A 137,829-nucleotide genomic window follows, 5' to 3' on the forward strand; every position below is an offset into this window, starting at 1 on the left:
AGCTCTGCTCTTGCTTCTGCAACAGGTCTATGAAGCGGGCTTCAGATCGCTGCTGGGCTTGTTGCTGAGCTTCCAAACTCTGCTGCAAAGTTGCATTTATCTGCTGCTGATTTGCATTTGTCTGCTGCTGGGCTTGTTGCTGAGCTTCCATACTCTGCTGATGAGCTTTCTGCTGGGCTGCAAGGCTCTTTTGTAAAGCCGCATTTGTTTGCTGCTGATTTGCATTTGCTTGCTGCTGATTTGCATTTGCTAGAGCCAGCTGTCTCAGTATCTCCTCCATGCTGGCCTTTTAAAAAAAAATTGAAAAAAAACTGCCAAAATTCTCCACCAACTGTGAGGGGTTAGCTCGGTAGCGGGTGTGTGTGACCCCCTGGATGGGTTCACAACACAAAGTCAGGCACAACAGACAGCGGTGTAGGTGCAAAAAACAAAAGATCCGGTTTATTTAGGCTACATGCAGTGATACATATAACAGCCAAACAAAATAAAACAAGAAAATAAATCCTGGTCAGCTTGACCTCTAACTACACACGTAGACTCCCTGTCTAACAACTGGGTGCAGCCTTGTGCTGCCCCAGTCCCTGTCTCTATTGTAGGGGTTTGCCACACAGGCGTTAACTCACCGCACAGAACAAATCTCAGACTCCCCAGTCTATACACACAAAACTGGTTCCAGGATGGAGCATCTCCCTATGCATGCTGGGGTTTTTTGTAGAGGCCTTAATGAGCCCACTTACTTCAGCTGGGCTCATTAACTCTTCCCCTCTAATTGTAAAAGTCTGCATAAAGCCTGAATCTAGGACACACATATTTACCATACTGGATACAACCAGGTGACTTTACCTGCCTGCTGCCACAATTAATACTGACTTAAACATAGGTATATATAATACTCGTCGTAGGTGAGCTCACTGTATGTCAGTTAGCCAGGTCAGTGTAGTGTATGTATGTCAGGTAGCCGGTAAGAGGAGCTCAGTGTATGTATGTCTGTACTGTCCGTCAGTGTATGTATTTCAGGTAGGTGAGGTCAGTGTGTGTCAGGTAGGTGAGTCATACATTGATGCATCATTGATGGGCAGCACTAGTAAGCCAGGCAGCAACCAGCAAGTTAGCTTACCCCCCGCCACACAACCCCATCTCTCTGCCAAACACACCCGCGACTCGACCACCCCGGGTCCCCCCGCGGTGCCACTATCGGCCTTTGGGCTGAACCCCCTGGTCTTTTTGACACCTAGCAACACCACTGAGGAGAGTCCTGCCCCCCTCCTCCTAGAGCTCAGCACTCTAAACTGATTCACTTACATATGAAGGAAGCTCCTTCATAATAACGGAGCTCCCTTTGTAGTTTTGCAGTGTACCAATATCCTTTAGCAGGCTGCAAGACAGGTTTAACCAAGGATAAAGGATTTTTTTGGGCTCATGCACACCTGCTTTGCTATCTAAAGAGTGATGGGCATTTGGATTTATTTTCAGATAGCATTTGACAGGTGGTCATCACCTGTTTTAACCACCTAAAACGCAAGACCACTGCACTGCAAACATGCACATTATGCGCAGTTGCAGCATGGCTCTATTTACTAGAAAGGTGCATGTGTTCAGTGAACGGTAGTGCCCATCAATCACAACAGGAGGTATAGTCCCCACCACAGCTATGAAGCAAAGTATCGCAGCAGTGCCATGTGTACACCCTAGCCCCTCCCTCGTCAGCTAAAGGGGAGTGTGGTTAGGGGAGGTAAAACTAACAACCACAAGGCTTTACTGCCCACATCCACTTATGTAAACAAGCCCTAAAGCTGCAATGATTCTAGTATAGCAATGATCCCTTGCATCTAGGGCCCCGTTCAGGCTTCGTGTAGCAGGAACAAGCTCACAATATTTTTAGCACCACTCATACACTTTTCTGTGTCGTTGAATGGGCTGACCCATGTGTGCTTGTTTTTCACAATTGCCGCACGTTTTTGTCAACAATGGCAGCAAATTTGCATCATGTTTTATTAAGAAAAAATGGCACTCAAACATGCAATGTGCATTTTTCCACACAATTTGGAAACGGGGGCAGTATCATGCCAATTCTGTCCACAATTCCAAATCCCTATGTGTGAATGCAGCCCAATATCCTAATGCAAAAATAAAGTGTGGGGTTCCTCCTTAATATACATACAAGACCTTCATCTAGGATTAAAGTGGTTGTAAACCCTTACAACACACTTTGACCTACAGGTAAGCCTAGATTAAGGCTTACCTCTAGGTCCAAGAAATATCTCCTAAACCTACACTATGCGATGCATAGTAGTACATTATGCTTTGCCTTTGCAGGGAATGAAAGAGGAAGTAAACTCATCAGGTTTTACTTCCTCTTTAATATCTGCTATGATTATAAAGATTAAAGGGAAACTCTGCCACAAAAATAAAGAGTCAGGTTCCCCTTTAATATCTAAACCAGACCTTCATCCAGAATTACAGTGTACTAGGATTATTAAAGGAAACACCATGGTAAAACATCGGGGCGACACGCTGGGTGGGAGGGCACATCGGGGGGATGCGCTGGGCGGGAGGGAATACTGCTGCATTAACTGAGCAGGTTGCTTCTTTGGAAGCCCAGGTCCTGAATCTATGGGAGAATCTGGCAACACTGCCCAGCATCACCAACCTGAAAGAGTTTGGACCATACCCATCAGGTGCTGGCAGGAGCCAGCACAGAGGCGTCTGGAGACACAGGTTTGCAGGCACAAGAGCAGAGAAGTTGGGTGAGCGTAAGGCAGGGTAGATGGAAAAGTTAGGGAAGGCAGTCCTGAATTGGCACATCCCAAAAAGTATGCCCTGTTGCGTGATGTTGGGGAAGCCAGTCAAAGAGTGTTACTGCTGGAGCAGAGTGACTCCCCTAGCTGCAGGGTGAACAACAACTCCAGTGAGGACAGGGGCAGGCCCAAGGGGGAAGGAGAGAGATTCTGGTGGTAGGGTATTCAATTATTAGAAGGACAGATAAGGAAATCTGTCACAAAGACCATGATCAATGAACAGTATGTTTAGCGGGTGCTTGGGTTTGGCATATCGCGGATCGGATGGACAGATTGTTGGGTGGGGCTAGTGAGGACTCCCCTATCATGGTACACAAAGGTAACAAAGACAAAGTTAGAGATAGGTGGGGTGCCCTAAAAAACAAATTCAGGGATTTAGGAGCTATATTGAAGATAAAGACTGCCAAGGTGGCATTCTCAGAAATACTGCCTGTACCTCAAGCCATACGAGAGGCAGCAGCAGATTAGGGAAAGTGGCTGAGGAACTGGTGTAGGGTAAGGAGGAGTTTGGGTTACTGGGCTGACTTCACTCAGTTACCAGCTCTTTAGGAGGGACAGACTGCATCTAAAATGGGGGAGGGGGTGCAGCTGTTGGGAGAGAAGGTGGCCAGAAAGTTACAGGGACTTTAAACAAGGTGTTGGCAGGGAGGGAGGCACTATTCAGTAGGTACTATTGGGGGCATTAGTGGTTGAACAACAAAAATACCTAAAACACAATGTCAGGTCACCTAGAGCCCAGGTGACAGATGCACACCGTAGGGCTTAGGAGTGCACCGCAAGGTTGTGGACCCTACGGCTGACTGCTGCGGACAGGGGTCAAGGTGATAGGAAGGCAGGGCCGCCAGAACACCAAGATGGATCCCACCGGGGTTAGAGCGTAAGATTCCCTGGGGCGCGGAGTCTAAGAGCCAGCAGGTGTTCACCAGAGCCTCGAGTGGTGAGGATGGACTTGGCTGCAACTGGCTCCAGGTCACGACCCCCAGGGTCCCCCAGCTCACACCCACAGTAGGCAACAGGAGGATAGGGATGGTGAGGGACAAAGCCAAGGTCGGGGCCACAAGCAGACAAGAATAGTCGGGGACACGCCAAAAGGTCAGGATCACAGGCAAACAGGGATAGTCAGGACACGCCAAAGTCGGTAACGGGAAACAGTAGAAGAGCACACGGCAGGTAACAGGAATCTGACACACAAAGGTTGATCAGCAGGATTGGCTAGCAGTGCACAGGTTAATATAGAGTAGTCTGATAGGAGCTAGGGTGGAGCCCTGCCAGAGGATGGATTATAAAAGCAGTCAGGTGAGGCTCAGCTGGTCTCTAGAAATGAACACATGGAGATAGGTAAGCAGACGAACTCTTATTGCATAACCATGACAGTACCCCCCCTTACGAGGCCTCCCCCTTCCCCGCCTGGGACCAGGTTTAGAGGGGAACTTCAAATGAAACTTCCTCAACAGACGAGGTGCAAAGACCTCGGAAACCGAAATCCACGACCTCTCCTCAGGACCAAAACCTTTCCAGTGCACGAGGTACTGAAGAATGCCTCTACAGAGTCGGGAATCCAAAATTTGGCTAACCTCGTACTCCTGATCATCCTCAGAGACCGGTGCTACGGTAGAGAGAGGACGAGAGAACTTATTGAGGACTAAAGGCTTCAGAAGGGCAACATGAAAGGAGTTAGAGATTTTGAGGCTTTTGGGAATCTGGAGCTTGAAACAAACCGGATTCAGTTTAGAAATTATGGTGTATGGACCAATGAATCTTGGGGCAAATTTGAGAGAAGGAACCTGGAGTTTGATGTTCCTGGTGGAGAGCCAGACTTTGTCTCCTGGCTGAAGGGAAGGTGGCTTACGCCTGCGACCATCAGCAAAACTCTTGAATTTGTTGGCAGCTTTCTGGAGGAAATCATGAACGTCAGCCCACATGGAATTGAATGATTCCTGAACAGTAGCCAAAGCTGGAATGTCAGAAGAACAAGTCATAGGAAGAGGAAGCTCAGGATGTCTTCCATAAACAGTGACAAAGGGTGTTTTCTGAGAACTGACGTTAACATGATTATTGTGGGAGAATTCAGCCCACGGTAATAGTGATGCCCAGTCATCATGATGGGCAGAGACCAAGGTATGGAGAAAGACCTCCAACTCCTGATTAACTATCTCAGTCTGGCCATTGGATTGGGGATGATAAGAAGAGGTAAAATCCAAGGTAATGTCGAGGGATTTGCAAAAGGCTCTCCAAAAATGAGAAGTAAACTGCACACCCCTGTCCGAAACGACATGAGAAGGAACACCATGAAGGCGGAAAATCTCTCGTACAAAAATGGGAACCAAGGCAGGGGCAGAAGGGAGACCAGGAAGCGGAACAAAATGAGCCATCTTGGAGAACCGATCGATTACTATCCAAATGGCCGTATTATTCTCCGACAGTGGAAGAGCAGTGATAAAATCCATGGCGATATGAGACCAGGGCTCCTTAGGAATGGGCAAGGGCATGAGAAGACCAGCAGGGGCTTGAGTGGAAGATTTAGACTGAGCACAGACATGAAAAGCCTTAACATAGTCTTTAACATCCGAGCGGAGATTGGGCCACCAGTAGTGACGACTGATGAGCAGGAAGGATCGGAGGAACCCAGCATGACCTGCCACCTTGGAATCATGTCCCCAACGAAGGATCTTAGTTCTTAGCTCCGTGGGAACAAAGGTCTTACCAGGAGGAATTTTTGATTCCAGGGTGGTAGAATGGGCAACAATGCATGAGGTAGGAATGATCGGCTCAGGATCAGGGTTAGACTCCTCGTCCAAAGTGTCAAATGACCTAGAGAGCGCATCAACTCGACCGTTGCAGGAACCAGGTTTGTACGTAATCGTGAATTTAAAACGAGAAAAGAAGAGACTCCACCTGGCCTGTCTGGGGTTCAGACGTTTAGCATTCTGTAGGTACTGTAGATTCTTATGATCAGTAAAGATCGTTATGGAGTGAGGGGAACCTTCCAAGAGATGACGCCACTCCTCCAATGCCAATTTAATTACGAGAAGTTCCCGATCACCAATGGAATAATTTCTCTCTCCCTGAGAATTTTTTTTGGAGAAGAACGCACATGGTTGACGTTTCTTCTCAAAGTCCTGAAGAAGCACAGCTCCCACCCCCATCGAAGAAGCGTCTACTTCAATAAAAAATGGGTCTTCAGGATTTGGTCTCCTCAAGAGGGGTCCAGAGACAAAGGCCTGTTTCAGATCGTTAAACGCAGAGACAGCCTCGGGAGGCCAGTCTTTGGCATTCGCACCCTTCTTGGTCAAAGCGATAATAGGCGCAGCAATGGAAGAGTAATTCCTTATGAACTGCCTAAAATAATTTGTGAAGCCAAGAAAGCGCTGTGTGGCCTTGAGGCTAGCGGGAAGGGGCCAGTTGGTAATGGCTGAGACCTTTCCGGGATCCATGCGAAGACCCGCACTAGAAATAAAACATCCCAGAAACAGGACCTCGGAACATTCAAAGGAACGTTTCTCCATCTTGGCATAGAGATTGTTCTCTCTAAGGCGCTGAAGTACGGTGCGTACATGGTTTCTGTGAGCAGGCAGATTTTCGGAAAAGATGAGAATATCATTCAGATAGATGACAACAAACTGGTACAGTAGATCCCTGAATATTTAATTGACAAAGTTCTGGAACACAGCTGGAGCATTACACAAACCAAAAGGCATAACCAGGTATTCGTAATGCCCGTCCCTAGTGTTAAACGCGGTCTTCCATTCGTCACCTTCCCGTATTCGAATGAGATTGTATGCACCTCTAAGATCCAACTTAGTGAAAATGGAAGCCCCCTTCAACCTGTCAAATAGCTCAGATATTAGAGGTAAGGGGTAACGATTTTTAATAGTCACAGCGTTTAAACCTCTATAGTCGATGCAGGGTCTGAGGGTACCATCCTTTTAGGCAACGAAAAAGAACCCTGCTCCTGCAGGCGATGAGGATTTCCAGATGAAACCTCTCTCCAGATTCTCGACGACATACTCAGACATGGCCTGGGTCTCTGGAATGGACAAATGGTAGGTTTGACCCCTGGGCAGGGTTGCTCCAGGGACAAGGTCAATAGCACAGTCAAAAGATCTGTGGGGAGGAAGCACCTGAGCAGACTTCTTGCAGAACACATCCCGGAAATCGCTGTATGCCGCAGGAAGATCGGACGATACAGATGTGGTAGCAATGATAAGTTTGCTCTTGGGGGTCACTTTGGGAAGACAGGACGAGAAACACGAAGGACCCCAAGCCAGGATCTGCCCAGAGACCCAGTCCAAATGTGGCGAGTGGAGCTGTAGCCAAGGAAGGCCCAATACAATGGGGGTAGAGGCCTTGGGTAGGATGAGGAAGGAGATCCACTCCTGGTGGAGTATCCCTACCAACATCCTAATAGGTAGCGTCTGGAAACGGATAGGGCCCCCTGGGAGCACAGTGCCATCAATTGCCGAGACTACTAGTGGAGTAGCGAGGGGAGAAAGGGTAAGCTTCATAGAAGAAGCAGTTCTCCAGTCCATAAAATTGCCGACAGCCCCGGAGTCCAGATATGCTAGGACCGATTGGGGAGAGGTGCCTACATTGAGGAACCCCGGAAGAAGGAGACAAGAAGGTGATGTTTCTGGGTCCAATACTCCACCTTCCAAATGCGTTTCCCGGACGGAGCGAGCAGGAGTCACAAAAATGACCCTTGCCCCCACGATAAAGACACAAGCCCAGAGTTCTGCGTCTAGCACGTTCTTCGGGGGTTAGTCTGTTCAGGCCCAGCTGCATGGGTTCCTCAGCGGACAGAGGATGCTCCACAGGGCGACGGGGAAAAAGCTCAGGCTGACTAGGACCTAGGTGGTACTGGCGTCTTTTTTATAAGGACCTCTCCTGGAAACGAATGTCAATCTGATTACATAAGGAAATTACATCGTCCAGACCGGTGGGGATAGCTCTTCCTGATAATTCGTCCTTCACTCGGTCAGAGAGGCCATGTAAAAAGGTTGCGACCAGGGCCTCATTGTTCCAGCTCAATTCAGCTGTAAGGATAAGGAACTAAAGTGCATATTGACCCACTGAACAAGATTCTTGGCGAAGGCGTAAAAGGGCACTAGCCGCAGAAGAAACCCGAGCTGGCTCCTCGAAGATGTTACAAAAGAGCTTCAAGAAGTTGGACAGGCTGGAAACCACTGGATCATTTTTCTCCCACAGGGGAGCAGCCCAGGCTAAAGCTTCACCGGAGAGGAGGGAAATTATATAGGCTACCTTTGCCCGATCAGACAGAAAGTTTTGAGGCTGGAGCTCAAAATGAATGGTGCATTGGCTGAGGAAGCCCCTGCAGGCCTTGGAGTCCCCAGAGAAACGGGACGGAGCTGGCAGTACTAAAGAATGCGTGGCTGCGACTGGTGTGATAGGTGCAGTCGCAGACTGTACTTGAGGCTGGAGGTTCGGGGTCGGAAGCCTGTAGCTGCTCGAAGCGGGAAGCCAGATCTTGAAGGAATCGCATCACCTGAATCTGATTAGATTCCTGGGTTTCAAGTCTCCGAACTATGCCCTGCAAAGGATCAACTGCAGGAAGCGGCACGTCAGCCGGGTCCATGGCTGATCAAACTGTCAGGTCACCTAGAGCCCAGGTGACAGATGCACATCGTAGGGCTTAGGAGTGCACCGCAAGGTTGTGGACCCTACGGCTGACTGCTGCGGACAAGGGTCAAGGTGATAGGAAGGCAGGGCCGTCAGAACACCAAGATGGATCCCACCGGGGTTAGAGCGTAAGATTCCCTGGGGCGTGGAGTCTAAGAGCCAGCAGGTGTTCACCAGAGCCTCGAGTGGTGAGGATGGACTTGGCTGCAACTGGTTCCAGGTCGCGACCCCCAGGGTGCCGCAGCTCACACCCACAATAGGCAACAGGAGGATAGGGATGGTGAGGGACAAAGCCAAGGTCGGGGCCACAAGCAGACAAGAATAGTCGGGGACGCGCCAAAAGGTCAGGATCACAGGCAAACAGGGATAGTCAGGACACGCCAAAGCCGGTAACGGGAAACAGTAGAAGAGCACACGGCAGGTAACAGGAAGCTAACACACAAAGGTTGATCAGCAGGATTGGCTATTCAGTGCACAGGTTAATATAGAGTAGTCTGATAGGAGCTAGGATGGAGCCATGCCAGAGGATGGATTATAAAAGCAGTCAGGTGAGGCTCGGCTGGTCTCTAGAAATGAACACATGGAGACAGGTAAGCAGACAAACTCTTATTGCATAACCATGACACACAAGTTAAGCAAGTTGGCAAATCCCAATTGCATCCTCATAACAAGGAAAAATGCGACCGAACAAAAAATAGGCAGGTACACAAATGCTAGAAGTCTAGCTAATAAAATTGAAGAAATGGAGCTGCATATTTAGGCAGGGGATTTTAAAGGTAATAAACTTGGTTTTGCAGCTCACACAACTGGCTGGCAACCGTTCAGGGGTATTCCCTAGATTGCAGGGACAGGGAAGGTAGGAAAGGGGGAGGGGTATATCTGTACCCAGAGAAGGATTTGCAAGTAATTGTTAGGGACAACTAATGGAACAAGGGAGGAGGTGGAATCCTTGTAGCTGTAGTTACGAAAGGAAGAAACTAATGTAAAGCAATAGTGGGCATATGCTACAGGCCACCTAACCTGAAGGATGAGGAGGAGTCTGACCTATCAGTTAGAAATTGCGGCGAGACAGGGCAATGTGTTAATGGGGGATTTCAATTACCCAGATATTTACTGGCCAGAAGGAACTGCTCATTTAGCTACGGCTCGCCATTTCCTAAAAGTCTCACAGGACAATTTAATGGGTCAGTTGGGGAATGCACCAACAAGCCATAATGCATTACTAGTCTGAGAATAAAAACCAGCCCTCCAGTAATTATCAAAAAACATTATAACTCAAATTTGAACTCACTGGAAAAAAGTTTATGAATTACAAAAAAACAAAGTTACGCAGCGCATCAGGAGGAGCCGGTGACGTCACCTCTCAGTGTTTGTTTTCGCTGAACACGCTGGATGTGCAGTGAAGAGAAAAGCTACGTTCTTACGCTGATCGTTCAATATGCGTTATACATTGAGGCAAATGTGAGTGTTTATTTTTTATTAAGAGGAGGCAATCCGCGTATAAGCAATCTTGTGCAAAGATTATATGTTCAATTGTTTTGAGAATCAACTTAACCTGGAAAGGCTGGATTGCTTTTGGAAACATCAAGCAAAACCGTTTGAACTGTGTCCAAGGTTCGAAACACACACAGGCGGACTATTATAAGGACTTTAGTGTCTGAAAACTTCTGGAGGGTGAGCAGGCAGTTCACACTGAGGTGGTGGTGACTTGGTCTGCACTTCTTTCATTATTTCATCTTTCCATTTTTATTGATTTTTTATGATCACGGTCTAAGGCTTTTTTTACTACAGTTTTTATTACAGTATTTTTGTGGTAATTAGACATATGGACAAATAATTCGATGTGGATGTCTCTTTAAAAACTTATCACTGTGGAATGGTTTGATAGGTTCTAGCGCACTATTAAATCTATCCTATTTGTGATACAAGAGCACATCAGAATATCTGAATTTTGTTTTTTGTTAATATTCATATTAGCGCTCGAGTTTCTTATTCACATTCATCTTAAAAATTCACTTAGTCCGCCAGCCCTTCAAATTTTCAAGAGCAACTCTGGCCAGCTGGGGACACACAAGAACATAACAAAAAATAAAATGGTTCTGTGGTTCCTGTGTTGAGGTCCCCCAAGAAACCTATACATCCGGGTGGGTAATCAGTGCTGTCCTGCAGGAAAAAAGGTTACCAGTAAGCCCAACTTTGGTTTTCCCTCTGCGTCTTTTAGGACAGCCACCTTGAGGATAAACAAGCACTCGCTGTTAGGGTGGGACTATGGCTTGCAAGACCTTTCGACCAAAGGACTGCTCTTTTACAGACACCGGGTCCACCTTGTAATGTTTTACAAAGGTGGTAAAACTGGATCACGTTGCTCTGGCATAGCTCCAGCCCTTTCCACTTGTGAAGCCACCATATCTCTAGTGGAGTGTGCCTTGATGCCTTCTGGAACCTCCTAGCACGCTAAAGTGTATGCTTGGCCAATGGCTAACCTAGGCCACCTATAGTAATGTCTGGAGTCCTCTTAACCTTTCCTCGCCCCCGAAAATAAAATAAGGAATCAGTTTTCTTGACAGGTTTTATTTCCTCTAAGTAATGAAGGATGCATCTCTTTACATCCAATATGTTGAACTTAAAAAATCCCATCTCCTGAGAGGTTAGCACAAAACATGGGCAAAACTATTTCTTGGCTTCTGTGGAACCTTGAAGCCACTTTTGGCAAAAAGACCGAATCAGTCTTGAAGACTATTTGATACGGAAAAACAAAAAAGGGGGGGTCTAATTGACAAAGCTTCCAGCTTGCTGACCCTCCTGGCGGTCGTTATTGCTACTAAAAAGGCAATTTTAAGAGTTAGCCGTTTTAGTGAACATTCTTCTAGAGGTTAAAAAGGGAACCCCCCTGTCATGGTTATGCAGTGATCTTCCTCTGTTTTCTTACCTCCCCTCCATGTGTTCTGACTAAGAGGCCAGCCTTGTCCACCTGGTGGTTTTTATAACCTCTCCTCTAAGCATGGCTGCACCCCAGGCCCTATCAGGGAGCCCTATATTAACCTGTGCACTGCAAGCCAGCAGTGCTGATCAACCATTGTGTATTCATTGTGTGTTTGGCTTCCTGTTTCCTGCTTGCCGTGTGCTCTTCATTTGTCTCTGTTACCAACCTTGTCGTGTTCTCAACAATTCCTGTCTGCTTGTGACCTTGAGCTTTTGGCATGTCCCTGACCCTCCCTGTTTGCCTGTGACCCTGAACCTTTGGCGTGTACTCTGTTGTTCCTGTTTGCTAGTTGCCCTGACCTCTGCCTTATCCCATTACTATTCTTGTTGTTCCAGCCTGCTGCTTCCTTCTCCTGTAATCTATGTGAATGTGAGCTGTGAGACCCTAGGGGCCGCGACCTGGAGCCAGACTGCAGCGAAGTCCATCCTCACCACTGGAGGCTCTGGTGAACACCTGCTGGCTCTTAGACTCCACGCCCTGGGGAATCTATGCTCTAGCTCCTACTGGGATCTGTGTTAGTGATCCAGTAGACCTGTGTCCTGAGGTAGCATCTTCACTGGGACATCTAATGATGTTTGACTGTGGTCCCAACACCTCCAGTATGAAGCTCTGTAGGGGATGAAAGTGTAGCCCTGTCCATTGTACTACTTGGATAGCTGAAGATAACATTTCCTTCTTATTGTGACTAGCTGGCTGCCCTGAAGCAGACGCATTGTGCCGTCTACTTTATGCACCTTTTCCTGACGCAGAAATACCCCAGGTAGGCAATTCACTGGGAGGGCACAAAGCTGGACTTTGAGGTTAAGCAGCCATCCGAGGCTTCTCAAAGTCCTTTGTCAGCTCCAGATCCCGGATTAACTGCGCTGGGGAAGCTGCAGAGGAGCAAGTCGTCCATGTAAGCAATTATCGAGATGCCTCAGACTAAGAAAATCCTGGGCCTTAGCCATGACCTTTGTAAAAATGTGAGGCGAGGAAGATAGGCCGAATAGAAGAGCCTGAAACTGCAAGTGGACCGTTTTTTCCCTGACTCATACTGCCAGAGAGATTACTAAACCCCCTCTGCAATTAGGATATGAAGATAGCATCTCTGAGGTCTAAAAATGCCATGCAGTGGTCTCCTGGGAAAACTTTTCCCCCCTGTTCTTTATGCCTTCTCTATATCTTATTTTTTCCCTCTTTTTTCTCTCCTCTTCCTCTTCTACTCCATTTGGCTTAGCTCTTTTTCTACATGCTCTTTCCGCACTGTGTTATATGTATCGCTGTATTTTTTATACTTAATATGGCTTTAATATATGAATATGTATTTGGTCTCGGGTTGATGGCTGTGCCCTTATTTGACCCCCCTCAGATGGGTCCCCCCTACTCTACCTTTACCGACTATTTGGGGATGGTTGGTGCTTTCCATGTGCTCGTCCCCCACTTTTTTTGATCATGGCAATTACATGTATGTCACATAATGTTAAGGGGTTTAATTCCCCCATCAAGAGACGCAAGGCGTTTGATTTCTACAAGGGAGTAAATGTTAAAGTCCTCCTCCTTCAGGAAACCCATTTTTCTCATAACTCCCACCCTAAATTTTTTCATAGGGACTTCCCGCAGGCGTTCTACTCTTTGCACCATTCTAAGTCTAGGGGCGCAGCCATCTTCCTGCATTCCTCCTTTCCTATGGAGGTGAAACGTATCTACAAGGATGCTGATAGTAGATATGTTATTATCAAAGGTTTGATACACAATAGAGAACTGACTATCGCAAGTGTTTATGCCCCTAATGATGCCCCGGCTGCCTTTTTTAAATCCTTTTTTTTTAAGCTAGCTTCGTTTCACTCATCACACCTGATTGTTGGAGGGGATCTTAACCTGGTCGCTAATCCAAATTTGGACCGCTCCTCTCACACTCCCCTCTCTAGGGCCTTCCCCAAATCACTTACCCATGGTTTATTAGAATATCAACTTGTTGATACCTGGCGTGCGCATAATGTGGGGGTTCGGGAGTTTACATTCTACTCCCACCCACACAATAGCTCAGCCCGGTTGGATTATATTTTTGCCTCCCCTGTTATTCTAGCCAACTCTACTCAGAGCCGTATCTATCCCTGTGCCTGGTCGGATCACCACGCTACTGCCTTCACCACGACTTTCATTAGATTATCCCCCACATCTCACGCTTGGCGACTTAACGAGTCCCTTTTGACAGAATCTGACATAGTTTCAACTGTGACGGAGGCGATTGAGGATTACTTTTCACTTAATGACCTACCAGAGATGTCCCCTTCCACTGTTTGGGTAGCGCATAAGGCAGTCTTGAGGGGTAAGCTGATTGCGATTTCGGCGACCCGTAATAAATTGTTAAACGGTAGAATTCTAACCTTGACAAAGGAGCTGGATCACTTATATAAGAACTCCTCCATCTTACACTTAGATTCCACTAGACAAGAGATTGACCGTAAACGTTTAGAATTGGACTCTCTTTTGACTAATAATACTGAAAAAGCTCTTAGATTTGCGAAAGCGAATCATATCCTATCTGAAAGTGCGGCTTCCTCAAGATTCGCACGTAAGCTGCAACATTCCCAAAGACCTACACATGTTTACAAACTGACATCCAGTGACGGTCATCTCACGTCACACCCAAAGGAGGTTTTAGCGATCTTTGAAAAATTTTACGCCACCCTGTTGGCCCCGGATCCGACGGTTGTGACTTCGGAGATCGATACTTGGCTGGATGAAGTGCCTCTGCCATCCCTGTCTGAGTCACAATTGTCGAGTCTGAACGCCCCCATCACAACGGTGGAAGTTTTAAATGTAATCAAATCTCTAAAAAGAGGTTCTGCTCCAGGCCCGGATGGCTTTGCATCCGTCTACTATAAGAAATTTGCCACGGTTCTGGCCCCCAGGCTTGCCTACTTCTTTAACTGGGTAATGAAGGGTGGTAGCTTCCCGGAGGAAATGTTACTTGCCACGATGTCCATGATCCCCAAACCACACAAAAATCATACACTCCCCCAAAATTATAGACCAATTTCTGTCATGAATAATGATTTAAAAATATTTAGTAGGATCCTTGCAGATAGACTGGCCCTTCAAATCCCCCGCCTTATCTCCCCATTCCAATCTGGTTTTATCCCTCACAGATTAATCACAGACAATATTAGATTAGCCACTAACATAATTCAGGATGCTAATATACGCTCTCGTAGCCTTCTGCTTCTCAGTTTGGATATCCAGAAGGCCTTCGATAGTGTCTCTTGGTCTTACCTTACTAGGGTGTTGCAGAGGTTAGGCTTCCGCGGCGGATTTTTGCACTCTTTCCACTCCTTGTACAAAGACCCCAAAACTAGGATAAAAATCCCGGGCTGCTGCTCAGCCTTCTTTGAGGTGGGTAGGGGATCTAGACAGGGGTGCCCTTTATCCCCCCTTTTGTTCGCCCTGGCTCTCGAGCCCCTAGCTATAGCCATTTTGAACAACCCAGATATCTCAGGGTATTCAAAGGGATCCCTGACTAGCAAATTCTGTATGTATGCAGACGACGTCCTGATGTTCCTGACTAACCCATTAGTTTCCCTTCCCAACCTGTTTGAATCCTTGTCGAGATTTGCTACTGTCTCAGGATTGTCCATCAATATATCCAAATCTGAAGCCCTTCCCATAGGTATTCCCCCACAGGAACTCTCTCACCTCAAACAGACATTCTCCTTTCGTTGGCCCTCCTCCCACCTCTCTTACTTAGGCATAGCCCTCTCTAGTGATTATAAACTCCTCTTCTCCTCTAATTACCCTCAGTTATTCACTAAAATTAGGTCTACCTTGAAATCTTGGTCTAGCCTACACATCTCCTTTCTGGGGCGCATAACAGCTATTAAGATGGTTATACTCCCCCGTTTATTATATGCTTTTCGCTCCCTCCCAATTAGGATCTCAAAAGCCTATATTGACCGCCTTCAATCATGCCTTAATAGATTTATTTGGCAGGATAAACCCCCTAGATTTGTGAGAGCGGTCTTGTACCGTTCTGCCTCCAGAGGTGGACTGGGTGTCCCACAGATTTGGCTTTATTACTTGGCGAGTAGATTCTCCCAGCAGGCCCAATGGTCAATTAGGAATTCTAGGGTACCGTGGGTTCAATTTGAGCAGGAATCCATACGTCCCTTGGGTCTATCGAATGTCATGTGGTCCCCATATATACCGCATTGCCCTTACATCCATAAAAATTTTTGTGTTTTGGATGCCATGCGCCTTTGGCATTTGTATGGTAGTAAATACGGCTTAGTTCCCCAGACTCCGGTTGGGGTTTCTTTTTTAGGTGACCCTAGATTCATATCGACTCATAATTCTAGTGACGCATTCCGTATCTGGATTGAATTTGGCCTGGTCACTTTGAAGGATTTCCTGGTGGGCGCCCGTTTTGCCTCATTTCAGGAAATACAATCCCTTCATCCCATCCCGAATTCAGAATTCTTCCACTATCTGCAGATACGCCATTTTTTTTCACAACATTACCCAGGCCCCTACTCCCGTCCCCAAGGGTTTTCCTTTGAGAATATTTGCCTCACGGCTCCTAGACAGAAGGGCCTTATCTCTGACCTCTACGTGTCCATGTCCTCAGTGATTGCGACTGTAGGGTTGCCATACCGTGCCAAATGGGAAAGTGAACTTGAATTGAATCAGGACAACCTGGATTGGGACCGAGCCTGGAGGAACATGCGCCAATGCTCTAAATCTCTCTCCCTTAGAGAGACTGCTATTAAGCTACTTACCAGATGGTATTATACGCCTCAACGGTTACACCGCATGTTTCCCCAGGTCTCCCCCACCTGTTTTAGGGGTTGCCCCTGTCCGGGTTCATTTAAACACATTTTTTGGGACTGTGCCCGTATTCAACCGTTCTGGGGTTTGCTTTTTGATATGATCAATAAGGTAGCTGGTTATACTATAGACATGGATGTATCTCATGCCTTATTATTTGTTGCCCCACCAGACACTCCTAAACATTTAAGATGTTTGATTCATTCGATCTGCCTGGCCATGTTATGGTCTATAGCACTTAATTGGAAAGCTCCCTCTTTGTCATTTTCCCAGATCCTCTCCCGCATAGACCTCATGATGCATGTTGAAAAAATTCACCACACTTTGTATGACTCTATCCCTTTATATGATGCTAAATGGAAACCCTGGTCTACCTTTAGACTTCTCTACTAACTGTGCTAGTCTCTCCTTCTTTTTGCTCTGCTATTCTGTCACCCTCTCTTCTTTTCTTCATACTCCTTTCTTTTGTCTTTCCTGGTTTTTCACCAATATTCTTCTCCCTTAGATCCATGTGGTATTACTTATCTCAAAAGTTGCCTCTCAGGTTATTCATGTTGTTTTAGTCGTATCATTCTTTTACCTATTCTGTGATGTTCATTCATTGTTGAACTTATACGATATGTACTATATAATTTGCATCTTTTGTTTTGTATAACTATATATGCTTCACCACAATGTATGCTATATTTTGTTTGTTATCTTCCAATAAACACCTTTGAAAACAAAAAAAAAAAAAAAAAATGCCATGCAGCAATTTGGAGGTAGTAATGCTCTGACCAAGAAAATGTAATTCATGTGGAATCTTCCGTAAACCAGACTGGTTCTAGAGCTTTAGGTTCAAGATAAGTTTGAACTTCCCTAAGGGTTTCCATACTACGAAGATGTGGGAGTAAAACCTCTCTCCTATTTTGTCTGCTGGGACTCGGCGCACTAAATTCTGGATTTCCAACTCTGACTCCAGCAGGGCCTCGGATTTGGTCACCTGGGAAGATTCGTGACCAGGAGTCTGCGCGGGGGAGATCTTAAGAACTCTAAGCAGTATCCCCCTCCTTACAATCCCCAGAATAACCAGGCCTGACCCTGCTTCGCATCTGAGATCAGACGAGATCGGGCGCATTCAGGGTGATGTGGCTGTAGGCAATCTCTTTGGCCATTCTTAACCTTCTTGACAAACGCCAAGATGGTCACCTTGGCAAACATGCAGAAAAATAAACAGGTCGTCGACGCCACCTACATTAAAAAATGCCTATGGCACCTGGTAATCCCAGGCAGTCTCCCATCTAGGTACTAACCAAGCCAGACCTTGCTTAGTATCCGAGATCAGACGAGATCGGGTGCATTCAGGGTGATGTGGACGTAGACGATCTCTTTGGCCACTCTCAACCCTCTTGACAAACGCCAAGATGGTCACCTCGTCAAACAAGCAGACAAATAAAACAGGTCATCGACGCCAATAACATATTGAAAAAAGCCTATGGCACCTGGTATTCCCAGGCGGTCTCCCATCGAGGTACTAACCAGGCCAGACCCTGCTTAGAATGCGAGATCAGACGAGATCGGGCGCATTCAGGGTGATGTGGCCATAGGCAATCTTGCTGGCCACTCTCAACCCTCTTGACAAACGCAAAGATGGTCACCTCAGCAAACAACCAGAAAGTTAACAGGTCGACGCCGCCAACATTAAAAAAATGCCTACGGGACCTGGTATTCTCAGGCGGTCTCCCATCCAGGTACTAAGCAGGCCTGACTCTGCTTAGCATCTGAGATCAGACGAGATCAGGCACATTCAGGGTGATGTGGCCGTAGACGATTTTGCCAGCCACTCTCAACCCTCTTGACAAACGCCAAGCTGGTCACCTCGGCAAACAAGCAGAAAAATAAAACAGGTCGTCGACGCCAACAACATTTTTAAAAAACCTACGGCACCTGGTATTCCCAGGCGGTCTGCCATCCAAGTACTAACCAGGCCCGACCAGGCTCAGCATCTGAGATCAGATGAGATCGGGTGCATTCAGGGTGAAGTGGCTGAAGGCGATCTTAATAGCCACTCTCAACCCTCTTGACAAATGCCAAGATGGTCACCTCGGCAAACAACCGGAAAATTAACAGGTCGTCAACGCCAACATTAAAAAAAGCCTACAGCACCTGGTATTCCCAGGCAGTCTCTCATCCAGGTACTAACAATGCCTGATCCTGCTTAGTATCCAAGATCAGACGAGATCGGGCACATTCAGGTTGATGCGACTGTAGGCGATCTTGCTGGCCACTCTCAACCCTATTGACAAATGCCAAGATGGTCACCTCGGCAAACAAGCAGAAAAATAAAACAGGTCGTCGACGCCAACAACAGATTAAAATAAAGCCTATGGCACCTGGTATTCCCAGGCGGTCTCCCATCCAGGTACTAACCAAGCCTGACCCTGCTTAGCATCCAAGATCAGATGAGATCAGGTGCATTCAGGGTGATGTGGCCTTAGGCGAACTTGCTGGCCACTCTCAACCCTCTTGACAAACGCCAAGATGGTCACCTCAGCAAACAAGTAGAAAAATAAAACAGGTCGTCGACGCCAACAACATTTTAAAAATAAGCCTACGGCACCTGGTATTCCCAGGCGGTCTCCCATCCAGGTACTAACCAGGCCTGACCCTGCTTAGCATCTGAGATCAGACGAGATCAGGCACATTCAGGGTGAAGTGGCCAAAGGCAATCTTAATACCCACTCTCAATCCTCTTGACAAACGCCAAGCCGGTCAGCTCGGGCAAACAAGCAGAAAAAGAAAACAGGTCATTGACGCCAACAACATATTAATAAAAAGCCTGCGGCACATGGTATTCTCAGGCGGCCTCCCATCCAGGTACTAACCAGGTCCACCGCTGCTTAGCATCCGAGATCAGACGACGTTGGGCACATTCAGGGTGGTGTGGCCATAGGCGAACTTACTGGCCACTCTCAACCCTATTGAAAAACGCCAAGATGGTCACCTCGGCAAACAAGCAGAAAAATAAAACAGGTCGTCGACGCCAAAAACATTTTAAAAATAAGCCTACGGCACCTGGTATTCCCAGGCGGTCTCGCATCCAGGTACTAACCAGGCCTGACCCTGCTTAGCATCTGAGATCAGACGAGATCAGGCACATTCAGGGTGAAGTGGCCAAAGGCAATCTTAATACCCACTCTCAATCCTCTTGACAAACGCCAAGCCGGTCAGCTCGGGCAAACAAGCAGAAAAAGAAAACAGGTCATTGACGCCAACAACATATTAATAAAAAGCCTGCGGCACATGGTATTCTCAGGCGGCCTCCCATCCAGGTACTAACCAGGTCCACCACTGCTTAGCATCCGAGATCAGACGACGTCGGGCACATTCAGGGTGGTGTGGCCATAGGCAAACTTACTGGCCACTCTCAACCCTATTGAAAAACGCCAAGATGGTCACCTCGGCAAACAAGCAGAAAAATAAAACAGGTCGTCGACGCCAAAAACATATTAAAAAAAGCCTATGGCACCTGGTATTCCCAGGTGGTCTCTCATCCAAGTACTAACCAGGCCCGACCCTGCTCAGCATACGATATCAGACGAGATCGGGCACATTCAGGGTGATGTGGGCGTAGACAAACTTGTTGGCCACTCTCAACCCTCTTGACAAATGCCAAGCTGGTCACCTCGGCAAACAAGCAGAAAAATAAAACAGGTCGTCGACGTTAACAACATATTAAAAAAAGCCTATGGCACCTGGTATTCCCAGGTGGTCTCCCATCCAGGTACTAACCAGGCCCGACCCTGCTTAGCATCTGAGATCAGACGAGATCAGGCGCATTCAGGGTGATGTGGCCAAGGCGATCTTGCCAGCCACTCCCAACCCTCTTGACAAACGCCAAGATGGTCACCTCGGCAAACAAGCAGAAAAATAAAACAGGTCGTCGACGCCAACAACATTTTTAAAAAAAAACTATGGCACCTGGTATTTCCAGGCGGTCTACTATCCAAGTCCTAACCAGGCCCGACCATGCTTAGCATCTGAGATCAGACGAGATCGGGTGCATTCAGGGTGAAGTGGCCGAAGGCGATCAAATAGCCACTCTCAACCCTCTTGACAAACCCCAAGACGGTCACCTCGGGCAAACAAGCAGAAAAATAAAACAGGTCGTCGACGCCAACAACATATTTAAAAAAAGCCTACAGCACCTGGTATTCCCAGGCAGTCTCTCATCCAGGTACTAACGATGCCTGATCCTGCTTAGTATCCAAGATCAGATGAGATCGGGCACATTCAGGGTGATGCGGCCATAGGCGATCTTGCTGGCCACTCTCAACCCTATTGACAAATGCTAAGATGGTCACCTCGGCAAACAAGCAGAAAAATAAAACAGGTCGTCGACGCCAACAACAGATTAAAATAAAGCCTTTGGCACCTGGTATTCCCAGGCGGTCTCCAATCTAGGTATTAACCAGGCCCGACCCTGCTTAGCATCCAAGATCAGATGAGATCGGGCGCATTCAGGGTGATGTGGCCGTAGGCGAATTTGCTGGCCACTCTCAACCCTCTTGACAAACGCCAAGATAGTCACCTCAGCAAACAAGCAGAAAAATAAAACAGGTCGTCGACGCCAACAACATTTTAAAAATAAGCCTACGGCACCTGCTATTCCCAGGCGGTCTCCCATCCAGGTACTAACCAGGCCTGTCCCTGCTTAGCGTCTGAGTTCAGACGAGATCAAGCACATTCAGGGTAAAGTGGCCGAAGGCAAATTTAATAGCCACTCTCAACCCTTTTGACAAACGCCAAGACGGTCAGCTCGGGCAAACAAGCAGAAAAAGAAAACAGGTCATTGACGCCAACAACATATTAAAAAAAAAGCCTGCGGCACATGGTATTCCCAGGCGGCCTCCCATCCAGGTACTAACTAGGCCCGCCGCTGCTTAGCATCCGAGATCAGATGACATCGGGCACATTCAGGGTGATGTGGCCATAGGCGAACTTCCTGGCCACTCTCAACCCTATTGAAAAACGCCAAGATGGTCACCTCGGCAAACAAGCAGAAAAATAAAACAGGTCGTCGACGCCAACAACTTATTAAAAAAAAGCCTATGGCACCTGGTATTCCCAGGTGGTCTCCCATCCAAGTACTAACCAGGCCCGACCCTGCTTAGCATACAATATCAGACGAGATCGGGCGCATTCAGGGTGATGTGGGCGTAAACAAACTTGCTGGCCACTCTCAACCCTCATGACAAACGCCAAGATGGTCACCTCGGCAAACAAGCAGAAAAATAAAACAGGTCGTCGACGCCAACAACATATTAAAAAAAAGCCTACAGCATCTGGTATTCCCAGGCGGTCTCTCATCCAAGTACTAACCAGGCCTGACCCTGCTTAGTATCAAAGATCAGATGAGATCGGGCACATTCAAGGTGATGCAGCCGTAGGCGAACTTGCTGGCCGCTCTCAACCCTCTTGACAAACGCCAAGATGGTCACCTCGGCAAACAAGCAGAAAAATAATGTGTAGAAACGGAACGAAACTCTGGACAGCCGCACTCTGGATTGCGTAAAAATTAGATGCCTTTATTTCTTCAAAATGCAAGTGCAAAACTCCGTTGAACAAAACATCACAGCAAAAAGGGAACAAAAAAGGATTTTTGAACAAAATTGCTAACGCGTTTTACGCTACAAACAGCGCTTACTCATAGCTAGCTTGTGTTCTGAATAACAAACAAATATATACTATTCATGTATAATATTCTAGTTCTAGTGTCTGTGAGGGTTCTAAAAGGTTTTTTGCTTTCCTTTTTTGTTTTGTTCTGTTTTTATTCAACTATTTTACATGTTACATTTGTATGTTTTTATAGTGGTAGTTGTGGGTATATACTTCATTTTATGCATTGATTGGTGTATTTACATTCATTTACACATCGATAAAAACACGAGATTGGTTGGTGTATGTACAACTTTAGAAATATTTGGCAATTGTGATCTACTTTTGAATCTTGGATTTTCCATGCATGCATACTACCTGTCATCAAAATAAGTCCATCAATTGTATGGTTTCATATTGGCTCTTTTACCATTATCCTTTTCTTTTTTCACTGACAGTTCACATAAATATGGCCATTAATCCGATGTGATTTTGTTTAGTGCATGTTTATCCCTGTCACTCTTATATCACAATTTATTCTCTAAATATTTGAGTTTATTTACATACATATAAACATTCAATACTGTTTTACTTTGAATTGTATAATATTTATTTACACTCTCTTTATTTATGCATTAAAAGGTTACTTTGCACTAGTGCACAATTATAAATATTACTATCACATTAATACCAATATATTTACATATACACATTTATACACGCATATATACATATATACATTTTTCTTTCTATTTTTACACTTTGTTATTTTCAACCCTATATGTATTTTTTACATATTTATATTTTTCATCAAATCACGTTTCAACACACAGATATGTTCACCTTTTTCCTTTTTTCCTTTCGCAGTTATTTATACCAACCAACAACTGGGTGTGGAATGCATGTGTGGAGAATCTACGATGATAGCTTTACCAGCTGTCATGGTTTTACCTTTGATTTTACTGTGGTGTGTTTATACATGAATAGTAAATATTTGTTTGTTATTCAGAACACAAGCTAGCTATGAGTAAGCGCTGTTTGTAGCGTGAAACGCGTTAGCAAATTTGTTCAAAAAACCTTTTTTGTTCCCTTTTTGCTGTGATGTTTTGTTCAACGGAGTTTTGCACTTGCATTTTGAAGAAATAAAGGCATCTAATTTTTACACAATCCGGAGTGCGGCTGTCCAGAGTTTCGTTCTGTTTCTACACATTTGGCTTATGCAATCAGCCTGCACCTGGAACCCCCATCTACTTGGAGAGTTAGCAGCCTGTCAGTGGTTTTGACTTGGAGCGGTGAAATCTCTGTTTGTTTTGTCGACTTTCTGGATCTTTTTGCAAGCAGAAAAATAAAACAGGTCGTCGACGCCAACAACAGATTAAAATAAAGCCTATGGCACCTGGTATTCCCAGGCGGTCTCCCATCCAGGTACTAACCAGGCCCGACCCTGCTTAGCATCCAAGATCAGATGAGATCAGGCACATTCAGGTTGATGTGGCCGTAGGCGAACTTGCTGGCCACTCTCAACCCTCTTGACAAACGCCAAGATGGTCACCTCAGCAAACAAGTAGAAAAATAAAACAGGTCGTCGACGCCAACAACATTTTAAAAATAAGCCTACCTGGTATTTCCAGGCGGTCTCCCTTCCAGGTACTAACCAGGCCTGACCCTGCTTAGCGTCTGAGATCAGATGAGATCAGGCACATTCAGGGTGAAGTGGCCAAAGGCAATCTTAATAGCCACTCTCAACCCTCTTGACAAACGCCAAGACGGTCAGCTCGGGCAAACAAGCAGAAAAGAAAACAGGTCATTGACGCCAACAACATATTAAAAAAAAGCCTGTGGCACATGGTATTCTCAGGCGACCTTCCATCCAGGTACTAACCAGGTCCACTGCTGCTTAGCATCCGAGATCAGACGACGTCGGGCACATTCAGGGTGACTTCCTGGCCACTCTCAACCCTATTGAAAAACGCCAAGATGGTCACCTCGGCAAACAAGCAGAAAAATAAAACAGGTCGTCGACGCCAAAAACATATTAAAAAAAGCCTATGGCACCTGGTATTCCCAGGTGGTCTCTCATCCAAGTACTAACCAGGCCCGGCCCTGCTCAGCATATGATATCAGACTAGATCGGGTGCATTCAGGGTGATGTGGGCATAGATAAACTTGCTGGCCACTCTCAACCCTCATGACAAACGCCAAGCTGGTCACCTCGGCAAACAAGCAGAAAAATAAAACAGGTCGTCGACGTTAACAACATATTAAAAAAAGCCTATGGCACCTGGTATTCCCAGGTGGTCTCCCATCCAGGTACTAACCAGGCCCGACCCTGCTTAGCATCCGAGATCAGACGAGATCGGGCGCATTCAGGGTGATGTGGCCAAGGCGATCTTGCCAGCCACTCCCAACCCTCTTGACAAACGCCAAGATGGTCACCTCGGCAAACAAGCAGAAAAATAAAACAGGTCGTCGACGCCAACAACATTTTTAAAAAAAAACTACGGCACCAAGTATTCCCAGGCGGTCTACTATCCAAGTACTAACCAGGCCCGACCATGCTTAGCATCTGAGATCAGACGAGATCGGGTGCATTCAGGGTGAAGTGGCCGAAGGCGATCAAATAGACACTCTCAACCCTCTTGACAAACTCCAAGACGGTCACCTCGGGCAAACAAGCAGAAAAATAAAACAGGTCGTCGACGCCAACAACATATTTCAAAAAAGCCTACAGCACCTGGTATTCCCAGGCAGTCTCTCATCCAGGTACTAACGATGCCTGATCCTGCTTAGTATCCAAGATCAGATGAGATCGGGCACATTCAGGGTGATGCGGCCGTAGGCGATCTTGCTGGCCACTCTCAACCCTATTGACAAATGCTAAGATGGTCACCTCGGCAAACAAGCAGAAAAATAAAACAGGTCGTCGACGTTAACAACATATTAAAAAAAGCCTATGGCACCTGGTATTCCCAGGTGGTCTCCCATCCAGGTACTAACCAGGCCCGACCCTGCTTAGCATCCGAGATCAGACGAGATCGGGCGCATTCAGGGTGATGTGGCCAAGGCGATCTTGCCAGCCACTCCCAACCCTCTTGACAAACGCCAAGATGGTCACCTCGGCAAACAAGCAGAAAAATAAAACAGGTCGTCGACGCCAACAACATTTTTAAAAAAAAACTACGGCACCAAGTATTCCCAGGCGGTCTACTATCCAAGTACTAACCAGGCCCGACCATGCTTAGCATCTGAGATCAGACGAGATCGGGTGCATTCAGGGTGAAGTGGCCGAAGGCGATCAAATAGACACTCTCAACCCTCTTGACAAACTCCAAGACGGTCACCTCGGGCAAACAAGCAGAAAAATAAAACAGGTCGTCGACGCCAACAACATATTTCAAAAAAGCCTACAGCACCTGGTATTCCCAGGCAGTCTCTCATCCAGGTACTAACGATGCCTGATCCTGCTTAGTATCCAAGATCAGATGAGATCGGGCACATTCAGGGTGATGCGGCCGTAGGCGATCTTGCTGGCCACTCTCAACCCTATTGACAAATGCTAAGATAGTCACCTCGGCAAACAAGCAGAAAAATAAAACAGGTCGTCGACGCCAACAACAGATTAAAATAAAGCCTATGGCACCTGGTATTCCCAGGCGGTCTCCCATCTAGGTATTAACCAGGCCCGACCCTGCTTAGCATCCAATATCAGATGAGATCGGGCGCATTCAGGGTGATGTGGCCGTAGGCGAACTTGCTGGCCACTCTCAACCCTCTTGACAAACGCCAAGATGGTCACCTCAGCAAACAAGCAGAAGAATAAAACAGGTCGTCGACGCCAACAACATTTAAAAAAAAAGCCTACGGCACCTGGTATTCCCAGGCGGTCTCCCATCCAGGTACTAATCAGGCCTGTCCCTGCTTAGCGTCTGAGTTCAGACGAGATCAAGCACATTCAGGGTAAAGTGGCCAATGGCAATTTTAATAGCCACTCTCAACCCTTTTGACAAACGCCAAGACGGTCAGCTCGGGCAAACAAGCAGAAAAAGAAAACAGGTCATTGACGCCAACAACATATTAAAAAAAAGCCTGCGGCACATGGTATTCCCAGGCGGCCTCCCATCCAGGTACTAACTAGGCCCGCCGCTGCTTAGCATCCGAGATCTGATGACATCGGGCACATTCAGGGTGATGTGGCCATAGGCGAACTTCCTGGCCACTCTCAACCCTATTGAAAAACGCCAAGATGGTCACCTCGGCAAACAAGCAGAAAAATAAAACAGGTCGTCGACGCCAACAACATATTAAAAAAAAGCCTATGGCACCTGGTATTCCCAGGTGGTCTCCCATCCAAGTACTAACCAGGCCCGACCCTGCTTAGCATACGATATCAGATGAGATCGGGCGTATTCAGGGTGATGTGGGCGTAGACAAACTTACTGGCCACTCTCAACACTCATGACAAACGCCAAGATGGTCACCTCGGCAAACAAGCAGAAAAATAAAACAGGTCGTCGACGCCAACAACATATTAAAAAAAAGCCTACAGCATCTGGTATTCCCAGGCGGTCTCTCATCCAAGTACTAACCAGGCCTGACCCTGCTTAGTATCCAAGATCAGATGAGATCGGGCACATTCAAGGTAATGCAGCCATAGGCGAACTTGCTGGCCGCTCTCAACCCTCTTGACAAACGCCAAGATGGTCACCTCGGTAAACAAGCAGAAAAATAATGTGTAGAAACAGAACGAAACTCTGGACAGCCGCACTCCGGATTGTGTAAAAATTAGATGCCTTTATTTCTTCAAAATGCAAGTGCAAAACTCCGTTGAACAAAACATCACAGCAAAAAGGGAACAAAAAAGGATTTTTGAACAAAATTGCTAACGCGTTTTACGCTACAAACAGCTCTTACTCATAGCTAGCTTGTGTTCTGAATAACAAACAAATATATACTATTCATGTATAATATTCTAGTTCTACTGTCTGTGAGGGTTCTAAAAGGTTTTTTGCTTTCCTTTTTTGTTTTGTTCTTTTTATTCAACTATTTTACATGTTACATTTGTATGTTTTTATAGTGGTAGTTGTGGGTATATACTTCATTTTATGCATTGATTGGTGTATTTACATTCATTTACACATCGATAAAAACACGAGATTGGTTGGTGTATGTACAACTTTAGAAATATTTGGCAATTGTGATCTACTTTTGAATCTTGGATTTTCCATGCATGCATACTACCTGTCATCAAAATAAGTCCATCAATTGTATGGTTTCATATTGGCTCTTTTACCATTATCCTTTTCTTTTTTCACTGACAGTTCACATAAATATGGCCATTAATCCGATGTGATTTTGTTTAGTGCATGTTTATCCCTGTCACTCTTATATCACAATTTATTCTCTAAATATTTGAGTTTATTTACATACATATAAACATTCAATACTGTTTTACTTTGAATTGTATAATATTTATTTACACTCTCTTTATTTATGCATTAAAAGGTTACTTTGCACTAGTGCACAATTATAAATATTACTATCACATTAATACCAATATATTTACATATACACATTTATACACGCATATATACATATATACATTTTTCTTTCTATTTTTACACTTTGTTATTTTCAACCCTATATGTATTTTTTACATATTTATATTTTTCATCAAATCACGTTTCAACACACAGATATGTTCACCTTTTTCCTTTTTTCCTTTCGCAGTTATTTATACCAACCAACAACTGGGTGTGGAATGCATGTGTGGAGAATCTACGATGATAGCTTTACCAGCTGTCATGGTTTTACCTTTGATTTTACTGTGGTGTGTTTATACATGAATAGTAAATATTTGTTTGTTATTCAGAACACAAGCTAGCTATGAGTAGGCGCTGTTTGTAGCGTGAAACGCGTTAGCAAATTTGTTCAAAAAACCTTTTTTGTTCCCTTTTTGCTGTGATGTTTTGTTCAACGGAGTTTTGCACTTGCATTTTGAAGAAATAAAGGCATCTAATTTTTACACAATCCGGAGTGCGGCTGTCCAGAGTTTCGTTCTGTTTCTACACATTTGGCTTATGCAATCAGCCTGCACCTGGAACCCCCATCTACTTGGAGAGTTAGCAGCCTGTCAGTGGTTTTGACTTGGAGCGGTGAAATCTCTGTTTGTTTTGTCGACTTTCTGGATCTTTTTGCAAGCAGAAAAATAAAACAGGTCGTCGACGCCAACAACAGATTAAAATAAAGCCTATGGCACCTGGTATTCCCAGGCGGTCTCCCATCCAGGTACTAACCAGGCCCGACCCTGCTTAGCATCCAAGATCAGATGAGATCAGGCACATTCAGGTTGATGTGGCCGTAGGCGAACTTGCTGGCCACTCTCAACCCTCTTGACAAACGCCAAGATGGTCACCTCAGCAAACAAGTAGAAAAATAAAACAGGTCGTCGACGCCAACAACATTTTAAAAATAAGCCTACCTGGTATTTCCAGGCGGTCTCCCTTCCAGGTACTAACCAGGCCTGACCCTGCTTAGCGTCTGAGATCAGATGAGATCAGGCACATTCAGGGTGAAGTGGCCAAAGGCAATCTTAATAGCCACTCTCAACCCTCTTGACAAACGCCAAGACGGTCAGCTCGGGCAAACAAGCAGAAAAGAAAACAGGTCATTGACGCCAACAACATATTAAAAAAAAGCCTGTGGCACATGGTATTCACAGGCGACCTTCCATCCAGGTACTAACCAGGTCCACTGCTGCTTAGCATCCGAGATCAGACGACGTCGGGCACATTCAGGGTGACTTCCTGGCCACTCTCAACCCTATTGAAAAACGCCAAGATGGTCACCTCGGCAAACAAGCAGAAAAATAAAACAGGTCGTCGACGCCAAAAACATATTAAAAAAAGCCTATGGCACCTGGTATTCCCAGGTGGTCTCTCATCCAAGTACTAACCAGGCCCGGCCCTGCTCAGCATATGATATCAGACTAGATCGGGTGCATTCAGGGTGATGTGGGCATAGATAAACTTGCTGGCCACTCTCAACCCTCATGACAAACGCCAAGCTGGTCACCTCGGCAAACAAGCAGAAAAATAAAACAGGTCGTCGACGTTAACAACATATTAAAAAAAGCCTATGGCACCTGGTATTCCCAGGTGGTCTCCCATCCAGGTACTAACCAGGCCCGACCCTGCTTAGCATCCGAGATCAGACGAGATCGGGCGCATTCAGGGTGATGTGGCCAAGGCGATCTTGCCAGCCACTCCCAACCCTCTTGACAAACGCCAAGATGGTCACCTCGGCAAACAAGCAGAAAAATAAAACAGGTCGTCGACGCCAACAACATTTTTAAAAAAAAACTACGGCACCAAGTATTCCCAGGCGGTCTACTATCCAAGTACTAACCAGGCCCGACCATGCTTAGCATCTGAGATCAGACGAGATCGGGTGCATTCAGGGTGAAGTGGCCGAAGGCGATCAAATAGACACTCTCAACCCTCTTGACAAACTCCAAGACGGTCACCTCGGGCAAACAAGCAGAAAAATAAAACAGGTCGTCGACGCCAACAACATATTTCAAAAAAGCCTACAGCACCTGGTATTCCCAGGCAGTCTCTCATCCAGGTACTAACGATGCCTGATCCTGCTTAGTATCCAAGATCAGATGAGATCGGGCACATTCAGGGTGATGCGGCCGTAGGCGATCTTGCTGGCCACTCTCAACCCTATTGACAAATGCTAAGATGGTCACCTCGGCAAACAAGCAGAAAAATAAAACAGGTCGTCGACGTTAACAACATATTAAAAAAAGCCTATGGCACCTGGTATTCCCAGGTGGTCTCCCATCCAGGTACTAACCAGGCCCGACCCTGCTTAGCATCCGAGATCAGACGAGATCGGGCGCATTCAGGGTGATGTGGCCAAGGCGATCTTGCCAGCCACTCCCAACCCTCTTGACAAACGCCAAGATGGTCACCTCGGCAAACAAGCAGAAAAATAAAACAGGTCGTCGACGCCAACAACATTTTTAAAAAAAAACTACGGCACCAAGTATTCCCAGGCGGTCTACTATCCAAGTACTAACCAGGCCCGACCATGCTTAGCATCTGAGATCAGACGAGATCGGGTGCATTCAGGGTGAAGTGGCCGAAGGCGATCAAATAGACACTCTCAACCCTCTTGACAAACTCCAAGACGGTCACCTCGGGCAAACAAGCAGAAAAATAAAACAGGTCGTCGACGCCAACAACATATTTCAAAAAAGCCTACAGCACCTGGTATTCCCAGGCAGTCTCTCATCCAGGTACTAACGATGCCTGATCCTGCTTAGTATCCAAGATCAGATGAGATCGGGCACATTCAGGGTGATGCGGCCGTAGGCGATCTTGCTGGCCACTCTCAACCCTATTGACAAATGCTAAGATAGTCACCTCGGCAAACAAGCAGAAAAATAAAACAGGTCGTCGACGCCAACAACAGATTAAAATAAAGCCTATGGCACCTGGTATTCCCAGGCGGTCTCCCATCTAGGTATTAACCAGGCCCGACCCTGCTTAGCATCCAATATCAGATGAGATCGGGCGCATTCAGGGTGATGTGGCCGTAGGCGAACTTGCTGGCCACTCTCAACCCTCTTGACAAACGCCAAGATGGTCACCTCAGCAAACAAGCAGAAGAATAAAACAGGTCGTCGACGCCAACAACATTTTAAAAAAAAGCCTACGGCACCTGGTATTCCCAGGCGGTCTCCCATCCAGGTACTAATCAGGCCTGTCCCTGCTTAGCGTCTGAGTTCAGACGAGATCAAGCACATTCAGGGTAAAGTGGCCAATGGCAATTTTAATAGCCACTCTCAACCCTTTTGACAAACGCCAAGACGGTCAGCTCGGGCAAACAAGCAGAAAAAGAAAACAGGTCATTGACGCCAACAACATATTAAAAAAAAGCCTGCGGCACATGGTATTCCCAGGCGGCCTCCCATCCAGGTACTAACTAGGCCCGCCGCTGCTTAGCATCCGAGATCTGATGACATCGGGCACATTCAGGGTGATGTGGCCATAGGCGAACTTCCTGGCCACTCTCAACCCTATTGAAAAACGCCAAGATGGTCACCTCGGCAAACAAGCAGAAAAATAAAACAGGTCGTCGACGCCAACAACATATTAAAAAAAAGCCTATGGCACCTGGTATTCCCAGGTGGTCTCCCATCCAAGTACTAACCAGGCCCGACCCTGCTTAGCATACGATATCAGATGAGATCGGGCGTATTCAGGGTGATGTGGGCGTAGACAAACTTACTGGCCACTCTCAACACTCATGACAAACGCCAAGATGGTCACCTCGGCAAACAAGCAGAAAAATAAAACAGGTCGTCGACGCCAACAACATATTAAAAAAAAGCCTACAGCATCTGGTATTCCCAGGCGGTCTCTCATCCAAGTACTAACCAGGCCTGACCCTGCTTAGTATCCAAGATCAGATGAGATCGGGCACATTCAAGGTAATGCAGCCATAGGCGAACTTGCTGGCCGCTCTCAACCCTCTTGACAAACGCCAAGATGGTCACCTCGGTAAACAAGCAGAAAAATAATGTGTAGAAACAGAACGAAACTCTGGACAGCCGCACTCCGGATTGTGTAAAAATTAGATGCCTTTATTTCTTCAAAATGCAAGTGCAAAACTCCGTTGAACAAAACATCACAGCAAAAAGGGAACAAAAAAGGATTTTTGAACAAAATTGCTAACGCGTTTTACGCTACAAACAGCTCTTACTCATAGCTAGCTTGTGTTCTGAATAACAAACAAATATATACTATTCATGTATAATATTCTAGTTCTACTGTCTGTGAGGGTTCTAAAAGGTTTTTTGCTTTCCTTTTTTGTTTTGTTCTTTTTATTCAACTATTTTACATGTTACATTTGTATGTTTTTATAGTGGTAGTTGTGGGTATATACTTCATTTTATGCATTGATTGGTGTATTTACATTCATTTACACATCGATAAAAACACGAGATTGGTTGGTGTATGTACAACTTTAGAAATATTTGGCAATTGTGATCTACTTTTGAATCTTGGATTTTCCATGCATGCATACTACCTGTCATCAAAATAAGTCCATCAATTGTATGGTTTCATATTGGCTCTTTTACCATTATCCTTTTCTTTTTTCACTGACAGTTCACATAAATATGGCCATTAATCCGATGTGATTTTGTTTAGTGCATGTTTATCCCTGTCACTCTTATATCACAATTTATTCTCTAAATATTTGAGTTTATTTACATACATATAAACATTCAATACTGTTTTACTTTGAATTGTATAATATTTATTTACACTCTCTTTATTTATGCATTAAAAGGTTACTTTGCACTAGTGCACAATTATAAATATTACTATCACATTAATACCAATATATTTACATATACACATTTATACACGCATATATACATATATACATTTTTCTTTCTATTTTTACACTTTGTTATTTTCAACCCTATATGTATTTTTTACATATTTATATTTTTCATCAAATCACGTTTCAACACACAGATATGTTCACCTTTTTCCTTTTTTCCTTTCGCAGTTATTTATACCAACCAACAACTGGGTGTGGAATGCATGTGTGGAGAATCTACAATGATAGCTTTACCAGCTGTCATGGTTTTACCTTTGATTTTACTGTGGTGTGTTTATACATGAATAGTATATATTTGTTTGTTATTCAGAACACAAGCTAGCTATGAGTAAGCGCTGTTTGTAACGTGAAACGTGTTAGCAATTTTGTTCCAAAATCCTTTTTTGTTCCTTTTTTGCTGTGATGTTTTGTTCAACGGAGTTTTGCACTTGCATTTTGAAGAAATAGAGGCATCTAATTTTTACACAATCCGGAGTGTGGCTGTCCAGAGTTTCGTTCTGTTTCTACACATTTGGCTTATGCAATCAGCTTGCACCTGGAAATCTACTTGGAGAGTTAGCAGCCTGTCAGTGGTTTTGACTTGGAGCGGTGAAATCTCTGTTTGTTTTGTCGACTTTCTGGATCTTTTTGCAAGCAGAAAAATAAAACAGGTCGTCGACGCCAACAACAGATTAAAAAAAAAGCCTATGGGGGCGTGGCCGGATGTGAGAGGCGACAGACGTGTTTGTGAAGAGCTCCTGGAATCCTGCACTCCATCCTTTGCCATCTCGGCTTTTACTGGCCCTAAAACATCGATCCAACTCTGCAATCTGTTCCTCTCTGTCCCCTCCAGAGCCCTGAGGTGAAATTGGGAGGAATTTTGGTCGAGGGGGACCGCGCACCGCTCGGGCCTGCAACCCCCGCCATCTTGCGGATCTCCTGCATCGAATCGCTCCAGGCCTGGGGTAAGAGACTGCCATCCATCCAGTTACCGGTGCCCCTTTCCCCCTCCTGCCTGCCCCTCCGCCCGTCTGGCGAAATCGCGGACCTCCTGGGCCGCTGGACGCGCTCGTGGTGGCCGCGGCCTACTGCGGCCTAGTGAGACCCGCCGGACACCGCTGTTTCCTGCACGGCTGCCCCGCGGAAGTGTGTCGCGGCCGGCCAAGCCCTAAATTGAGCTCGGGGATCCTTTGGCCTGCATCTACCTTCTCATCCACTTGCCTTCCTGTAGTGACTGAGTGTGCTGAGCGGAGGGGGCTGCTGTGGGGGCTGCAGGGTGTGCACTGTGGCCTGGTGTCTCCCTCCCCAACGTCCATTCTGCCCCCCCCGCCTGCGGCCTTCCCTGACCAATCTACCAGCTATATCTCCATCTGCCTCTGCTCTGGTGTTTGCTGTGGGGGGGTTGCAAGTGACTGTTATCTGCCCGCCTGGACTGTGACACCCCCCCCTGGCTGGGTACCTCGTGCTCCCCTGAGCTGTGAGTGGTGGTCCCCCTTGCTCCTGTGTTGGGGTCTCCCCCCTTCTTTGTGTCCCGTCAGATGCCACCCCCCTCCAAAAAAGGGAAAAAGCACTTCAAGGCTGTAGAGTCTGACTCCCCACCCCGACTGCCTCCACTCTCTCCTGATCCTAGCCAGCCGGACCATTTGCTTGTGGGGAGTCTCCGGGCCTTGCTGTCTGAGATGGAGATGGGCACTATGGAGGCACCGGCAGCCACGGGGTCGCCCCCCCCCCCCCGCCGCAGGACAGCACGGCCACCATTCTTGCTGCAATCGAGCAGAGCAGAACGTCACTGCTTGTGCGTATTGACCACCTGGCAGAGGAGTGCAACTTTATCAGGAATGACCTTGATAAAATCAGAGGGAGAATGACTGAAACTGAGACCAGAGTCTCCGCCACGGAGGATCTTACTGCTGCACATACCTCCTCCATTGCTGAGCTGCAGCGCACAGTACAGTCCCTTGTCGCGAAGTCAGATGATGCCGAAAACCGGCTCAGACGGAATAATGTTAGAGTCCTGGGGCTTCCTGAGAAAGAAGAAGGGGATCACCCGGCTGTCTTCGCGGAAGGGTTCTTTAAAAATCTCCTGGATCTCACCGATGTCCCTCCTACCTATGTGGTTGAAAGGGCCCATCTGGGTGCCCTCCGGACGTGCCATCCCTGGGAACCCCCCCAGGCCTTTCTTGGTCCGCTTCCTCAATTATCGAGACAGAGACAGAATTCTATCGGAGGCCCGCAAGCATCCTACTCTCACATATGGAAACGCATCCATTCATCTTTTCCCTGACTTCTCGGCTGGCTTACAGCGGAAGAGAAAAACATTCAATGATGTTCGTAGACGGCTCCGGGACAAGAATATAAAGTATAGTATGCTTTACCCTAGCCGCCTGCGTGTCCAACATGATGGAACACTCAGATTCTTTGATAACCCAGCGGACGCGGACGACTGGCTGACCACCTTGCATTGATGGCCTATCCTCGTGACGATCTCTGGTGCGCAGAGTGACCCTGGACCTGGCTTGTTCTTCTTGGCGCAATCTCCTCTTAGTACCAGAGTCACTTCACAGGTACTTGAATAGGAGACCCCCACTGAACCCCCTACGATTGGGTTCATCTACACGAAGTTGGGAACCAATTGCTCTCCACCCACTTGGAGGCATTCTCACTGAACTCTTTTGCCGTGGAAGGATATTACTCCCCCCCCCCCACCCCACGTTAGGGGGCCTCTGTATACCAAGGGGGGCTGTTCAGGCCCTTCTGAGGACTTCCATGGTTCAAGGGAACATCAGTGTGTTGGTACCAAATACACGCCTCAAAGGTTGAATCCGCGGTTCTGCGGAGGACTGTAGTGTGGCCTAGAGTTTGGGTTCACACTCCACAATGTTACGGTTAGTTTTGGGTATAGACCGGTTCCTGGTCCACCCCCAGTGTTTTTGGGGGGCACCGGGTACCGGTAGGAAAAGCACCCAGTGCTTGGGAAGTTGTATAGTTTTGTATGGTTTGTATATGTTATGTGTGGTTGGCTCGTGCTCTTTCGCTGCTTGTCGGGTGGGTCTCAGGTGGGACTCGATCATCCGATTGCTAAACTCTCCCCCCTGGAATCATGGCATCACATGATCTGGGTACTTTGTCGGTGGTATCCTGGAATGTTAGGGGCCTCAACTCTAAGTTTAAAAGGGCACTGATGTTCCAGTATATCAAGACGCACAACCCACACATATTGGTCCTACAGGAGACCCACCTGATGGGGAGTAAGTTTTTGACTCTGAAAAAACATTGGGTTCAGAAGACTTTTCATGCCACGTATTCCTCATATGCCAGGGGGGTCTCCATTCTGATAAACAAATCCTTTATGTGTACAGTGGAAGCTGTTCACACGGACCCTCATGGCAAATTTGTAATTGTGGTACTCACGGCCTGGCAACAAAGGTATATTTTGGTAGGGGTGTATATTCCGCCACCTTTTAGACCGGAAGTGTTGTACACTATTTTGGAGAGGATTACCCTGTATTGTCCAGCTAAATTACTAATCCTGGGAGACTTTAATAACACCCTCTCTCCTGATCTTGATAGGCCCACTCCCTCGCAATCCTCTAGGGGAGACCTGATGGGGTGGACAGACGCGGCGGGGGTTACGGAGGTGTGGAGATGGCTGCACCCACGTACTAAGGCTTACTCGTGCTTCTCTACGTCCTACAAAACCTCCTCTAGAATAGATTATGCGTTCGCAAATCAACTTATGTTATCGGACGTGGTAGAGGCGACATACCTGCCTAGTGGGCTGTCTGATCATTCCCCCCTCAAAATTACTATGCGGGCGACGGAGCGTCGCAACAGATCCCTATGGCGCCTCGGGGTGCAGTGGATCTCCCATGAAGAGATAGTGGAGCGAATCCCACATGCACTGCGAGAATACTGGGAACTTAATGCGGGGTCATCCTCTCCTCCCACAGTTTGGGATGCCTTTAAGGCATACACTAGAGGGCAATATATGTCAGAAATTAAGGCGGTCAAGGTAACTCAACAGGCCACAAAAACCCGGTTGGAGGGAGAGATCGAGGAGGCAGCTGCTGACTATGGGTCTGACCCCTCGGTCTCCAACTTCGATCGGCTTCATTCCACAAAACGGTGTCTCCACCTCCACCTCTCTGAGATTACCCGTTTGGAGGTTTTTCACTCTAAACAAAAGTTTTTTGAGCAGGGTGATAGGAATGGTAGGCTACTGGCAATGATGTCTCACCATGATACCCCTATGACCCTGATTCCCGAATTGGTTTCTCCTACCGGGGACTCTATTACATCCCGGGAGGGCATCCTAAGGGAGTTTCGGGCCTTCTATCAGACATTATACACTTCCACGCTCCCTCCTGCTGTAGATCCGGGCGGGATGGCGCCTCTCCTGGACCCCCTGGCCTTGGGGTGGCTCTCAGATGAGGAGAGGTCCCATCTGGTCCGACCTATTACTGCGGAGGAAGTGCATGCTGTTATTAACTCGCTCGCAGGTGGGAGGGCCCCAGGCCCGGACGGTCTGCCCGTCGAGTTCTACCGATCCCACGTGGATCTTCTGGCCCCTCTGCTGGCTGACCTGTATACCCAGTGTCTGGAGGGGGGAGCGCTCCCACCCTCCATGGCAGATGCCCATGTCATTCTAATTCTCAAGCCCAATAAAGATCCCAAACAATGGGCCTCATATAGACCCATTGCTCTTCTTAACACTGACTTTAAAATTTTATCTAAATTAATCACGGTTAGACTTAACCCCCTTCTGCCCTCCGTTATAGACCCTGACCAGACTGGGTTCATGGCCCAGAAATCGACGGATATCAACCTCCGCAGACTTTTCACCAATCTACATGCCAAACATGATAATGTGGGCACTAGAACGGTTGCCTCCTTTGATATCGAGAAGGTATTCGATTCGATCGAGTGGCCTTATCTCTGGGAAGTTCTGCGGAGGATGGGGTTTCCGTTGGTTTTTATTGGGTGGCTACAGACTCTGTACAGATCCCCAAAGGCGGCCATTAGGCTGGCGGGGGATGTTTCTGCTCCCTTCCCGTTGTCCAGGGGTACCAGGCAGGGCTGCCCTCTCTCTCCAGCACTTTTCGCCATTGCTATGGAACCGGTGGCGGAGGCATTGCGCCCCATATAAAAGGACTGAAAATGGCTTGGCTGGAGGAGAGGGTGGCACTGTATGCTGACGACCTCCTGCTTTTTCTGAATGACGCAGACCCCTCTCTTAGAGGAGCGCTGCGAGTACTGACTGACTTTTCTAGGATAACTGGACTGCGGGTGAACTGGACGAAGTCCCAGTTACTTGCTATTGACCCTGAGGCAAAACTACTAGCCCCGCCAAATATCCAACTGCAATGGGTAGATGACATGGTGTACCTGGGAGTGAGGGTCTCGAGAGACGTGTCCAGCTTTATCCCCCTCAATCTAGATCCGGTGGTCCAAAATGTCAAGGCCAGGTTGAAAGCCTGGGAAAACCTTCCCCTATCCCTCTTAGGCCGCATTAACCTAATCAAGATGAAGATAATCCCTAAATTTACCTATCTATTCCGTAACTCCCCACAATGGATTCCTTCCTAATTTTTTACGAAATTGAATCGTTTGTTCTCTTCCTTCCTCTGGGGCTCCGGCCCCCATAGGTTTAAACTATCCACGCTGATGCGTCCGGTGCTGCGGGGGGGGTTGGCGTTTCCTGACTGCCAGAAATATTTTCTGGCAGCACAGTTGGTCACGGTAGTCTGGTGGATGACACCAGACATGTCCAACCCTGCGGCGGTTCTGGAGGCTGCGGTGGTCCGATCCGTGGAGGCCCTGACACACTTACCCCTGCGGGGTCCCAGAGCCCCCTATGACCTGACACCCTCTATGCACACAACTCTAAGGGCCTGGCGGGCGGGACTGGGACTGGAGGGGTTTCCGGGGACTGCAATCTCCCCACACCCCCCTGTGGAATAATCCTACCTTACCTCACCTCTACTCACTACCAGACCCCAAAATTTGGGCCATATGTGGCATAAAACTCATATCTGACCTCACGTCAGGTACGACTATACACCCCTTTAATCACCTGGTATCTCGCAATAATGTACCCCCCCTCGCATCTATTCCGCTATCTGCAGCTATCCCATGCTTTCAAGGCCCAAGTGGTACCCAATACCACGCAAATTGTGCAATCCGCCCTGGAAAAGGTTACAAGATCTGAATGTACTAGGAAGCCGACTTCGGTCCTCTATGCGCACCTTATTAGGGTCTCTTTTCCAGATCTGTCAAAGCTCCGACAGAGATGGACTCAAGACATACCGAACCTGGATTCCGAGGACTGGGAGGACATGTGGGACTTTGCCTTCACCATCCTGGTCTCTCTTCGAGACCGTCTCATACAATACAAAATTCTACACCGGGCATATATTACCCCGTATAGATTACATAAAATGAGAACCTCCCTGTCCTCGGAATGCTGGAGATGCACTGGGGATCCGGGTGACTTTATACACATCTTCTGGTCCTGCCCGGTAATTCAGCGTTACTGGTCACAGGTACTATCCATAATTCATGAAGTGGTGGGAATAGATGTAGCCCAGACCCCGCGGATATGCCTTCTGGGATTGGTGGAGGGGGTGGCCCCCAGGATAGCAGACAGAACCCTGATAGGACTTCTACTCTTTTATGCCAGGAAAATGATCACCTTATGCTGGAAAAAGCAGGCCCCACCGTCATTACAACTGTGGAAATCCCATGTCAATAAAGTCTTACCACATTATAAGGAAACATATCATAACAGGGGTTGCCCCAAAAAATACATGAAAGTGTGGTCTAAGTGGCTGGCTGATGCCTCCACAGTGACTACAGATTAACATGTCCGGGATGTCATCCTGAGGGAAGATGGGAGTGTGGTTGGGGTGGGTCCTTGGTATTGCTCCACTTCGCTGTCTTATGTTAATTAGTGTAGCAAATACTATGAGCCTAGTTCACTTATTCTGGTGCCCCTTGCGGCCCGACTGCAGAATTTGGTCCTAAGTTGTTATATGGAGTGGGAGCCAACCTAGCACTAAGTTAGTTGTTGTTGCAGTGGATGTGCTACAGGTGTCGATTATTCTGTTGGAATCGCTTGATGGCCCCTGCGTGGGTCTAACCATAATACTGTGGCATGTCACTGTTCTTTGTTGAATGTTTGTTTGTCTGTCTAAAACTCAATAAAAAACATTTAAAAAAAAAAAAAAAGCCTATGGCACCTGGTATTCCCAGGCGGTCTCCCATCCAGGTACTAACCAGGCCCGACCCTGCTTAGCATCCAAGATCAGATGAGATCGGGTGCATTCAGGGTGATGTGGCCATAGGCAAACTTGCTGGCCACTCTCAACCCTCTTGACAAACGCCAAGATGGTCACCTCAGCAAACAAGCAGAAAAATAAAACAGGTTGTCGACGCCAACATTTAAAAAAAAAGCCTACGGCACCTGGTATTCCGAGGCGGTCTCCCATCCAGGTACTAACCAGGCCTGACTCTGCTTAGCGTCTGAGATCAGACGAGATCGGGCACATTCAGGGTGAAGTGGCCGAAGGCGATCTTAATAGCCACTCTCAACCCTCTTGACAAACGCCAAGACGGTCAGCTCGGGCAAACAAGCAGAAAAAGAAAACAGGTCATTGACGCCAACAACATATTAAAAAAGCCTGTGGCACATGGTATTCCCAGGCGGTCTCCCATCCAGGTACTAACCAGGTCCGCTGCTGCTTAGCATCCAAGATCAGACGACATCGGGCACATTCAGGGTGATGTGGCCATAGGCCAGTGTTTCTCAAATAGGCGAACTTCTTGGCCACTCTCAACCCTATTGAAAAACGCCAAGATGGTCACCTCGGCAAACAAGCAGAAAAATAAAATAGGTCATCGACGCCAACAACATATTTAAAAAAAGCCAACGGCACCTGGTATTCCCAGGTGGTCTCCCATCCAAGTACTAACCAGGCCCGACCCTGCTTAGCATACGATTTCAGACGAGATCGGGCGCATTCAGGGAGATGTGGGTGTAGACAAACTTGCTGGCCACTCTCAACCCTCATGACAAACGCCAAGATGGTCACCTCGGCAAACAAGCAGAAAAATAAAACGGGTCGTCGAAGCCAACAACATAATAAAAAAAAGCCTACAGCACCTGGTATTCCCAGGCGGTCTCTCATCCAAGTACTAACCAGGCCTGACCCTGCTTAGTATCCAAGATCAGATGAGATCGGGCACATTCAAGGTGATGCGGCCATAGGCAAACTTGCTGGCCACTCTCAACCCTCTTGACAAACACCAAGATGGTCACCTCGGCAAACAAGCAGAAAAATAAAACAGATCGTCGACACCAACAACATATAAAAAAAAAAGCCCCCTGGACGCCGAAAAGGCGTTTGACTCGGTGGAATGGGTCTTCCTATTGGAGATCTTGAGTCGCTTTGGGTTTGGGCCTAGATTTCTCCAGTTGTTGCAGACACTCTATCGGGATTCTCGGGCTCGCGTTCGGACCAACGACAGACTTTCAGCATCCTTCCCACTACAGAGGGGCACGAGGCAGGGCTGCCCCCTTTCCCCGGCCCTATTTGCGCTTGCGTTTGAGCTTCTGGCGGTTATGATTAGGGCCTCGGAGAGGGTGCGGGGGTTGCGGGTGGGATCACTAGAAGAAAAGATCTTGTTATATGCGGACGATACCCTACTGTATCTCCAGGACGCGGATGACTCCATGTCAGCGGCTCTTGAGATTTTTAATACCATCGGTAGGTTTTCGGGTATACGCATCAATTGATCAAAATCCAACATATTTCCACTTGACCCGCAGGCCCGGGACACTAGCATAGACCTCTTCGTTGGGTTGACCAGTTCCGGTACATGGGTATCCAGGTTAGGAGGGAGCTGTCAAGCTTTGGGGAGCTTAATCTGCAGCCGGTCCTGACTCAGCTTCGGACTAGGTGCGCCGCATGTGCCTCCCTACCCCTGAACCTTATGGGCTGCATATATTTGTTGAAGATGATTTTCCTCCCAAATTTCTTGTACGTATTTCGCCACAGTCCTACCTGGATACCCAATTCCTTTTTTGCAGAGGTTGACAGATGCGTGGGCTCCTCTATTTGGAGGGGGGAGACGCCCCGGTTGGCTAGGTCCACCCTGATGCTCCCTATCCGCTGTGGGGGTTTGGCCCTACCGAATTATCGAGCATACTTCTGGGCGGCAGTGTTGGTGTCGGTTCAGTGGGGGTTTACCCTCCCTAAGGGAAATGCTGCCGTGTGCTTGGAGGCGGCGGTCGTGGGGTGGCTTCATGAGCTGGGCAACCTGGTATATAAGGGGCGGCGGGCACGCAGCGAGCTTCTGACGCCCACCAGAACTACCCTTAGGGCATGGATGGTGGCCAGGCGGGGGCTTGTTGGCCCACAGGACTGGTCCCCCCATTGCCCTCTCTGGGGTAACCCTAGTCTCCTCCATATGAAGATGGCACCGGACCCACAGATCTGGGCCAGGTGTGGGGTCAGGACCTTGGGGGACATATTTGTCGATGGGGTCTTGCTCTCCTACACGACTCTCCAAGATAAGCACCACTCCCCCGGTTGGATGGTATTCCGATACTTCCAGCTGTGTCATGCTGTCAGGGCCCAAATCCCGTCTCCGATTAGGCTACGCATGGACCCCATTGAGGAGATGCTAGTGCAGGAGAGGATGGATAGGCCCCTATCTGCCTTGTACCTGGGCCTACTGCGGACTGACTCTGCTAAGGTGGACAGATTGTGGGACTTGTGGAAGGCAGATTTACCTGGCCTGGATAGATCAGACTGGGTAGACTGTCTGGCAGATAGCACAGCTATCCTGATATCCTCCAGGGAAAGGTTGATTCAGGTTAAATTCCTGCACAGGGTCTACTACACCCCCCAGAGGCTCCACAAAGTTTATCCCCAGCGACCACAGGACTGCCCCAGATGCAAACAGTCTGTAGGCACGTATATGCATATGTTCTGGAGCTGTCCCAAAATCGCTGAGTACCGGGCTGAGGTAATTGACTCTATTAATGGTCGTCTCCAGCTAGAGCTCCCCCTGTCACCGGAGCTGGCCTTATTGGGGATTCAGGATGATCACCAAAGGCTCAGACATGCCAAACTGCTGCTGACTTACCTCTTCTTCTATGCCACAAGGAAAATTATATTGCGTTGGAACGCCCCCTCCCCCCCTACGGTTGGAATGTGGGAAAAGTCGATCAATGCGGTGCTCCCGTTATACAAACTCACCTATATGAATAGGAATTGCCCCCAAAAATTCTCCAAGGTAACGGGTGGGGTTCATGGTGGGGAAGTGGGACCCCCCGCATTCTTCTTAATCATTTATTGGAGGTAGGAATGATGGACGCATGCGGGAGGCGTGGGTTGGCCATGCCGGTGCTTGAACTATGGCTTGTAACCTGATAAATATTGATAGGAACTGGTGTCTTTATTTCCCTTTCTTTTTCTTTTTTCTTTTTTCCTTATCTCTCTTTTTTCTTTTCCTGTTGTGCATTTACATGTTATGCCTGCCAAATGTACACATATTATGTTTTGGATTTGGTCCATGTTGGACTACTTTGATGTATTGTGCCTTAATTGTTTGCAATAAAGGAACATTCTGTTTTTTTTTTTTATTCAAAAAGCCGCTTTATTAAGCATAGTACAAGGGATATTAACAACATAGTGTAGCGCAACAGGCACTACCAACACTAACAGGTGCATTTCACATACAGGAGCTTGAAATATACAGCATACTGCAAAGGGAAACCCACAACCTACAGCACAGTGGAGAGGTTTTAACAAAAAATACACGGTGAAGGAGAGGAGGGTAGACCCCGCAGAAAATCCATAGACATACCTAGGTGAAATCAGCTAGCTCTCAGCACTACAGGTGGCGGAGTCCTCCAACCACCTGTCCCAGATTTTATTGTATTTGTGGGGACAGCCCCTGTGAGTGTACACCATTTTCTTGTGGGGAAGGGTGACATTAATCGCTCTGATCCACTGCTGTGTAGTGGGGGGGCGTTCTCTCAGCCATGTTTTGGCGATTTGTAGCCTAGCCTGAAACAGAGTCTCTTGCAGAAAAATATTGAGATACTTTCCGCCTTCTGACAGCGAGAAGAGCCCCAAGATACATTGCTTAGGGCATAGGGACACCGGGGAACCCATGCGATCGTGGAGGAACTGGACCACCTGTGCCCAGAATCCTTGTATAGCCGGGCATGCCCAGAGTAAATGGTAGAAGGAGGCCTATGAGGAGGCACAGCGGGGGCAGCGGGGGTCATGGTCAGGTCTGTATTTGGCTATGCGGTGGGGTGTAAGATAAGACCTGTGCAGGATATAAAGGTGGGTGAGGCGGTCTGATAGCTTAGGTGACATTAGTTTGTGGTTCGCTAGAGCCTCGTCCCAATCCTCATCCGACACCGCTCCCAGATCACCCTCCCACCGAGAACGGACCTGAGAAGCCACAGCCGAAGCCGCGGGAACCAGGAGGTAGGCATATAGCCGTGAGATCAGCTGTGCAGGCTCAGGACCCAGCACTAGATCAACCAGTGCTGGGGTCCCAAGTCTTGGGAGTTGGTTGGCAAACTGGGTGTGGAGCGCGTGCCGGAGTTGGAGATAGCGGAATAGCATGTAGTTAGGCAGAGCGAATTCATCCTTGAGGTCCTGGAACAGTCTAACCATTCCATTGGAGACTACCTGCGAGAGGTAGATGACCCCCCTGCTTGCCCACAGCCCGGAATCCGGGATGAGGGCAAGATCTGGCATATCAGAATTATTCCATAGAGGTGTGTGAGAGTGGGGGGATGGTGTTTGTCCTATCCGTGTTGCTAAGTGCCAAATTTTACAGTGGTGAGAAAGCATAAGGTGCCTGTCCCTAGGAGCGGATGGAAGGGGGAGGGTGCTAAACAAAAATTGGAAAGGGTGGGTCAGCGGGGTGGGGACCTTGGAGCATACCAGGGTAGTGTAGCGGGCTCTATCCGTGTGGTGAAAATGGAAAAAGTGGGAGAGTTGCGACGCGACGTAGTAGAGGAAAAGATCTGGCAGGGCGGTCCCTCCAGCATCCGAGGGGCATTTTAGAACCCGCCACGGCAATTTATGTCGGGACGACCCCCAAACGAACGTATTGAGGATAGATTCCAGGGCTTTAAATGTGCGAAGGGGAAGACGTACGGGTGCCTGCCAAAAAACATATAGAAGCTTGGGGAGGAGAATCATCTTAACCAAATTTATTCGGCCCATCACCCCAAGGGGGAGGCGGGACCAGACCTGTGTTTTAGATTTTAGGGTGTCAAATAGGGGCTCAACATTAAGAGTAGGGTAATCTGAGAGGGACCTGGAGACATGCACTCCAAGGTACTTAAAGGTACTCGCCCGGGCAAGCGGGAGAGCCGCCTGCTCGGCAGTGGGGGGCCCCAAGTCCAATGGTAGTATTTGGGACTTGGTCCAATTGATCCGGAGCCCAGAGAAGGCTCCGAAGGCCGTGATGGTTCGCAGGGCCGCCTGCAATGAGGGGCCAGCATCCGCTAAATAAAGAAGCATGTCGTCCGCGTAGAGACTGACCACCTCATGCAGGCCACCGCAGCGAAGACCCCTGATATCTGAATGGGTCCTGAGGGCCGTGGCCAGGGGCTCCACCGCCAAAGCATAAAGCAGCGGGGAGATGGGGCATCCCTGACGTGTCCCCCGGGAAAGTGGGAAAGGGGGGGAGATCCTACCATTAACCTGGATACGCGCCACGGGGGCGTAGTAGAGTAGCTGGAGCCATTTGATGAAGTTGGGGCCTATTCCAAACCTGCGCATACATTCCCAGAGATAACGCCACTCGACTGTGTCAAATGCCTTAGCGGCGTCCAGGCTGACAACCACCCTGGAGCCGACGTTGGAGTGTTGGGCCTGGAGATTCATGTAAAGCCTCCGAAGGTTAAAAGCCGTGTTCCGTTGTGGCATGAACCCGGTCTGATGGGGGTGCACCAGGGAGTGAATTACGGTGTTAAGGCGTAGGGCGAGGATTTTGGCCAAGATTTTCACATCTAATTGAAGCAGGGATATGGGCCTATAGGATTCGGGGAGCATCGGGTCCTTGCCCGGCTTAGGAATGAGAGCTATCCGGGCCTCACCCATAGATTTGGGGAGGGTGCCAGAGTCAAATATATGTGTGTATAATTTGGTAAGTTGGGGGATCAGGGTCTCACTAAATTGGGCATAAAACTCCAGGGGAAGACCGTCGGATCCCGGAGCTTTAGAGGTGGGGAGTAGCGACAGGGCCTTCGCTACACAGTCGGAGGTGATGGGTGCCTCAAGTTGGGCCCTTTGCAGAGGTGTGAGGGAGGGGAAGGGGATGGTGCTCAAGAACGCCACAAGCTCGTCCTGGGAGTACTGTGCGGCGGAGGAGTACAGGCCCGAGTAAAAGGACCCGAACTCCTCCGCCACCTGATCAGGGTCAGTGATGACATCTCCACCGGCAGTTTTAAGAGACACCACCACCGGGGGCCGCTGATCCAGATGGGCCATGTACGCCAGTAACTTGCCCGCGCGCTCCCCAAATTCAAACAGGCGTTGTTTAGCGTAAAAGATGCCCCGTCTAGCCTTTTCGTGATGGAGTTGGTCCATGACCCTGGCTTGCAATTTCATCAGGGAGGCATTAGCCTCCGACTGGTCAGCCTGAAAGGCCAGTTCAAGGGCATGCAGACGCTCCTCCGCCAGCCCAAGCAGGTGTTTAGAGGATGCCTTGTGTCTGGAGATGCGCTTGGAAAGAATCATGCGGGCATGCACCTTGAAGGCCTCCCAGACAGAGCCGTACGTGGCAGAGCCTGCGTTGGTGAGGAAAAAATATTCCCACTCACGCTGGATAGAATCCAGGTCTGGTAGAACAGTGAGCCAGAAGGGATTAATTTTCTAGCCGCGAGGCCCAGGGGGGCATGGCAGACGCAACCGAACCCAGTAGGGGGAGTGATCAGAGAGCACCCTGGCCTCGAACCCCGCGTCTAGAAGGTAGGGAAAGAGAGTGGGCGAGATAAGTATTAGGTCTATGCGGGACATGGCGGACCGGGAAGGAGTGAAACAAGAATAGTGTGCCAAGGAGGGGTGTCTATGTCTCCATGTGTCCGTAAGGGCAAATTCCGCCAGAAACCTCCCGAACCTAGTAATACCCAGGGGCTGGGGCGTGGAGGACAGAGGGCTCAACCTATCTAGAGGGGGATTGATGACCGTATTAAAATCCCCTGCCCAAACAGCCGGCACGAGGGGTAGCGGGCCATAAATGCGATGCCCTGCTGCAACACAGGGAAGGCAAATGGTGGGGGGATGTAAAAGGCAAGGAGCAAAAGCTCCAGACCCCCAATAGTGGCATGGAGAAATAAGAAACAACCCTGAGGGTCCGCTTGCAGGTCATGTAACTGAAACAGAGCCGTTTTGGCAATCAGGATCGCTACACCCCGAGAATGCGAGGTGTGGGGGGCCTGATAGAGCCAACCCACCCACGGCCTCTTGAGGCACAACTGTTTTTGTCCAACCAAGTGAGTTTCAACTAGGATGGAGACCTCGGCCCGTTGAGACTTGACATGGGAAAGGACAGCAGCCCGCTTAGATTTATCTCCCAGACCCCTAACGTTCCAGGTCAAGATCTTAAGGGACGCCATAGTCCAAATGAGAGGGGCATGTATTTACGGTTCCCTCCAGTCCCCCCAATGTAGGCACACATAGTATAAAATCTCTCCCCACATGTCTAACAAGCGCCCACTCCCCCCCGGCGGCCCGGGCCACCGGAACCCCACTGGGGACCCCTCGAACAGACAGGGTCTGAGCCCAACAGGTGCGACCAGCACCAGGGTGGCATAGAGCAGGGGGGGGCCCGGCGACCACGGGCAACCGGAGCAGCAAGCACAGGCACCAATAAAAAGAAGAAAGCACAATTGTCAGTATAGCATGAATCTACTTGCAGCAAAAAAGAGAAAACAAGGAAATGCACATAACAAAAATCAACAAAAACACTGCACTGACACTGGTCCGGCTAGGCAGGTTCAACTCTCCAGCCACCTCCGGAGGCGGAGGGGTAGAGGCCGGCCAGGGAAACTTCGGCTTACAGGCAGCTGTAGGTAGCTGCAAGTCCATCGGCATTGCAGAGTAAGCCTCGGCTGGGGAACGAACAAACTGTAAAGCATACATCAGTAACATTCTGGTTTGTTAAAAAAAAGCCAACGGCACCTGGTATTCCCAGGCGGTCTCCCATCCAGGTACTAACCAAGCCCAATCCTTCTTAGCATCTGAGATCAGATGAGATTGGGTGCATTCAGGGTGATGTGGCCGTATGCGATCTTGCTGGCCACTCCCAACCCTCTTGACAAACGCCAAGATGGTCACCTTGGCAAAGAAGCAGAAAAATAAAACAGGTCGTTTACGCCAACAACATATTAAAAAAAGCCTACGGCACCTGGTTTTCCAAGGTGGTCTGCCATCTAGGTACTAACCAGGCCCGACCCTGCTTAGCATCCGAGATCAGACATGATCGGGTGCATTCTGGGTGATGTGGCCATAGGCGAACTTGTTGGCCACTCTCAATCCTCTTGACAAACGCCAAGATGGTCACCTCACCAAACAAGCAAAAAAATAAAACAGGTCGTCGACGCCAACAACATTTTAAAAAAAGCCTACAGCACCTGGTATTCCCAGGCGGTCTCCCATTCAGGTACTGACCAGGCCCGACCCTGCTTAGCATTTGAGATCAGACGAAATCGAGCGCATTCAAGGTGAAGTGGCCAAAGGTGATTTTAATAGCCACTCTCAACCCTCTTGACAAACGCCAAGACGGTTAGCTCTAGAAAAAAAGCAGAAAAAGAAAACAGGTCATTGACGCCAACAACATATTAAAAAAGTCTGCGGCACATGGTATTCCCAGGCGGTCTCCCATCCAGGTACTAAACAGGTCCGCAGCTGCTTAGCATCCGAGATTAGACAACATTGGGCGCATTCAGGGTGATGTGGCCATAGGCAAACTTTCTGACCACTCTCAACCCTCTTGACCAACGCCAAGATGGTCACCTCGGCAAACAAGCAGAAAAATAAAACAGGTCATTGACGCCAACAACATATTAAAAAAAGCCTATGGCACCTGATATTCCCAGGTGGTCTCCCATCCAGGTACTAACCAGGCCCGACCCTGCTTAGCATCCAAGATCAAATGAGATCAGGCGCATTCAGGGTGATATGGCCATAGGCGATCTTGGTGGCCACTCTCAACCCTCTTGACAAACACCAAGATGGTTACCTTGGCAAACAAGCAGAAAAATAAAACAGGTCGTCGATCCCAACAACATATTAAAAAGAGCCTGCAGCACCTGGTATTCCCAGGTGCTCTCCCATCCCGTTACTAACCAGGCTCGACCCTGCTTAGCATCCGAGATCAGATGAGATCGGGCGCATTCAGGGTGATGTGGCCGTAGGTGATCTTGCTGGCCACTCTCAACCCTCTTGACAAACGCCAAGATGGTCACCTCGGCAAACAAGCAGAAAAATAAAACAGGTCGTTGACGCCAACAACATATTAAAAAAAAGCCTACGGTCCTTGGTATTCCCAGGTGTTCTCCCATCCAGGTACTAACCATGCCTGAGCCTGCTTAGCGTCCAATATCAGATGAGATCAGGTGAATTCAGGGTGATGTGGCTGTAGGCAATCTTGCTGGTCACTCTCAACCCTCTTGACAAATGCCAAGATGGTCACCTCAGCAAACAAGCAGAAAAATAAAACAGGTCGTCGACACCAACAAGATATTAAAAAAATAGGCTACGGTACCTGATATTCCCAGGCGGTCTCCCATCCAGGTACTAACCAGGCCCAACTTGGCTTAGCATCTGCGATCAGGCGAGATCGAGCACATTCAGGGTGGTGTGGCCATAGGGGGTCTTGCTAGCCAATCTTAACCCTCTTGACAAACGCCAAGATGGTCACCTTGGCAAACAAGCGGAAAAATAATACAGGTCCTCGACGCCAACAACATATTAAATAAAAGCCTACGGCACCTGGTTTTCCCAGGCGGTCTCCCATTCAGGAACTCACCAGGCCCGACCCTACTTAGCATCCGAGATCAGATGAGATCGGGTGCATTCAGAGTGATGTGACCGTAGGTGATCTTACTGGCCAGTCTCAACCCTCTTGAAAAACGTCAAGATGGTCACCTTGGCAAACAAGCAGAAAAATAAAACAGGTCGTCGACGTCAACAACATATTAAAATTTGCCTAGGGCACCTGGTATTCCCAGGCGGTCTCCCATCCAGGTACTAACCAGGCCCAAGCCTGCTTAGCATCCGAGATCATACAAAATCGGGCACATTCAGAGTGATGTGGCCGTACGCGATATTGCTGGCCACTCTCAACCCTCTTGACAAACGCCAAGATGGTCACCTTGGCAAACAAGCAGAAAAATAAAACAGGTCGTCGACGCCAACAACATATTAAAAAAAAGCCTACGGCACCTGGTATTCCCAGGAGGTCTCCCATCCAGGTACCAACCAGGTCCGACCCTGCTTAGCATCTATTTTCAGACGAGATTAGGCACATTCAGGGTGATTTTGCCGTAGGTGATCTTGCTGGCCGCTCTCAACCCTCTTGACAAATGCCAAGTTGGTCACCTTGGCAAACAAACAGAAAAATAAAACAGGTCGTTGACGCTAACAACATATTAAAAAGAAGCCTAAGGCACCTGATATTCGCAGGCCGTCTCCCATCCAGGTACTAACCAGGCCCGACCCTGCTTAGTATCAGAGATCAGACAAGATCAGGTGCATTCAGGGTGATGTGGCCGTAGGTGACCTTGCTGTCCACTCTCAACCCTCTTGACAAACACCAAGATGGTTACCTCGTCAAACAAGCAGAAAAATAAAACAGGTCGTCAACGCCAACAACATATAAAAAAAAGCATATGGGGGGGCGTGGCCGGCAGCGAAAGAAGAGGGACGTGTTAGAGAGGAGCTCCGCTGGCGCCTCTCACAATCCGTGTCCATCCCCTCTCAGGACACAGTTTGGGAGCCCGCTGGACCACCCATCTCCCTTGCGGGACACCTCTGCTTCAGGCTGGGGCAGTATTTGGCCGGTCTCGGCATCGTGAAGCGGCCCGCGGCCGCGAGCTACACAGCAGGCCGGGCGCCGCCATCTTGCGGCCTACTCAGTCCCCGCAACCGCCGGACGGCGGAATCCGGGCCGCCCTTTGGCCACCTCGGCACCACACAGCACCGCTCGATCCTCGGGCCCCCCCGCTGGAGGACGGGAGCTGAGCTAAAGGACACCGGAGCGGCAATCGGTTCGAAGGTTAGTAAGGTGTATTCCGGCGGCCATCTTGCTACACCCAGGATCTCCATGTCCCCAGGGGAAAGGACATATTACCCCGCCACAGCGGGGACTGGGCACCCCAGGAAGGTCTCCTACCCGCCCCACGGTCACCTCCACACTTTGGGACTGAGGCCTTGGCCTAGCCGGCGGCCATCTTGGACCACCCAAATCCTTCCTCTACACTCAAAGGCCTTCATTCGCCCTTCTACCAACCTGATTTATGCCTTAAACATCTCTACTAGGTCGCAAGCGCGGCTCTCCAAGATGGCGGATGTTTAATCCGTGAGTTCCGGTCCCGTCCCGCGATCCGCGGCCCCTGTAACGCTAACGCTAGCACAGATTGATCCAGGGGCAAGCCTCCGACCCTCCTCATCCCTCCCAGGCACTTCATGGGAAAAATCGGGGATCAGCGATCGGCGTATCGTCCCCCGCAGCCCTCCTCCAATATGGATCGCTTTCTAACTAGGCCCTCATCCCCGGCCCCGATTACACAGGGGGATCCGAAGGACTATGTCAGTGCGCTTATGGCGGAGGATTCCTCGCAGCGGTCACCCCGACAGCCCCCGCCTTCCCCCCCTCCGCAGGCCCTCACACCAGAGTTGATGGATCTCAAGCTCCAGGCCCTGGCGCAGCAAGTTACCAGGGACATAGCCCAGGAGATGGGAAGGATCTCCAGAGAACTTAGGGGGGAAATAGATGCCCTAGGGGAATGCACGGCGACCCTGGAAACAAAATTTGACGAGACTCTGCATTATGTGCAGGCCCTTGAAGAGGAAAACGCTACTCTTAAAAATTCTGTCTCCCAACTACAACTCCAACAGGAGGATCTCGAGAACCGAGAACGACGCCAAAACCTCAGGATCCGCGGTGTCTCTGAGAAGATAGCTGACAATAACATCAGGCCATATCTTCTAGGCCTCTTCAACACCCTGGCCCTGGACATAGTGGACATAGACTGGCGCCTGGACAGGGCCCACAGGTCCCTAGCTCCTAAACCGCCTGCGGGGGCCAGGCCCCGGGATATAGTGGTGCGTTTCCACTTCTATGAAAGCAAGGAGGCCCTGACCAAGGCTACACGCAACAGGTCCAGCATCGAGTACAAGGGGGATAAGATTCAACTGTTTAGTGACCTTTCTCCCATCACATTGGCCAAGCGTCGCTCTCTGAGACCCATCACATCCCACCTTCAGGAGCTCAAGGTCCCTTATTATTGGGGCTTTCCCTTCCGTTTGAGTGTCACCATGGAGGGGGCCCAGCACACCCTGCGGGACCCCCAGGAGGGGGAGGCTTTCCTCAAGAAGCTGGGCCTTCCCCCGCTCCCTGCAGAGTTTGACCAAGCTCCTCCGACTACCTCAAGACACAGCTCTCTTCCTCCCAGGATCTGGACCCCGGTGAGAGGAAGAGGATCAAGGGCCTACTCCACACCCCAACGCTCTCAACGCTCCAGACCCCCCACCTGAAGACCTGTCGGGGTCCCCTCGGGATTTGCCCCTTTTTTTTTTGTTGCCTCACACTGCGGGTTGCAACCTTCTTGATGGTTTCCCCCCCTTCCCCCCCCCGTGGAGTGAGGTATGCCTCTACAGTTGGTTTTTGGCCCTGCGCGGTTCCACCACTGGTTCAGAGATCCCAGTTGGGCTGTTTTTTCTATGGTTCTGTTTTATACTTCAGTTTATGTTTGCTTCCCTCGGCTACTGACTTTGTTACGGAGGACATGGGGAGCCCTTACAACGCCATCGACCTCTCTGGATCGTCGGGGCGGGACGTCACGGACCCCCTTCCATGTTGGGAACTGCCATGCTCCCCACCAAGTCCTTGGGCTACGGCCAAGGACCCCTGAGGGGTTTGACTCTCTCAGGTTTTTTTTTGCTGACCTTTTTTGTTTTTTTTAGGCCGTCCTGGCCTTATGGTTGCTCCGCATCACTATATTCAGTGGCCCCCTTTTTGGGCCTGCACGCATACCCCCTTTTTTGGGGACTGATATGTGTCTTCTCTTTTTCATATTATTGCTCTGATGTCTTCTTGGTGTTTTGGTTTTTATTTTTTATTTTTTGTTTTTTATTTTATTTTCATTTATTTCATTTATTTTTTTGATTTTATTGCTTTTATTGGGGTTTCCTCTAATGCATTTGCCGATAACTGTTATGTGCATTTTATGTCTATATATGTCTTTGGGTGTTTCTTTCCATGTTGCAACTAACTCTATTGTTAGCAATATCTGTTTTAATTATAATGTGCTGATAGGCAGGTTGGGGCCCCTCCCTGGCCCCCTATTGAGCCGTGTTGTGTCTGGGCCTCCGCCCTTTGACCTGCATGTTCACTGGCCTGACTGCCTCGACGCGACATGGCTTTGAAACTGGTCTCCTATAACGTAAAGGGCCTGAACTCCGTCAGGAAGAGATGGCTGGCCTTGAGGGAGTTTAGAGCCTCCGGCGCGGATGTGATATTAGTCCAAGAGACGCACTTCCGGGCCGGAGGCTCCTTTAGATTCGCATCTAAACATTTTCGTTATATTATATTGCAGGGATCCTATCTCTCTAGTCCTATGACGATCATGAACGTCTACGCCCCCAATTCAGGCCAGGTGAAATTTCTCACAGATGCCTTGGCACGTCTGCATAAGCTTTCTACCCCCTTTACAGTTCTGGGGGGGACTTTAATGCTGTGCTCTCTCCCACGCGGGACAGACAATCTCTATTTAATCTCACTCCCCCCCCCCGGCCTCTAACACCCTGGCTACCTCTTTTAGGAAACTTATTCGTACACACCACTTGTTCGACGCTTGGCGGCTGAAACATCCCTCGGGTAGGCAATACTCATTTTACTCCCCTCCTCACAAGATGTTCTCTCAATTGGATTATTTTTTTATTACGGCCCCCTTGATCTCTCACGCAGTGTCATCTGACCTGGGTGCGATAACCTGGTCGGACGATGCCCCCTTGACTCTAGATTTATGCCTCTCTGCTGCTTTCCCCAAGAAATGTCACTGGAGACTCAACGAGTCCCTGCTCAAGCACCCTGAAACCAATGCTAAACTCGAGGCGGCCCTGACCGAATATTTTCTCCTGAACAAGGGCTCCGTGCCCAGCCCATCCACCCTCTGGGAGGCCCACAAGGCCTTCTTCCGGGTGCAATGTATTGCTCTCGGTTCTCGAAGGAAAAAAGATGCGGCTCTCTTGAAAACGTCTTTGTTCCTAGAACTTCACAGAGCAGAAAGGGCTCTGCTGCGCTCCCCCACGGTGGATCGGCTGCGCACGGTCACGGGCCTGCGGAACCGTATAAAATCCCTAGACATGTCTCACATAGACAAATCAATCCTGTGGGCTAAACAAAAGTTCTATGAGTACTCGAATAAGCCCCACAGGATGCTGGTTTATAGACTTAACCTTAGGCCTTATCACGCCTTCCCGGACCACATCAAACTCCCTGACGGGTCCCCCACTTTCTGCCCCCAGACAATGACCCAGGTGTTTGGCGACTTCTATAACAAACTCTATAATTGTCTAACCCCCGCACAACATCCAACTTTTGATTTGGCTGCTTTTGAGGAGTTCATGTCGAGCCTGAAGCTCCCCCAGTTGTCAGATTCGGATCTGCATATACTAAATGCACCCGTTACAGAGGATGAGGTGGACAACACTGTTAAGGCTCTCCCCTCCCACAAAGCTCCAGGTCCGGATGGCCTCCCATACTCCTATTACAAACATTTCCTCCCCATCCTGTCGCCTCATCTAGTGACCGCTGCTTCTAGGTAAGTCCCCTCACCAACATTTTCTTCACTCCTTCATCACGGTCATTCCTAAACAGGACAAGGACCCGACCCTACCAGACAACTACAGACCTATAGCCCTTTTAAATTCAGACTACAAACTATTTACAAAAATCCTTGCAAACCGTTTGTCCCAATTCCTGACGAAGCTCATAGACAGAGACCAGGTGGGCTTCGTCCCAACCAGGCATGCGGGTGACAACACCCGGCGAACTATAGACCTAATTGACATGCTGAACAGGGTTCGTCGCCCCGCCCTGATTCTCAGTCTGGACGCCCAAAAGGCGTTTGACAGGTTAAGCTGGCCCTACATGTTCGCGACCCTCACTAGATTTGGCCTACGGGGACCCTTTCTCTCTGCACTACAATCCCTATACTCCAACCCCTCTTCCCAGTCCGATTACTGTCCTTCACCTCCCAATCATTCCCTATGACAAACGGGACGAGACAGGGTTGCCCTCTCTCCCTGCTCCTCTTTATACTCTGCCTAGAGCCCCTGGCAGAGGCTATTAGATCTCACCCTGATATCAAGGGGGTTCCCATGCGGCAAAGGGAGTATAAATTATCCTTATTTGTGGATGACGTCCTCCTTACTCTGACCAGTCCCCACATTTCCCTCCCTTCCCTGCATGCCCTACTCACTCAATTTAGCTCCCTATCAGGCTATAAGGTCAACACGGCGAAGACGGAGGCCCTCCCCCTCCATGTTCCCCCGGAGGAACTTCTGTGTCTGCAAAATACATTCCCCTACCGATGGTGCGCATCGTCCCTCAAATATCTTGGGGTTCAGCTAACGACTTCCTACGCCGCCCTTTACCCGACAAATTACATCCCTTTGTTTAAGTCTATCAACAGTATGTTATCTCGATGGACCTCCCTTCCTCTGTCCTGGATAGGCCGAATTAATGTGCTAAAAATGTCCATCATGCCCAAACTGTTATATTACTTTGAAACCTTGCCTGTCCCCATCCCGATGTCACAGATTAAGTTGCTTAAGCGCTGGTTCTTGAAATTTATTTGGAATGACAGGGCCCATAGAGTGGCCGGGTCGGTGGTTTTTGCCCCCAAGGATCAGGGGGGCATGGGGCCCCGGACGTCTACAAATACTATCTGGCATCTCATTTGCGCCCGATAGTGTCTTGGTCGTGCCTGAGACCTCCGAATCGCTGGACGGAGATTGAGATGGGTTCCCTATATCCGTCCCATCCTTGCTCCTTGGCGTGGTCGCCTGGGACAATGGGGGACCCCGGGCTTCTGGATCTCTGCCTGGGTCCCATGTTGTTCACGCTTAGACTGTGGCGTTCCTGCTCTTCCAAATTTGCATTGTCATCACCCTGTCCCCCCCTCTCTAATGTGCTGTTTAACCCTTTAGTTCCTGACAGTCTATCGCATGTTCGTATGTTCCCCTGGGCTAAAGAGGGATTGTTCCAACTCCGCCACTTCGTTCACCCTGTCACGCGTAAACTTAAGCCCTTTTCGGCCCTCCAAACTCACAGTCAACTCCCAAACCACATGCGGTATTCGTACCTCCAGATAACTCACTACTTTTCAACTCTTTCCCCCTCTCTCTCCCTCACCACACCGACGCCTTTTGAGCTGCTCTGCTCCCAGGGCCCCTACCAAGCAAAGCTTATCTCTAGTATTTACCATATACTCCAGCAGATGTCCTCTCTCACTGCCCTATCCCACTCCTACATGGATAAATGGACGCAGCTCCTTAATCAACAAATCACCCTCCCGCAATGGTCCAGAATTTGGTCCTCCACCTCTAAAATTTCCAGATGCGTGGCACAGAGAGAGACAGCATATAAAGTCCTACTGTTCTGGTATAGGACCCCCGAGGTTATTCATCGGTATGACCCCTCTCTTTCTCCCTTGTGCTGGAGGTGTGGGAGGACCAAGGGAACGCATTATCATATCTTTTGGCAATGTGCTCTAATTACTCCTTTCTGGGCCATGGTATCTCACATGCTCCAGCAGATCTTTGACACCCCCATTCCATTAGATCCTGTCTACCTTCTTTTAGGCCTTCCCTTCCCGGAGTTGGGGAAGGCAGCTAATAAATTAGCCTCCTATGTGCTGCTTGCTGCTAAAAGAGCTATCCCCTCTAATTGGTTGTCTACTCAGCCCCCAACACAGACTCAGCCATCAAGGACATACGCAGGATGGAACATTTGACGGCTATGGTGGAAGATGGGATTGACCGGTTTGGCGTGATTTGGGCCCCATGGGATGCCTCGACCTTTGGACTCCCACAGGTGCCCTTGGTGCCCCTAGCCACCCGGTCGGTGTCCATCTCCTAATGTTCCCTGACCTTCTCACTCCCCAATGTTTTGTATCTTGTCGGTACTTTAAGTCTTTTTATGCTGGCCCATCGGCCACCCGAAGCTTACCTTATCTCTTGAGGAAATTTATAGTGGTATGTAACCCTCTTTTATCAGATGTTAGTCATGTTATTGAAGCTCCAGTTCAAGACCCCAACCCCTGCATTACGACATATATAATGTCTCTCAGTCTTTCTTTTTATTTTAATATTGTTTTACGTATTACTTTTCTGTTGTTTATTCCCTTTATGCGTTCTGTTTTGCTTTGTTTTCTTTTAGTTATTTATTTTTATCCTTGGGCTGCTACTGTATATCTGTAGCCACCATGAGGTTATATCAGTCTCTCCAATACGGTATGCTCCAGACTTTCTTTGTCTATTGTCAGTTCTGTATCTTTTCATTTTCTGTAAAAAAATTCTCTCAATAAAAAATACAATTTAAAAAAAAAAAAGCATATGGCACCTGGTATTTCCAGGCGGTCTCCCATCCAGGTACTAACCAGGCACAACGCTGCTTAGCATCCGAGATCACATGAGATGGGGCGCATTCAGGGTGATGTAGCCATAGGTGGTTTTGTTGGCCACACTCAACCCTCTTGACAAACGCCAAGATGGTCACCTCAGCAAACAAGCAGAAAAATAAAACAGGTCGTCGACGCCAACAACATATTTAAAAAAAAGCTTGCAACACATACTATTCCCAGGCGGTCTCCCATCCAGGCCTGACCCTGCTTAGCATCCGAGATCAGATGAGATCAGGCGCATTCAGAGTGATGTGGCCATAGGCAATGTTGCTGGCCACTCTCAATCCTCTTGACAAACACCAAGATGGTCACCTCGGCAAACAAGCAGAAAAATAAAACAGGTCGTCGACGCCAACAACATATTAAAAAAAAGCCTACGGCACCTGGTATTCCCAGGCGGTATTAGGGGTGCAACGGATCATGACCGATCCGTGATCCGAACGGGCCGACCTGTTCGGATCGGCACCCCATGCGATCCGCGGAGCCTTAGGAAAGGCCGCGGCTTCGGCCTAGCTCCAGAGCGGGCGGCCATCTTGGTACACCCGGTGGCGGAGACCTGCGCGCTGACGTCACCCCCAGCGCAAGTTGTTCAGCCTGTGCCAGTGAATGCAGCCTGTGTCCGGAGGAGTCACGCTGGATACCGTGCTTCTTCAGAAAACTTATTTTATGCAGGTACCATTACCAAATCTAACCTAACAAGTCCCCTGCCAGCCTTAAAAAAAACACGAGACACTATTCCTCCCACTGACACCAATGATGGGGCTCTATTCCTCCCAGTGACACCAATGATGGCGCTCTAATCCTCCCAGTGACACCAATGATGGCGCTCTAATCCTCCCACTAACACCAATGATGGGGCTCTAATCCTCCCACTAACACCAATGATGGGGCTCTATTCTCCCCACTGTCACCAATGATGGGGCACTATCCCCCCCACTGACACCAATGATGTGGCACTATTCCCCCCCCACTGACACCAATGATGGGGCACTATTTCCCCCCACTGACACCAATGATGGGGCACTATTCCCCCCCACTTACACCAATGATGGGGCACTATTCCCCCCCACACTGACACCAATGATGGGGCACTATTCCCCCCCCCACTGACACCAATGATGGGGCACTATTCCCCCCATTACACCAATGATGGGGCACTATTCCCCCCATGACACCAATGATGGGGCACTATCCCCCCACTGACACCAAAAAGGGGGCACTATTCCCCCCCCCCCACTGACACCAATGATGGGGCACCTTTCCTCCCACTGATACCAATGATGGGGCACTATTCCTCCCACTGATACCAATGATGGGACACTATTTCTCCCACTGACACCAATGATGGGGCACTATTGCTCCCACTGACACCAATGATGGGGCTCTAATCCTCCCAGTGACACCAATGATGGGGCTCTAATCCTCCCACTGACACCAATGATGGGGCACAATTCCCCCCACTGACACCAATGATGTGGCACTGTTCCCCCCCACTGACACCAATGATGGGGCACTATTCCCCCCCACTGACACCAATGATTGGGCACTATCCCCCCACTGACACCAATGATGAGGCACTATTGCCCCCTCACTGATACCAATGATGGGGCACTATTCCCCCCCACTGACACCAATGATGGGGCACTATTCCCCCCCACTAACACCAATGATGGGGCACTATTCCCCCCACTGATACCAATGATAGGGCACTATTCCTCCCACTGATACCAGTGATGGGGCACTATTCCACCCACTGATACCAATGATGGGGCACTATTTCTCCCACTGACACCAATGATGGGGCACTATTCCTCCCACTGATACCAATGATGGGGCACTATTCCACCCACTGCTACCAATGATGGGACACTATTTCTCCCACTGACACCAATGATGGGGCACTATTCCCCCCCCCACTGACACCAATGATGGGGCACTATTCCCCCCCACTGACACCAATGATGGGGCACTATTCCCCCCACTGACACCAATGATGGGGCACTATTCCCCCCACTGACACCAATGATGGGGCACTATTCCCCCCACTGACACCAATGATGGGGCACTATTCTACCCACTGACACCAATGATGGGGCACTATTCCTCCCACTGACACCAATGATGGGGCGCGACACGATTGCCATCATCCTGGGACTCATCATGGCGGTTTGTTTGGAGGAACTTTGATCAGTAGTGAGCTTGGCGCAAATCATCAGTGATATGCTGACTGTTTTTATGCTTGTAATAAGCTGCATTTTATTGGGGGGGAGATAGTGTGATACCTTTTATTTAAGGAAGCAATGTGGCACATAGTGTTATACCTTTTATTTAAACTAGAAAAGCTACAATTTCTGGGGAAATTGTGTGAATTGTTCTTGCCTCCACCTACTGGAGTGGGCGGAGTAACTGGGGGGGTCATAATGTTTTGGCTGATCGTGGGGTTGTCAGCTTTTGTCACCTCCCACTCTAGTTTTGAACATGCCGCCATTCATTCCTATGGGACAAATTTCACCGCAAAAACAACGGTATTTGTAGCGTTTTAGAGGAGCATGTGGATTCCATCACAGGGGGATTTGATGTTGTTTATAACTTCTCTTCACACCTCTGCTTTAGAATACTAATAGGACAAAGGGTTTTGATGCTTTCACTATCAATTGCAGCATTTCTATCACTTTTGGACTATTAGAAGCCAGTTCCATTTGAGCGGGGGTCCCTGTCTCTGCCGCGGAGTGGGGGGGTCCCTGTCCCTGCGGTAGAATGGTGGTAAGGGAAGGTTTTTACACCAATTCACGTGTTTACGTTTCCGTCGTTCCCTATTGTAATAATACGTTCAGCGCAATCCTATTTTTTCTCTTTTATTCGCTGTATTGGGGTTTTGTGCAGAAGGATTGCTGCTTCCACTGAGTTTTCAGGGATTTTTGTGGTTGGCCGCACAAGTTCTCTTCTAGGTCTTAGCACAGTTTCTTTCCTTTTTTTTTATTCTTTTTTGATGATGTGGACATACTAGGCTTTCACTATCCATGTTTCAAAGAAGATGATGTGCCTTCTGTTGCACTTTAAGTTGGTTTTGCCCATTGATCCATGTTTAAAGGAAGGAGATACGCCTTTTATGTTGCACTTGTTGTTTTTCATTTTCATTATGTTAAAATAAAAATAAGATATTATGCCTTGTGCACTTTAACTTGATTTGATATATTTTAAAGTAATTTAAAAGTGTATGTTTTAAAAAAACGTATGTTTATTTGTCTTTTTTTTTTTTTTGCTGATCCGAAAATTAATCCGATGCGTGATTCTGATCCGAGGAACGATCTGATCCATGAGTTTTTTGATCCATTGCACCCCTAGCGGTATCCCATTCAGGTACTAACCAGGCCTGACCCTGCTTAGCATCCAAGATCAGATGAGATCGGGCGCATTCAGGGTGATATGGCTGTAGGCAATCTTGCTGCCAACTCTCAACCCTCTTGATAAATGCCAAGATGGTCACCTCAGCAAACAAGCAGAAAAATAAAACAGGTCACCGACGCCAACAGCATATAAAAAAAAGCCTACGGCACCTGGCATTAAAAGGCGGTCTCCCATCCAGGTACTAAACAGGCCCAACCCTGCTTAGCATCTGATGTGGCCATAGGCGATCTTGCTGGCCACTCTCAACTCTCTTGACAAACGCCAAGATGGTCACCTTGGCAAACAAGCAGAAAAATATAACAGTTCCTTAGACGCCAACAACATATTAAGAAAAAGCCTACAGCACCTGGTATTCCCAGGCGGTCTCCCATCCAGGTGCTAAGCAGGCTCGACCCTGCTTAGCATCCAAGATCAGACAAGATCAGGTGCATTCAGAGTGATGAGACCGTAGGTGATCTTGTTGGCCACTCTCAACCCTCTTAACAAACGCAAAGATTGTCACCTCGGCAAACAAGCAGAAAAATAAAACAGGTCATCGACGCCAACAACATATTAAAAAAAAGCATACGGCACCTGCTATTTCCAGGCGGTCTCCCATCCAGGTACTAACCAGGCACGACCCTGTTTAGCATCCAAGATCAGATGAGATGGGGCGCATTCAAGGTGATGTAGCCATAGGCGATCTTGCAGGCCACTCTCAACCCCCTTGGCAAATGCCAAGATGGTCACCTCGGCAAACAAGCAGAAAAATAAAACAGGTCGTCGACGCCAACAACATATTTAAAAAAGCCTACAGCACCTGGTATTCCCAGGCGGTCTCCCATCCAGGCCTGACCCTGCTAAGCATCCGAGATCAGACGCAATCAGAGTGATGTGGCCATAGGCGATCTTGATAGCCACTCTCAACCCTCTTGACAAACGCCAAGATGGTCACCTCGACAAACAAGCAGAAAAATAAAACAGGTCGTCGACGCCAACATCATATTAAAAAATTGCCTACGGCACCTGGTATTCCCAGGCGGTCTCCCATCCAGCTACTAACTTTTTACAATTTCGCACTGCACTGCTTTAACTGGTAATTGCGCGGTCATGCAATGTTGTACCCAAACGAAATTTGTGTCCTTTTCTTCCCACATATAGAGCTTTCTTTTGATGGTATTTGATTGCCTCTGCGATTTTTATTTTTTACGATATAAAAGGAAAAATACTGAAAATTTTGAAAAAATAAGATATTTTCTACTTTATGTTATAAGAAAAATCGAATAAACTCAATTTTAGTCATACATTTAGGGCAAATTGTATTCAGCCACAAGTCTTTAGTAAAAAAAATGTCAATAAGCACAATTTATTGGTTTGCGCAAAAGTTATACTGTCTACAAACTAGAGTACATTTTCTGGAATTTACACACCTTTTAATTTATGACTGCCTATCTCATTTCTTGAGGTGCTAAAATGGCAGGGCAGTTCAAACCCCCCCAAATGACCCAATTTTGGAAATTAGACACCCCAAGGAAATTGCTGAGGGGCATGTTGAGCCCATTGAATTTTTTTTGTCCCAAGTGATTGAATAATGACACAAAAAAAAACAGTTTACAACAAGTTGTCACTAAATGATATATTGCTCACACGTGCCATAGTTATATGTGGAATTGCACCCCAAAATATACTCTGTTGCTTCTCCTGAGTACAGGGATACCATATATGTGGGAATTTTTGGGAGCCTAGCCGCGTACGGCACCCCGAAAACCAATCACTGCCTTAAGGATTTCTAAGGGTGTAAATTTTTGATTTCACTCCTCACTACCTATCACAGTTTCGAAGGCCATAAAATGCCAAAATAACACAAACCCCCCCCAAATTACCCCATTTTGGAAAGTAGACACCCCAAGCTGTTTACTGAGAGGCATGTTGAGTCCATTAAATATTTTTATATTTTGGCACAAGTTGCAGGAATATTACAAACTTTTCTTTTTCCACAAAGTTGTCACTAAATGATATATTGCTCACACATGCTATGGGCATATGTGAAATTACACCCCAAAATAAATTCTGCTCCTTCTCCCGAGTACGGGATACCACATGTGGGGGACTTTTTGGGAGCCTAGCCGCGTATGGTACCCCAAAAACCAAGCACCGCCTTCAGGATTTAAATGTAAAACGCTACCAAAAAAAACTGTTAACGAACGCAGGGATCAGGCCTGACTCTGCCAACGCAACGCAGGTGCTAGCAGGTATCTGGGCTGATCCCACTAACAATGCATTTTTTTGGAACCCTAAACTGCAGGGGACGCTAGTATAGATCTGATCAGATCAGATATCGATCTGTTCAGATACTATACCACTACGGGAGGTGTAAGCTTTGCGCGTGGTTGTTAGCGGTACTGACTCTAACCTAGCGCTGCCTGGGGCGATGCAGACCCTATCTGACCCTAAAACCTAATTGATGTCACCCGCTGGTTGATCAGGGGGTTAAACCTTTATTGGGTAATAATTGGTGGGTGCCTTGATGCTATAAAAAGCGAACTTACTAACCAGAGTCACCTGCAAAAAACTTATATGGTGATCACTGGTGAAAGGGTTAACTAGGGGCAATCAAGGGGTTAAAACCTTTATTAGGTAGTATATGGGGGTCCCTGACGCTATATAAAAACCTGACGGGGAACCTAAATAACTAACTGGCTAACCAGCATCACCAGTGACACTTATGCGGTAATCGCTGGTGAAAAGGTTAACTCTAGGGGCAATCAGGGGGTTAAACCTTTATTGGGGGGGTAGAGGGCTACCCTGGACCTAACACTAACTGCCCTGGCACTTTTTACTGTCACAACTGACACTAAATGCAGTGATCAGTAAATAAATGATCACTGCAATCAGTGACACTGTGACTGGGAGGGGGGGGCGGGGGTGGCGATCGGGGGGTGATTTGTGTGCCTATGTGTACCTACGTGTCAGTGTAGTGATTGGTGCACACTTACTATGTCCTCTCCTTGCAGTCCGGTCAAAAAGACCACCCGAGGAAAGTGACATCACTTCCTCCTGCCTGTGTTTACACTACACAGGCAGGGGAAGCTACTCATTCGCCAGGAGCGATCAAGAGGGGATGGCCAGAAACCAACGCCCATCCCCTCATCCCGGATCACTCCTGAAGCAAAACGGACCCCCCACCCGCTGGAAGACAGGCACGTACGGGTACGTGCTTGTGCCCGTACATGCCATTCTGCCGACGTATAATTACATGCGGCGGTCCTAAAGTGGTTAAAAAATTGCCTACGGTACCTGGTATTTCCAGGCAGTCTCCCATATGGGTACTAACCACGCCCAAACCTGCTTCGCATCCGAGATCAGACACATTCAGGGTGATGTGGCCATAGACGATCTTGCTGGGCACTCTCCACCCTCTTGACAAACGCCAAGACGGTCACCTCGGCAAACAAACAGAAAAATAAAACAGGTCGTAGCCGCCAACAACATATTTAAAAAAAAACTATGGCACCTGGTATTCCCAGGCGGTCTCCCATACAGGTACTAAACAAGCCTGATCCTGCTTAGCATCTGACATCAGATGAGATGGGGCGCATTCAGGGTGATGTGACCATAGGCAATCTTGCTGATCACTCTCAACTCTCTTGACAAAAGCCAAGATGGTCACCTCGGCAAACAAGCAGAAAGATAAAACAGGTCGACGACGCCAACAACATATTAAAAAAAAGCCTACAGCACCTGGTATTCCCAGGCGGAATCCCATCCAGCTACTAACCAGGCCCAACCCTGCTTAGCATCCAACATCAGATGAGATGGGGCGCATTCAGGGTGATGTGATTGTAGGCGATCTTGCTGGCCACTCTCAACCCTCTTGACAAACGCCAAGATGGTCACCTCGGCAAACAAGCAGAAAAATAAAACAGGTCGTCGACGCCAACAACATATTAAAAAAAAGGCTACTGCACCTGGTATTCTCAGGCGGTCTCCCATTCAGATACTAAGCAGGCTCGACCCAACTTAGCATCCGAGATCAGATGAGATCAGGTGCATTAAGGTTGATGTGGCCATAGGCAATCTTGCTGGCCTCTCTCAACCCTCTTGACAAACGCCAAGATGGTCACCCCGGCAAACAAGCAGAAAAATAATACAGGTCGTCAACGCCAACAACATATTAAAAAAAGCCTAAAGCACCTGGTTTTCCCAGGCGGTCTCCCATTCAGGTATTAACCAGGCCTGACCCTGCTTAGCATCTGAAATCAAACGAGATAGGGTGCATGCAGGGTGCATACAGGGTGTTGTGGCCGTAGGCAATTTTGCTGGCCACTCTCAACCCTCTTGACAAATGCCAAGATGGTCACCTCAGCAAACAAGCAGAAAAATAAAACAAGTCGCCGACGCCAACAACATATTAAAACATTGCCTATGGCACCTGGTATTCCCCGGTGGTCTCTCATCCAGCTACTAACCAGGCCTGACTCTGCTTAGCATCCGAAATCAAACGAGATAGGGTGGATACAGGGTGATGAGGCCATAGATGATCTTGCTGGCCACTCTCAACCCACTTGACAAACGCCAAGATGGCCACCTCAGCAAACAAGCAGAAAAATAAAACAGGTCGTCGGAACCAACAAAATATTTTAAAAAACCTACGGCACCTGGTATTCCCAGGCGTTCTCCCATCCAGGTACTAACCAGGCCCGACCCTGCTTAGAATCCAAGATCAGACAAAATTGGGCGCATTCAGGGTGATGTGGCTGTAGGCGATCTTGCTAGCCACTCTCAACCCTCTTGACAAACGCCAAGATGGTCACCTTGGCAAACAAGCAGAAAAATAAAGCAGGTCATCGACACCAACAACATATTATAAAAAAGCCTATGGCACCTGGTATTCCCAGGTGGTCTCCCATTCAGGCACTAACCATGCCCAACCCTGCTTAGCATCTGAGATCAGATGAGATTGTGCGCATTCAAGGTGATGTGGCCATAGACAATCTTGTTGGCCACTCTCAACCCTCTTGACAACTTCCAAGATAGTCACCTCGGCAAACAAGCAGAACAATAAAACAGGTCGTCAACGCCAACAACATATTAAAAAAAAACTTTTGGCACCTGGTATTTCCAGGCGGTCTCCCATACAGGTACTAACCAGGCCTGACACTGTTTAGCATCCGAGATCAGATGAGATCGGGCGCATTCAGGGTGATATGGCTGTAGGCGATCTTGCTGCCAACTCTCAACCCTCTTGACAAACGCCAAGATGGTCACCTCGGCAAACAAGCAGAAAAATTAAACAGGTCGCCGACGCCAACAGCATATTAAAATAAAGCCTACGGCACCTGGCATTTCAAGGTGGTCTCCCATCCAGGTACTAACCAGGCCCGACCCTGCTTAGAATCTGAGATCAAACGAGATAGGGTGCATTCAGGGTGATGTGGCAGTAAGCGATCTTGCCGGCCACTCTCAACCCTCTTGACAAATGCCAAGATGGTCACCTCAGCAAACATGCAGAAAAATAAAACAAGTCGTCGACGCCAACAACATATTAAAAAAAAGCCTATGAGAGCTGGTATTCCCAGGCGGTCTCCTATCCTGCTACTAACCAGGCCCGACACTGCTTAGCATCCGAGATCAGATGAGATCAGATGAGATCAGGTGCATTCAGGTTGTTGTGGCCATAGGCAATCTTGCTGGCCTCTCTCAACCCTCTTGACAAATGCCAAGATGGTCACCTCGGCAAACAAGCAGAAAAATAAAACAGGTCGACAACGCCAACAACATATTAAAAAGAAGCCTACGGAACCTGGTATTCCCAGGCGGTCTCCTATCCAAGTACTAACCAGGCCCGACCCTGCTTAGCATCCGAGATCAGACGCGATAGGGTGCATTCAAGGTGATGTGGCTGTAAGCAGTCTTGCTGGCCACTCTCAATCCTCTTGACAAACACCAAGATGGTCACCTCGGCAAACAAACAGAAAAATAAAATAGGTCGTCGACGCAAACAACATATTAAGAAGAACCCTATGGCACCTGGTTTTCCCAAGTGGTCTCCCATCCAACTACTAACCAGGCCCAACTCTGCTTAGCATCTGAGATCAGACGCGATAGGGTGCATTGAAGGTGATGTGGCTGTAAGCAGTCTTGCTGGCCACGCTCAATCCTCTTGACAAACACCAAGATGGTCACCTCGGCAAACAAACAGAAAAATAAAATAGGTCGTCGACGCAAACAACATATTAAGAAGAACCCTATGGCACCTGGTTTTCCCAAGTGGTCTCCCATCCAAGTACTAACCAGGCCCGACCCTGCTTAGCATCTGAGATCAAATGAGATAGGGTGCATTCAGGTTGATGTGGCCATAGGCGATATTGCTGGCCACTCTCAACCATTTTGACAAATGGCAAGATGGTCACCTCAGCAAACAAGCAGAAAAATAAAACAGGTCGTCAACGCCAAAAACATATTTAAAAAAAACTTACTCGAGAAGCAGCTGAGTATATTTTGGGGTGCAATTCCACATATAACTATTGTTAGCGGTACTGGCTCTAACCTAGTGCTGCCTGGGGCGATGCAGACCCTATCTGACCCTAAAACCTAATTGATATCACCCGCTGGTTGATCAGGGGGTTAAACCTTTATTGGGTAATAATTGGTGGGTGCCTTGATGCTATAAAAAGCGAACTTACTAACCAGAGTCACCTGTAAAAAACTTATATGGTGATCACTGGTGAAAGGGTTAACTAGGGGCAATCAGGGGGTTAAAACCTTTATTAGGTAGTATATGGGGGTCCCTGACGCTATATAAAAACCTGACGGGGAACCTAAATAACTAACTGGCTAACCAGCATCACCAGTGACACTTATGCGGTGATCGCTGGTGAAAGGGTTAACTCTAGGGGCAATCAGGGGGTTAAACCTTTATTTGGGGGTAGAGGGCTACCCTGGACCTAACACTAACTGCCCTGGCACTTTTTACTGTCACAACTGACACTAAATGCAGTGATCAGTAAATAAATGATCACTGCAATCAGTGACACTGTGACTGGGAGGGGGGGGCGGGGGTGGCGATCGGGGGGTGATTTGTGTGCCTATGTGTACCTACGTGTCAGTGTAGTGATTGGTGCACACTTACTATGTCCTCTCCTTGCAGTCCGGTCAAAAAGACCGCCCCGAGGAGAGTGACATCACTTCCTCCTGCCTGTGTTTACACTACACAGGCAGGGGAAGCTACTCATTCGCCAGGAGCGATCAAGAGGGGATGGCCAGAAACCAACGCCCATCACCTCATCCCGGATCGCTCCTGAAGCAAAACGGACCCCCCACCCGCTGGAAGACAGGCACGTGCTTGTGCCCGTACATGCCATTCTGCCGACGTATAATTACATGCGGCGGTCCTAAAGTGGTTAAAAAATTGCCTACGGTACCTGGTATTTCCATGCAGTCTCTCATACGGGTACTAACCAGGCACAAACCTGCTTAGCAGCCGAGATCAGACGCATTCAGGGTGATGTGGCCATAGACGATCTTGCTGGGCACTCTCCACCCTCTTGACAAACGCCAAGACGGTCACCTCGGCAAACAAACAGAAAAATAAAACAGGTCGTAGCCGCCAACAACATATTTAAAAAAAAACTATGGCACCTGGTATTCCCAGGCGGTCCCCCATAAAGGTACTAAACAAGCCTGATCCAGCTTAGCATCTGAGATCAGACGAGATCAGGCGCATTCAGGGTGATGTGGCCATAGGTTATCTTGGTGGCCATGCTCAACCCTCTTGGCAAATGCCAAGATGGTCACCTCGGCAAACAAGCAGAAAAATAAATCAGGTCGTCGATGCCAACAACATATTAAAAAAGGCATATGGCACCTGGTTTTCCCAGGCGGTCTCCTATTCAGGTACTAACCAGGCCCAACCCTGCTTAGCATCCGAGATCAGACGAGATGGTGCGCATTCAGGGTGATGTGGCCTTAGACATTGTTTTTGGCCACTCTCAACCCTCTTGACAAATGCCAAGATGGTCACCTCACCAAACAAGCAGAAAAATAAAACAGGTTGTCGACGCCAATAACATACTAAAAAATTGCCTACGGCACCTGGTATTCGCAGGCGGTCTCCTATCCTGCTACTAACCAACCCCGACCCTGCTTTGTATCCGAGATCAGTTGATATCGGGTGCATTCAGGTTTATGTGGCCTTAGGCAATCTTGCTGACCTCTCTCAACCCTCTTGACAAACGCCAAGATGGTCACCTCGGCAAACAAGCAGAAAAATAAAACAGGTCGTCGACGCCAACAACATATTTAAAAAAAAGCCTACGGTACCTGGTATTCCCTAGCGGTCTCCTATCCAAGTACTAACCAGGCCCGACCCTGCTTAGCATCCGAGATCAGTCGAGAACGGGCGCATTTAAGGTGATGTAGCCGTAAGCAATCTTACAGGCCACTCTCAACCCTCTTGACAAATGCCAAGATGATCACCTTGGCAAACAAGCAGAAAAATAATTCAGGTCGTCGACGCCAACAACATATTAAGAAAAAACCTGGTTTTCCCAGGCGGTGTCCCATCCAGGTACTAACCAGGCCTGACCCTGGTTAGCATCCGAGATCTAACGAGATAGGGTGCATTCAGGGTGATGTGGCCGTAGGCGATCTTGCTGGCTACTCTCAACCCTCTTGACAAATGTCAAGATGGTCACCTCAGCAAACAAGCAGAGAAATAAAACAGGTCGTCGACGCCAACAACATATTAAAAAATTGCCTACGGCACCTGGTATTCCCAGGCGGTCTCCCATCCAGCTACTAACCAGGCCCGACCTGGCTTAGCATCTGAGATCAGATGAGATCGGGCGCATTCAGGGTGATGAGGCCATAGAGGATTTTGCTGGCCACTCTCAACCCTCTTGACAAACGCCAAGATGGTAACCTCGGCAAACGAGGAGAAAAATAAAACAGGTCGTCGACGCCAATAACATATTAAAAAGAAGCTTGCAGCACCTGGTATTCCCAGGGGGTCTCCCATCCAGGTACTAACCAGGCCAGACCCTGCTTAGCATCCAAGATCAGATGTGATCAGGTGCATTCAGGGAGATGTAGCCGTAGGTGGTTTTCCTGGCCACTCTCAACCCTCTTGACTAACACCTCGGCAAACAAGCAGAAAAATCAAACAGGTAGTCGACGCCAACAACATATTAAGAAAAACCCTACGGCACCTGGTTTTCCCAGGCGGTCTCCCAACCAAGTACTAAGCAGGCCCGACCCTGCTTAGCATCTGAGATCGAACGAAATAGGGTGCATTCAGGGTGATATGGCCGTAGGCAATCTTGCTGGCCACTCTCAACCCTTTTCACAAATTCCAAGATGGTCACCTCAGCAAACAAGCAGAATAGTTAAACAGGTCGCCGACGCCAACCGCATATTAAAATAAAGCCTACGGCACCTGGCATTCCAAGGCGGTCTCCCATCCAGGTAATAACCAGGCCCGACCCTGCTTAGCATCCGAGATCAAACGTGATAGGGTGCATTCAGGGTGATGTGGCCGTAGGTGACCTTGTTGGCCACTCTCAACCCTTTTGACAAATAACAAGATGGTCACCTCGGCAAACAAGCAGAAAAATAAAACAGATCGTCGACGCCAACAACATATTAAGAAAAACCCTACGGCACCTGGTTTTTCCAGGCGGTCTCCCATCCAGGTACTAACCAGGCCTGACCCTGCTTAGCATCTGAGATCTAATAAGATAGGGTGCATTCAGGGTGATGTGGCCGTAGGCAATCTTGCTGGCCACTCTCCACCTTCTTGACAAATGTCAAGATGGTCACCTCGTCAAACAAGCAGAGAAATAAAACAGGTCGTCGACGCCAACAACATATTAAAAAAAAGCCTACAGCACATGGTATTCCCAGGCGGTCTCCCATCCAGGTACTAACCAGGCCCGACTCTGCTTAGCATCCAACATCAGATGAGATCGGGCGCATTCAAGGTGATGAGGCCGTAGGCTATTTTGCTGGTCACTCTCAACCCTCTTGACTAACGCCAAGATGGTCACCTTGGCAAACAAGCAGAAAAATAAAACAGGTCGTTGACGCCAACAACATATTAAGAAAAACCCTACGGCACCTGGTTTTCCCAGGCAGTCTCCCATCCAGATACTAACCAGGCACGACCCTGCTTAGCATCTGAGATCAAACAAGGGTGCATTCAAGATGATCGGGCGGTAGGCGATCTTGCTGGCCACTCTCAACCCTCTTGACAAATGCCAAGATGGTCACCTCAGCAAACAAGCAGAAAAAAAAACAGCTCGTCGACGCCAACAACATATTAAAATAAAGCCTACAGCACCTGGCATTCCAAGGCGGTCTCCCATCCAGGTACTAACCATGCCCGACCCTGCTTAGCATCCTAGATCAGAACGGGCGCATTCAGGGTGATATGGCTGTAGGCGATCTTGCGTCCAACTCTCAACCATCTTGACAAACGCCAAGATGGTCACCTCAGCAAACAAGCAGAAAAAGAAACTTGCAGCACCTGGTATTCTCAGGCGGTCTCCCATCCAGGTACTAACCAGGCACGACCCTGCTTAGCATCCAAGATCAGATGTGATCAGGTGCATTCAGGGTGATGTGGCCGCAGGCTATTTTGCTGGCCACTCTCAACCCTCTTGACTAACGGCAAGATGGTCACCTTGTCAAACAAGCAGAAAAATAAAACAAGGCGTCGACACCAACAACCTATTAAGAGAAACCCCATGGCACCTGTTTTTCCCAGGCGGTCTCCCATCCAGGTACTAACCATGCCTGACCCTGCTTAGCATTCTAGATCAGATGAGAACGGGCGCATTCAGGGTGATATGGCTGTAGGCGATCTTGCAGCTAACTCTCAACCCTCTTGACAAACGCCAAGATGGTCACCTCAGCAAACAAGCAGAAAAATTAAACAGGTCGCCGACGCCAACAGCATATTAAAATAAAGCCTACGGCACCTGGCATTCGAAGGCGGTCTCCCATCCAGGTACTAACCAAGCCTGACCCTGCTTACTAACCAACCAGGTACTAACCAGGACCAACCCTGCTTAGCATCCAAGATCGGGTGCATTCTGGTTGATGTGGCCGTAGGCAATCTTGCTGCCTTCTCTCAACCCTCTTGACAAACACCAAGATGGTCACCTCAGCAAACAAGCAGAAAAATAAAACAGGTCGTCAGCGCCAACAACATATTAAAAAAAGCCTACGGCACCTGGTATTCCCAAGCGGTCTCCCATCCAAGTACTAACCAGGCCCGACCCTGCTTAGCATCCGAAATCAGATACGATCGGGCGCATTCAGGTTGATGTGGCCGTAAGCAATCTTGCTGGCTTCTCTCAACCCTCTTGACAAACACCAAGATGGTCACCTCGGCAAACAAGCAGAAAAATAAAACAGGTCGTCAACGCCAACAACATATTAAAAAAAAGCCTATGGCACCTGGTTTTCCCAGGCGGTCTCCCAACCAAGTACTAACCAGGCCCGACCCTGCTTAGCATCTGAGATCAAAAGAGATAGGGTGCATTCAGGGTGATATGGCCGTAGGCAATCTTGCTGGCCACTCTCAACCCTTTTCATAAATTCCAAGACGGTCACCTCAGCAAACAAGCACAATAGTTAAACAGGTCGCCGATGCCAACCGCATATTAAATTAAAGCCTATGGCACCTGGCAATCCAAGGCGGTCTCCCATCCAGGTACTAACCAGGCCCCACCCTGCTTAGCATCCGAGATCAAACGAGATAGGGTGCATTCAGGGTGATGTGGCCATAGGCGATCTTGTTGGCCACTCTCAACTCTTTTGTCAAACGCCAAGATGGTCACCTCGGTAAACAAACAGAAAAATAAAACAGATCGTCGACGCCAACAACATATTAAGAAAAACCCTATGGCACCTGGTTTTTCCAGGCGGTCTCCCATCCAGGTACCAACCAGGCCTGACCCTGCTTAGCATCTGAGATCTAATGAGATAGGGTACATTCAGGGTGATGTGGCCGTAGGCAATCTTGCTGGCCACTCTCAACCTTCTTGACAAATGTCAAGATGGTCACCTCGGCAAACAAGCAGAGAAATAAAACAGGTCGTCGACGCCAACAACATATTAAAAAAAAGCCTATGGCACCTGGTATTCCCAGGCGGTCTCCCATCCATGTACTAAACAGGCCTGACTCTGCTTAGCATCCAACATCAGATGAGATCGGGTGCATTCAAGGTGATGTGGCTGTAGGCTATTTTGTGGGCCACTCTCAACCCTCTTGACTAACGCCAAGATGGTCACCTTGGCAAACAAGCAGAAAAATAAAACAGGTCGTCGACGCCAACAACATATTAAGAAAAACCCTACGGCACCTGGTTTTCCCAGGCGGTCTCCCATCCAGATACTAACCAGGCCCGACCCGGCTTAGCATCGGAGATGAGATCGGGCGCATTCAGGGTGATGAGGCCATAGACGATCTTGCTGGCCACTCTCAACCCTCATGACAAACGCCAAGATGGTAACCTTGGCAAACGGGAGAAAAATAAAACAGGTCGTCGACACCAACAACATATTAAGAGAAACCCCATGGCACCTGTTTTTCCCAGGCCGTCTCCCATCCAGACACTAACCAGGCACGACCCTGCATAGCATCTGAGATCAAACGAGATAGGGTGCATTCAAGATGATGGGGCGGTAGGAGATCTTGCTGGCCACTCTCAACCCTCTTGACAAACGCCAAGATGGTCACCTCAGCAAACAAGCAGAAAAAAAAAAGCTCGTCGACGCCAACAACATATTAAAATAAAGCCTACAGCACCTGGCATTCCAAGGCGGTCTCCCATCCAGGTACTAACCATGCCCGACCCTGCTTAGCATCCTAGATCAGATGAGAACGGGCGCATTCAGGGTGATATGGCTGTAGGCGATCTTGCTGCCAACTCTCAACCCTCTTGACAAACGCCAAGATGGTCACCTCAGCAAACAAGCAGATAAATTAAACAGGTCGCTGACGCCAACAGCATATTAAAATAAAGCCTACGGCACCTGGCATTCCAAGGCGGTCTCCCATCCAGGTACTAACCAAGCCCGAGCCTGCTTAGCATCCGAGATCAAACGAGACAGGGTGCATTCAGGGTAATGTGACCATAGGCGATCTTGCTTGCCACTCTCAACCCTCTTGACAAATGCCAAGATGGTCACCTCAGGAAAAATGCAGAAAAATAAAACAAGTCGTCGACGCCAACAACATATTAAAAAAAGCCTATAAGAGCTGGTATTCCCAGGCGGTCTCCCATCCGGGTACTAACCAGGCCCGACCCAGCTTAGAATCCGAATTCAGACCAGATCAGGCGCATTCAGGGTGATGTGGCCATAGGTGATCTAGCTGGCCACTCTCAACCCTCTTGACAAACGCCAAGATGGTCACCTCGGCAAGCATGCAGAAAAATAAAACAAGTCGTCGACGCCAACAACATATTAAAAAAAAGCCTATGAGAACTGGTATTCCCAAGCGGTCTCCCATCCAGGTACTAACCAGGCCTGACCCTGCTTAGCATCCAAATTCAGACCAGATCAGGTGCATTCAGGGTGAAGTGGCTGTAGGTGATATAGCGGGCCACTCTCAACCCTCTTGACAAACGCCAAGATGGTCACCTTGGCAAACAAGCATAAAAATAAAGCAGGTCATGGACGCCAACAACATATTAAAGAAAAGCCTATGGCACCTGGAATTCCCAGGCGGTCTCCCATTCAGGCACTAACCATGCCCAACCCTGCTTAGCATCTGAGATCAGATGAGATTATGCGCATTCAAGGTGATGTGGCCATAGACAATCTTGATGGCCTCTCTCTACCCTCTTGACAAATGCCAAGATGGTCACCTCGGCAAACAAGCAGAAAAATAAAACAGGTCGTCGACGCAAACAACATATTAAAAAAAAACTTTTGGCACCTGGCATCTCCAGGCGGTCTCCCATACAGGTACTAACCAGGCCCGACCCTGCTTAGCATCTGAGATCAAACGAGAGTGCATTCAGGGTGATGTGGCCGTAGGCGATCTTGCTGGCCACTCTCAACCCTCTTGACAAATGCCAAGATGGTCACCTGAGCAAACATGCAGAAAAATAAAACAAGACATCGACGCCCACAACATATTTAAAAAAAGCCTATGAGAGCTGGTATTCCCAGGCGGTCTCCTATCCTGCTACTAACCAGGCCTGACCCAGCTTAGCATCCGAGATCAGATGAGATCGGGTGCATTCAGGTGGTTGTGGCCGAAGGCAATCTTGCTGGCCTCTCTCAACCCTCTTGACAAACGCCAAGATGGTCATCTCCGCAAACAAGCAGAAAATTAAAACAGGTCGTCAACGCCAACAACATATTAAAAAGAAGCCTTCGGCACCTATTAAAAAGAAGCCTACGGCACATGGTATTCCCAGGCGGTCTCCCATCCAAGTACTAACCAGGCCCGACCCTGCTTAGCATCCGAGATCAGACGTGATAGGGTTCCTTCAAGGTGATGTGGCCGTAAGCAGTTTTGCTGGCCACTCTCAATCCTCTTGACAAATACCAAGATGGTCACCTCGGCAAACAAACTGAAAAATAAAATAGGTCGTCGACGCCAACAACATATTAAGAAAAACCCTACGGCACCTGGTTTTCCCAGGCGTCTCCCATCCAAGTACTAACCAGGCCCGACCCTGCTTAGCATCAGAGATCAAACGAGATAGGGTGCATTCAGGTTGATGTGGCCGTAGGCGATCTTGCTGGCCACTGTCAACCCTTTTGACAAATGCCAAGATGGTCACCTCAGCAAACAAGCAGAAAAATAAAACAGGTCGTCAACGCCAACAACATATTAAAAAAAAACTTACAGCAGCTGGCGGTCTCCCATACAGGTACTAACCAGGCCCGACCCTGCTTAGCATCCGTGATCAGAAGAGACCGGGCGCATTCAGGGTGATATGGCTGTAGGCAATCTTGCTGCCAACTCTCAACCCTCTTGATAAATGCCAAGATGGTCACCTCAGCAAACAAGCAGAAAAATAAAACAGGTCACCGACACCAACAGCATATAAAAAAAAAGCCTACAGCACCTGTCATTAAAAGGTGGTCTCCCATCCAGGTGCTAAACAGGCCCAACCCTGCTTAGCATCCGAGATCAAACAAGATAGGGTGCATTCAGGGTGATGTGGCCATTGGCAATGTCACTGGCCACTCTCAACCCTCTTGACAAATGCCAAGTTGGTCATCTCAGCAAACAAGTAGAAAAATAAAACAGGTCGTCGACGCCAACAACATATTAAAAAAAAGCCTGCAGCACCTGGTATTCTCAGGCGGTCTCCCATCCAGGTACTAACCAGGCCTGACCATGATCAGGTGCATTCAGGGTGATGTGGCCGCAGGCTATTTTGCTGGCCACTCTCAACCCTCTTGACTAACGCCAAGATGGTCACCTTGTCAAACAAGCAGAAAAATAAAACAGGGCGTCGACACCAACAACATATTAAGGGAAACCCCATGGCACCTGTTTTTCCCAGGCAGTCTCCCATCCAGATACTAACCAGGCACAACCCTGCTTAGCATCTGAGATCAAACGAGATAGGGTGCATTCAAGATGATGGGGCGGTAGGCGATCTTGCTGGCCACTCTCAACCCTCTTGACAAACGCCAAGATGGTCACCTCAGCAAACAAGCAGAAAAAAAACAGCTCGTCGACGCCAACAACATATTAAAATAAAGCCTACAGCACCTGGCATTCCAAGGCGGTCTCCCATCCAGGTAATAACCATGCCCGACCCTGCTTAGCATCCTAGATCAGATGAGAATGGGCGCATTCAGGGTGATATGGCTGTAGGAGATCTTGCTGCCAACTCTCAACCCTCTTGACAAACGCCAAGATGGTCACCTCAGCAAACAAGCAGAAAACTAAAACAAGTCGTCGACGCCAACAACATATTAAAAAAAAGCCTATGAGAGCTGGTATTCCCAGGCGGTCTCCAACCAGGTACTAACCAGGCCCAACCCTGCTTAGCATCCGAGATCGGGTGCATTCAGGTTGATGTGGCCGTAGGCAATCTTGCTGCCTTCTCTCAACCCTCTTGACAAACACCAAGATGGTCACCTCAGCAAACAAGCAGAAAAATAAAACAGGTCATCAGCGCCAACAACATATTAAAAAAAGCCTACGGCACCTGGTATTCCCAGGCGGTCTCCCATCCAAGTACTAACCAGGCCCGGCCCTGCTTAGCATCCGAGATCAGACGCGATTGAGCGCATTCAGGTTGATGTGGCCGTAAGCAAACTTGCTGGCTTCTCTCAACCCTCTTGACAAACACCAAGATGGTCACCTCGGCAAACAAGCAGAAAAATAAAACAGGTCGTCAACGCCAACAACATATTAAAAAAAAGCCTATGGCACCTGGTTTTCCCAGGTGGTCTCCCAACCAAGTACTAACCAGGCCCGACCCTGCTTAACATCTGAGATCAAAAGAGATAGAGTGCATTCAGGGTGATATGGCCGTAGGCAATCTTGCTGGCCACTCTCAACCCTTTTCAAAAATTCCAAGACGGACACCTCAGCAAACAAGCACAATAGTTAAACAGGTCGCCGATGCCAACCGCATATTAAAATAAAGCCTATGGCACCTGGCATTCCAAGGCGGTCTCCCATCCAGGTACTAACCAGGCCCCACCCTGCTTAGCATCCGAGATCAAACGAGATAGGTTGCATTCAGGGTGATGTGGCCGTAGGCGATCTTGTTGGCCACTCTCAACCCTTTTGACAAATGCCAAGATGGTCACCTCGGCAAACAAGCAGAAAAATAAAACAGATCGTCGACGCCAACAACATATTAAGAAAAACCCTACGGCACCTGGTTTTTCCAGGTGGTCTCCCATCCAGGTACTAACCAGGCCCGACCCTGCTTAGCATCCAAAATCTGACCAGATCAGGCGCATTCAGGGTGATGTGGCCGTAGGTGATCTAGCTGGCCACTCTCAACCCTCTTGACAAACGCCAAGATGGTCATCTTGTCAAACAAGCAGAAAAATAAAACAGGTCGTCGATGCCAACAACATATTAAAAAAAAGCCTACGGCACCTGCTATACCCATATATATATGTCCCATTCGGGGACACTAACCAGGCCCAACCCTGCTTAGCATCTGAGATCAGATGAGGAGCTACGCATTCAAGGTGATGTGGCCATAGATGCTCTTGTTGGCCACTCTCAACCCTCTTGACAAATGCCAAGATGGTCACCTCAGCAAACAAGCAGAAAAATAAAACAGGTCGTCGACGCCAACAACATATTAAAAAATTGCCTACAGCACCTGGTATTCCCAGGCGGTCTCCCATCCAAGTACTAACCAGGCCCGACCCTGCTTAGCATCCGAGATCAGATGCAACCGGGCACATTCAAGGTGATGTGGCCGTAAACAGTCTTGTTGGCCACTCTCAACCCTCTTGACAAACACCAAGATGGTCACCTCTGCAAAAATGCAGAAAAATAAAACAGGTCGTCGACGCCAACAACATATTAAGAAAAACCCTACGGTACCTGGTTTTCTCAGGCGGTTTCCCATCCAAGTACTAACCAGGCCCGACCCTGCTTAGCATCTGAGATCAAATGAGATAGGGTGCATTCAGGGTGATGTAGCCGTAGGCGATCTTGTGGCCACTCTCAACCCTTTTCACAAATGCCAAGATGGTCACCTCAGCAAACAAGCAGAAAAATTAAACAGGTTGCTGACGCCAACAGCATATTAAAATAAAGCCTACGGCACCCAGCATTCCACGGCGGTCTCCCATCCAGGTACTAACCAGGCCCGACCCTGCTTAGCATCCAAGATCAAACGAGATAGGGTGCATTAAGGGTAATGTGGCCGTGGGTGATCCTCTTGGCCACTCTCAACCCTCTTGACAAATGCCAAGATGGTCACCTCAGCAAACAAGCAGAAAAATAAAACAGGTCGTCAACGCCAACAACATATTAAAAAAAAGCCTACGGCACCTGGTATTCCCAGGCAGTCTCCTATCCTGCTACTAACCAGGCCCGACCCTGCTTAGCATCCGAGATCAGATGAGATCGGGTGCATTCAGGTTGATGTGGCCATAGGCAATCTTACTGGCCTCTCTCAACCCTCTTGACAAACGCCAAGATGGTCACCTTGGCATACAAGCAGAAAAATAAAACAGGTCGTCGATGCCAACAACATATTTTAAAAAAGCCTACGGCACCTGGTATTCCCAGGCGGTCTCCCATTCAGGCACTAACCAAGCCCGACCCTGCTTAGGATCCGAGATCAGACGCGATCGGGCGCATTCAAGGTTATGTGGCCGTAAGCAGTCTTGCCAGCCACTTTAAATCCTCTTGACAAACACCAAGATGGTGACCTCGGCAAACAAGCAGAAAAATAAAACATGTCATCGACGCCAACAACATATTAAGAAAAACCCTACGGCACCTGGTTTTCCCAGGCAGTCTCCCATGCAAGTACTAACCAGGCCCGACCCTGCTTAGCATCTGAGATCAGACATGATCGGGGGCATTCAAGGTGATGTGGCCGTAAGCAGTCTTGTTGGCCACTCTCAACCCTCTTGACAAACACCAAGATGGTCACCTCAGCAAACAAGCAGAAAAATAAAATAGGTCGTCGATGCCAACAACATATTAAGAAAAACCCTACGGCACCTGGTTTTCCCAGGTGGTCTCCCATCCAAGTACTAACCAGACCCGACCCTGCTTAGCATCTGAGATCCAACAAGATAGGGTGCATTCAGGTTGATGTGGCCGTAGGCAATCTTGCTTGCCACTCTCAACCCACTAAACATACTGTTCATTGATCATGGTATTTGTGACAGATTTCCTTATCTGTCCTTCTAATAATTGAATACCCTACCACCAGAATCTCTCTCCTTCCCCCTTGGGCCTACCCCTGTCCTCACTGGGAGTTGTTGTTCACCCTGCAGCTAGGGGAGTCACTCTGCTCCAGCACTAACACTCCTTCACTGGCTTCCTTAACATCACGCAACAGGGCATACTTTTTGGGATGTGCCAATTCAGGATTGCCTTCCCTAACTTTTCCATCTACCCTGCCTTACGCTCACCCAACTTCTCTGCATTCTGGAAGCAGAGGTTGCTTGCAACAATAAGGCCCTCATGGCTGCTTTTTCTCATGGTCTCTTAGATTCCATCAAGGATGAGATAGCAGCCCGAGATATACCCACTGAGCTGGAAAGCTTGATCTCGTTTGCCATCCTCCTTTCTCTTAAGAAGTGCTTGCGGAAGCCTCCTGTACATTTGCCTCCAAGCTTTGTAGTCCCAACCATGTCTCCCTCACCTCCTATGCCTCCTGGTCAGTCAGTGAAGATGAACCCATGCACCTGGGCTTTATGCGTCTTTCTGCGGATGAGAGAGCCTTTAGGAGGAGGGAGAGATTGTGCCTTTATTGTGGCCAGGCAGGTCACTTTTTGAAGTCTTGTCCTACCCGTCCAGGGAACACCCGAACACCTGTTGTTTTGTCCCGTTATCCAGAAGGATAAGCCCCTGGTTTTGGTCACACTTCTTGGGCTGAGTCGTCCATCGAGATTCAGGCTCTAATCGACTCTGGGGCTGCAGGCCTGTTCATTGATGCTGCATTTGTTTCACAGCACTCGATTCCTCTGCAGCTGCATGACACTCCCCTTGCCATTGAGGCTCTTGATGGGAGACCTTTACAGTCTGCCCATGTGACTGATGAGACAGTTCCATTGTCCATGGCCATAGGGGTTCTTCACCATGAGATAATCCAATTCCAAGTTATTTACTCACCCAGGTTTCCGCTGGTTATTGGTTATCCTTGGTTACAGAGGCACAACCCCTCTTTTGATTGGCTCCGTGCTGAGGTTCACTCCTGGTCACCACAATGCAGTGAGACATGCTTCCTGAAGGTATCCAGGGTCCTGTGCACCTCTTCACTCCCCTCCCTGCCGGAGGAGTACCGCGATTTTAGCGATGTCTTTGATAAAGGTCAGGCTGGTAGTATTCCTCCACACTGGTCTTATGATTGTGCAATTGACCTTCAACCTGGTGCCATACCTCCTCATGGCCGGGTTTACCCTTTGTTGGTCTTGAAGGATAAGGCCATGGAGGAGTATGGTGCTGACGCACATTCTCGTGGTTTCATTCACAAATCCTCACCTCCTGCTGGTGCTGGTTTCTTCTTTGTGAAGAAGAAGAGCGCTGAACTGAGACCTTGTATAGATTATAGGGGTCTCAGTCGTGTCACGATTAAGAATGCCTACCCGATTCCATTGATTACAGAGTTATTTGACCGCCTCAAGAGAGCAACGGTTTTCACGAAGCTTGACTTGAGAGGGGCATACAATCTTGTGCGCATTAAGGAGGGTGACGAGTGGAAAACTGTGCTTAATACCAGAACACGCCATTATGAATACCTGGTAATGCCTTTTGGCCTTTGTAACGCCCCAGCATTTTTCCAGGAATGTATTAACGATGTCCTCCGAGATTTGTTGCTATGTGCGGTGGTTTATCTCAATGATATCCTCATATTTTCCAAGTCCCTGGTGAGCCACCGCACAGATGTCTGTTGTGTGCTTCAGAAACTAAGACAGAACAATCTCTATTGTATCCTGGAGAAGTGCGAGTTTCATCGTTACATACCTGATGTCATTTCAACTGCTGGTTTTTCGATGGACCCAGAGAAACTTTCAGCAGTCCTACAGTGGCCTCGACTTGTGGGTTTATGCCCTCTGCAGCGTTTCCTGGGCTTTGCCAACTACTATCGAAATTTTATTCAGAACTTCTCGTCTCTGGTTAAGCCCCTGACTGATATGACCAGAAAGGACGGTAACCCACAGAGTTGGTCTCCGGGGTCCATTAAGGCCTTTGAGACTCTCAAGGCTGCCTTTGTTTCTGCTCCTGTGTTGGCACATCCTGATCCTATGTTGCCTTTTATTCTAGTTGATGCTTCTGAGACTGGAGTTGGTGCCCTTCTGTCTCAACGTCCTAACTCTGAGAGCGCTATGCATCCGTGTGGCTACTTTTCCAAGAAATTGTCACCTGCTGAGTGCAATTATGAGATTGGTGACAGAGAGCTGTTGGCGATCATTTTAGCCCTGGAAGAATGGAGACATCTCCTTTAAGGTACCACTGTGCTTGTTCTTATTCTTACTGACCATAAGAATCTTACATTCTTGTCTGAGGCTAAGCGACTCTCTCCCGGAATCGCGATGGGCTCTTTTCTTCTCAAGCTTTAATTACATTGTCTCATTCTTATCGGTACTAAGAATGTAAGGGCTGATGCCTTGTCACGACAATTTTCCTCCATTTCCAAGTCAAAGTCGGTTCCGGTTCCTATGATTCCTCCTGATCGTATCTTGGCTACGGTTCGCACCAGTCTTACTTCTCCTTTGGGTGACAAAATTCTTGCTGCTCAGGTCCATGCTCTGGCCATTCTCATCTATCAACTGTGGTATGTAAGAGGCAGATTTCAACTCATTTACCGACCTGGCTAAGATTTTTCCGCATTTGTCCCCTGACTCCTATGTCAGTTTACGACAAAACTGGAGTGCCGCTTTCGCTTTATAATGGAGTAGGTCAGCAATCTGGGTACGGAGTGTCCCCAATTCAATCTCTAAGGTCCGTGAGGGGGCATGTTTATGTTTCGCTTCCACAGAGGCAAGTTCACAAAACAGATTAGCAAGCTGTTCCTTCCGTGTTCGTTTGATGCGCGCCCGTGCCTGATAAGTACCCTGCGGAGTAATCACTTGTGAGCCTCCCAAATTATCCCTGGGTCGCAGTCCTGCATTTAGTTTTCTTGAAAATAAAGGTCCAATTCCCTGGTCACATCTGCTAAAACTTCCGGTATCTGGAGGAGGCTCTCATTAAGGTGCCAGAATAGAGACCTAGGTGAGGGGTTCCTAGAGAGGGTGTAGGTAAGGGCTACAGGAGCGTGGTCGGACCAAGTAATATGGCCGATGGAGGAAGAGCTCACCAAGTGCAGTTGGTCATGTGGAATCAAGAAGAAGTCTATCCTCAAGTATGATTTGTGAGGAGAAGCGCAAAAAGAGTAGTCCCTTTCCCCGGAGTGTTGCAGACGCCAGACATCAACTAATTGGTCATTCAGTAAACACTTAGTAATCCGCTTTCTAGAGTAAATGAGGAGTGAGGAGCAAGAGGCAGAAGTGTCAACCAATGTTGAAAGGGGACATTAAAGTCCCCACCTAATATCAACTGGCCCTCCCGAAAGTCACATAATCTGTGCAGGGTAGTTCTGAGGAACGTGTCTTGGTGATCGGCTCTCCAATGTGGCCCCTAAGAAAAAGATATCTGCCCCCAGGGTCCACCAGAGAATCCTGGAGAACCCAGGGGAGCCTGCTAGAGATCAGAATGGAGACTACCTTGGTCTTAGAGGAGGGGTTAGTAGAGTGGTAGACCTTAGGGAAGGATCTTGATCATAGAAAGGGGAGGCTAGTATTTTTAAAATGTGTTTCTTGTATAAAGGCCACATCAGTACAGGAAGTCTTCAGTTCTCATAGGAGGATCCACCATTTTTCAGGGGAGTTCAGTCCCTTAACGTTTAGAGAGGTGACCTTGACTGAGTCTGCCATAGCTCCTCTGGGAGGGGGAGGGGGACGTCAGAGAAAAGCAAAGAAAGTTGAACCAAGGTAGTTATTGGGTAGGTAATGGATGGCGGGGACAAAGGGGGAGAAAGGAAGGGCAAATGGAAGGAAAGGTAAGGGGAAAAAGAGGCCGGGCACCTCAACCCCAGGGGGAGAGGGAAATTAAGGGTTGTCCGCACTCAACAGTACAGGAAGGGTATACTAAAACAGCACAATTATGTTATAGCGCTTACCACATGTACACTGGGTTTAAAGCACCATCCTACTTGGGTTGGTGGGTAGACAGGTCGGAGAGGGAGCCCACGGATCCTAGTCCCCCCAGTCCCGGCAGTGGTAAATGTCACGTCTGGTACCGGTATGCAAATAAAAGACAATCAGTAACATCATAGAACCAAAAAACAATAGTATATTAAAAACAGAGGTAGAGCATATAACTGTCAGCACTGAGGGGTCTCCTCGGCTCGCCCTAAACTTAGGCATGCACGAGGGAGCCCGTCACAACAGAAAAGGAATCACAGAATGGGTTCCCCCCCCCCCTGTCCCATACCCCAAACGTACATGCAGTCCCCGAACAAATGCATTTCTCCCTTTGGCAGATTGTCCTCTCCTTATCCCCTCTCCCCCGTCCATGCCCGGGGGAAAAGGGGGAGGGAAGGGGGAAAAAGGGGGAGGGAAGGGGGGCAGCAAGGGAGAGGGGACAAACATGCGGAAATGTCAAGTCCTTTAGCGCACTCACACCAGCAACCACCCGGACCCCATAAATTTCAACTCCTCCCCTAAGGTCAAGACTCCAGAAGGGAAGATGAGCCGCCCTGGTCTGTACATGAAAGAACCTGCTGCCAAGGGGTTGGGGCCATCATCCCATCCTCCAATGGGAGATGCCACCGGCATGACAGCCCCGTGTCCTGTCAAGTGGTGCCCCTCCGACAATGTCGTCTGGGTATATGTGGAGCATCCAGGGGGAGGCAGGGACCACCCAAACAGTGAGGGATAAAGCCTCCAAGGGGGACCGGTTTCAGACAGGAGGATAGCGGTGTCTTGTACAAGTTGGTAATTAGACAAGTAATCCAGTGTGTTCCTGTGAGCAGCGGAAGGAAAGATCGGTAAGGATTATCAATGGGTGGGGGCACGGGAGTGCATAAAACTGCCACCAGATGACCAAGGCAGAGAGGGCAAGGAGATGAAAGTCAGATCTGGTAGGTGGGGGGGTGAGGAGTGTCCCTCATATTACTCATGTTGGCCTGAGCGCTCTGCATACCCAGGACGTTCTTCTGTATAATCTAGCCTATCTGTATACATTAGCCTGTCTTTTGTACACATTAGCCTCTCTGTATAAACTAGCCGGTCCTCTGTATACACTATTCCATCTGTATACACTAGTGTATACAGATAGGCTAGATTATACAGAAGAACGTCCTGGGTATGCAGAGATGGAGGCTAGGGTATACAGAGAAAGAGGCTAGAGTATGCATACTTGCTAGTGTATACAGACAGACTAGTGTATACAGAAGACCGGCTAGTTTATATAGAGAGGCTAATGAGTGCAAAAGACAGGCTAGTGTATACAAATAGGCTAGATTATAGAGAAGAACATCTTGGGTATGCAGAGAGGCTCATGTATGCAGAAGACCGGCTAGTTTATACAGAGAGGTTAAAGTGTACAAAACACAGGCTAGTGTATATAGATAGGCTAGATTATACAGAAGAACATCCTGGGTATGCAGAGATGGAGGCTAGGGTACACAGACTTGCTAGTGTATACAGACGGACTAGTGTATACAGAAGGCCAGCTAGTTTATACAGAGAGGCTAATGTGTACAAAAGACAGGCTAGTGTATACAGATAGGCTAGAATATACAGAAAAACGTCCTGGGTATGCAGAGATGGAGGCTAGGGTATACAAAGAGAGAGGCTGGGTTACACAGAGAGGCTAGTGATTGCAGACTTGCTAGTGTATACAGACGGACTAGTGTATACAGAGAGGCTTGGGAATACAGCAGCTAATGTATAAAGAGAAGCTAGTGTATACAAAAGACAACCAAGGGTATACAGAGAGGCTCGTGTATACAGAAGACCGGCTAGTTTATACAGAGAGGCTAGATTATACAGAAAAACTTCCTGGGTATGCAGAGATGGAGGCTAGGGTATACAGAGAGAGAGGCTAGAGTATGCATACTTGCCAGTGTATACAGATGGACTAGTGTATACAGTAGACCAACAAGTTTATACAGAGAGGCTAATTTGTACAAAAGACAGGCTAGTGTATACAGATAGGCTAGATTATACAGAAGAACGTCTGGGTTATGCAGAGATGGAGGCTAGGGTATACAGAGAGAGAGGTTTGGTTACACAGACTTGCTAGTGTATACAGACGGACTAGTGTATACAGAAGGCCGGATAGTTTATACAGAGAGGCTAATGTGTACAAAAGACAGGCTAGTGTATACAGATAGGCTAGATTATACAGAAGAACGTCCTGGGTATGCAGAGATGGAGGCTAGGGTATAAAGAGAGAAAGACTGGGTTACACAGAGAGGCTAGAGTATGCAGACTTGCTAGTGTATACAGACGGACTAGTTTATACAGAGAGGCTTGGGTATACAGAGAGCTAATGTATAAAGAGAAGCTAGTGTATACAAAAGACAACCAAGGGAATACAGAGAGTATGCATACTTGCTCGTGTATACAGATGGACTAGTGTATACAGTAGACCAACTAGTTCATACAGAGAGGCTAATTTGTACAAAAGACAGGCTAGTGTATACAGATAGGCTAGATTATACAGAAGAATGTCCTGGGTATGCAGAGATGGAGGCTAAGGTATACAGGGAGAGAGGCTGGGTTACACAGAGAGGCAGGAGTATTCATACTTGCTAGTGTATACAGATGGACATATACAGTACATATTCAGACTTGCTAGTGTATACAGATGGACGTATACAGTAGACCGGATAGTTTATACAGAGAGGCTAATGTGTACAAAAGACAGGCTAGTGTATACAGATAGGCTAGATTATACAAAAGAACGTCCTGGGTATGCAGAGATGGAGGAGTATGCAGACTTGCTAATTATACACTGTATACAGTGTATAATGCTAGATTATGGTTATGCAGAGATGGAGGCTAGGGTATACAGAAAGAGAGGTTTGGTTACACAGACTTGCTAGTGTATACAGACGGACTAGTGTATACAGAGGACCGGCTAGTTTATACAGAGAGGCTAATGTGTACAAAAGACAGGCTAGATTATACAGAAGAACGTCCTTTGTATGCAGAGATGGAGGCTAGGTTATACAAAGGGAGAGGCTGTTTTACACAGAGGGGCTAGTGTATGCAGACTTGCTAGAGTATACAGACAGACAAGTGTATACAGAGAGGCTATTTTATACAGAGAGACTAGGGAAAACAGAGAGGCTAGTGTACAGAGACAAGTTGACAGTGAGGCCGGGTTATAAAAAGAAGTTAGGTTATACAGTATAAGTGGAATGAGGCTGGGGTAATAAGATTGGCTTGGGTATACGACGAGGTACACCCTAGAAAAGAAACAGAAAATAGAAAAGTCAAACAAGGTAATACAGATAGGCTAATGTTATTTCCCTGAGCCTAGTGTATATAGAGAGGCAAGTGTGTACAGATGACAAGCGATTGTTTACAGATAGGCTTTTGTATACAGAAGACAGTCTGGGGAATTCAGTGAGGCTAGTGTATGCAGAGAGGCTGGGACACCGAGACTATTGTATAAATAAGGCAGGCTAGTGTATATAGAATACGGGCACATGTATACAGAAGACAGAGAAGGCGGTGTAGACAGAGAGATTAAAGTATACAGAAAGGCTAGCGTGTACAGAAGACAGGACTTTATTTTTTGCTAATGCAACTACTTCTGAATCATGTAAAGAGATACAGTGCTTTTTTCATATTTTGGTGCTGTTAAAAGTTCAGTGGTGTGATGTCAGAGGTGATATATACAGTTAATTTGGATAACTACAAATATACAAAATAGAGCAAAAGAGCTAATTTTGTTAAGTCATTGACTGACAGACCAATAGGACAATTTACATGGCAATTTACATGGCTTAATATTGCAGAGCGTAATTTAACAGGAAAGAGATCCAAAGCGTTAGTTGTAGTAGCTTCATAAAACTAGAGTTGCATTACTCTAAATTTAAAAGTTGTTCCGGTAGCACTGAGAAGACTAATATTAGGTGAAATATACACATTTCGTTTACTATTGCAGAGTGATAGTGGCTAAATGTTAATATCTTAATATGTGCTGCGTGTAAGGTAGAAGTAAGATGGTTTTGGGTGAGTTGGTTTACCAGTATTTAGAGATATTAATCTGTTTTTTCTAATAATACATTTAGCAAAATAACTCAGATTAATATTGAGACAGTATATACAGGTCGGGTTTAAGTGTAAATACACAAAATATATATGATTGCTGCATAACACGAAATAACAGCAACGACGTGTCTAGGTTTTTATCATTCTGGTTCATTACGTGTCTTTTTAATCATGTAGTGATTCCAAATATAGCATAAGGATGAGAAAGGATAACACCTGGCAGAGGATGACATGGCAAAAAGACAAACTGCATTAGAATTGTGAATGTGAATTAGAGATGAAATGTCAATCCCCATTGGTTACTTACAGGTAACCATTAATACAATTAACACGGCTACATACAGCAAAGTGTGAGCTAAGCAGCTAAATATTCCTTAAAATTGCAGAGATTAAGTATTGCAGTTGAAAAGAGATCGGAAGCGTTAGTTGCAGTAGCTTGAAAATGACTGAGAAATTCTTTCATTACTTTAAATGTAAAAGTTATCCCGGTAGCAATGAGTGGTCTGATATTAGATGAGTGATCGTTGTAGTACAAATTCCGTTTCATATTGCAGAGAGATACCAGCTAAATGTGATGGATGTGAGCAATTAAACTGTTCACATCGGTAGCATTGCTTAATATGTGCAGTGTGTAAAGAAACAATAAGATGGTTTTGTATAATCCTAAAATTAGCAGTATACATAATAAAGGTGAGTAGGTTACCTGGATTTAGACATAGCAAACTCTATAATCTAAATTAGCAAATTTAGAAAGGATAATATTGAGACAGTATATACAGGTCGAGCTTAAGTTGAAATACACAAAATATCTAGCTTACCTTTACATTGTTCAATAGAGCGTTGCAAAGTAATACCAAGGCAGAATGACAGAATAGCAATTAGATGAGATGATTACTGTAATCATGAAATATTAGCAACGACGTGACAAGATTTCTATCGTTTTTCAGGATCCTTACATGTCTTTATGGTTGAGAAAGTATAATAACTGGCAAAGTATGACATGGCAAAGAGACAGATTGCATTAGAGGTGTGAGATACACATGAAATGTCAATCCCCATTGGTTACTTTCATGTAACCATGAATACAGTTAACGTGGCTACATACAGCAAAGTGTGAGCTAAGCAGCTAAAGGGTATACATTATTTAAGGGTAAATTGACGTAGCTTGAAAATTCCAACATGTACATCGTTCCATTAATTTTGTTACGCACGAAGATGCCTTAGGCCGCGTACACACGGGCGGACTGTCCGCCCAACTAGGTTCGTCAAACAGTTTGACAAACAGTCCGTTCAAAATTAGCATGAACGGACTTGACCACACACGACGAACGAACAGTCCGCTGAAAACTTGCGCGATGACGTGAACGGCACGTACAACGGGACGAGAAATTCGAAGTCCAATACACTGCAATGCAACCTTCGCCGTGTAAATTCTTTCTGAGCATGCGCGAGACTTAGTTTATCGAACAAGCCTACACACGAGCGGACTGTCCGCTCAAACCAAGTTTCAGCGGACAGTCTTACGGAAATTCCGAAAAACTTTGTTCGTCAGACTGTCCGCTGAAACTGTCCGCTGAAGCCCACACACGAGCGGACTGTCCGCTGAAACACTGTTCAGCGGACAAAGTTGGGCGAACAGTCCGCCCGTGTGTACGCGGCCTAACACTGACAGTTTTCCGTTTTCACTGGTTAACGGCATAATGTATCAGTAACCCTGAACATTAATAATGATATAAAGTTTTTTTTTTGTTTTGTTTTTTTAACAGAAAATTTTATTAGACAAATCAGCATTACATTGCAAAGTACAGTAGATCCGATATTACACAGTTGTAGAAAGGAAAAAAAAAACCACCTTCATCCAGTAACCATTCTTAAATCAATAATCCAGCAGTACAGATAACAGGAGTATCCATAACTCTATCATAAATGCAGGACATTCCCAGCGAAACTTCACAGCCATCATGCAGGTACCTGACATTTGCGCGAGCCCGCGGAAGGGGGGGGGCCAGGGAGGAAATGGTCGGGAGAGAGAGGACAGGGCGGTCAGCCGGGGGGGGGGGATCACCACCAACTCAGCAGGGGTAGGGGGGTCCACGAGTTTCCATTTCAATAGAATCTCGTGTCTGGCATAATACAATGCGAAGGTAAGGCACAGTTTACAGTACCTGTCCCCCTCAACGTCTGCCAAATGGCTCAATAGTAGGGTTTGAGGGTCGACCTGAAGGTTCGACCCGGTCACAGCATTTAGCGTAGAAACCACTTCCTCCCAGTAGGGCTGGATTTTGGGACATGACCAGACCATGTGCCAGAAAGTGCCCTCCTCCTGTTTACACCTTTGACAATTAGGGTCTCTTTGGGGGTAAATCCGCGCCAGCCTCTGCGGGGTGAAGTATGCCCTATGCAGGAATTTAAATTGTATAAACCTGTCTTTCGCGGCTATCATTGTTGGAATGTAAGAAGTCAGGCACTCCTCCCATTCCTCCTCCCCTAGGGACGGAATGTCCGAACTCCACTTCTCCCAGGTCTTGGTCAAACTAGTATCATGTTCCACCGTTAGGTAAAGATATAAGGTCGACAGGGTTCTCCCCATCACCCTGGAAGTCAGTAGGCGTTCAATGGAGTCCGATTCCAGAGTCAGAGGGGCAGGAAACTGAGCCCCAAAGGCGTGCTTCAGTTGCCAATATCTGAACTGGAAAGAAATTGGAAGCCCATATGTACGTCTCAGTTCTTGGAAAGTCATTAGCCTACCCTGATGAACTATGTGCTTTAAAGTAACGATTCCTCTTTTCGCCCACAGAGAAGGGTCTGGGATACTATTCAGGTGAGGGAGCATGGGGTTGCCCCATAGGGGCATATGTGGGGAGATGTGATTGGGCTTTCCATAGCTCCTCCTTGCCTCCCGCCAGACCCTCACCGTGGTACGCATCAAGCCCGTCATGGAGGAGCTCGCTCTAAGCCCCCGAAATGGTAGGTTGCTCAGAGCTGCATAGGAGCCAAGGATGGCTGCCTCCAGGGTCAGCTTTTCCTCGATGGGCCCTACCTGTATTCCCTTTATCCCAGCATCCGCTCTCAGCAAGATAGCCAAGGGCTCCATCGCGAGGGCGAATAAGGCTGGTGAGAGGGGGCACCCCTGTCTCGTACCCCGTGCCATCTGAAACTGCCCGGAGAGACAGCCATTGGTACGGATTCTAGCAGAGGGGCTGCGGTACAGCATGCGGATCCAATTCGTAAATCCCGGGCCAAATCCGAATCGCGAGAGCACCTCCCATAGGTAACCCCACTCGACAGAGTCGAAAGCCTTCTCCGCATCGAGTGAGGCCACCACACCAGTCTCCCTCCCGGCCGCTCTATCTATGTGCGTAAGTAGGCGTCTGATATTAATGTCTGTGCCTCTGCCCGGCATAAAACCTGTTTGGTCGCTATGGACAAGGGCCGTGATGACTAAGTTTAGTCTGTTGGCCAGGATTTTGGCCAGTATTTTCGCGTCCGCATTTAACAGTGATATAGGGCGGTATGACGAACACAAGGTGGGGTCTTTCCCCCGGCTTGGGGATCACCACTATGATCGCCTCGCTCATGGTGTCGGGAAGTTTATCAATATGCGACGACGCAGAGAAAAGATGGTGGAGTCTTTCAGAAAGCTCCGTAGCGTAGTGCTTATAGAATTCCGCCGGGATTCCGTCCGGTCCCGGCGTCTTACCTGCCTGCATAGATTTAAGCACCTGGAGAATCTCCAGGACCGTGATAGGGGCGTCCAGCCTATTTCGGTACGTTTCCGTGAGGATTGGTATATCTATGTTGGCCAAGTAAGTCGTTAGTTCTTCCTTACTGTAATCCAACCTAGAGGTGTAGAGAGATGTATAAAACTCTGCAAAACAGTTGTTAATCCTGTCTGGGGTGTGAAGCAACTGACCGGAGTTGTCCCTGATATGTGAAATGCTCAGCCCCCCTGCCTGTTCTCTGGAGAGCCAGGCCAGCATCCTACCCGACCTTTCCCCCTGCTCAAAGATCCGCTGGGACTGAGCCAGCATTCTCTTCTGGGTGAGAGAGGTACGGAGATCAACAGCCTCCCTGGTCAGGATTTGCAGTTGCCGATACTGGTGGGGATCCCGAGTGCGGACAAAAAGAGCCTCCGCGCAGACCGCCTCTCCCTCTGCCTTTTTTAGCTCTGCTCTACGTTCCCTGCGTATTTTGCCAATGATAGTCTGATAGTGTCCCCTCGTGGTAGCCTTAAAGGCATCCCACACTACCGTGACCCCAGCCGAACCTGCATTCTCCTTCCAATAGCTGTTCAATTCGGTCCTAAAATGAGTATCCACAGCGGCATCTGAGATCTAGAACCTGGAAAGCCTCCATAGTCTAACCGCTGGTCCCAGGGAAAGATCCAATGTCAGGAACAAAGGTGCATGGTCAGATATCCCCCTGGGCAATATTTGTATATCTACGACCCTTGGGAGGACTGGGCTCCGCGCAAAGACCAAGTCAATGCGGGAGAATGTTTTGTGGGTGGCAGAGTGACATGTAAATGCCCGAGACCCGGGGTGTCTCCACCTCCAGACATCCGTCAGGCCATATGTGTCTGCCCAGGCAGCAAGCCCAGGTCCATGGTGTCCCCCTGGAGTCAGTCTGTCCATGTCTGGGTCAGGAACTAGATTAAAATCACCCAGGATAAGAGCATTATCAGAGGCAAACTCGGCCATCTTACTAGTGATTTGGTTCAGCACCAGCAATGAGGCCGGCGGGGGCAAGTACAATCCCACAATGGTCCAGGTCATTGAGTAAATTGTCGCATGAACAATGACATACCTGCCGTCCGGGTCCAAGGCCAGATCCAGGAGCCGAAAGGGGAGGGACTTCAATACTAGGACACTCACCCCCCTGGCAAAACTAGAGTGGGTGGAGTGGTAATGGTACCCCACCCAGGGTTTTTTGAGGGAAAGAAGCCTACTTCCAATGAGGTGCGTCTCCTGGAGTATACATATATGTGGGTTATAGCTTTTAAGAAATTGGAACACCAGGGATCGCTTAACCGGGGAGTTCAATCCCCTGGTGTTCCAGGATACAATGTTAAGTGTGGACATGGCTTCTGGGGGCAGTGGAAGGATCAGGATCATTGTGGAACCCGGCTCCCGGATTGGACCGCTGGACCCGGGACATACATATCTGAGGACAATGCAACACTGAAATATCAATATTTTTAGTAAACAAGTACAACAAAACTAAACAGAGAACAAACAAAAAACCCCAATAACCATACATGAGAAAAGAAAAAGGGAAACAAAAGTCCCTGGCCCCGTTAGGGGAACAGTCCCCACCCAACCCCCTTAAACTGAGGAGGGTATCCATCCCAAAGTGCATCAGCTCGCCGGCTGCAACTGGGGGTCCGTGCAGGAGGCAAGTTCCACCCCTCCCAGACATCCTGGGGGGGTGCAGGTAACCAAGTGAGAGGCTCACTAGGCGTGAGGCAACCGCCTGCTCTATAAAGAAGGCTGACAGGGACAGGGATCTGGGAGGATAAAGAAAAGTTGCAGATTGTCCCATCAGTGAAAATGATCCAAAAAGGGGGGAAGAAGGAGCATATGGTATGAGCCCCCATGCTCCAGGAGGGAGCAGGAAAGGGCAAAGAGGAGCGGCATGTCACAGTCCTCTCCCGACCGTATCTCAGGTCAGGGGTATCAACTTAAACTCCCGCTACTGGGGAGGTTTCCGCCAGCGTTAGAGTTGAGCCCACCATCGGTGCAAACTGGGCACAACAGGTGCAACAAAGGTCGTGGGCATCCCAACAGTAGAACGGATTGTAAACAATTCCGAAGAGGTAGTTAGTCGATCAGCGGGCGGGCGCCAGCGAATCAATCCAGGCGGATGCCTCTCTGGGGGTGTTAAAGAAGCGGGTCGTCTCTCCATCCTGGACTCGTAGACGGGCCGGAAAAAGAACACTATAGCGGATGTTACGTGCTCTCAAAGTCGCTTTCACGTAATCAAAGGATTTCCTGAGCTTCTGAGTCTCCACCGAGTAGTCAGGGAAGATCATCAGTCTGGCATTCTGATACTGAAGGTCGCCGACCGTTCTAGAAGCGTGGAGAACTGCATCATGGTCTCTGAAATTGAGGAGGCGGAGGATGAAGGTTCGCGGGGGGGCCCCAGGAGGCCCCGGTTTAGGTGGTACACGGTGCGCCCTTTCCACTGCAAAGTGAGGCGAGAAACGAGCAGCAGGGAGGAGGTCCCGCAGCATGCCCTCCACAAAGCAGGTGGGGTTGTTCCCCTCAACCCCCTCTGGGAGGCCGACAATGCGGAGATTATTGCGCCGGTTCCTATTCTCTGCATCTTCGGCTCTGTATTCCAAGGCTTTAACTTTAGTTTGAAGGGTGCGAAGTGCAGCTCCATGCTCGGACACTGTGTCTTCAGTATTGCTCACCCTTTGCTCAGTCTCAGTAACCCTGGATCTGAGTTTGTCTATGTCCTGTCTGATAAGACCCATATCCAGCTGCACGGCTTCCATTTTGGCTGTTAGGGTGGTTTGACAAGTGGCAATGGCCGCCATGACCTCCGCCAGCCAGGGAGGCCGGGACTCGGCTGGATCCATGGGGGCCGTCTGGGAAGCTCTATGGGCACTTCGTGTGGTACGGGTCTCCTCCTGGGGGACCAAGTCTTCCCGGGGGGGGTCTGGCTGGGATGGAAAAGACAGACGCTTACCCCCTTTACTAAAATTCTTGCCAGAGTTCCGGCGCCTCATTCAGATGGAGTGGCGCAGGACAAGTCCAGGTGGGTTCAGAGAGTGTCCGCCGGCAAATCCCTGGTGCCCTGGCTGTAGAGTCCGGGTGTCGTCGGACCGTAAAGGGAGGGCTGTGGTTTGTGTGGGCAGAAGGGCCCGTTCCCGTGCCAAGGCGGCCCTTGATCCGTCGGCTGGGGTCCCCCAGGACAGCTGGGGCGCTAAAAAAGTCCCCCGCCCAGTTTCACCTCTCAGGGGCCGTCAGGGGGTCCGCCCCCCAAACTCCCTCCAATCAATGTCCCAGAGAGCCCAGTATACCGGGGGGGGACGGGGAGTCTGCAGTGTGCAGGCCAGGCAGGGGATCTCACCTCAGTGCAGGGGGGAGGTTTGCAGAATGGAGCCCCCGGGCCGTCCGCAGGCCATCAGGAAAGGCCCCGGTCGTGGCCTACTCGCCTCCGGATGTCCAGGCTCTGCCCCACCACGTATGGGGTCCGCCACAGGCCGCGGGGGGTGCCACTCCGGGAGTACTGCAGGTGCTCGGGCGGGGGCCGTCAGGAAAGGCCGCGGTCGCGGCCTACTCACCGCCGGAGGTCCGGATTCCCCTTCTGGGCCGCCACTATCCGCCAGGCAGGGGTCCACCCTCCGTGCAGCCACCGGTCTCGGGGGTCCCGCCGCGATCCTCCGCGAGCACCGCGCTCCGCCGCCCGGGCGAGGGCCGCCAGGAAAGTCCGCGGCTGCGGCCTAAAACACCGGCAAGGCCGCGGAGCAGTCGGGAGAGCGCCGTGCTCTCAGTCTTCTCCCGCTGGGCCACGGGGCCAACAAACACCAACCCCAGGCTCCAGAGGGGCTGATTGTGGAGAAGAAAAGTCCTGGATCCGGGTAATTTTTTTGCAGAAGCGGAGCTCACTAAAAAAGCAGCCGCTCACAGTGCCATCCTGGCCACGCCCCAATGATATAAAGTTTACATTAGGATGTATGCTTGATGTGAATGTAAAATAGTTGCATTATGTGTTAGTAATGTAGTCAAACTTTATTGCTATCCTTTGCTAGTGCAATCACTTCTCAATCAGTAAACCGTCCCACTGCTTTTCTCACATTTTGCTGCTGTTAAAAAATGTGTTTCCAGTGTTATGTGTTACAAATGGTTATCAGTGTGACAGTTAATGTGGAGAAGTAATACCCAAAATAGAGTCAGAAAGAGAATCCTATTGCATAGAGGTAGCAAGAGATGGTTGCATTATGTGCAGTGTGTAAAAGGTTTTAAAAAGATGGTTTTGTGTGAATTTTGCTTTAACGTAAAATTAGCTGTAGACATTATAACTATGGTTAGGTTTACAATGATTTAGAGATAGTAATCTCTATAATATAATAATAAATATAGCAAAACAAATTTAGAAAATATTGAGGCAGTATATATCGGTCGAGATAAAGTGAATAGACAAAAGGGCTCAAGGGATAGTTGCAAAGTAATATCCTCATTAAGGTCTAATTAAGGTCTCATTGTCGGAATAGCAAGGAGATTAGATGGTTGCAACATAACACGAAATATGAGCATGGCTAGATACAGAAAAACAGTACACAATTTAAGAGTACAGTAGAATAAAACATACATTATTTAAGATTAAATTGACTTAGCTTGAAAAAGAATCTAATTTTAAATCGTTGAGTAAATCGTTGAGTAAATCGTAAATTTATCAGATAACTAACTCTGAGATTATGATTATATCACAGGTTAATTTGACAGTTCAATTACGCGGTCCTTTTTCCACTGGTATAATCATAATGTAATATCAGTAAATGTTAAATTTGTAAGACGGTTTACATTAGGATGTGGAATCGATATGGATTTAATAGTGATACATTAATTTTCTGAAGCATATGGCAGAAAGACGGCTTTACACTACTTTTCTCACATTTTGCTGCGGTTAAAAGAAATGTTTTGTCACTGTGTTTTAATTGTGACAGGTAAGGTGGAGAAAAAGAAGTAATACAGAAAATAGAGTCAAACAGTAGAAACGTTTATTTGCTTATGTCAAGACAGCTGATACTGGTTGAGCAATAAAACTGTTTTATTAAGATGTAAGACTAGTTTCATTCTCTACATACATGCTTTTAAGACAGTTGTATAATATAGGTGACCAATAGGAAATTTAAATGGCTTAATATTGCAGGGAGGAAGTTCAACGGTAAGAGATTGAAAGCTTAGCTTGAGAATGGCTGAGAAATAGTGGCGTTAGTCTAAATTCAAAGGATATGCCGGTACCATTGAGAAAGCTTATATTATTATTATTACAATTCTAGTGCAGAGAGATAGTTAATGTCAGAGATACTCGGTTAATGTCAGAGGAGCAATAAAACTGTTTACATCGTTAGCGAGCGATAGTTACATTACTCTTAGTATGTGCAGCATGTCTGGGAGCAAATGTGAACATTTTTTGTGAACATTTTACATTACCGTACAATTAGCGGTAGACCTCGTCGAAGTGAATAGATTTAACCGGTACTCTCTATTTCTAATAATAAATAAAGCAAAATAAGTCAGGATGGTGTGTCGTCAGTGGTGATATCAATGTGACGGTTGATGTGGAGAATTACAAATATGCAAAATAGAGCAAAAGAGTGCAAAGTTTATTTTGTTAAGTCATTGACTGATAAGTCATTTGTTAAGTCATTGGCCGTTATTGGTTTGGCAGTACATGGTTTACTTTGATGTACGATAGTTTTATTGCATGCTTGATGTGGATGATTATAATCGCCTACCCTCTAAATTCACTAGCCTGTTTTATTTTTTCTATATACATTACTCTGTCTTTCTTTATACTGTCTTCTATATACACTACCATCTCTATTATACACTAGTTTCTCTGTATACACTATGAAATGTCTCTGTATACCCCAAACTGTCTTCTGTAAACACTTGTCTTTTCTTTATAGCCTGTCTAGCCTTTCTTCTGTACACCCTAGCTTCTCTGTATACACTAACCAGACTTCTTTATACAATAGTTTCACTGTATGCACTAGCCTCTCTGTATAATCTAGCCTCTCTGTATACCCTAGAAGCCAGCCTTTATTCTGTATTCACTAGCCTTTCTTCTCTATGCTGTAGTCTTCTATATATACTAGCTTCTCTGTACCCCTTGCATCTCTGTAAACTCAGTGTAAACTAGTCGGTCTTATGTATACACTCGCCGACTGTGTACACTAGACTCTCTGAATACACTAAACTCTCTGTATACCACAGCCTGTCTTCAGTATACACTAGCCTGTAAGAACTAGCTAGAATAAACCAGCCTGTCTTCTGTACCCACTAGCCTGTCTGTTTACACTGGCCTGTCTTCTGTACACACTATACTCTCTGTATACACTACCCAGTCTTCTGTATACACTGTCAGCTTTGATGTATACCCAAGCCTGTCTAGTTATACACTAGTTTCTCTATATGCACTGTCCTTTCTGTATACACTCGACTCTCTCTATACACTAACCTCTCTATATACATTAACATCTTGGTATATACTAGCTTCTCTTTAAACTAGCCTCTCTGTGTACCCCAGCCTCACTGTTTACTCTAGCATTTCTGTATACATCACCCTATCTGTATTCATTAGCATCTCTGTATACCCCAGCCTAATTTATGGCAGCCTCTCTGTATACACTACACTGTATACACTACACTGTATACACTAGCATTTCTGTATACATCCCCGTATCTGTATTCACTAGCCTCTCTGTGTACCCCAGCCTGCCTCTGTGTATATACTAGCTTTTCTTCTGAATATTATAGTCTCAGTCTCTCTCTATAACCAAGCCTTTTTTCTGTATACATTAGCATGTGTTCTGTATACACTAGCCTGTCTTCTTTATTCTCTAGCCTCTCTGTATACAATAGCCTACTACTTTGTATACCCAACCGGTTTTCTGTATAAACTGGCCTACCTTCTCTATACCTTAGCCTCTCTGTATATACTTAGCTTAGCCTTCCTTCTATATACACTGCCATTTATGAGTTAAACAAAGAGTCTAGTGTACATAAACGACAGGCTAGAGTATAAAGAGAGAATAGGGTATACAGAAGAAAGCCTAGTGTATACAGAACACAGACTAGTACCCTGAGCCCGGGTGAGAGTGGATGAGGAGCATTAGGAGGGCTTGGTCTTCCACATCCAACCAAGTCTTCGGCATGATTTGGCTCAACACGTCTAGATGCCGAAAATAAGGAAAAGCGTGGGAGGAACACAACACCCACTGTAACAGTGCTAGGTTCCTGTATTACAGAAACAGAACACCAGCAATAAGGGGTAGCTTCAGGTATATACTGTGCAGGAGGCACAAAACACCCACACTCAACAACCACTGCAGATGCCTTTATTGCAGAAATTGAACACCAGTAATAAAGGCTAAGCAGGGTCCGGCCTGGATAGTACCTAATTACAGGTGGTGTACTAATCTTTTTATATTGTTGGCTTTGACCTGTTTCTTTTTTTCGATTGTTTCCCAAGGTGACCATCTTAGCATCTGTCAAGAATTTTAAGTATGTCCCGAAGCGTTCACCTAAGGCCACATCACCATAAAAGTGCCCGATCTCAGAGGCTAAGCAGGGTCAGGGTCAGATGGGAGACCACAATGTTGTTGGCGTTGACCTGTTTTTTTTCACTTGTTTCCCAAGATGACCACCTTGGCGTTTGTCAAGAGGATTGAGAGTGTCTGAATAGAACACCTACGGCCACATCACCCTGAAAGCACACAACCTCATCTGATCTCGGAGGCCTAGTGTACGGCCTGGTTCGTACCTGGATGGGAGACCATCTGTGAATACCAGGTGCCGTAGGCTTCTTTTTACGTTGTTGGCGTTGACCTGTTTATTTTTCGCTTGTTTCCCAAGGTGACCTTCTTGCAGTTTGTCAAGAGGGTTGAAAGTGCCCTAAGAGATCGCCTATGGCCACATCATCCTGAAAGCGCTTGATCTTGTCTGGCCTGGCAGGCTATCCAGGGTCAGGCCTGGTTAGTACCTGGATGGGAGACTGCTTGGGAATACCAGGTGCCGTAGGCTTCATTATATGTTGTTGGAGTTGACCTGCTTTTTTTTTTTACTTGGTTCCCAAGGTGACCATCTTGGAGTTTAACAAGAGGGTTGAGAGTGCCCAAAGACATCACCCTGAAAGCACCCGATCTTGTCTGATCCCAGAGACTAAACAGGGTCGGGCCTTGCTAGTACCTGGATTGGAGACCACCTGGGAATACTAGGTGCTGTAGGCTTCTTTTTATGTTGTTGGCGTTGACTTGTTTTACTTTTGTTTGTTTACCAAGGTGACCATCTTCGTGTTTGTCAAGAGGGTTGAGAGTGCCTGAAGAGCTCGCCTATGGCCACATAACCCTGAAAGCACCAGATCTCGTCTGATCTCAGAGACTAAATAGGGTTGGGCCTTGTTAATACCTGGATGGGAGACCACCTGGGAATACTAGGTGCTGTAGACTTCTTCTTTTTTTTTTTTGTATTTGGGCGGAAGGACCAAACCGGCCACAACATGTACAAAATCAAAACAGTCACAGTGCAATATAAAGTAGCGACAATCTGAGTACATGGCATAGTACAACTGTAACACAGGTATCCCCTGACAGTAACATGTAACATCATGCCGTTTAGGTCCGGCCAGGTCTCTCCCCCCTTTTTTTTTTTCCTGTTGGTTGTAGAAGGATGTAAGAAAGCCCAGGAACTCCAACAGAGCCCTGAGGTGCCAAGGAAGGCAAAGCTAGATAGAAAAACAGTGAATAGAAGAGAAAGTAGGAAGGGAGAGGTAAGTAAAGGTCAGGCGGGGGGCAGGAGGAAGGAGATTGGGGGGGTGGGGTAGGGGAGGGGGGGTACCCACGAGCATGGGTGTCCAGTATACTCAGATTAGGTAAACATTCGAACGATTGGTCACGATATCATCCACTTCACAGTGGGTGAACTAGGGGCACCCATAGGGCCTGCCCCTCTTGTGAGAATTTGAATACATTCCAAAGCTGCCATGTCTTGGTATATAACTCCTGTCTGTGTTGGCTCGTCAGGACAAGGTCTTCCATCTTATTAACGTCTTCGACTTTCCTGACCCAAGTATTCAGAGTAGGAGGGAGTGGAGATTTCCAGGCAAGGGGAATGCATGCCTTCGTCGCATCTACCAAATGTCTGATCAAACACTTCTTATACAAGCGTGTGGGTATGTCGTTAACATGAAGCAGGAAGAACGCCGGATCATCCGGGATCACATAATCAGTGAATCCCTGCACGATCCGACGGACCCCCTCCCAAAAACATCTAAGTCTAGGGCAGGACCAAAAAATATGCAACAGAGTCCCCGTCCCTCCCGGCAGCGCAAGCATTCATCCGACACCGCCGGGAAAAATTTACGCAAAACTACCAGGGTCCTATACCATCTCGTGAGGAGTTTGTAATTCGTCTCCTGCACCTTAGTGCAGATTGACAATTTGTGCGTAAACAGCACAATTTTCTGCTTCTGTAGATCTGTGAACGTGCAATTCAGTTCCCTTTCCCATTTAATGAGACTCGGGAGCTGATAGCCTTCCGGCGGAACATTAAGTATCGTGTATGTTAAGGACAGAGTGTGAGCCACCAACCCCGTTCCGGAGCATAGATCTTCTATGGGTGTGGGAGATGAAGACGCGGCCCTAGGCGGCGTTAGGGTGTCTAAAAAGTGTTGCAGTTGTGCTGTTCTCAAAAAGTCCAGACGGTATGGGCCAGTTGGGTCTGTCAGTTCTGCAGTCGTTCTCCAGCGTCCCGCTACACTAAAATGTGAGGCTAGGTAACACCCCGAATCCCTCAGGGTTCAGAATGCTGCATCAGATGTGCCCGGGGGGAAACGTGGGTTGTCCGAAATCGGGCGGAGGGGCGAGTTATCGGAAGACAGGGGGACCCGGGAGGCCAGACGCGTGCAGACTACCACAGTATTGACTATGAGAGGGTGGCGCTTGAGGGCCAGCGGCACATCATTGTAGCACCATGGAAAAACATTCAGGAGTATCCCGCTCTGGGCTTGTTCCACCTGCGTCCACAGCTTCACCTTCCCATGACGACACCAGTCAATTAGTCTAACCAGCTGTGCTGCTTTGTAGTACGTGTGCACGTCTGGCATCGCCAGACCCCCAGATTGCTTGGGTAGGGACAGAATTTTCCCCTGTAACCTAGAACTTTTCTCCGCCCACAGAAAGGTCAAAAATACTGACCGGATTTGTGCGAAGTAGGATAGAGGGATGTGGATTGGGAGGGCTTGAAGGAGGTTGAGAAATTTGGGAAGAACCATCATTTTCAGGATGTTACAGCAGCCAAACCAAGAATGGAGGCCGCTGTTCCATTTGCATAACAAAGCTTGCACTTTATGAAGCAAGGGTGGGAAGTTGAGTTGAAAAAGTTGAGATAGTTTCGGGGGTATAAGTGTGCCCAGGTATTTCAAGGCTACTGCCGTCCATTTCAGGTTGAAACGTGTTTGTAGATTAGTCAGCTGGGGAGCGGACATGCCTACTCCCATGGCCTCCGATTTACCAAAATTTATACGGAAGTTGGAGAGTTTGCCATAAGTTTCAAATTCACTAAGTAGGGTAGGTAGCGATAAGGACGGATCAACCAGAGTAAACATTAAGTCATCGGCGTAAGCCGAGACTTTGTATTGTGCATTCGCGACCCCGATCCCTACAATATCTGGGTTTCTCCTAATATGACAAAGGAAAGGCTCCAGGGTCAGAGCAAACATCAGAGAGAGAGAACACCCCTGCCTGGTCCCATTGGTAATCTCAAAGATATCAGAGAGAACACCGTTGGCTCTCACCCCGGCCGTCGGGTTGGAATACACGGCCGAAATCCAACGCATCATCCTGTCCACCCGGCCAATGTGCTCCAGCATGGAGATCATAAACTGCCAGTTCACTCGGTCGAATGCTTTTTCAGCATCCGTCCCGAGGAATACGCACGGAATGCGTTCCTTATTCGCCACGTGTAACAGATTCAGGACTTTAATAGTATTGTCCCTGGCTTCTCTGGTCGGTACGAAACCCACCTGGTCTAAGTGTATTAAGCTAGGTAAATGTCGTTGTAGTCTAGTGGCCAAAATTTTTGTGAAGAGTTTCAGGTCTGTATTTAGCAAGGAGATAGGGCGGTAGCTCCCACATTGCGCTGGATCCTTGCCTTCTTTCGGTATCACCGAGATCTGGGCCTGTACCGTTGACTTATGGAAGTGCGCTCCCGTGCTCAGGACATTAAGAAAATTTATCAAATGTGAACCCAAATACGGGAGAAGGGTTTTATAGTATGTATTCGTGAGACCGTCTGGACCCGGAGCTATTCCCGTCTTAGTGGTGCCTAGCGCCGACTGAAGTTCTATTAACGTAATTGGCTCCTCTAAGTTCTCTATAACTTCGACCGGTAACGTGGGCATGAGGGAGGCGGCGATATACTGAGAGGTAGCATTTGGGGGCGGTGGGGACGTGTGTAGATTATAAAGGGCGTCATAGAATGTTTTAAATTCTTGTGAAATTTGTTGCGGCAGGGAGATCTTCTGACCCCCCGCAGAGGTGACGTATGGTATATAGGAGGCGAGTGTTTGTTCTTGGAGGTTACGAGCTAAGGTCCTCCCGCACTTATCGCCGGATTCATACACTTTTTTCCGGCATATTTGGAGCATTGCCTTTGCCCTATAATGAAGCAGGTCAGTAATCTGCCTGCGAGCCACATCTAGCTCCCTACCTAAATGTACTGTGGGAGTGCGTTTATGACATACTTCCAGATTCTGCACCTTTAGCAGCAACGCCGACAGCTGGGCCGACCTCTGCTTGTGGAGCCTAGCACCATGTTTAATAAGCACTCCATGGATCACCGCTTTGTGCGCTTCCCAGATCACTCCGGGGCTACTCTCCGAAGTCAAGTTAGTCTGGAAATAACAGTCTATTTCCCTATTTACGTCCGCGAGGATTTCTGGGTCCTGAAGAAGACTGTTATTCAGGCGCCAGGGTGGTCTCTGTGATTTATGAATGTCCGTAATAGTGTATCGCAGGGTGATCGGGGCATGATCCAACCAAGTTATTGAACCTATCGTAACATCTTTAACAGCATGTAAATGTCTATGGGGATTAGGAAATAGTCTATACGCGAGTATGTATGGTGGGGTCTGGAATAAAAAGTGTAGTCCCTTTCCCCGGGATGAAAAAGTCTCCACGTATCAACCAGTTGTGCTGAATGTAAAGACGCAGAGATGCGTTTACGCATCTCCCGGGAGGTGGAAGAAAGGCCCGTAGAGGTATCTTACGTGGGAGTAAGAGGGATATTAAGATCGCCCCCTATAATAAGCTGGCCCTCTGTGTATCTAGCAAGGTGTGATAGTCTAGTTTTGAGAGGAGGCCGGGGCCCAGGGGAGGGAAAGTGGATGCGGGAAGGGGAAAAGTGATAGATAGGCCCTTAACGGGCCCGAAAAGGAGAGATAGGAACAAGAAGTAGAATTAGGGCGCAATCACAAGAGAGAACTGCGCAAAGAGACAACTAAATGTGCTGAATACAGCTAAAGCGCTCCCCAGTAAGATACCGGGATTCGGGCGCGTTCCTAAGTGGGGTAGTGGTTTGACAGGGCCAAGAAGTGTGGCCCCCGGTCCCACCCAACACCCCGGCAATCCGGCATATAACAACAACATACAACGGCAAAAACATCTGACCATATTTGTGGAACAGTATATAGCATATAAAGACGTGAAGAATATTCACAGGGAGCGGAAACATGTTAACATCAATGCCCAGCTCAACTATAAAAGGAAGAATAACCTGAGGGAAAGAAGCAACACTAGACAATCATGTGGCTAACAGCATAACAGCATACCCTCTACATCACTCCCCGATAACAAACATGGTTGCTGGTCCCCCCAACGCCCTCAAACCAAAATCAAACTCCTCCACAACCCGAAGGAGCACTCCCACCCCCCAGCACAGTGGAATCACCCCGGGCGTCCCGGGCCACAGGGTAAAACAGGCCCCCCTCTAGCAAAACACCCCCTCCCCCCCAAGATGGAAAAAATAGTCACGTCCCTCAGTTCAAGGCAGTCCAGCACACAAGGCAGTATATAGTATATCCAATACGGGGCGCAGGTCAGGGCCTGCACCTACGAGTTTTCCGGGGAGACAATCCCCACATGGCAAATAAGTCTCCGTCCAGCATCCCAGCGGTCAGGGAGGTGTGTAGGCCGAGCAGCAGGGGAGGGCATAAAACCCAAGAGCATGGTGTAATTCCTGTGGCTATCAACCCTCCTCCCCCCGCCCTCAACAAAAGCAACTGCCATATCCATCTATTGCCAGGGCACACATCGTCCTGCTGCCATGTAGAGAGTATCATAGAAAAAAGACCCCCCACCGCATATCAATGTACCTCAGTCTTCCATAGAAAAGGAGACACAGCAGGGGTCCAGAGGGGACACAACGGGGCGGGGGGAGCACAAAAAATAAGGGAAAAAATCTGGGCTATGGAGGGCAAGAAAGTCACAAAACCGCTGGGGGTACTGATAGAGGACAGTTGGGGGAGCCCAAAATAAGTCAGGGGTCAAGCAGCAAAACAAGGGAGCTACTCACGCTGGGCCAACCTAGGCAGCCGTCGGCTGCGCTACAACCTGGGCTGTAACGGGCCTCTGTACGCTGAGGGACCAGATCTTCCAACCGGGCGAGGTAGCAGTTGTAGCCAGTCAGGGACAGGGATCTGTTCCGCCTCAAGGAACCTGAAGAGGCCGGGTAGGTCAGCTGGCGACTGCAGGGTTTACATGTTGCCTTCCCTCCGGAAGGTGACGGCAAGTGGGTATCCCCAACAATAGGTACATCCCTTCGCTTTTGCCAACTCCAGGACGGGGCGTAGTAGGGCCCTACGTTTCAGCGTGGCCCTGGAAAGATCCGGGAGAATGGAAATGGCAGCTCAGTTTAAGTCAACTTCTCCCTGCTCCCATGCTCTTCTCAGTATCTCGTCTTTCTGTGGGTATCGTAGCAGTTTGCATAGGACATCCCGCGGACGTTCCAGATCAGCATTTCTGAGTCCGGTGAAGACGTTCCACTTCCACAGCTCCCGCGGGATCCTCCAAGAGGATATGAAAAACTTCTTGCACGGCGGCCTCCATAGTTTCACCCTCGAGGGATTCGGGTACTCCCCGGAGCTGCAGATTGTTCCTGCTGCTCCTGTCTTCCACGTCTTCTAAGTGGAGCTGAAGTGCAATAGCTGTGTCACGATGTTGGTCTCGGGACCTTTCCAAGTCCGCCACTCGGTGCTCCAATGTGGAAAAGGAGGCCTCCCCCGCAGACACCCTTTCCGTCAAAGCAGACACATCTTCCCTCACCTCCTGGGTATGTCTGCGGTGCATCTCCTCGAGGCGTAAAATAAGCGCCTCAATGTCCGTTCTGGTGGGGAGGGCCTGTATCAAGGATCATAGATCTTGTTCGATTTGGTCCGACCCCCGGGAACCTCCTGGTACATCCATTGAAGCCGATGTTACAGGCGGAGTGTCCGCGGCTGAATGCCGATCCGCCGGGGTGTCCCGACTCTCAGGCCGCGCTTGAGGTGCCCCACGTGGTGTGCCTCGTGGCGCCGCCAAGGCCGCACCTGTAGACAGTCTTTGCGTGGGGTTAAAGTAGCGTTGCATCTCCCCGGCGGGGGTCCCGGAGCGATCTCCGTTAGCAGCTGCCCTTGTCCTGCATCTTTCGGGTGATTGCATGCCGATTTAACAGTGGAATACCGTGGGTGGAAGGCCGGGGCCAGGAGCTCACAGAAAATTTCACTTCGCTATGTCCAGGCCACGCCCCCGTAGACTTCTTCTTATGTTGTTGGCGTTGACTTGTTTTTTTTGTTTGTTTCCCAAGGTGACCATCTTGGCGTTAGTCAAGAGGGTTGAGAGTGCCTGAAGAAATCTCCTACGGCCACATCACCCTGAAAGAGCCCAATCTCATCTGATCTCAGAGGCTAAGCAGGGTTGGGACCAGTTTAATGCCTGGATGGGAGACCGCCTGGGATTTCCAAATGCCGTAAGCTTCTTTTTATGTTGTTGGCGTTGACCTATTTTTTCCGCTTGTTCCCAAGGTGACCATCTTGGCGTTTGTCAAGAGAGTTGAGAGTGCCTGAAGATATTGGCTACGGCCACATCACCCTGAATCTGTTCCATCTCCTCTGATCTTGGAGGCTAAGCAGGGTCGGGCCTGGTTAATGCCTGGGTGGGAGACCGCCTGGGAATACCAGGTGTCGTAGGCTTCTTTTTTTTTTCAAATATAATTTTTTCTCCAAACAGGGGAAGGCGGTCCCCCGAGTACATAATGCAACAGAGAAATACAGAGCAAAAAGCAGATGAACAATACTTGATACAGGTATATTCGCAACTGTCAGTCTGCCTTCCATCAATCATAATGATTCGAGGCATGGATAAAGTACTGTACCAAGATCCAGGGTCACACAAACCCCAGGTCCCTCCGGCATAATCCATCCAGAGGGGGGTGTGGGGCCGTCATTCCCAATTTTCCCCTTTTTCCAAAAGAGAGAGGGGGTGGAGGGGGTGAGAGATAGGGGTAGAAGGCAGAAAAGAGAAGGGGTGAAAGATCAGGAAAGGAGAAGAGGGGACGAGACACGAGGGCAGCCACTGCCCAAGGGGCCAGTCAAGGAAAGCTCAGAGCACTAAGGCGATAGCAGGCCACATCCTTCCAGCGAGAATATAAAGGTATTCCAGATGTCCCAGGTTTGTTTAACCACTTGCCGACCGCCGCAACGACGATGTACGTTGACAGAATGGCACGGGCAGGCATATGGGCGTACCTGTACGTCCCTGCCTTCCCGCGGGTGGGGGGCCCGATCGGGCCCCCCCCGGTGCCTGCGGCGGTCGGTATTTGTTCGGGAGCGATCCGGGATGAGGGGGCAGCCATTCATTCATGGCCACCCCCTCGCGATCGCTCCCGACGAATGAAAATGCTCCGTGACATCACTTCCTCTCCTGTAATGTAAACACAGGAGAGGAAGTGATGTAATCTCTCCTCCGTGTCGGTATTTTTCGTTCCGACACCGAGGAGAGAGGATCGGTGAGTTGCACCAACACGACACTACACAGTAGAACATGCCAGGCACACTCACACCCCCCCGATCACCCCCCAATTACCCCTGCCCCCTAGTCACAGTGACACCAATGTCATTTTTTTATTTATTTTTTTGCATTGGTGTCATTTGTGACTGTAATAACTGTTAGGGCAGTTAGGGTTAGCCCCCTTTAGTTCTAATGTACCCCCTAACCCCCCCAATAAAGGTTTAACCCCGTGATCACCCCCCGTCGCCAGTGTCACTAAGGCTGGGTTCACATTGCAGCGGTTTATGAGAACGAATGTGATTCGCACCGCACTGCAGTGCAAATCACATCCGATCTCTGTGCGATTCGAGTTCAGCCATACAGATAGTATGGCTGAATTCGCGCCGCACCCCGTTGCAAATTCGCACGGGACCCTTTTTTTGGTCCGCAGCAGAATCGAATCGCATGGGTGTTCACACCATGCGATCCGAGTTTGCAGATCGCACTGCGATATGCGAACTGATCTGGGGGTGTCATTAACATTTCGCTGACACTCCCAGCAGTTCGCATAGGGCAGTGTGAACTGCCGCCGGGAGGCATGCGATGCGGGAACACGCCGTGGATTCTTGGCGTTCCTGCATCGCTCCAGTGTGAACCCAGCCTAATAAGCGATCATTTTTCTGATCGCTGTATTAGTGTCACAGGTGACGCTAGTTAGGCAGGTAGGTATTTAGGTTAGCCGCAGCTTTTTATAGCGCCAGGGACCCCCATATACTACCGCATAAAGCCCCCTGATTGCCCCCTAGTTAACCCTTTCACCAGTGATCACCATATAACTGTTACAGGTGACGCTGGTTGGTTAGTTATTTTTTTATAGTTTCAGGGCACCCGCCATTTATTACCTAATAAAGGTTTAACCCCCTGATCAACCGGCGGGTGTCATTTGTGACTGTAATAACTGTTAGGGCAGTTAGGGTTAGCCCCCTTTAGTTCTAAGGTACCCCCCTAACCCCCCCAATAAAGGTTTAACCCCGTGATCACCCCCCGTCGCCAGTGTCACTAAGGCTGGGTTCACATTGCAGCGGTTTATGAGAACGGATGTGATGCGCACCGCACTGCAGTGCAAATCACATCCGATCTCTGTGCGATTCGAGTTCAGCCATACAGATAGTATGGCTGAATTCGTGTCGCACCTGCCGCAAACTCGCACGGGACCCTTTTTTGGTCCGCAGCAGAATCGGATCGCATGGGTGTTCACACCATGCGATCCGAGTTTGCAGATCGCACTGCGATATGCGAACTGATCTGGGGGTGTCATTAACATTTCACTGACACTCCCAGCAGTTCGCATAGGGCAGTGTGAACTGCCGCCGGGAGGCATGCGATGCGGGAACCCGCCGCGGATTCGTGGCGTTCCCGCATCGCTCCAGTGTGAACCCAGCCTAATAAGCAATCGTTTTTCTGATCGCTGTATTAGTGTCACAGGTGACGCTAGTTAGGCAGGTAGGTATTTAGGTTCGCCGCAGCTTTTTATAGCGCCAGGGACCCCCATATACTACCGCATAAAGCCCCCTGATTGCCCCCTAGTTAACCCTTTCACCAGTGATCACCATATAACTGTTACAGGTGACGCTGGTTGGTTAGTTATTTTTTTATAGTTTCAGGGCACCCGCCATTTATTACCTAGTCTCACTAGTGTACCCCTAAATTTAGGGGTGTCTACTTTCCAAAATGGGGTCATTTGGGGGGGGGGTTTGTGCCATCTTGGCATTTTATGGCCTTCAAAACTGTAACGCCCTTAGAAAGCCTGAAGGCGGTGCTTGGTTTTCGGGGCCCCGTACGCGGCTAGGCTCCCAAAAAATCCCACACATGTGGTATCCCAGTACTCAGGAGAAGCAGCAGAATTTATTTTGGGGTGTCATTTCACATATGCCCATAGCATGTGTGAGCAATATATCATTTAGTGACAACTTTGTGAAAAAAAAATAAAAAAAAATTAAAGTTTGTAATTTTCCCGCAACTTGTGGCAAAATATAAAATATTCCATGGACTCAACATGCCTCTCAGCAAATAGCTTGGGGTGTCTACTTTCTAAAATGGGGTCATTTGTGGGGGTTTTGTGCCATCTTGGCATTTTATGGCCTTCAAAACTGTAATAGGTAGTGAGAAGTGAAATCAAAAATTTACGCCCTTAGAAAGCCTGAAGGCGGTGCTTGGATTTCGGGGCCCCGTACGCGGCTAGGCTCCCAAAAAGTCCCACATATGTGGTATCCCCGTACTCAGGAGAAGTAGCAGAATTTATTTTGGGGTGTCATTTCACATATGCCCATAGCATGTGTGAGCAATATATCATTTAGTGACAACTTTGTGTAAAAAAAATAATAATTTTTTTTTGTCATTATTCAATTGCTTGAGGCAAAAAAATAAAATATTCAATGGGCTCAACATGCCACTTATCAATTTCCTTAGGGGGTCTACTTTCCAAAATGGGGTCATTTGGGGGGGTTTTGTACTGCCCTGCCATTTTAGCACCTCAAGAAATGAGATAGGCAGTCGTAAACTAAAAGCTGCGTAAATTCCAGAAAACGTACCTTAGTTTGTAGATGTGACAACTTTTGCGCAAACCAATAAATATACAGTTATTGACTTTTTTTTTACCAAAGACATGTGGCTGAATACATTTTGGCCTAAATGTATGACTAAAATTGAGTTTATTGGATTTTTCTAATAACAAAAAGTAGAAAATATCATTTTTTTTCAAAATTTGCGGTCTTTTTACATTTATATCGCAAAAAATAAAAATCGCAGAGGCAATCAAATACCATCAAAAGAAAGCTCTATTTGTGGGAAGAAAAGGACGCAAATTTTGTTTGGGTACAACATTGCATGACCGCGCAATTACCAGTTAAAGCAGCGCAGTGCCAAATTGTAAAAAGACCTCTGGTCATTGACCAGCAAAATGGTCCGGTCTGAAAGTGGTTAAACAATTCTTGTTTACCTTGTGATGTGAGGATCAAGTCCTCCATTTTTTTAATGTCCTCTATTTTCCTAAGCCAGTGAGTAATGAAAGGGGGGAACATTTTTTCCAATAGAGAGGGATGCAGGATTTCGCCGCATTTATCACATGCCGTAAAATAATTATTTTGTACTTCCGAATAGGAATCTGTGAATGGTGCAAGAAAAAGAATGCAGCCTCTTCCGGGATGGAGAAGTCTGTGAATTTTTGTGTTATGCATCGGATCTCTGTCCAGAAGTCCACCAAGCTGGGGCAGGACCAAAAAATGCATATGTTCGAGGAAGAGGGGAAACATTTATGCAGCTTTGATGGTGTCAAATACCTCCTGGTGAGAAGTTTAAAATTTGTCTCCTGTATCTTCGTGCACAGTGAGGTTTTGAGAGCCAAAGTGATAATGCGTTGTCTCTGGGCTGGGGAAAATGAGCAATTAAGGTCTAAGTGTGGGTGATCTGTTTGAGAGAGAATGTGGGCCAAAGGGCCTTCGCTCCTGCATAGAGTCTCAAACTCTGTCTGAGGGCGGGCGAAAGTTTGAGGATTGGGAATGGTATGTAGAAAATGATGTTGTTGCAATGACAAATTTAGACGCATGGTCTAGGTTGGAATATCTAAGTGGGTCCCCGGTTCAAAGTTCGGATGGACACGTATAGGGAATAGGGGGGAAATCAAAGACGTGAGTGTGTTTTGGGTAGCGATCAGGTGACTGACTTTCAACGAAGCCCCTATGGTGGGATGTGACATCAATTCTGTGGGTAAATCCTTATAGCACCACATGGCGCTTCTTAGCGGAATTCGGGAGTGAGATTGTTCTAGTTGCACCCAGAGCTTAGAAAGTTTGTTTCAATTCCAGTCCAATACACGCCCCAGATGGGAGGCCGGGTAGTAGCGTCGCAAGTCAGGGAGAACCAACCCTCCCTGTTGTTTAGACAATGTCAGCTGTGACCCCTTAAGTCTGGGATTTTTGTGGGCCCAGTTAAATTGAGTGAGCAGGGATTGAGCTTGCTTAAAAAACAGGACTGGAATCTGGATCGGGAGAGCTTGGAAAAGATAGGTAAATTTAGGGAGTATGTTCATTTTAATGAGATTGCATCTCCTGAACCAGGAATGGAGGCCAGAAAGCCACCCGTGAAGCAAACTGCGGATTTTAGTGACAAGGGGTGGGGGGAAGTTCAACATAAACGTACGCGCGATGTCCGGTGGAATGTAAGTACCTAAGTTCTTAAGGGCTGTATGGGTCCATTTAAATCGAAAATTGGACTGCAAGTCTAGTAACGTTTGCGGGGGGACTGCAACCCCCATGGCCTCTGATTTCAAGAAGTATCCCGTATATCTGGAATTCCCGAAGGAGATTTGGCACGGAAACTCTGGGATTCGTCAGCGAGAACAGCATGTCATCCGCGTAGGCAGATATCTTGCACTCAATAGTACCCATTTGGAGTCCCGTTATGTCTGAGTTTTGTCGAATTGTGGAGAGAAAGGGTTCCAAAGACGTGCGAATAATAGGGGTGACAGGGGGCAACCCTGTCTGGTCCCATTCCCGATGTCAAGGGGAGATGAGAGAACCCCATTCGCTTTGACTTGAGCTGAAGGGCGTGAGTATATCTTACTTATCCATGCCAGCATCCATTCACTCAGACCTATATGGCGAAGGACCGAGAAGATGAATGTCCATTTGACCCGACCAAAATCCCTCTCGGCATCAGTACTCACAAAAAGACAAGGGGTCCCAGATGACTTTGCTTTATGGACCAGGGTAAGCACCTTAATGGTGTTGTCCCTATCTTCCCGGGTGGGAATAAAACCTAACTGGTCAATGTGTATAAGGGACTGCAAGTGCTGTGCCAATCGCGTGGCGAGGATTTTAGAGAATAGTTTTAAGACCGAATTTAGGAGGGAAATGGATCTGTAGCTCCCACATAGGCCCAGGTCTTTGCCCTCCTTAGGTATCAAGGAGATGTGGGCTCTAAGGGAATCCTCAGGAAAATCCCCATTCGAGCTCAGAGTATTAAATAAATTCACCAAGCGCGGGCGAGAATAGGGAGGAAGGTCCTATAGTATTGTACGGTATATCCGTCAGGGCCCGGAGCCTTACCCACCTTCGGAGGTCCCACGGCCGTCTGGACTTCTTCCAGTGTGATTGGATCCTGCAAGTACTCCCGTGATTCAGATGAGAGGGTTGGTGGACCAGAGCCAGTTACATATCTGTCTATATTGTCCTGTCCAGACCCTGAATCGGGCAGGTTGTAGATATCAGAGTAAAATTTTTCAAAGACTTTGGCTATTTGGGTTGGGGTAGAGGCCCTCTGGCCATTCTCATCTATCAACTGTGGTATGTAAGAGGCAGATTTCAACTCCTTTACCGACCTGGCTAAGATTTTTCCGCATTTGTCCCCTGACTCCTACGTCAGTTTATGACAAAACTGGAGTGCCGCTTTCGCTTTATAATGGAGTAGGTCAGTAATCTGGGTACGGAGTGTCCCCAATTCAATCTCTAAGGTCCGTGAGGGGGCATGTTTATGTTTTGCTTCCACAGAGGCAAGTTCACGAAACCGATTAGCAAGCTGTTCCTTCCGTGTTTGTTTGATGCGCACCCCGTGTCTGATAAGTACCCTGCGGAGTACTGACTTGTGAGCCTCCCAAATTATCCCCGGGTCGCAGTCATGCATTTAGTTTTCTTGAAAATAAAGGTCCAATTCCCTGGTCACATCTGCTAAAACTTCCGGTATCTGGAGGAGGCTCTCATTAAGGTGCCAGAATAGAGACCTAGGTGAGGGGTTCCTAGAGAGGGTGTAGGTAAGGGCTACAGGAGCGTGGTCGGACCAAGTAATATGGCCGATGGAGGAAGAGCTCACCAAGTACAGTTGGTCATGTGGAATCAAGAAGAAGTCTATCCTCAAGTATGATTTGTGAGGAGAAGAGCAAAAAGAGTAGTCCCTTTCCCCGGAGTGTTGCAGACGCCAGACATCAACTAATTGGTCATTCAGTAAACACTTAGTAATCTGCTTTCTAGAGGAAATGAGGAGCGAGGAGCAAGAGGCAGAAGTGTCAACCAATGGCGAAAGGGGACATTAAAGTCCCCACCTAATATCAACTGGCCCTCCAGAAAGTCACATAATCTGTGCAGGGTAGTTCTGAGGAACGTGTCTTGGTGATCATTGGGAGCATACACAGTGGCAAATGTAAAAAGGAGCTCTCCAATGTGGCCCCTAAGAAAAAGATATCGGCCCCCAGGGTCCACCAGAGAATCCTGGAGAACCCAGGGGAGCCTGCTAGAGATCAGAATGGAGACTCCCTTGGTCTTAGAGGAGGGGTTAGTAGAGTGGTAGACCTTTGGGAAGGATCTCGACCATAGAAAGGGGAGGCTAGTATTTTTAAAATGTGTTTCTTGGGCGCATGCGCGAGGCGCCGAGATCGGACATGTTCTGATCGGGCTCCGCTAGCCTCCGGCCCAAATCAAGCTACAAAGAGCGACGGGAGCCGATCGGGACAACACCGGACCAGCAGGCAGTGTACTGGGAGCGGAGGATGCCACAGAGGGCGGCGGGGAGCGGATCACACCACAAACAGCACCTCCAGCAGTCTCGTAAGTCCCGCTCCTTACAGACCTCACAGCGGGCCAAGATGGTGCCCGGGAGGGGAGACACGCAGCGCGGCAGCCCAAGTCCTCCTCAGCAACACACAGCCCCTCCAGACGAGCGGCAGCAGGGGGAAGAGGACACAGACCTTGGCGGTTTACTTGCCCAGCGAGCCCACTCCCCACTACAACCCACAGAGACTGGCGGTCACTCGCAGGAGTATACTTCCCCACAAGCTGCTCAGGGGATGGAGAGGGGGGACATAGCAAGCAGAGGGGAACTGTATCAGCGGCAGCCATTACCTCGCTCCAGCATTGTCACCCAAGCTGAGGTTCATAGAGACCCCTTTTCATCCCAGTCTCAGGATGAGCTCTTCTCTCCACAAAGACAACCATCCCCTGGGTCGGGCTCCCCTGAATGTGTTATGTGTGCAGACTCTCCGGCCTCCTCCACAGACAGGCAGATGGCTGAGTTGGCTGAAGTGGCGTTGAGTCAAAATAGTAGCGGATTCGGCCAGCACCCCATCCCTGCGGCAACTTACTCAGGGGACGCGATCCTCCTGGCTAGATTTTCTGCTCTACTACAACAAGAACTGTCCAAAGCATGCACTATAATCACCACGGGCATGAGGAATGACTTTCAAAATATAGGAGAGAGGTTGGACACCATTGAGTCAAAAATGGACGGTACTGTGAAAAGAGTGAATCAAAACTCTAGAATGATTACATCACTCCAGGACCAACTGGATCAGGCAAACGCAAAGATAGAAGACCTGGAGAATGGGTCTCGCAGGTACAATTTCAGGGTACGCGGACTCCCAGAAACCGAGGTGAACTTGGAAGATTCCATACACGCTCTGATGAAGCAATTGTTACCAGACATCTCCCCCCATCAACTTGAATTGGATAGGGTTCACCGAGCCTTGACGACCCCAAGACCAGATGGACTACCGCGAGATGTGATAGTCAAGCCCCACTATTACCGGATCAAAGAGAAAATAATGATGGAGGCAAGACAGAGGGGTGACATATCTATAGCGGGGCACCCGATACAGATTTTTGCGGACCTAGCCCAGTCGACGATCCAAAAGAGGAGATCACTGAAACCGCTTCTGAATCATCTAATTGACCACCGCATTAAGTACCGATGGTCATTCCCATTCCAAATGACATTCGCTTACAAGAACAAAACCCACTACTTCTCCGATTTCCACTCCGGTGAGCTGTTACTCCAGAACCTGGGTCTGCTTCCCTTGGAGCCTGGGGCTCCCAACGCTTCCATGGAAGTGAGTCAACCGGTATCCCCCTTGTGGTCCCAACAGGGCAGATCCAGGGCCAGGAAGTCTCCGTCGGTTACTTGACTGGACTGAACTTGATACACCCCATACTCTACTTTAGTCCCAAGAGGGATTCCTTTTCGAGAAAGAACTTGGTCGGCTCTGAGGCCTTAGATGTCCGGACCCCCCTCTCCCTTTTTTCCCCCCTTTTTTTTTTATTATTATGTGATTAATTTGCCCACTACTGTAGCCCATGGGGAGGGCTTGCCCATATGGGCTAGTTTTAGTTTATACCTATTAGAGGTTTTGCCATTTATTTTCTGCCTACTATTGTTTCCAGATGCCGTCACCCTGGGGGTGTCCCGGTCGGACCCCTTCAATAATTGTTGCAGATACAGGGCCGGAGGAGGGCGCACGCCACTTGTGGTGAATTTGTCTTTACGCTGTTGGTGGAGACAACTTCGCAACAAACAAAGGGGACTTAGCGCCCCAGTAGGTGCACTGCTTGGCAGTGCACAGGTTACTTTCAGTTACAATTTTGATACCTTGTCGTCCTAGCGGCGACAATGAATATGCAGTTCTATTTCTGTTGTTATACCTATAACTTACACTGTTCTTTTTCTTTTCTATCCTTTCATACCTTTCCTACTTTGGATGCGCTCCGGCTCCGGCTGGGAACCCGAACGAATACTTTCGACGGCAGTCGAGGGGAATTCTTCCAGCTGATTCACAGTGAGTACAACCTGCCAAACCACCATGACAAATGAATCACAACTGACCTACTCTGTGGTGACACATAATGTGCGGGGCTTGAATTCCCCAACCAAAAGAGCGAAGGCGTTTCATCAATATCATAAATTGGGGGTGGATATTTTACTGTTGCAGGAGACACACTTTTCACGGACCTCAACCCCCAGGTACTTGCATGCCAGATACCCCACAGTATACCTATCTAGGGGACCCGACAAGAAACGGGGAGTGGCCATATGTTTCGCAAAACGAGTCCCCTTCACCCCCACTAACGTGGTAAAGGATAGGGATGGTAGATATATCCTGGTGGTTGGGAAGATTGATGACAGTGCTGTCACCTTCCTCTCTTATTATGCCCCTAACGTGGGCCAACTTCCCTTTTTTCGCGAAATGTTGAGGACGGTAATGACCCATGTGGAGGGACATGTGGTGTTCGGAGGCGATAGTAATACCTCACTAGATCGGATCTTGGACAGATCTAATCTGGGGAAGCCCATCCTGAAACACGCCCCAAAACAAAGTTGCGAAATAGCACGCTTACTGCATAGCTATGACCTTATTGATCTATGGCAGAACGTCCACCCCACCACTAGGGAATATACCTTCTACTCTTCGGTGCACAAAACTTACTCCCGTATCGACCACTTGTTTACTCTGTCCCCTCAATCACCGCAGGTATCGGGGTCTAAAATTATCCCAGTAGCATGGTCTGACCATTCTCTGGTTCAAGCAACTCTAACAGGTTTATGGGCCAAGCCACGTTCGTCGGCATGGAGATTAAACAAGTCCCTCTTGAATGATCCACTCCTTGTCGCTGACATAGAAAATACATTGCGTCAATACTTTCAAGACAACCCCTATTCAGACACCTCCCCTTCCATGGTGTGGGCGGCCCACAAGGCCACGATCCGAGGGACACTGATACAGTTATCTGCTAGAAGCAAAAGAGAACGGGATAAGGTGATACAGCAGCAGGAGCAGGAACTACTAGACTTGACCCGGGCACAAAAACAAAACCCACAAATCGACCTCAGGACTCAGATAGACGCGGCGCGATTGGCTCTGAATCTGAGCCTCATGACTAAAGCGGAAAAGTACGTCCGCTGGAATAGGCATCGGTTTTACTCCCTCGGGGATAAACCTAACACTCTACTAGCCAGGAAACTTAATCCTAGACCTTTTAACCCAGCACCTCCTAAACTGAGATTACGGAATGGCCACACCTCCCAAAACCCGCAGCTCATAATAGAAGAATTTCATGCATTCTATTCTAAGCTGTACGAACCTCCCAAGGAATTTGAGGCGCAGAAGGCGGGCACATTCTTGCGGGATTTACAACTCCCCACATTGTCTAAAGATCACGCAGAGCTGATGGAGGCAGAGTTTACTGAGAGAGAAATTGCGGCGGCCATCAAATCCTTGAATCCGTCAAAATCTCCAGGCCCTGATGGCCTCTCGGGCCATTATTACCGCAAGTTTAGAGAGATTCTGACCCCTCATCTCTGCTCTTTTTACAATGACCTGCGAAGGGGATCCCCTCTACCTCCACACGAGAATCGCGCTTATATACATGTTATACCGAAACCGAACAAAGACCACGGTGACTGCACGAACTATCGCCCCATATCTTTGATTAATGTATATCTCAAATTGCTGACAAAGATAATGGCCACACGACTAAATGGATTCATCCAGACCAGTCGGTGTTTGTCCCCACTAGACAGGCCCCAGACCAGACTAGACGTATCATTGATATTATCTCCGCTTTGAACTCGGGTTGGGATGGGGGGGGACAGAGGGGCGCATTACTGGTCTCCCTCGACCTGCATAAAGCGTTCGATTCCTTGTCATGGGATTACTTATTCTTCATTTTGAGCAAATACGGTTTCGGGCCCAGCTTCTTGACTACACTTAAAATGATTTACGAAGCCCCCACGGCGACACTAGTAATTAAAGGCCATCACTCACCAAACATTCATATACACAGAGGGACCCGCCAGGGGTGTCCTCTGTCTCCCCTTTTATTTATCTTGGCCCTGGAGCCACTGGCTATCAAGATCCGTGAACATCCGGACATATTAGGAGTCATGAGTGGGGGTCGGGAACACAAATGCGCACTGTTTGCGGATGATATATTATTGCTCCTCTCCTCTCCAGTTACTTCCCTGCCCAATCTCCAGGTGGTATTACAACAGTTCACATCATTTACAGGTTTAAGGGTAAATCACTCTAAATCCCAAGCACTTAACGTGTCCTTACAACCCCATATAGTCCGAGCAGTACGGAGTTCCTTCCCCTTTCAATGGCAAGACAAGTCCTTGCCCTATTTGGGTATTGTGTTGACCCCTACTCTGACCACGCTCTACAAACTTAATTTCCCTCCACTGTTTAACAAAATAACTGCAGATCTTAAACGTTGGTCGAATAGCCCCCCGTCATGGTTTGGCAGGTTGTGCTCCGTTAAGATGACGGTTCTTCCAAAAGTGCTTTACCTATTCAGGACTCTCCCGATTTCTATTGATAGGCGGGAGCTCCTGAAATTTCAAGCAAAATTATTAGATTATGTATGGGGACATGGTAGACCTAGGGTGAACAGACAAACAATGTACACACCCAAAGCGAGGGGTGGCCTGGGCATGCCGGATCTGTTTAAATACCATCAGGCGGCATTGTTATCATAGTTAATTCGGTTCCATACACGCCAAGACAAACCACTCTGGATGCTGTTGGAATCCTCCCAATTCCCTAGAACAGAGATTAGCCATTTAAAGTGGAGGGCCGGTTATAAAAAAAAAAAAAAAAAAAAGTCAGCAGCTGCAAACACTGCAGCTGCTGACTTAATAAACACACTCACCTGTCCAGGGCGCCCGCGATGTCGGCCGCCCGAGGCCGACCCGTCCCTCGGCTCTCGGGTACCGGCGCCGCCATCCCTTGTAAGGGAAACAGGCAGTGGAGCCTTATGGCTTCGCTGCCCGTTTCCTACTGCGCATGCGCGAGTCCCGCAGCTACTGCGCATGCGCGAGTCCCGCAGCGCTTTCTGAATGGGACGCGCTGTGTTCTGGAACACACAGTTCCCAGAACACAGCGCGACTCATTACCCAGAAGACGCCGCGACGAAGACAGAAGACAGAAGATCTCCGCGGAGGAGGAAGAGGAAGATTAGGAGAAAGTGCCTAGCAACAGGCATTTCTGGTAAGTAAAAAAAAAAATTTTTTTTCATTTTTTTTTTTTAGATTTTTTGTAATTTTTAACATTTTTTTGTTTTTCAGGGTGGCCCTCCACTTTAATCTGGATGAAAGCAAAAGACAGGCCTAAGGTGATGTGCCCGACCCTGTCCTACTCTCTAAATTTGTGGGATAGACTGGCAACCACCCACGCCTTCAGATCTAGGCATGCCCCGTTAGCCCCTCTGCTTAATAATCCTCTGGTCTACGGCCTCAAGATTTTTTATGGTGGACTAATAAAGGTTTGCTGCGCATAGCTGACCTATGCGACCATAAAGGGGCCTTGTCGCGAGCATCATTACAAGATAGACATCAGCTCCCGAGGTCGGAATTCTATCGCTATACTCAGATAGCGCACTTTCTGGCAACATTAAGTCGCACTTCTGACCTGACTACGTGTACCCCAATGGAAATCACCTGCAGGACATACGACAGCCACAAGGGTCATATTTCCATGATATACAATATCTTATTCCCGACCTCTCAGAAGCTGCCTTATATGGAGAGATGGGAAAGAGATATGCAATGTACCTTGCGAATGGAAGAATGGTATAAGGTAGTACAAAGTGCATCTAGAGCCCTTATTAATACTTCTTTGATTGAAGCAAACTACAAGGTGATACTGAGGTGGTATATGGTTCCAGCTCGAGTGGCTGCTTTTGCTCCGGGGGCGTCCCCGCGGTGCTTTCGAGGTTGCAATGCGGATGGGACCATGTATCACATATGGTGGTCATGCCCTAAGGTGCGAAGGTTCTGGATACGCACGTACAATTTTATATACTCTTTGACCCGAGTGAACCTTCGGAAGTCGCCGCTGCACGCGCTGCTGGGACGCCCCGTGGAGGGGGCATCGAAGCCAATGAGAACGCTTATAGCTTTCATATTTGTGGCGGCAAGGGTCTCTATAGCTAAATCGTGGAGGTCACCAGTAATACCCTTTTATTTACTTAAAACAAAACTGTCCTGGATTATGGTGAATGAACGTCTATCGGCAATACTAACTGATAGAATGGCTTGGTTCAATAGAGTGTGGGGTCCGTGGATTAGGGACCTGGTTACAGACTAATGGGTCTACCTGGCCCGCCAGGGTCGGGGCCCCCCCCCCCCCCCGGAGCCGGAGTGCATCCCTTCTTCTATCTCTTCTATCCTTTTTCTTCTCTTTCCTCTCTCTACTCTTTTTCACTCATCTCAGTCTATGATAGCTATCTCAATTGGTTTTCCCCTTCTCTACCGGGGGAGTTCTTTGTTTTTGGTCGCATATGTCCCTTTGATTACAGTACGGTTATTAGGTTGTACTGATTATGGTACTGGAACCGGAATTGAGGGCCGGATGGCGGGGTCCCAGTACTTGCCATGCCGCTCTCATATAGAGCAAGATAAACACTTGATTCCGGTATGTGTTGATCTAATTATTCTTTGAACCACCTTTTAAGCCATGCATATGCGGACCTACCTTTTTTCTTACGGTTACTGTTATGCTATTTGAGTTGTATTATTATAAGATTTCTGCCTCTCTGGGTCTTAATGATGCCAAATACTGAGATTGTAATTTCTAAGTGGAAAAACTTGAATAAAAATATTGAAAGAAAAAAAAAAAATGTGTTTCTTGTATAAAGGCCACACCAGTACAGGAAGTCTTCAGTTCTCATAGGAGGATCCACCATTTTTCAGGGGAGTTCAGTCCCTTAACATTTAGAGAGGTGACCTTGACTGAGTCTGCCATAGCTCCTCGGGGAGGGAGACGTCAGAGAAAAGCAAAGAAAGTTGAACCAAGGTAGGTATTGGGTATTTTAGAAAATAAAACAAAGGGGGAGGTGACTAACCTCAACGGGACTTTTAACGGTATCGGGCATAGCATATAATAACAAAGGATCAAATAGCAATCACTCAGAGAGAGTTTTTTAAGAAAAAATATTTTTTTTCCCAAAAAATGTATTATACAAAAAAATATAAAAACTAACAAAAATTTTTTGCTACTAAAACAGCACTATAAATACATATATATATCCATACAATACATTGAGATCAAGAAGAATCGTTTGTGAACTCAGTCAATGTAGTAGGATGCTCGACATGTTTCACTCATAGACGAGTTTCTTTGGGAGCTTTGAATATCATTGACAAGTATAATACTGCATGGATAAACACGCAAGTTTGTCTGGGATTGTCCATCGATTACGTACAGGCGGTCTCAATCACTTCGTGATAAGTTGGTCCGGAGTCATTATACTCCGGTAGCCAAAACACAAAATAGGGACACCGGTAGTAGGCCTTGCCATAGGTGCAGCTATTGCCGTTTCTTGTTTGCCTCCAGGCATATATTATTGCCCAATGGTCAAGTCTACAAACCAAAATTTTTAGTAACATGCCAGTCGATCGGTATTGTATACTTAATGCTCTGTAACTGTAGGGCCTACTACGTAGGAAAGACCAAGCGCCCCTTTTTTTGCCGAATTAGGGACCATGTATCCCTTGTACGTGCCAAGTAAATGGAGACACCAATCAGCAGGCATATGGGTCTCTTTCATGCCTTTGACGAGACCTGCATGCACTTCATTGCACTGGAATCTTGTCCCCCAGGTGAGAGGGGGGGCAATTACGATCGTATACTGTTACAAAAAGAGGCTCGATGGATTTACACCTTAGGGGCTACCTGTGCCCCCGGTTTAAATGACTCGTTGATCTACAAACCTTTTCTCTGATGATTATAAAAAAAAATTTTTTTTTTTTTCATTTTACTTTTATTTATTCTTCTTGATTTTTTCTTTTATTCATTTTTCTATTGAATAGATGGGTAATTCGCACTCATGTGTTGATTTATATATCTAATTGGTCGACTAATCAGGAGACTGGGACATCTATACATACTCACCTCGCTATAATCTGCTATTCATAATAATATACAGTGGTGTGAAAAAGTGTTTGCCCCCTTCCTCATTTCCTGTTCCTTTGCATGTTTGTCACACTTAAGTGTTTCGGAACATCAAACCAATTTAAACAATAGTCAAGGACAACACAAGTAAACACAAAATGCAATTTGTAAATGAAGGTGTTTATTATTAAAGGTGAAAAAAAATCCAAACCATCATGGCCCTGTGTGAAAAAGTGATTGCCCCCTAAACCTAATAACTGGTTGGGCCACCCTTAGCAGCAACAACTGCAACCAAGCGTTTGCGATAACGTGCAATGAGGCTTTTACAGCGTCCTGGAGGAATTTTGGCCCACTCATCTTTGCAGAATTGTCCTAATTCAGTTACATTAGAGGGTTTTCGAGCATGAACGGCCTTTTTAAGGTCATACCACAACATCTCAATAGGATTCAGGTCAGGACTTTGGCTAGGCCACTCCAAAGTCTTCATTTTGTTTTTCTTCAGCCATTCGGTGGTGGACTTGCTGGTGTGTTTAGGATCATTGTCCTGCTGCAGAACCCAAGTTCGTTTCAGCTTGAGTACACGAACAGATGGTCGGACATTCTCCTTCAGGATCTCTTGGTAGACAGCAGAATTCATAGTTCCTTTTATCACGGCAAGTCTTCCAGGTCCTGAAGCAGCAAAACAGCCCCAGACCATCACACTACCACCACCATATTTTACTGTTGGTATAATGTTCTTTTTATGAAATGCAGTGTTCCTTCTACGCCAGATATACTTGGACACACACCTTCCAAAGAGTTCCACTTTTGTCTCATCGGTCCACAGAATGTTGTCCCAAAAGTCTTGGGGATCATCAAGATGTGTTGTGGAGAAATTGAGACGAGCTTTGATGTTCTTTTTGCTCAGCAGTGGTTTTCTCCTTGGAACTCTGCCATGCAGGCCATTTTTGCCCAGTCTTTTCCTGATGGTGGAGGCATGAATGCTGACCGTAACTGAGGCAAGTGAGGCCTGCAGTTCCTTGGACGTTGTTGTGGGGTCTTTTGTGACCTCTGGGATGAGTCGTCGCTGCGCTCTTGGGGTAATTTTGGGCGGCCGGCCACTCCTGGGAAGGTTCACCACTGTTCCATGTCTTCGCCCTTTGTGGATAATGGCTCTCACTGTGGTTCGCTGGATTCCCAAAGCTTTGGAAATGGCTTTATAACCCTTTCCAGACTGATAGATCTCAATTACTTTCTTTCTCAATTGTTCCTGAATTTCTTTGGGTCTCGGCATGATGTGTAGCTTTTAAGGATCTTCTGGTGGACCTTACTGTGTCAAGCAGCTCCTATTTAAGTGATGCCTTGATTGTGAACAGGTGTGGCAATAATCAGGCCTGGGTGTGGCTAGAGAAATTGAACTCAGGTGTGGACAACCACAGTTATAGTATGTTTTAACAAGGGGGGCAATCACTTTTTCACACAGGGCCATGATGATTTGGATTTTTTTTCACCTTTAATAATAAACACCTTCATTTACAAATTGCATTTTGTGTTTACTTGTGTTGTCCTTGACTATTGTTTAAATTGGTTTGATGTTCCGAAACACTTAAGTGTGACAAACATACAAAGGAACAGGAAATGAGGAAGGGGGCAAACACTTTTTCACACCACTGTATATAAAAATTTCTTATTCAGCTACAATAGCTGTTTATCCCCATATTCAATTCTGAAGAAAACCTTTGAAACGATATATTTTATATATTTAATGGGATGGGATATATCTGGACTGAAGCTTGCACGGGCGCCCCGGGCCTTATTACAGTCCTGCATCAATTGATCTACGGATGCACGGCTGTATTTATGTAAGTCCCTTTTCCTCAGCACTCTGTTGGCTATATTTGCCTTATATGATAGGATCACCTCCCCCTTTGTTTTCTTTTCTAAAATTTAATATTTGGGATGTGGTATCATTTTGTTTGGTTGGCTTCACTTCATTTTCTAAATTAGGTATTGGGTAGTTAATGGATGGCGGGAACAAAGGGGGAAAAAGGAAGGGCAAATGGAAGGAAAGGTAAGGGGAAAAAGAGGCCGGGCACCTCAACCCCAGTGGGAGAGGGAAATTAAGGTTTGTCCGCACTCAACAGTACAGGAAGAGTATACTAAAACAGCAAAATTATGCTATAGCGCTTACCAGATGTACACTGGGTTTAAAGCGCGGTCCTACTTAGGTTGGTGGGTAGACAGGTCGGAGAGGGAGCCCCCGGATCCTAGTCCCCCCAGTCCCGGCAGTGGTAAATGTCACGTCTGATACCGGTATGCAAATAAAAGACAATCAGTAACATCATAGAACCAAAATACCAATAGTATAATCAAAACAGAGGTAGAGCATATAACTGTCAGCACTGAGGGGTCTCCTCGGCTCGCCCTAAACATAGGCATGCATGAGGGAGCCCGTCACAACAGAAAAGGCATTACAGAATGGGATCCACCACCCCCGTCCCATACTCCAAATGTACATCCAACGGGAGACTTCACCCGAGCAGCAGTCCTGGGGCCCGCCAATCAGTGTCTCTCCTGCATCGCCATCAGGGGCTGTGTAGAGCATCCAGAGGGAGACTGGGACCGCCCAAACAGTAAGGGGTAAATCCTCCAGGGGGGTCCAGAGTCAAACTTGAGGGAAGCAGTGTCTCGTACCAATAGGCTCAATAAATAAGTAATCCAGGGTGTTCCCGAAAGCTGCAGAAGGCAATGTCGGCAAAGAGTAGGTGGGGGCCAGAGGGGGGGACGAGGGCGCAACCAGGGGGAGGGGACACATATGCGGGAAGGTCAAGCCCTTCCAATACAGCGCACTAGGTATCACTCAGACCCCCCAAAGTGCAACTCCCCCCTCTAAGGTCAAGATTCCAGAAGGGAAGATGAGCCACCCTGGTCTGTACATGAAAGAACCTGCTGCCAAGGGGTTGGGGCCATCATCCCATCCTCCAATGGGAGATGCCACCGGCATGACAGCCCCGTGTCCTGTCAAGTGGTGCCCCTCCGACAATGTCATCTGGGTATATGTGGAGCATCCAGGGGGAGGCAGGGACCACCCAAACAGTGAGGGATAAAGCCTCCAAGGGGGACCGGTTTCAGACAGGAGGATAGCGGTGTCTTGTACAAGTTGGTTAATTAGACAAGTCATCCAGTGTGTTCCTGTGAGCAGCGGAAGGAAAGGTCGGTAAGGATTATGAATGGGTGGGGGCACGGGAGTGCATAAAACTGCCACCAGATGACCGAGGCAGAGAGGGCAAGGGGATGAAAGTCAGATCTGGTAGGTCGGGGGGTGAGGAGTGTCCCTCATATTACTCATGTTGGCCATCCCTTGAAGCTGAGCGCTCTGCATACCCAGGACGTTCTTCTGTATAATCTAGCCTATCTGTATACATTAGCCTGTCTTTTGTACACATTAGCCTCTCTGTATAAACTAGCCGGTCCTCTGTATACACTAGTCCGTCTGTATACACTAGTGTATACAGATAGCTAGATTATACAGAAGAACGTCCTGGGTATGCAGAGATGGAGGCTAGGGTACACAGAGAATGAGCCTAGAGTATGCATACTTGCTAGTGTATACAGACGGAATAGTGTATACAGAAGACTGGCTAGTTTATATAGAGAGGCTAATGAGTGCCAAAGACAGGCTAGTGTATACAAATAGGCTAGATTATAGAGAAGAACATCTTGGGTATACAGAGAGAGAGGCTGGGTTACACAGAGAGGCTGGTGTATGCAGACTTGCTACTTTATACAGACAGACTAGTGTATACAGAGAGCCTTGGCTATACAGAGAGCTAATGGTATAAAGAGAAGTTAGTGTATACAAAAGACATCCAAGGGTATACAGAGAGGCTCGTGTATGTAGAAGACCGGCTAGTTTATACAGAGAGGCTAAAGTGTACAAAACACAGGCTAGTGTATATAGATAGGCTAGATTATACAGAAGAACATCCGGGTATGCAGAGATGGAGGCTAGGGTTACACAGACTTGCTATTGTATACAGACGGACTAGTGTATACAGAAGGCCGGCTAGTTTATACAGATAGGCTAATGTGTACAAAAGACAGGCTAGTGTATACAGATAGGCTAGATTATACAGAAAAACGTCCTGGGTATGCAGAGATGGAGGCTAGGGAATACAAAGAGAGAGGCTGGGTTACACAGAGAGGCTAGTGATTGCAGACTTGCTAGTGTATACAGACGGACTAGTGTATACAGAGAGGGAATACTTGGGAATACTGAGAGCTAATGTATAAAGAGAAGCTAGTGTATACAAAAGACAACCAAGGGTATACAGAGAGGCTAATGTGTACAAAAGACAGGCTAGTGTATACAGATAGGCTAGATTATACAGAAGAACGTCCTGGGTATGCAGAGATGGAGGCTAGGGTATACAGAGAGAGAGGCTAGAGTATGCATACTTGCTAGTGTATACAGACGGACTAGTGTATACAGAAGACCGGCTAGTTTATACAGAGAGGCTAACGTGTACAAAAAACAGGCTATTGTATACAGATAGGCTAGATTATACAGAAGAACGTCCTGGGTATGCACTGATGGTGCATAGGGTATACAGAGAGAGAGGCTGGGTTACACAGAGAGGCAGGAGTATGCAGGGTTGCTAGTGTATACAGACGGACTAGTGTATACAGAAGACCGGCTAGTTTATACTAATGTGTACAAAACACAGGATAGTGTATACAGATAGGCTAGATTATACAGAAGAACGTGCTGGGTATGCAGAGATGGAGGCTAGGGTATACAGAAATAGAGGCTTGGTTACACAGACTTGCTAGTGTATACAGACGGACTAGTGTATGCAGAGGACCGGCTAGTTTATACAGAGAGGCTAATATGTACAAAAGACAGGCTAGATTATACAGAAGAACGTCCTGGGTATGCAGAGGCTAGGTTATACAAAGGAAGAGGCTGTTTTACACAGAGAGGCTAGTGTATGCAGACTTTCTAGAGTATACAGACAGAGAGGCTATTTTATACAGAGAGACTAGGGAAAACAGAGAGGCTAGTGTACAGAGACAAGCTGACAGTGAGGCCGGGGTATAAAAAGAAGTTAGGTTATACAGTAAAATTGGAAGGAGGCTGGGGTAATAAGATTGGCTTGGGTATACGGCGAGGTACACCCTAGAAAAGAAACAGAAAATAGAAAAGTCAAACAAGGTAATACATATAGGCTAATATTATTCCCCTGAGCCTAGTGTATACAGAAGAATGGCTAGTGTATACAGAGAGGCTAATGTGTACAGATGACAGCGATTGTTTACAGATAGGCTTTTGTATACAGAAGACAGTCTGGGGAATTCAGTGAGGCTAGTGTATGCAGAGAGGCTGGGACACCGAGACTATTGTATAAAGAAGGCAGGCTAGTGTATATAGATTACGGGCACATGTATACAGAAGACAGAGAAGGCGGTGTACACAGAGAGATTAATGTATACAGAAAGGCTAGCGTGTACAGTAGACAGGACTTTATTTTTTGCTAATGCAACTACTTCTTAATCATGTAAAGAGATACAGTGCTTTTTTCATATTTCGGTGCTGTTAAACGGGCAGTGGTGTGTTGTCAGAGGTGATATATACAGTTAATTTGGAGAACTACAAATATACAAAATAGAGCAAAAGAGTGCTAAGCTAATTTTGTTAAGTCATTGACTGACAGACCAATAGGACAATTTACATGTCAATTTACATGGCTTAATATTGCAGAGCGTAATTTAACAGGAAAGAGATCCAAAGCGTTAGTTGCAGTAGCTTCATAAAACAAAATATAGCATAAGGATGAGAAAGGATAACACCTGGCAGAGGATTACATGGCAAAAAAACAAACTGCATTAGAATTGTGAATGTGAATTAGAGATGAAATGTCAATCCCCATTGGTTACTTACAGGTAACCATTAATACAGTTAACACGGCTACATACAGCAAAGTGTGAGCTAAGCAGCTAAATATTCCTTAAAATTGCAGAGATTAAGTTTTGCAGTGGAAAAAAGAGATCGGAAGCGTTAGTTGCAGGAGCTTCAAAATGACTGAGAAATTCTTTCATTACTCTAAATGTAAAAGTTATCCCGGTAGCACTGAGTGGTCTGATATTAGATGAGTGATCGTTGTGATACAAATTCAGTTTCCTATTGCAGATAGATACCAGCTAAATGTGAGATGAGCAATTAAACTGTTCACATCGGTAGCATTGCATTACTCTTAATATGTGCAGCGTGTACAGAAGCAATAAGATGGTTTTGTATAATCCTAAAATTAGCAGTATACGTAATAAAGGTGAGTAGGTTACCTGGATTTAGACATAGCAAACTCTATAATCGAAATTAGCAAAATTAGAAAGGATAATATTGAGACAGTAAATACAGGTCGAGCTTAAGTGGAAATACACAAAATATCTAGCTTACCTTTACATTGTTCAATAGAGCGTTGCAAAGTAATACCAAGGCAGAATGACGGAATAGCAATTAGATGAGATGATTGCTGTAATCGTGAAATATCAGCAACGACGTGACAAGATTTCTATCGTTTTTCAGGATCCTTACGTGTCTTTAAGGATGAGAAAGTATAATAACTGGCAAAGTATGACATGGCAAAGAGACAGATTGCATTAGAGGTGTGAGATAGACATGAAATGTCAATCCCCATGGGTTACTTTCATGTATCCATTAATACAGTTAACGCGGCTACATACAGCAAAGTGTGAGCTAAGCAGCTAAAGGGTATACATTATTTAAGAGTAAATTGACGTAGCTTGAAAATTCCAACGTGTAAATCGTTCCATTAATTTTGTTACGCACGAGGACGGCTTACACTGACAGTTTTCCGTTTTCAATGGTTATCGTTATAATGTATCAGTAACCCTGAACATTAATATTGATATAAAGTTTACATTAGGATGTATGCTTGATGTGAATGTAAAATAGTTGCATTATGTGTTAGTAATGTAATCAAACTTTATTGCTATCCTTTGCTAGTGCAATCACTTCTCAATCAAGTAAACCATCCCACTGCTTTTCTCACATTTTGCTGCTGTTAAAAAATGTGTTTCCAGTGTTATGTGTTACAAATGGTTATCAGTGTGACAGTTAATGTGGAGACGTAATACCCAAAATAGAGTCAGAAAGAGAACCCTATTGCATAGAGGTAGCGAGAGATGGTTGCATTACGTGCAGTGTGTAAAAGGTTTTAAAAAGATGGTTTTGTGTGAATTTTGCTTTAACGTAAAATTAGCTGTAGACATTATAACTATGGTTAGGTTTACAATGATTTAGAGATAGTAATCTCTATAATATAATAATAAATATAGCAAAACAAATTTAGAAAATATTGAGGCAGTATATATAGGTCGAGATAAAGTGAATAGACAAAAGGGATCAAGGGATAGTTGCAAAGTAATATCCTCATTAAGGCCTAATTAAGGTCTCATTGTCGGAATAGCAATGAGATTAGATGGTTGCAACATAACACGAAATATGAGCACGGCTAGGTACAGAAAAACAGTACATACAGTGGTGTGAAAAAGTGTTTGCCCCCTTCCTCATTTCCTGTTCCTTTGCATGTTTGTCACACTTAAGTGTTTCGGAACATCAAACCAATTTAAACAATAGTCAAGGACAACACAAGTAAACACAAAATGCAATTTGTAAATGAAGGTGTTTATTATTAAAGGTGAAAAAAAATCCAAACCATCATGGCCCTGTGTGAAAAAGTGATTGCCCCCTAAACCTAATAACTGGTTGGGCCACCCTTAGCAGCAACAACTGCAACCAAGCGTTTGCGATAACGTGCAATGAGGCTTTTACAGCGTCCTGGAGGAATTTTGGCCCACTCATCTTTGCAGAATTGTCCTAATTCAGTTACATTAGAGGGTTTTCGAGCATGAACGGCCTTTTTAAGGTCATACCACAACATCTCAATAGGATTCAGGTCAGGACTTTGGCTAGGCCACTCCAAAGTCTTCATTTTGTTTTTCTTCAGCCATTCGGTGGTGGACTTGCTGGTGTGTTTAGGATCATTGTCCTGCTGCAGAACCCAAGTTCGTTTCAGCTTGAGTACACGAACAGATGGTCGGACATTCTCCTTCAGGATCTCTTGGTAGACAGCAGAATTCATAGTTCCTTTTATCACGGCAAGTCTTCCAGGTCCTGAAGCAGCAAAACAGCCCCAGACCATCACACTACCACCACCATATTTTACTGTTGGTATAATGTTCTTTTTATGAAATGCAGTGTTCCTTCTACGCCAGATATACTTGGACACACACCTTCCAAAGAGTTCCACTTTTGTCTCATCGGTCCACAGAATGTTGTCCCAAAAGTCTTGGGGATCATCAAGATGTGTTGTGGAGAAATTGAGACGAGCTTTGATGTTCTTTTTGCTCAGCAGTGGTTTTCTCCTTGGAACTCTGCCATGCAGGCCATTTTTGCCCAGTCTTTTCCTGATGGTGGAGGCATGAATGCTGACCGTAACTGAGGCAAGTGAGGCCTGCAGTTCCTTGGACGTTGTTGTGGGGTCTTTTGTGACCTCTGGGATGAGTCGTCGCTGCGCTCTTGGGGTAATTTTGGGCGGCCGGCCACTCCTGGGAAGGTTCACCACTGTTCCATGTCTTCGCCCTTTGTGGATAATGGCTCTCACTGTGGTTCGCTGGATTCCCAAAGCTTTGGAAATGGCTTTATAACCCTTTCCAGACTGATAGATCTCAATTACTTTCTTTCTCAATTGTTCCTGAATTTCTTTGGGTCTCGGCATGATGTGTAGCTTTTAAGGATCTTCTGGTGGACCTTACTGTGTCAAGCAGCTCCTATTTAAGTGATGCCTTGATTGTGAACAGGCGTGGCAATAATCAGGCCTGGGTGTGGCTAGAGAAATTGAACTCAGGTGTGGACAACCACAGTTATAGTATGTTTTAACAAGGGGGGCAATCACTTTTTCACACAGGGCCATGATGATTTGGATTTTTTTTCACCTTTAATAATAAACACCTTCATTTACAAATTGCATTTTGTGTTTACTTGTGTTGTCCTTGACTATTGTTTAAATTGGTTTGATGTTCCGAAACACTTAAGTGTGACAAACATACAAAGGAACAGGAAATGAGGAAGGGGGCAAACACTTTTTCACACCACTGTAATTTAAGAGTACAGTAGAATATAGTATACATTATTTAAGATTAAATTGACTTAGCTTGAAAAACAATCTAAGTTTAAATCGTTGAGTAAATCGTTGAGTAAATCGTAAATTTATCAGATAACTAACTGTGAGATTATGATTATGTCACAGGTTAATTTGACAGTTCTTTACGCGGTCCTTTTCCACTGGTATAATCATAATGTAATATCAGTAAATGTTAAAATTGTAAGACGGTTACAATGTATTAGGATGTGGAATTGATATGGATTTAAAAGTGATACATTAATTTTCTGAAGCATATGGCAGAAAGACGGCTTACACTGTTATCACATTTTGCTGCGGTTAAAAGAAATGTTTTGTCACTGTGTTTTAACTGTGACAGTTATGGTGGAGAAAAAGAAGTAATACAGAAAATAGAGACAAACAGTGGAAACGTTTTTTGCCTTATGTCATGACAGCTGATAAAGGTTGAGCAATAAAACTGTTTTATTAAGTTAGTTTTATTCTCTACATATATGCTTTTGAGACAGTTGTATAATATAGGCGACCAATAGGACATTAAAATGGCTTAATATTGCAGGGAGGAAATATCGCTGTTCAACGGTAAGGGATTGAAAGCTTAGCCTGAGAATGGGCGAGAAATAGTTGCGTTAGTCTAAATTTAAAGGATATGCCGGTACCATTGAGAAAGCTTATATTAGACTAGTTGATCTTTGCATTACACAATCCTATTATTATTATTACAATTCTAGTGCAGAGAGATAGTTAATGTCAGAGATACTCAGTATTAGAAGAGCAATAAAACTGTTTACATCGTTAGCGAGCGATAGTTATATTACTCTTAGTATGTGCGGCATGTCTGATAGCAAATGGATGGTTTTGTGTACATTTTACATTACCATACAATTAGCGGTAGACATCGAGGTGAATAGATTTAACCAGATTTTGAGATAGTACTCTCTATTTCTAGTAATAAATAAAGCAAAATAAGTCAGGATGGTGTGTCGTCAATGGTGATATCAGTTGATGTGGAGAATTACAAATATGCAAAATAGAGCAAAAGAGAGCAAAGATAAGTCATTTGTTAAGGCATTGGCCGTTATTGGTTTGCCAGTAAATGGTTTACTTTGATGTATGATAGTTTTATTGCATGCTTGATGTGGATGATTATAATCGTGTAGTGAGTATAATCTATGTTTAGCATAAGAATGAAAAGGCATAACATGGCAATGAGACAAACTCCATTAGAGATGTGAGCTAGATGAAATGATGAAATGTCTCTGTGTATTCCAGATTGTCTTCTGTTATCACTTAGCCTACCCTCTAAATTCACTAGCCTCTCTATATACACCAGCATGTTTACACTAGACGGTCTTCTGCATACAATAGCCTGTCTTCGATATACACTAGCCTATGTTCTGAATACGTCTTCTGTCTTCTGTATGCCCTAGCCTGTCTTCTGTATACATTAGTCTCTCTGTATAAACTAGCATCTCTGTATACCCCAAACTGTCTTCTGTAAACACTTGTCTCTTCTTTATAGCCTGTCTAGCCTTTCTTCTGTACACCCTAGCTTCTCTGTATACACTAACCAGGCTTTATACAATAGCTTCACTGTATGCACTAGCCTCTCTGTATAATCTAGCCTCTCTGTATACCCTAGATAGTGTTCTGCATACACTTGCCTCTCCGTAGAAGCCAGCCTTTATTCTGTATTTACTAGCCTTTCTTCTGTATGCTGTAGTCTTCTATATATACTAGCTTCTCTGTACCCCTTGCATCTCTGTAAACTCTGTGTAAACTAGCCAGTCTTATGTATACACTCGCCGACTGTATACACTAGACTCTCTGAATAACTTTAACTCTCTGTATACCAAAGCCCGTCTTCAGTATACACTAGCCTGTACAAACTAGCTAGAATAAACCAGCCTGTCTTCTGTACCCACTAACATGTCTGTTTACACTGGCCTGTCTTCTGTACACACTATACTCTCTGTATGCACTACCCAGTCTTCTGTATACACTGTCAGCTTTGATGTATACCCAAGCCTGTCTTGTATACACTAGTTTCTCTATATGCACTGTCCTTTCTGTATACACTCGACTCTCTCTATACACTAACCTTTCTATATACATTAACATCTTTGTATATACTAGCCTCTCTTTAAACTAGCCTCTCTGTGTACCCCAGCCTCACTGTTTACTCTAGCATCTCTGTATACACTAGCATTTCTGTATACATCACCCTTTCTGTATTCATTAGCATCTCTGTATACCCCAGCCTACCTTATGGCAGCCTCTCTGTATACACTACACTGTATACACTAGCATTTCTGTATACATCCCCCTATCTGTATTCACTTGCCTCTCTGTATACCCCAGTCTGCCTCTCTGTATGCACTAGCTTTTCTTCTGAATATAATAGTCTCAGTCTCTCTCTATAACCAAGCCTGTTTTCTGTATAAATTAGCATGTGTCCTGTATACACTAGCCTGTCTTCTTTATTCTCTAGCTTCTCTGTATACAATAGCCTACTACTTTGTATACCCAACCGGTTTTCTGTATAAACTGGCCTACCTTCTGTATACCTTAGCCTCTCTGTATATACTTAGATTAGCCTTCCTTCTATATACACTGCCATTTATGAGTTAAACAAAGAGTCTAGTGTACATAAACGACAGGCTAGACTATAAAGAGAGGAAAGGGTATACAGAAGAAAGCCTAGTGTATACAGAACACAGGCTAGTACCCTGAGCCTGGGTGAGAGTGAATGAGGAGCATTAGGAGGGCTTGGTCTTCCACATCCAACCAAGTCTTCGGCATGGTGTGGCTCAACACATTCAGCTGCCGAAAATAAGGAAAAGCGTGGGAGGCACACAACACCCACTGTAACAGTGCTAGGTTCCTGTATTACAGAAACAGAACACCAGCAATAAAGGGTAGCTTCAGGTGTATACTGTGCAGGAGGCACACAACACCCACACTCAACAACCACTGCAGATGCCTGTATTGCAGAAATGGAACACCAGTAATAAAGGGTGGCTTCAGGTGTGTACTGTGCAGGAGGCACATAACCCCCACTGTAACAGTGCTAGGTTCCCAAGCAGTTGACCGCCGCAACACACCATACAAGGCCGCCACGCTGGCGGCCTTATATAGTGTGGGGTGTGTACTAAACACCCCTGAGCTATAATTGGCCACAGGAATCCTGCCTGGACCGAGGTGACAGGAACCATTGATCGGGTTTTTGGAACCTCCAACAGGATGGAGGCTAAGTATTGTCTCCTGGGATTAGTTGAAGGAGTTGGAAACCCGGGAAGCAGCCAGATGGCAGTTCTGAGATGCCTATTTCAGGCAAGGGAACTGATTGCCCGACCCTGCTTAGCCTCCAATGTTGGCAATGACTTTTTTTTTTCGCTTGTTTCCCAAGAGGACCATGTTGGCGTTTGTCAAGATGGTTGCCTGAAGAGATTGCCTACGGCCCCATCACCTTGAAAGTGCCCCATCTTGTCTAATCTCGGAGGCTAAGCATTGTCGGGCCTGATTAGTATCTTGATTGGGAGATCGCCTGGGAATATAGGATGCCGTAGGCTTCTTTTTATGTTGTTGGCTTTGACCTGTTTTTTTTAGCTTGTTTCCCAAGGTGACCATCTTGGCCTTTGTCAAGAGGCTTCAGAGTGCCCAAAGAGAGTGCCTACGGCCAAATCACCCTGAAAGTGCCCGATCTTGTCTGATCTCGGAGGCTAAGCAGCGATGGGCCTGGTTAGTACCTGGATGGGAGACAGCCTGGGAATACCAGGTGCCATAGGCTTCTAATTAGGTTGTCGGCATTGACCTGGTTTTTTTCCCTTGTTTGCCAAAGAAATTGCCAAAGAAATTGCCTATGGGCACAATACCCTGAAAGCGCCCAATCTCATCTGGTCTCAGAGGCTAAGCAGGGTTGGGCCTGGTTTTTACCTGGATGGGAGACCACCTGGGTTTTCCAGATGCCGCAGGCTTCTTTTTATGTTGTTGGTGTTGACCTGTTTTTTTCGCTTGTTTCCAAAAGTGATCATCTTGGCATTTGTCAAGAGGGTTGAGAGTGCCTAAAGAGATCGTTTACAGCCGCATCACCCTGAAAGCACCCTATCTCTTCTGATCTCGGAGGCTAAGAAGGGTTGGGCCTAGTTAGTACTTGAATGGGAGACGGCCTTGGAATACCAGGTGCCGTATTCTTCTTTTTTTTTGTAATTCTTTTATTTAATGCGGAAGAAATAACAGGCACATGGACAACAATAATAAAACATACAGAATTTCAAACATACAGCTTACAGTATCGCTCAGGTGGGATATACATAGAGACCACCCCCAATACAGACTTGTATTCTTCTTTTTATGTTGTTGGCGTTGACCTGTTTTTTTTCGCTTGTTTCCCAGGTTGACTATCTTGGCATTTTTCAAGAGGGATGAGAGTGCCCAAAGAGATTGCCTATGGGCACATCACCCTGAAAGCGCCCAATCTTCTCTGATCTCAGAGGCTAGAAAGGGTCGTGCCTTGTTAATACCTGGATGGGAGACCGCCTGGGAATACTAGGTGCTGTAGACTTCTTCTTATGTTGTTGGAGTTGACTTGTTTTTTTTGTTTGTTTCCCAAGGTGACCATCTTGGCGTTTGTCAAGAGGTTTGAGCGTGCCTTTAAAAAATCTACTATGGCTGCATCACCCTGAAAGAGCTCATTCTCATTTGATCTCAGAGGCTAAGCAGGGTTGGGACCTGGTTAGTACCTGGATGGGAGACCGCCTGGGATTTCTCGATGCCATAGGCTTTTTTTTTAAGTTGTTGGCATTGACTTATTTTTTTTTGCTTGTTTCCCAAGGTGATCTTCTTGGTGTTTGTCAAGACGGTTGAGAGTGCCTGAAGAGCTCGCCTTTGGCCACATAACCCTGAAAGAACAAGATCTTGTCTGATCTCAGAGACTAAACAGGGTCGGCCTTGTAAATACCTGGATGGGAGACCGCCTGGGAATACTAGGTGCTGTAGACTTCTTCTTATGTTGTTGGAGTTGACTTGTTTTTTTTGTTTGTTTCCCAAGGCAACCATCTTGGCGTTTGTCAAGAGGTTTGAGCGTGCCTGAAAAAATCGACTATGGCTGCATCACCCTGAAATAGCTCATTCTCATTTGATCTCAGAGGCTAAGCAGGGTTGGGACCTGGTTAGTACCTGGATGGGAGACTGCCTGGGATTTCTCGATGCCATAGGCTTTTTTTTTAAGTTGTTGGCATTGACTTATTTTTTTTTGCTTGTTTCCCAAGGTGATCTTCTTGGTGTTTGTCAAGAGGGTTGAGAGTGCCTGAAGAGCTCGCCTTTGGCCACATAACCCTGAAAGAACCAGATCTTGTCTGATCTCAGAGACTAAACAGGGTTGGGACCAGTTTAGTACCTGGATGGGAGACCGCCTGGGATTTCCAGATTCCGTAGGCTTCTTTTTATGTTGTTGGCGTTGACCTATTTTTTTCCACTTGTTCCCAAGGTGACCATCTTGGCGTTTGTCAAGAGAGTTGAGAGTGCCTGAAGACATTGGCTACGGCAACATCACCCTGAATCTGTTCCATCTCATCTGATCTTGGAGGCTAAGCAGGGTCGGGCCTGGTTAATGCCTGGATGGGAGACCGCCTGGGAATACCAGGTGTCGCAGGCTTCTTTTTTTTTCAAATATAATTTTCACTCCAGGGGAAGACGGTCCCCCGAGTACATAATGCAACAGAGAAATACAGAGCAAAAAGCAGCTGAACAATATTTGATACAGGTATATTCGCATCCAGGGTCACACAAACCCCATGTCCCTCCGGCATAATCCATCCAGAAGGGGGTGTGGGGCCGTCATTCCCAATTTTCCACTTTTTCCAAAAGAGAGAGGGGGTGGAGGGGGTGAGAGATAGGGGAGGAAGGCAGAAAAGAGATGGGGTGAAAGATCAAGAAAGGAGAAGAGGTGACGAGACACGATGGCAGCCACTGCCCAAGGTGCCAGTCAAGGAAAGCTCAGAGCACTAAGAGGATAGCAGGCGACATCCTTCCAGCGAGAATATAAAGGTATTCCAGATGTCCCAGGTTTGTTAAACAAATTCTTGTTTACCTTGTGATGTGAGGATCAAGTCCTCCATTTTTTAATGTCCTCTATTTTCCTAAGCCAGTGAGTAATGAAAGGGGGGGAACATTTTTTCCAATAGAGAGGGATGCAAGATTTCGCCGCATTTATCACATGCCGTGAAATTGATTTTTTGTACTTCTTAATGGGAATCTGTGAATGGTGCAAGAGAAAGAATGCAGCCTCTCCCGGGATGGAGAAGTCTGTGAATTTTTGTGTTATGCATTGGATCTCTGTCCAGAAGTCCACCAAGCTGGGGGAGGACCAAAAAATGTGGAGCTACGTGCCCTCTTCTTCTCCACACCTCCAGCATGTGTTCGAGGAAGAGGGGAAACATTTATGCAGCTTTGATGGTGTCAAATACCACCTGGTGAGAAGTTTAAAATTTGTCTCCTGTATCTTCGCGCACAGCGAGGTTTTGAGAGCCAAAGTGATAATGTGCTGTCTCTGTGCTGGGGAAAATGAGCAATTAAGGTATTTTTTCCAGTTGGACAGACAGGTTAAGTGTGGGTAATC

The 137,829-nt window shown here is 47.4% G+C and overlaps 3 non-coding genes and 93 pseudogenes across 3 annotated transcripts; 3 read left to right on the forward strand and 93 right to left on the reverse strand.

Annotated features, from left to right (window-relative positions):
* Nucleotides 1-17,464: 17,464 nt before the first annotated feature.
* On the reverse strand, nucleotides 17,465-17,583 carry LOC143937177 (5S ribosomal RNA; annotated as a pseudogene).
* A 107-nt stretch (nucleotides 17,584-17,690) lies between these two features.
* Nucleotides 17,691-17,809, reverse strand: LOC143936705 (5S ribosomal RNA; annotated as a pseudogene).
* Nucleotides 17,810-17,910: 101 nt separating this feature from the next.
* On the reverse strand, nucleotides 17,911-18,029 carry LOC143937778 (5S ribosomal RNA; annotated as a pseudogene).
* Nucleotides 18,030-18,135: 106 nt separating this feature from the next.
* Nucleotides 18,136-18,254, reverse strand: LOC143936693 (5S ribosomal RNA; annotated as a pseudogene).
* Nucleotides 18,255-18,581: 327 nt separating this feature from the next.
* On the reverse strand, nucleotides 18,582-18,700 carry LOC143937393 (5S ribosomal RNA; annotated as a pseudogene).
* A 108-nt stretch (nucleotides 18,701-18,808) lies between these two features.
* On the reverse strand, nucleotides 18,809-18,927 carry LOC143937279 (5S ribosomal RNA; annotated as a pseudogene).
* A 336-nt stretch (nucleotides 18,928-19,263) lies between these two features.
* Nucleotides 19,264-19,382, reverse strand: LOC143937344 (5S ribosomal RNA; annotated as a pseudogene).
* Nucleotides 19,383-19,491: 109 nt separating this feature from the next.
* LOC143937215 (5S ribosomal RNA) lies at nucleotides 19,492-19,610 on the reverse strand (annotated as a pseudogene).
* A 107-nt stretch (nucleotides 19,611-19,717) lies between these two features.
* LOC143936766 (5S ribosomal RNA) lies at nucleotides 19,718-19,836 on the reverse strand (annotated as a pseudogene).
* Nucleotides 19,837-19,943: 107 nt separating this feature from the next.
* Nucleotides 19,944-20,061, reverse strand: LOC143936686 (5S ribosomal RNA; annotated as a pseudogene).
* A 562-nt stretch (nucleotides 20,062-20,623) lies between these two features.
* Nucleotides 20,624-20,742, reverse strand: LOC143937386 (5S ribosomal RNA; annotated as a pseudogene).
* A 108-nt stretch (nucleotides 20,743-20,850) lies between these two features.
* Nucleotides 20,851-20,969, reverse strand: LOC143937415 (5S ribosomal RNA; annotated as a pseudogene).
* Nucleotides 20,970-21,079: 110 nt separating this feature from the next.
* LOC143936978 (5S ribosomal RNA) lies at nucleotides 21,080-21,198 on the reverse strand (annotated as a pseudogene).
* A 108-nt stretch (nucleotides 21,199-21,306) lies between these two features.
* Nucleotides 21,307-21,425, reverse strand: LOC143937651 (5S ribosomal RNA; annotated as a pseudogene).
* A 108-nt stretch (nucleotides 21,426-21,533) lies between these two features.
* On the reverse strand, nucleotides 21,534-21,652 carry LOC143936699 (5S ribosomal RNA; annotated as a pseudogene).
* A 1,590-nt stretch (nucleotides 21,653-23,242) lies between these two features.
* Nucleotides 23,243-23,361, reverse strand: LOC143937370 (5S ribosomal RNA; annotated as a pseudogene).
* Nucleotides 23,362-24,127: 766 nt separating this feature from the next.
* On the reverse strand, nucleotides 24,128-24,245 carry LOC143937731 (5S ribosomal RNA; annotated as a pseudogene).
* Nucleotides 24,246-24,353: 108 nt separating this feature from the next.
* Nucleotides 24,354-24,472, reverse strand: LOC143936302 (5S ribosomal RNA; annotated as a pseudogene).
* A 334-nt stretch (nucleotides 24,473-24,806) lies between these two features.
* Nucleotides 24,807-24,924, reverse strand: LOC143936332 (5S ribosomal RNA; annotated as a pseudogene).
* A 108-nt stretch (nucleotides 24,925-25,032) lies between these two features.
* Nucleotides 25,033-25,151, reverse strand: LOC143936304 (5S ribosomal RNA; annotated as a pseudogene).
* Nucleotides 25,152-25,486: 335 nt separating this feature from the next.
* Nucleotides 25,487-25,605, reverse strand: LOC143937440 (5S ribosomal RNA; annotated as a pseudogene).
* Nucleotides 25,606-25,713: 108 nt separating this feature from the next.
* On the reverse strand, nucleotides 25,714-25,832 carry LOC143937673 (5S ribosomal RNA; annotated as a pseudogene).
* A 109-nt stretch (nucleotides 25,833-25,941) lies between these two features.
* Nucleotides 25,942-26,060, reverse strand: LOC143936942 (5S ribosomal RNA; annotated as a pseudogene).
* A 108-nt stretch (nucleotides 26,061-26,168) lies between these two features.
* On the reverse strand, nucleotides 26,169-26,287 carry LOC143936350 (5S ribosomal RNA; annotated as a pseudogene).
* A 108-nt stretch (nucleotides 26,288-26,395) lies between these two features.
* LOC143937590 (5S ribosomal RNA) lies at nucleotides 26,396-26,514 on the reverse strand (annotated as a pseudogene).
* A 1,588-nt stretch (nucleotides 26,515-28,102) lies between these two features.
* LOC143937382 (5S ribosomal RNA) lies at nucleotides 28,103-28,221 on the reverse strand (annotated as a pseudogene).
* A 766-nt stretch (nucleotides 28,222-28,987) lies between these two features.
* On the reverse strand, nucleotides 28,988-29,105 carry LOC143936448 (5S ribosomal RNA; annotated as a pseudogene).
* A 108-nt stretch (nucleotides 29,106-29,213) lies between these two features.
* On the reverse strand, nucleotides 29,214-29,332 carry LOC143936305 (5S ribosomal RNA; annotated as a pseudogene).
* A 334-nt stretch (nucleotides 29,333-29,666) lies between these two features.
* On the reverse strand, nucleotides 29,667-29,784 carry LOC143936566 (5S ribosomal RNA; annotated as a pseudogene).
* Nucleotides 29,785-29,892: 108 nt separating this feature from the next.
* LOC143936306 (5S ribosomal RNA) lies at nucleotides 29,893-30,011 on the reverse strand (annotated as a pseudogene).
* A 335-nt stretch (nucleotides 30,012-30,346) lies between these two features.
* Nucleotides 30,347-30,465, reverse strand: LOC143937451 (5S ribosomal RNA; annotated as a pseudogene).
* Nucleotides 30,466-30,573: 108 nt separating this feature from the next.
* On the reverse strand, nucleotides 30,574-30,692 carry LOC143937685 (5S ribosomal RNA; annotated as a pseudogene).
* Nucleotides 30,693-30,801: 109 nt separating this feature from the next.
* LOC143936944 (5S ribosomal RNA) lies at nucleotides 30,802-30,920 on the reverse strand (annotated as a pseudogene).
* A 108-nt stretch (nucleotides 30,921-31,028) lies between these two features.
* LOC143936362 (5S ribosomal RNA) lies at nucleotides 31,029-31,147 on the reverse strand (annotated as a pseudogene).
* Nucleotides 31,148-31,255: 108 nt separating this feature from the next.
* LOC143937601 (5S ribosomal RNA) lies at nucleotides 31,256-31,374 on the reverse strand (annotated as a pseudogene).
* An 8,108-nt stretch (nucleotides 31,375-39,482) lies between these two features.
* On the reverse strand, nucleotides 39,483-39,601 carry LOC143936273 (5S ribosomal RNA). Its single transcript, XR_013263645.1, has one exon. It is a non-coding gene; the product is annotated as a 5S ribosomal RNA (ribosomal RNA).
* Nucleotides 39,602-39,706: 105 nt separating this feature from the next.
* Nucleotides 39,707-39,825, reverse strand: LOC143937511 (5S ribosomal RNA; annotated as a pseudogene).
* Nucleotides 39,826-40,178: 353 nt separating this feature from the next.
* Nucleotides 40,179-40,297, reverse strand: LOC143937412 (5S ribosomal RNA; annotated as a pseudogene).
* A 108-nt stretch (nucleotides 40,298-40,405) lies between these two features.
* LOC143937247 (5S ribosomal RNA) lies at nucleotides 40,406-40,524 on the reverse strand (annotated as a pseudogene).
* Nucleotides 40,525-47,465: 6,941 nt separating this feature from the next.
* LOC143937444 (5S ribosomal RNA) lies at nucleotides 47,466-47,584 on the reverse strand (annotated as a pseudogene).
* Nucleotides 47,585-47,691: 107 nt separating this feature from the next.
* Nucleotides 47,692-47,810, reverse strand: LOC143937650 (5S ribosomal RNA; annotated as a pseudogene).
* A 107-nt stretch (nucleotides 47,811-47,917) lies between these two features.
* Nucleotides 47,918-48,036, reverse strand: LOC143937702 (5S ribosomal RNA; annotated as a pseudogene).
* Nucleotides 48,037-48,369: 333 nt separating this feature from the next.
* On the reverse strand, nucleotides 48,370-48,488 carry LOC143937261 (5S ribosomal RNA). The gene has a single exon (XR_013263655.1). It is a non-coding gene; the product is annotated as a 5S ribosomal RNA (ribosomal RNA).
* Nucleotides 48,489-48,595: 107 nt separating this feature from the next.
* Nucleotides 48,596-48,714, reverse strand: LOC143937348 (5S ribosomal RNA; annotated as a pseudogene).
* Nucleotides 48,715-49,277: 563 nt separating this feature from the next.
* On the reverse strand, nucleotides 49,278-49,396 carry LOC143937337 (5S ribosomal RNA; annotated as a pseudogene).
* A 107-nt stretch (nucleotides 49,397-49,503) lies between these two features.
* Nucleotides 49,504-49,622, reverse strand: LOC143936394 (5S ribosomal RNA; annotated as a pseudogene).
* A 108-nt stretch (nucleotides 49,623-49,730) lies between these two features.
* Nucleotides 49,731-49,849, reverse strand: LOC143937519 (5S ribosomal RNA; annotated as a pseudogene).
* Nucleotides 49,850-49,957: 108 nt separating this feature from the next.
* Nucleotides 49,958-50,076, reverse strand: LOC143936727 (5S ribosomal RNA; annotated as a pseudogene).
* A 7,059-nt stretch (nucleotides 50,077-57,135) lies between these two features.
* LOC143936398 (5S ribosomal RNA) lies at nucleotides 57,136-57,254 on the reverse strand (annotated as a pseudogene).
* A 3,696-nt stretch (nucleotides 57,255-60,950) lies between these two features.
* On the reverse strand, nucleotides 60,951-61,069 carry LOC143936293 (5S ribosomal RNA; annotated as a pseudogene).
* Nucleotides 61,070-61,177: 108 nt separating this feature from the next.
* Nucleotides 61,178-61,296, reverse strand: LOC143937714 (5S ribosomal RNA; annotated as a pseudogene).
* Nucleotides 61,297-64,324: 3,028 nt separating this feature from the next.
* Nucleotides 64,325-64,443, reverse strand: LOC143937656 (5S ribosomal RNA; annotated as a pseudogene).
* A 108-nt stretch (nucleotides 64,444-64,551) lies between these two features.
* Nucleotides 64,552-64,670, reverse strand: LOC143936869 (5S ribosomal RNA; annotated as a pseudogene).
* A 571-nt stretch (nucleotides 64,671-65,241) lies between these two features.
* Nucleotides 65,242-65,360, reverse strand: LOC143936334 (5S ribosomal RNA; annotated as a pseudogene).
* Nucleotides 65,361-65,468: 108 nt separating this feature from the next.
* Nucleotides 65,469-65,587, reverse strand: LOC143936396 (5S ribosomal RNA; annotated as a pseudogene).
* A 108-nt stretch (nucleotides 65,588-65,695) lies between these two features.
* On the reverse strand, nucleotides 65,696-65,814 carry LOC143936858 (5S ribosomal RNA; annotated as a pseudogene).
* A 108-nt stretch (nucleotides 65,815-65,922) lies between these two features.
* On the reverse strand, nucleotides 65,923-66,041 carry LOC143936767 (5S ribosomal RNA; annotated as a pseudogene).
* A 345-nt stretch (nucleotides 66,042-66,386) lies between these two features.
* On the reverse strand, nucleotides 66,387-66,505 carry LOC143937443 (5S ribosomal RNA; annotated as a pseudogene).
* A 335-nt stretch (nucleotides 66,506-66,840) lies between these two features.
* On the reverse strand, nucleotides 66,841-66,959 carry LOC143937064 (5S ribosomal RNA; annotated as a pseudogene).
* Nucleotides 66,960-68,224: 1,265 nt separating this feature from the next.
* Nucleotides 68,225-68,343, reverse strand: LOC143937768 (5S ribosomal RNA; annotated as a pseudogene).
* A 107-nt stretch (nucleotides 68,344-68,450) lies between these two features.
* On the reverse strand, nucleotides 68,451-68,569 carry LOC143936316 (5S ribosomal RNA; annotated as a pseudogene).
* A 336-nt stretch (nucleotides 68,570-68,905) lies between these two features.
* On the reverse strand, nucleotides 68,906-69,024 carry LOC143936331 (5S ribosomal RNA; annotated as a pseudogene).
* A 326-nt stretch (nucleotides 69,025-69,350) lies between these two features.
* LOC143937697 (5S ribosomal RNA) lies at nucleotides 69,351-69,469 on the reverse strand (annotated as a pseudogene).
* A 108-nt stretch (nucleotides 69,470-69,577) lies between these two features.
* LOC143937513 (5S ribosomal RNA) lies at nucleotides 69,578-69,696 on the reverse strand (annotated as a pseudogene).
* A 96-nt stretch (nucleotides 69,697-69,792) lies between these two features.
* Nucleotides 69,793-69,911, reverse strand: LOC143936921 (5S ribosomal RNA; annotated as a pseudogene).
* Nucleotides 69,912-70,019: 108 nt separating this feature from the next.
* On the reverse strand, nucleotides 70,020-70,138 carry LOC143936945 (5S ribosomal RNA; annotated as a pseudogene).
* A 108-nt stretch (nucleotides 70,139-70,246) lies between these two features.
* On the reverse strand, nucleotides 70,247-70,365 carry LOC143937782 (5S ribosomal RNA; annotated as a pseudogene).
* Nucleotides 70,366-70,473: 108 nt separating this feature from the next.
* On the reverse strand, nucleotides 70,474-70,592 carry LOC143937385 (5S ribosomal RNA; annotated as a pseudogene).
* A 330-nt stretch (nucleotides 70,593-70,922) lies between these two features.
* On the reverse strand, nucleotides 70,923-71,036 carry LOC143936640 (5S ribosomal RNA; annotated as a pseudogene).
* A 72-nt stretch (nucleotides 71,037-71,108) lies between these two features.
* On the reverse strand, nucleotides 71,109-71,227 carry LOC143937255 (5S ribosomal RNA; annotated as a pseudogene).
* Nucleotides 71,228-71,816: 589 nt separating this feature from the next.
* LOC143937301 (5S ribosomal RNA) lies at nucleotides 71,817-71,935 on the reverse strand (annotated as a pseudogene).
* A 108-nt stretch (nucleotides 71,936-72,043) lies between these two features.
* Nucleotides 72,044-72,162, reverse strand: LOC143937325 (5S ribosomal RNA; annotated as a pseudogene).
* A 108-nt stretch (nucleotides 72,163-72,270) lies between these two features.
* Nucleotides 72,271-72,389, reverse strand: LOC143936512 (5S ribosomal RNA; annotated as a pseudogene).
* A 108-nt stretch (nucleotides 72,390-72,497) lies between these two features.
* On the reverse strand, nucleotides 72,498-72,616 carry LOC143936733 (5S ribosomal RNA; annotated as a pseudogene).
* A 108-nt stretch (nucleotides 72,617-72,724) lies between these two features.
* Nucleotides 72,725-72,843, reverse strand: LOC143936708 (5S ribosomal RNA; annotated as a pseudogene).
* A 554-nt stretch (nucleotides 72,844-73,397) lies between these two features.
* LOC143936314 (5S ribosomal RNA) lies at nucleotides 73,398-73,516 on the reverse strand (annotated as a pseudogene).
* Nucleotides 73,517-73,624: 108 nt separating this feature from the next.
* On the reverse strand, nucleotides 73,625-73,743 carry LOC143937769 (5S ribosomal RNA; annotated as a pseudogene).
* A 561-nt stretch (nucleotides 73,744-74,304) lies between these two features.
* LOC143937671 (5S ribosomal RNA) lies at nucleotides 74,305-74,423 on the reverse strand (annotated as a pseudogene).
* A 582-nt stretch (nucleotides 74,424-75,005) lies between these two features.
* LOC143937087 (5S ribosomal RNA) lies at nucleotides 75,006-75,124 on the reverse strand (annotated as a pseudogene).
* A 108-nt stretch (nucleotides 75,125-75,232) lies between these two features.
* On the reverse strand, nucleotides 75,233-75,350 carry LOC143936392 (5S ribosomal RNA; annotated as a pseudogene).
* Nucleotides 75,351-75,675: 325 nt separating this feature from the next.
* Nucleotides 75,676-75,794, reverse strand: LOC143937069 (5S ribosomal RNA; annotated as a pseudogene).
* Nucleotides 75,795-76,331: 537 nt separating this feature from the next.
* LOC143937783 (5S ribosomal RNA) lies at nucleotides 76,332-76,450 on the reverse strand (annotated as a pseudogene).
* A 323-nt stretch (nucleotides 76,451-76,773) lies between these two features.
* LOC143937475 (5S ribosomal RNA) lies at nucleotides 76,774-76,892 on the reverse strand (annotated as a pseudogene).
* A 108-nt stretch (nucleotides 76,893-77,000) lies between these two features.
* On the reverse strand, nucleotides 77,001-77,119 carry LOC143937427 (5S ribosomal RNA; annotated as a pseudogene).
* A 108-nt stretch (nucleotides 77,120-77,227) lies between these two features.
* Nucleotides 77,228-77,346, reverse strand: LOC143937132 (5S ribosomal RNA; annotated as a pseudogene).
* Nucleotides 77,347-77,454: 108 nt separating this feature from the next.
* Nucleotides 77,455-77,573, reverse strand: LOC143937380 (5S ribosomal RNA; annotated as a pseudogene).
* Nucleotides 77,574-77,913: 340 nt separating this feature from the next.
* On the reverse strand, nucleotides 77,914-78,032 carry LOC143937290 (5S ribosomal RNA; annotated as a pseudogene).
* Nucleotides 78,033-78,140: 108 nt separating this feature from the next.
* On the reverse strand, nucleotides 78,141-78,259 carry LOC143937266 (5S ribosomal RNA; annotated as a pseudogene).
* Nucleotides 78,260-78,366: 107 nt separating this feature from the next.
* On the reverse strand, nucleotides 78,367-78,485 carry LOC143936414 (5S ribosomal RNA; annotated as a pseudogene).
* A 108-nt stretch (nucleotides 78,486-78,593) lies between these two features.
* Nucleotides 78,594-78,712, reverse strand: LOC143937376 (5S ribosomal RNA). Its single transcript, XR_013263658.1, has one exon. It is a non-coding gene; the product is annotated as a 5S ribosomal RNA (ribosomal RNA).
* A 108-nt stretch (nucleotides 78,713-78,820) lies between these two features.
* On the reverse strand, nucleotides 78,821-78,939 carry LOC143937716 (5S ribosomal RNA; annotated as a pseudogene).
* A 108-nt stretch (nucleotides 78,940-79,047) lies between these two features.
* On the reverse strand, nucleotides 79,048-79,166 carry LOC143937653 (5S ribosomal RNA; annotated as a pseudogene).
* A 108-nt stretch (nucleotides 79,167-79,274) lies between these two features.
* Nucleotides 79,275-79,393, reverse strand: LOC143936336 (5S ribosomal RNA; annotated as a pseudogene).
* A 20,234-nt stretch (nucleotides 79,394-99,627) lies between these two features.
* LOC143936698 (5S ribosomal RNA) lies at nucleotides 99,628-99,746 on the forward strand (annotated as a pseudogene).
* Nucleotides 99,747-106,403: 6,657 nt separating this feature from the next.
* LOC143937232 (5S ribosomal RNA) lies at nucleotides 106,404-106,522 on the forward strand (annotated as a pseudogene).
* A 28,359-nt stretch (nucleotides 106,523-134,881) lies between these two features.
* On the forward strand, nucleotides 134,882-135,000 carry LOC143937369 (5S ribosomal RNA; annotated as a pseudogene).
* The last annotated feature ends 2,829 nt before the right edge of the window (nucleotides 135,001-137,829 follow it).

This window comes from Lithobates pipiens, unplaced genomic scaffold (genome assembly GCF_037356315.1).
Source record: "Lithobates pipiens isolate NorthernLeopardFrog02 unplaced genomic scaffold, aLitPip1_a1.2 Scaffold_28, whole genome shotgun sequence".
NCBI classification, from domain to species: domain Eukaryota; kingdom Metazoa; phylum Chordata; class Amphibia; order Anura; family Ranidae; genus Lithobates; species Lithobates pipiens.